Here is a 110,617-nt window from a genome sequence, read left to right on the forward strand (position 1 = left end):
TAATAAACGCATTTTGATTGCAGTGCTGGTTTTTTCAATCTGTTCACATAGTTCTTAATAAAATAAACATACACTTTGTAACATAATTTATTGAAAATAATGTACTTCTCTTTCATTTATTTATAATTTCGTAATCCAAAATATTTTAACTTTAGCATAATAACTACTATTAGGTCCTTACATATGAAATTGGTGTTTTGTATGGGAGGAACAAAAAGTCGAATATTTTTTAATATAATATATTTAATTAATCAAAGTATGAACCATTATTTTCTATGCACTTTTGCCATCTCATAGGTAGTTCATTGATTCCTTTACTAAAAAAAACCAGTCGGACGGGAATCAATAAAATCTTTGAAGGCGATTTGGACTGCCCCATCGGAGTTGAATTTTTTCCCTTGCAAGAAGTTATCCAAATTTCGAAAAAAATGGTAATCTGTTGGAGCAAGGTCCGGGGAGTACGGAGGATGTCTTAGACTTTCCAATTGAAGCTCTTCTAATTTAGTAGCCGTCTGTTGCGCAGTGTGTGGTCTAGCGTTGTCGTGAAGCAGCAGTGGCGTGGAGCGATTGACCAGCCTAGGTTGTTTAGCCGCTAGCTTTTCCATCATGGTTTGCAATTGCTGACAATAGACATCAGCCGTAATAGTCTGGCCAGATTTGAGAAAACTGTAATGAACAATACCAGCACTAGTCCACCAAACGCTTACAAGTAACTTTTTTGGGGTTAATTTTCGCTTGGGGCAGGATTTGGCTGGCTTGCCAGGATCCAACCATTGCGCTGAGCGCTTCCGATTATCGTAAAGAACCCATTTTTCATCACAGGTAATGATTCGGTTTAAAATACCTTCATTATTGTGCCGGTTTAGTAATGTAACGCAACAGTCGACGCGCGTTTGCCGGTTTGCTTCAGTCAATTCGTGAGGTACCCACCTTTCAAGCTTTTTAATCTTCCCAATTTGCTTCAAGTGAATTAAAACAGTTTTATCACTAACATCGCAGCCTGCAGCTAACTCGGACGTGGTTTGCGATGGATCCGCTTCCACAATAGCCTTCAACTCTTCATTATCAACTTGAGTCTCAGGCCGTCCACGGGGCTTGTTCTGCAGATCCAAATTTCTAGAACGAAAACGTTGGAACCAAAAACGAACTGTGTTTTCTTTTGCAACAAGACCGCCATACACATCATTCACCCTTCGAGTCGTTTCCGCAGCACTAGTGCCACGGCGGAACTCGTACTCGTAAATAATGCGATATTTTAAGTTTTCCATTTTGTAAAATGAGTGACGCAAACAGAAAAAAACAGAAGAAAAAAACAAATGAATGACGGTCATCGAACCACAAATACATGAGTCTATAGCTGTACAAATTTGAATTTGGAATTCCTTACCAAAGAGGAGAAATTCGTGATTAAAGTGACCAGTACGAAAAACGCCAATTTCATATGTAAGGACCTAATATTAATAAATTTACAACAATTGTTGTTCCGTTTATACTAAAAAGCGATTATATAAATACAAAATTCAGCTCTCATTAATAGACAGGAATTATTTCTTTAGATGCTTACATATACTAAATTACAATTTAAATATTTGTAGTTATATAAGTAGGAGCGAAAGTAAACGGCATACAATCCAAACCTTTATACAACGCATACAGACTGACGACTTTAGAATTTATTAATGACTAACCGAGGGTTTCTAAAACTAAAAATCTTCGTATAAAACGTATCGTCAGAGATTACAATGTATTTTAACAGAGATTTTGTTCTCAGAAACTCGGTTAAGCATTCGTTTAGTGTAAAAAAAATCAATTCGTATGTAGACTTAAGTTATTATCAGTCAAATTAAATTGACTCAAGTCAATTCATCAGGCAATTTTTATAATAAAGTGCGTAACATGTTACATGTTTGCGTTTCAAATTTCAAACAATCACAGTTCAATAAATATAAAAATTATAAAAGAATTGAAGTCAAATTATTAAGACAAAGGTCATTCTGCCAATTCACAATGTCAGGGTATTGACAATACGTTCTTCCGCACTATTGATTTGCAAAAGTAATTTCCTTTTACGTACATATTGAATTACCTTAACCATTTCACATTTTCAACATTGCAATAAGAATCTTTTTTGTTTTTAAAATTCAAAAAAAGAACAGTAATCTTTGTTTATTGCTATTTTTATGTTAACACTCTTGGCAATATTACTAATGTAACGTGTTCCGTAACAAGTTAGGCAACGTCAAAAAAGGTTTACATTTTGTCTGCTTTATTCAATTTCTTCTATATTTCTACTTACAAATTTATAAGACAATGCAACTCAAATTTAAAAATTATAATTTTAATTTTACATTTAGTTCAAGCAAATATATAACTCAGTCATTATTAGCGTAATATTAAGCTTATATTGAAGTGATAAATTAACTTAAATAATCACGTTTAAAAGTTTCTTTTCTATCATAATTAATTTGTTAACTTCAATAATACATTGGGATTTAATTATTGGAGTGCTTTTAATTACAAGTGCTCTTAAATAGGCTAAAAGCTTTATATATATAAGATGCTCTTAATCATTAATTTTGTAATTTTGCCAAACGTATCCTAATACGAATATGTAACTAGTGCTTTAATATACTGTTAATTCTATTTTAACTTAACATTTTAAAGGTCCCTAAGTATTACTCGACCACTTTAAAGCGAGATCTAACATTCCTTAACTTAACGTATTTTATGAACGAATTATAATGCATACAAAGATGCCGTTTAATATTGGCACTTGATGTAATAATACAACAACAAATTTATCTGACCCGGTGGGTATAAGTGATAATAAATTAATATAGCTCATTAGCCCCTACCCATCAAAATGAAAAAAGTGTCACGAGATACTTATCGTACTTTGCTTTCTTGTCATGTTTTTTCTTTTATGTTATTTTCTAAGTTTATGTAGGTTTTATACAATTCTGACAGAACTAACGATATAGTAGCGTCTCTCTCACTGGGCCAGATATCTTTGTTAGACTACATTTATCTAAATTATATTTACTCAAGCATCTATTAGTTGAAGCTTATTAACGAAGGGATATAAAACCAAGAAGGTTCATTAATAAATAATTATAAAATAATCATATATCTAGGTGTTTTAGTTGGTTCTTTCATTCGAGACTCATTTCGTAAGTAGCTGGAAAGGGAAGGTCTTATTTATTAACTATATTTTAATATCACTTTTGGCTTAAATTTTTGACTAGTAATTTGTGCACCATTTTATCAAATGCTTAAATATCTACTTAAATTCCCTTATAACTTAACCATCCATTCAAAACGCGGAATATCAACCGAGTCTGTGAATATACAATTATTCCATTCATTGCTTAAAATGAAAATATAAGGCACTGCCTTATAAAATTACCATTAGCTATATAGGAGTAGTATACCTGTTACAATTTTAGTTTAAATGACCTTTGAATATAATGAAACGTCTTTTATTCAAAACACCAAATGTTTTTTTTTCAATAATAGTTTGGATGTATAGAAATTTTAATTGACTTTATACCTGGCGGTGATGAATTTTCAAAATTTCAATACTTGTACCAGTAGTCGAAGTAACAAGCAATATTTTATGCACCTATCTATTTAAGTGTACAATTATATATAATACATATCTTAAGTTACACTAATATTCAATATTCTATGTATAAGTCTCGTAATATTCAACAAGTAAATATGGACGATTAACTACATCGGTCTCAAAGTGGGTTTTCAATTCCAATTTAATTTTTCATTTGTTCTTGTACTAGACGTTGGCAAGCTCTTTAAAAAATGTACAATGTTCCGTTATTGAACTTTAGAAAGCACTATTTTAAAGAAAAGTGTCTAGCTTTTAAATAAAAAGAAAAAATATTTTGACACCACGCGAAGGCTATAGAGGTGTTTCTTCCCCAGACTCACACTGGGGTAATCTTATAACTCTAGGTCCAGCTAATACTCCAATACCATCCAAACATGATCTCCTATTTGCAATTACGTCCCTTAAAAATGCTCTTCGTGGTCCCGCTAAGTCTGTCCCAGTTATGGATCTCGTAATTCTTCGCAACGCAGGTAATTTTAACGCTTCTTCGTAAGGCGGGGGTTCATCAGTAGGAGTTGTTTGAGCTCGACCTCCAAATGGATCTCGAGAACACGTAGGAGATAATTCTCTTGAATAATATAATGTATTCTCTCCGTTCCTTCTCACTTGTTGTTCTGATATTAATTGGTAATTAGGTGAAGTGTTGTTCGTAAAATCTTCTAATATTTGTCTTGCACTCCTAGTCGTTGTTAACACTCCTGCCCAAGATCGCCTATTTTGTTTAATGTCAAATGATCTAGTGCTATCAGCGATGTTACTGCTTGAATGTGTACTCGTTATTCGTACTTTAGGTCTACGAGGAGGTTCATCAAAAGATGCAGCTTTCACAGTTGGCCTGTGTCTTTGTTCCGATTCTATATCGATTAGAACAGGGTTGTTGGTATCTTCAGTCGGTTCTTCCCTAAGCGCGGCATCGATACGCATGGCTTCAGAGTAGGAAGGTACTAAGGCACAGTTACCTCGAATTGCTGCGAATAATTCTAAACTATCAACAGTAGATGCATGAGATAAAGGAAGTGTACGAGGTGGTCGTGGAACAGAAGACAGTACTGCGCTCTGCTCATCAGCAAGATTCCAAGCGTAATTAGCGGCTGGTACTGGCGGCAAAGTATCCGATAGATGTGTATCTAAATCAAGCTGTCGACTCGGATCCAATTCATAGTTCGTACCAAATATTTTAGTGATCTGGAAGAAAAAAAAATTGTTTGATACACATTTACCATTTGTTTCTGAAAAGGAATTAAAATTTAATTACCGTATAATGAACGTAAGCTGTATTACATTCAATAATAATTCGTAGAGGCCACGACAAAAGCAAACAAGATAACGTCCAAAATAATATTTGTGAAGAATACCAAGGACACCGATCAGCTTCTCTGTAAAAAAATAAATAAATTTAAAACAATGCATGGAAATAAACATTTTTAATAATAAAGGATAATTATACCTGTAAGCTACCATATATTCTTTAAAGGAACTGACACCTATTAGATCCAGACCCTCTCGCATTTCCATGAAGTCGTCAAAACGTTCATGCTCAGCGAAAAATCTTGATCTCTGATCTTCGAATTCTAGAATGTAGAATTTCACAGAATATGAAAACAAATACAAGTATCAAGAATTTAAGGTATCAGTTGTTTGATCATTTGAGACATTACTACGCCGACTGCCACTTGGAGTAGTTTTCTCTTAGACATTCTAAAATAAGGAACTCCTTTAGTATAGCTACAAACAATACTGAGTGTGGCTTACGGATGAATTGAGGTGAGACTGTATGAGAGAAAGACAAAAATAATGAAAGAAAAATACTTATTACATAACAAATTACATTGGTATTCTACACAAATGTGGCACAAGGTAGCCAATTGTTTTTCTACGAGTTATTTCGTATCACTTACCGCTAGCAGCTTCGATATTAGCGAAAGCAAATCCTTTACTGAATCTGACTTTAGTGATGGGTGTTTTTGAATCCAACACCAGGTTCCTGGATGCGTCTCGCTGGCCGCAACACGCGTGCGCGAACGACGTGCTCGCGCTGTGCGTGTTCACTCGCTCATAATATACCTAGGACAAAAGGTATCTTTTATTTCTTTTGCAATATTAAGAAAATTTGGCATCACTTAAAGCTATTTTTTAATATAAATAGAATTTCTGTTATTGTAAGTTTCAAGCTTTAATTTAGATAGGTTTTTTTCTGGTAGGTTACTGAAATGTTAATAATTTTCATTGTAGTACTTTTGTGATCAATGTTTAAACTATATCTCACATTTTAAGGATATTTTAACTTCCTAACCCTGAGTTTCTGAGGCCAAAATCTCTGTTCAAAGCATATTTTTATCCCTTGTCAAATGATATGTCATACAGATATTTTGGTCTCAGAAACCAATGGTAAGGAAGCTATATTTAGCCGTAACACGTAGGTAGGTGCTATAATTAATGTTACAATTTAAGTAACAATTTTTATAATTATATCACGATTTTTTGTTCCTATTTGTTTTGGATATTGTAATTTCCATGCAAGCATGATTCCTTACTCGATATTTATAGCGAAGTTGTAATCTACGATCTACACGAGGGTGTAGCACGTAATGCTGATTTCATACAAGGGTTGAACAGTAAGGACAGTGCAATTCTGCTATTGTTTGAACGAACAATGCCGAGTCAGAACATTGTTTTCATACAATATAACCAATAGTGTTACTGCTCTGCCTCACTATTCGGTCCTAGTGTGAAAGTTGCATTGGTCACGCACCTGTGTGGTCGTGTAGGCGTCTCCGTTGCGATACCTCGTCACCTGCCGCTTGCGCCGCACGTAATGGTAGCAAATCGCTTTCCACCTGTGTATTTGAAAGCGATTTAATATCAAGCTGTATAGTTTACCATTTACAGTTTGGAGACCATGCAATACGTCATATGCTAGACAATTATTATTTCAAAGGTTATTTCAACTTTTCATCATAAGTTTGTTTAGTTTTGAGATTTTTTTCATCAATGTCCCAATGTAAGAGCTAGCTGCTAAATCGCTTATAGGGATACCAAAGTACTTATTCAGAATAGAAGGATATTAGATTTTAAGAGGATAACACATCCGCGGTAAAATAATAAGCCATACCATACTCTCGGCGTGGCATTCCTCATGGCGTGCACTCTCGCACTGACCGCGGCGACGTCCACACGTCTCGCCAGCTGTATCCTCGCTGTACTGTGATAACATTCCACCAGATACACTAAGTATAGCAGCAGAACGAATGCTATCGGAATGTACGCGTAGCCAACGTCGCATGGTGACTCACGTACAGTACGTTTTATTGGAAACCTAAAACAAAACGATTGTCAGTGAAAATCTTAGAGTTCTTTTCTTTGTTCGTTGAGCCTATACTAATGCGCTATACTCTTCAATAATAATAAAAATCAAATACGTGCAAGACACTGATAGCCTTGTAGCACTTAGACTATGATTAAGAAGGAACCAAAGACATAACATGTTTGAATCACATTGGGAAGAACAATATAACGTTATGCAGTAATTAAATGTTATTCGAAGTTTAAAGTTGAAAGTATTTTTAAAAAAGGTTATGAATAATAATATGACGTATACTTTATAAGGATAATATGTTCATTAAAATCAAAATAACGTAAGTAAAAGCTTAACGTTAGATCAAAGTGGCATAATAAATAAAAGAGATCTATTTGCAAACGGAGAAGTGTATCTACGTCATTAAATATTAAAGGTTGTTTACGAAGTTTGTTTCGAGTGTAGCCGTGGGAGGATCCTCTGAAAGGCGCGATACAAAATTAGCCTGACATAAAATAAAATTTAACAAATGATCATATTTTCATTTCAATATTAATTTTTAGACAGAATTGTTTTTTCTTTGTGACTGTGTTAAAGACGTACACAACAAGACACAATAATGATAGCGCAGAACTAAATTTAACCACAAACATTTCGGCAATTTTAAATACGATAAAAATATACTTATAAAAGGCTGCATAACATAGTTTTACCTAGTTTACATAGAATCAATGAAATTTGAACCACTACCTATATTTTGGTCAAAGAATGACATACGAATACAATTACTAAGTTCTTTGTCATTTTGGCGAAGATTAATAAACTTTTTGTCATTTTTTAGCGCTAGAATTATTCATGTATATTCGTTCACTGGCCGCGCCTTTACCACGCCACGTCGCTCCATGTGAAATGAATAGCACTTACGTATTCAGATCGATAAGTTCTCGATCTATCTCGGCGGTGTTGCACCAGGCGACGGAGCCGAGGCAACCGGCGATCATCAGTGTCAGCAGGAAGCATTTCCAGTTGCCCTCACGCCGGAGCACCCCGCCCAGGCTCTGCTGACGAGGACGCTGCCAAATAATATCATATGAACAAATAGAAATCGAATTAAACCTGTTACTAGATGTAACTGGATAAGTTTTATGCTATCATCATCGGAGAGCTACTACGGCGTAGCATGTGTTTCCATTAATGAAATATATGTATTGTTGTACGTTTTTTTTTTCAAGATGAATAAAAGGGATAACAATATGTTTGTACCAGTGTTTTCGTATTGCTTGTAGAGCAACGTTACTACGGCGTAGCATTTATATCTCTCTAAATAATTCTGGTTTTATATTATCTACATTCTACATCAAACAAGTTCTGTTTTGATTTCAGTAAAATAATTTTTCAGATAAAGAGATATGTTGAATTTATATAAGAGCTTTGTAACATGCCAATGTATACATGAATCGCACACAGCTTATTATCATACTGTAACAAGGTTCACAGAATCACTCTTACGTTATTGATTTCCCGCATATTCTTTGTTTCGTATAACCATACACAATGAAATTCGTTATGAGTACCAATACTTTTGTTTTTAAGTATACTTTATTATTTTTTCATATACTATAATGTTATTTGGAATACCAATTGTTTTATTGCCATGTGTAACTATGAGTTTCTATTGAAAATATAAACAAATATATCAACTCTCTGAGGCTGATTTTAGAGTCACGCTGACCCCACGCTAACCGCATTCTGTCCTTCACTGACAGCTCAGCGCTGACCTGTCAGCACTGTCGTGGTAGCTATCAGCCTTCTTTCTAGTTTTTGTATAGGTATTTTGGTAGTGGATTCTCATGGTATTTATTGACGTAGATAATATTTGTAAATACACTCAAATCAAGCAAACTTTTCAAATGATTAGAAATTGAAGTATCGCTGCTATGATACAATTCCTAGCACGTACAGGTGTACTAAAATTCAATAACAAGTAGAACAGTTCAATGGCCGATCAATATAATTTTATAATTTTAGATGACACACTTGGTCTAGTCATGAAGTTATTATATTTTAGGTTGATCCACGCTTTCGATATCGGAAACGTAATTAATTCATTTTTTTCATATCAAATTGTTTTACACCTTCACGGTATGTACCGTCTGTACATACCGTGAAGGTGTAAAACAATTTGATATATATGTCTAATATTGTGTTACTTCATTTCCGGTGTATCCAAAATGCTTGGGTATTGCAAAAATCAGTGGATACGGTTGGTTTATTGACTTTGTTTAAATAAATAGTTGTTAGATTGATATAACATACTTGGACTGACAAGTATAGTCACAACAACTGTCTTGCAAGTGTTTATGTTGCGTTATTAAAGTTTAGATAAAGTCAAAGTATTGCATTAGTATCATTGTACTAATATTGCAATAGTATAATTGTTTCTGTAGATTTTGGAATAACTATTTAGGAATAGTTAAATTTAAACAAAACAAATTTATAGATAGGTTATAAAATATGCAAGCTAAGTACCTAAACTTTACAGGTGACGATCGATAAATCTACTATACGATTCTATTTTTGAATCTTCGCTGTTCATTGTTGTGAAAATGAATTTGATTTATAGAGCGATTAAAACAATGGTAATATAAGTTCCGCGGTACCACAACTGCAAGTTGCCCTAATGATCGTGGACCTTCGCAGGAAAATGGCATATTAAGGAGAAAAAGTACCATTTTCCTTTGGCCGTAAATATAATTTCTTCAGAAATTTAAAATACATTACGAAGCAGTTAATTAATTAGGTTCTCATTTCTAATTTATAAAAATAATTTTCATTCATTAACAGGCAAAGTTTGCAGACAGTAATCTTAACTTTAATATCGAAGACATACTTAACTTCGTAAATCTATTTATATTAGTTATCATTAATCAACCGATCATTAATAATTTAATGCTTTTAAAACATAGATTCGAGATCAATTCGACGTCTGATTTATTAATAGTTTTGGCAATGATGTTTCTTCAACTGTAGAGACATACAGTTAAATTTCTGTTTTTTTTTTTTCAAATTTGGTGCAACACATTTTATTTCGTAACCCATTTTTTCCATTTTCATTTTGTCTAGTTTCCAGTACAGCTTAAGACGTGGTTATTGAATTTCCAATTCTTTTTTCATAATACTCTGCGTCACAGGAAAATGAACATACTTCTTGGATCTAATAATTTCTATTAGCTAAAATATATCGGAAAAATTTATTTTTATGTGGATAGAAATAGCTACATATTACGTTTCATTGTTAAGAATGACAACATAACATTAACATTACGGCACAAGTAACATACTTTCCGATGCCGGAACGCCCGCGGGCGCTTTGATAGCAGCAGGTCAAGGTCCGCTTCATACTATGTCATGGTTTTATGTTAAAGGATATGCCTTTTTTAAAAAATGACATTGAGTCTACTAGAGCACTTTTAGCTTTGGCGTATGACTATTTAAAAACAAACAGACCGTTGAGGTATTCAAATATTAAAATTTGAAATCATTAAGTATATTTATAAAGATCTCCTCCCTCTCATGATCATTTCCCTCTACTTATTGGAGTCGACACAACAGGTTTTGGTCTTCTAAATTAATTAATTATTTATCACTTGTAATTTCTGTCGTAACTACCTTCTTAATATCACTCATATATGTTTACATTCATTTCATGATGCTTTGCGTTTCTCTGCAATATGCTAAATATAAAACAGTCTATTTGAAAGTCAAGGCGCGTGGTTGGTGGCAAATTGATGGTTAAGGCGGTGCAAAGAAAGGCGTTGGCCTTCTCCTTGTTACTTATTTACAAGGAAGCTACTGGCATGAAATTCTCAGGGTATTATTGTAGTGTAATTTGCTATAAAAATTGTCATAATAAATTCCTACCTAACTTTAAAACTTATTTTCAAAGTGAGTTTTGTCTAAACATTATTAGTTAAATGCAAGTATATAGTTGCAACATACGTCATCATGTTTGGAACGATATAAAGAAAACTTTCACGTAAACCGTAAAAAGAAAATCATACAATAAAGAAGCTTTATGTGCTATTTAATATTGCCATTGCGAAATCTTCCGCAACCTAAAGAAAGAAAACGTTGTGAGATGTTCATAAAAACCTTCTAGAATATCTTGACTATATTAAAATTGACGAGGAAAACGTGTGTTTTCAATTTAATTATGTATACTGTGATAAATATGAAAATTCTAAAAACTCAATAAACATTATCACTTAAATTATACTCTTCCATTTAAAATAGAACCAAATTACAAAGTTCGTCTTTGTAACTAAGTTCCTAAAATTGTTCATTTCCCTTTGCTTATTGAGTAGTCCTTTACAGATTTTGTTTGCGGTAAAAAAAGGAATTCAAATCTCTTCTTTCTTAACATTATTGTCACTTGTACGGGCTGTCACATTTAAGATAAAAGTCATCACCATCATCATTATGATGATGATTATCGTTATCATCATCATCCTGGAAACTTTGAAATTTTCTCTAATATACTCGTTAATTCTGTATTAAGGATAACTTATAAGGTCAATAAATAAAAAAAAAACATACAAATAGCGAATTAATTTACCACAGAAATAGATGAATAGATGTAAAAGCATATAACATTACTAATAAGTTGCCGCTAATGACAATTATCTTCAATAAATCGTGCTTTGTGAGCTGGTTCCCCGTAGCTTCGCTCGTTTTAAGAGTACACGTTAATATTGTAGGGGCTCGGAACAGTTCAGCATACGTAATATTGTACGATGGGGAGTTTAGTTAGCTAGTAGTATAGTTATATATAGCTTCGTACGTGAACACAATGCGGACTCGGTTGCTGGAAGCGAAACTAATCTAATGCGCTTCAAAGATCATTCGATTACTAACAGGTAATCGATTTTTTAAATGCACTTTACTATTTTAGACTCGATATCTCTTATTTTGTCGAGTTAAGAGCAGTATAACGGACTTAGAAGTTTTTTATATATTAAAAGCCTCTCGCCGAAAAAGCGAAGCGACCGCTACCCAAAAACATTGCAGATGCATTGCCAACCTTTAATCTACGGAGGAGGGGACACATAGGAAGAAAATCCCGTTCATGTGTTACGCCTGATCAATCAAATTCACTTCCCCTTCTCATCCTTTCCTTATACGAAAAGGGTGGGAAGGGAAAGAGAACTGAAATAAGGCCTCCGTAACGCACACTCATGGGATGAAACTCAATTTGCTTCCAATTCACGCCTGTCTTCTGTGTGGCCGTAGTATTTGAACGGTCGAGCCGGCCCATTCGTACAAAAGATGTTGTTGTTGTTGCCGTCTACCACAGACGAATGAAGTAAATATCTTATACATAACTGCTGCTTAAAATCTCAGACCTAAATATGCGAGTATGGACAAAAACCGTATTCAAAAATGTGTTGGTATAAACACCAAATTAAGGTTTATTATTTTTAGATATTTTCCTAACGCCTTGTAAGTAATAAAAATAATGTTTTCTAATACAAATTTTGTTGCAAAATATTTTCATACATCGCCCAAAAAACAAATGAAAAACCCGCGGAGAAACGGGTCCTATAAATTCTAACCCTCAGTCTGGGATATTTCAAATCGTATTTTAAACTAATAAATCTTTAACATCTTATTGAGACAAATAGAAAACGGTAACACTCACATTAAAATGTAGCTTAAAGTTTTCGAAATAAAGTTCAATTTACAAAACTCATCGCAAGGAGCTTAACAAAAGGGTCATGTTTTTCCTTTCTATGCGGTTCTACACCAGGAAAAAGTCCTCCAGAATAAAAAGGTATTATTACCATACGCCTCTCGGTTTTCGCGTTGTTTTCCTGAGACAAAGGAAGATTCAATTGTTCGTTCAGAATACTGACTTAACAATACAATTTCATCCAAAGATTCATTTCAAAAGATAAACGTTATAAGAAAAAATACATTGAAAATGTAAAAGAAAATGAAATAATATTCAATTCATTAGCAACGTGAATCTCATCTCCGAATACTGCAGATGTACTTTTACATAACGGAATTTGGACTGAATCCAAAAGCTCTTGAATTATATAATAATAAAGTTTATTACATAACAAATTTTAACACCTGAAACGGAATACAATAATTTTATACACGTAATTTGCGTAGTTTCCAACGTACCTGACACGAAATTTAAGCTTTGAGAAAATAATCACAAATGCATTAATACTAATAGTAAGTTAAGGACACCTTAGGCTTAGATTAATTCTACATTTACAATAACATAAAGGATATTTGTTTATCAAACTAAAATAAAACTTTTTAACAAGATTTTAATTTCTAATTTAGAAAAATTATATTCACTTATAATTTGAAAAATAAAGAATTTTTATTAATTGTTTTTGTCACTTTAAGTTGTATTCAATACGAGTAAGTATATATTTACAATTATTTCAATAAGTACGAGAATACTAACCAAATCCTCATCGTCATCGGTGAAAATATTTTCTCGATCCTGCGTAGTCATACCTCCTTATTGTGCACACACAAAAAACAATTCTTCATGGCTCACACACACAATACACAACCCTCCATCACTGAACACTTTAACTGCATCCAAAGTTTCCCCTATAATTCACTGTACTCCGAAATTCATTGTTAACATAGATTTTAAAATTTATCGATATTAATTTTCAAATTTACTCTATTAATAGTAATTAAGAAGTAGACTTTATACGAAATAAAATCCGAATGTTTATCTTTGAAGTCGCTTTTCGATGTCGACGACGCGAGCTTTCGGAGCGAAGTGAGAGAGCTTACTGCGGGAGCGAAGGGCGGGCGGAGTGCTGCAGCGTCCCATTGCCATGGTAACGCGGTACGTCGTTGCGGAGGGAAGCTTTTCTGATTCTATTTTGTCGGTCGAAATTTTGTGAATACATATTTAAAATAAACCGAAACCTTGGTTTGTTTAATACAATTTTAACTATAACATTTCATACAATATTGTGATTAAAAATTTTGTGTTTTTTGACTTCATGTTGAAAAATTTAATAAGTGTAGCAGAAAATTTTTTTCGCATTCCAATCATGGTAAAAAAAAACAATAAAAATGAAAGAATTTTTTTCGGAATCGCTTTAATGTTGGTAAAAAATCTGTACTTACGAGCGAACAGAATGCAAATCGGAGGAAAGGTGAATTTTATTTCGTTGGCCGCTACGGAGGTGATTTATGTTGGTACGTGCCGCTCGTAAGTAATTACATATACACGAAGGAGCTGAAATATTAGGGTTGGCACTCAAATTAATTTTACAACCGAAATTTAATCGTAAATCGTTACAGCCCTGTGACCTAAGTATACCAAGATCATAAGACACCCAATTTAATTTTTGCTTTATTTGCTTTTTTTTAAGAAGAAGGTAGCAGGAGACTGTCTTATTCTTCTCTAAATATGTAGAAATCAAATCGATTTCATAGCTTCACAAACACGGAAGGGGACGGCTACGGTATATTCCCAGGGGTCTCTTGTTAATCGGATTTTACGACATCCAAAGAAAATGGGGACGTTTCTATTTGCAAAAATAAAAGCGGTTACTCTTGTTAGTCAAAATCTTTAGCTTTCCATGAAAACTTAAATTTCTCTCTGTATCTCCTTTTCATAAAAGTCATCATAAAATAAAGGTAAAGCAAGAAAAGAAGCGAAAAGCCAAATTCGTTATAATAATATTATAAAGCCCACGTCTGTAAATTGCCTCCGATTTTAGGGGTCAAAGGATGCTTAGGTTTTTTTTTATATCATAAAAGCAAGCGGCCACCTGATTCGCTGAAATTGCGAAGCGACCGCTAATAGACATCCGCAATTCGCTTCCCTTTCCTATACGTGCCGTGCACTGGTGTAACCTAAAATTTAATAAATTATTGGATATATACATTCATTGCAATGAATGATGCGGAATTATTAAACTTTCATAATTAATAATTTATAAATTATAATTCTAATATTCAAGCGTGTTTAACATCGCTTCGTTTTTAATCAAAAATAAATTAATAGTGCAATTAACGTTCCAATATGCGGGCACATCGCAATGATACCCATTGAGGTCGCGCCAGTTGCACTCCAGCGATCAATGATCATGAACACAATGACAACATGCACTTATAAACGTCAGTAATTTCACTGAAAGTTCTCGAATAAAATGTACATATAACGTTGTCAGAATCTATGTAAATAGCAGGTATAATACTTTTATGTTTTAAGAGAACATTTTCTATTAAATAACACTGTTTGCTAATAAAAAAAATAGATGTCTTAATTCATCTAAGTCGTAAAACCGGTTAGTCGTTTCAGCTACATAGTCCAGTCATTTTAGCTTAAATTAGGTAAGAATCTCGGAATTCGAGATACCCAGCTGTAAGTCTGTAAATACTTGTATATTGACACCCTAAAAGTTGTCTCAAAACCTACATATGGTAGGGTGTAAGCAACTATTAAATTTCAAGGTCAAAGGTCACAAAAATCGGTTTTTCGCGCTTTTTTTGGAAATATCTCATTTCCTATGGGTTTTTTGCTATTTGTATCTCTTATCAATATTGTAGAATACAAAATTCTCTACAAATTTTGTTTAAAATTTTTTTTTATACGGTGAACCGTTTTCGAGATAGAGGGCGGAGAGCGCGCGGTCACAGCATCACTTCAGCCTCCGGTCGAAAACGCGCCATATAGTTGATGAACTATCAATAAATCAATTATTATAAATATTTGTCAAATTAATTAATTACTGACAAATTTGGATGAACTAGCTGCAGCATTTGAGGAAGAAAATTGTTCGGCCCAGAAATTATTAGAGAGTGGAACTCAAACCTCATTGGCAATCTATAATGCTCCGAAATCTGTAAAAAGTCTCGATCATCTTCGTTACATGCATTACGTCAAGTCTACAAAACTTAATAAACCTGTGCAGCTTTCAAATATTCCACCAACAAGTGCAGCTGCTCATCAACATTTCAACCGTGTATATTATCAAGTTCAAACTTGGTTAGGACATGATTTGGAACCCCAGGTATGGGGTTGGGCAATGAGAAACGATTTTCTGGAGCCTATCATGACAATTTTACCACTTGCTCCAGAAGATTTGCTAAATACAATTTTCTGCAACTGCAGGAGTGGCTGTGGTTCGCGATGCGGATGCAGGAAAGCGGGCTTGCAATGCTCTTTAACTTGTGGCCAATGTAATGGGCAAGCTTGTCTCAATGCTCTACCATATCAGAGCGACATTAACGAAGATGGAACCTTTGACCCAGAAATCATGGAAGAACTTGAGACAAATGTCGTTGAAGACGATAATGAAGACCAGTTTGAAATTTACCAGCAGCCAGAAGACGACGATGAAGAGGAAGAAGATGATTAAAATTATAAATTGTAGTTTTTGTACCCCTCGTTCAATTTTTTTGCTTTCAATAAAAATTAATGTATTCAATGATATTTTTTATTAAAAAGATTAATTCATAATTTATTTGTTTTTTTTTTCATGAAGTAAAAAGTTATTAATATTAATTAGGTTAAAATTCAAATATAATTCCTATACTTTCATTAACAATTCTGCAATTACATGAGCAGGTAAGTGTTGTTAAATAAATTAATACTGAATAAAAAGTGGATAAGTTAGGAAAAAAATGATAAAGTAGAATATAATAGTTAATAAAAAATTGACAAATATTTATAATAATTGATTTATTGATAGTTCATCAACTATATGGCGCGTTTTCGACCGGAGGCTGAAGTGATGCTGTGACCGCGCGCTCTCCGCCCTCTATCTCGAAAACGGTTCACCGTATAAAAAAAATTTTTAAACAAAATTTGTAGAGAATTTTATATTCTACAATATTGATTAGAGATACGAATAGCAAAAAACCCATAGGAAATGAGATATTTTCAAAAAACGCGCGAAAAACCGATTTTTGTGACCTTTGACCTTGAAATTTAATAGTTGCTTACACCCTACCATATGTAGGTTTTGAGACAACTTTTAGGGTGTCAATATACAAGTATTTACAGACTTACAGCTGGGTATCTCGAATTCCGAGGTGAACTTACTAAAATGACTGGACTAACAGGCCGTCACAACGGAACAAACGAACTCAAGCACATGAAATCATTCACACAAAAAACATTACCTTTCAGAGATATTTGGGTAAAAAGAAGAATACGAAAATTTACAATTCGTTGTACTAAATTTGAGAGTTAAATTATTAATAGCTCCAAAAAAATAATTAATATCACTTTCAAAGTAGGAATTCCTGTCAGTTACAGATTTTTTAATTCCTTTCCTTTTTTCCTTGTATTCTCGTACTTCAAAGTGAATCATCGCAGTTGTAGATTAATTTTATCCGTACAACAAAAGAACCTCGAAAATGCTATGTACAATTTTTTTTTACAAATTTGTAGAAAATTCGAGAATTTTTATATTATATAACTAAGTAACTAAAGTATTAAATTTAACAAATTAGCTTCTCGACAATAAGTCAGAAGATCCTCACTAAACATTAATAAAGAACAAATCATAAGCTTGAAAGGCAAATGAGCGAATGTTTAACGGCGTGTTCAGATTGTAATGGTTCAATACGCGGCGTCGTATCGCGTAACACTAATCTCCTCGCTTATGAAGTCATCCTTGTTCACAATATAATACTATAATAAATATTTAAGAACGGTTTACAAGCAACATGTTTTTCTAAGAACATTTTAACTGAATCAGATTATTTAAGCACTAACAGAGTTCCTTAGTGTAGGTTATCATATTAAATCGACACTAAATAGAATACTTTATCACTCAGAATGTGAAAGCCTTTATTAGTTAAAATACAATAAAATTTACAACAGTCTTTGAAAGTCAATGCGTAATTTGTTATTTCCAATATAAATTAATTTTATCGAGGTAATGACAACGGTTTGTAAGAGCGTTTCAGCAGTAGAATATATCAAAATTCCTTTCTTTTCTTCATCCAACTTAATGTTGTAAAATAATTTGGGTTTGAAGTTGATGGTAACAATAGCGGTGTCAGATGTACGAGTTACTCACAAATCACACTTCAAGCTTTCGTACACAAGTTAGAAGCGTGATTTCACCATTTTGTAACTTGTAACAACTTATTACTAATACTATTCTCAGTGTTCTTAAAAGTATGCTATCAAATGTTATAGCCTAGTATGAACGATGTTTTGTACTAACCGCGTGTTCCTTCATTATACCTCATCGCCCTCATTACACTTTGTATCGGATAATACGACGAACACGTTGCTCTTGATCACTTTAATGCGACCCGAGCTTTGGAATCTATTTATTTATATATAACTCTTCTGTCTAAAGGCTGTTATACTCGTAATTAATCCGCATGTATATATGTAAATCGGTTTTGCCAGTTATTTTTGATTGTTACATACGTGATACTTTAATTACAGTAATAAACTGTGTTTTTCTCACTTTATCTAGACTAATGCCTAATTTCTGGTATCTAACCTGGTATCTAACCTTCGCCTAGATATAGTCACGCTAGCTCATACTTACGACTAGTCAAATAACAAAACGTCAATCAAATAATATCAAATGTCCTAGGAAACAAGAAAATACTGTTTATTTATTAATAAAGTGTATTTTACAGTCCTCCAGCGTCGAAGATTAACAAAATTTGTTTTCTAAGGACGAAAAGGCAATTATGTGGAGAGTACTTCACTCAGAGCTCGAACTTAAATTGAGGAAGTTCGTTTATTTGATAAATATCTAATGATTTCACTTTAAAGAATACTCAAGTTTTTCCGGAAGTCGTGATGTCGACAGATAATAAAAACTTTTAGTTTATGAACGCAGATAAACAGATAAACGAAATAACTACGAGTATACCCACTAATTAAAACCTAAGAGTTAAACTAAGACGAGATATTAACCACCATTTCTCCGAGATCCGAACCCAGAGACGTAAAGTTATCAATAAGTTAGCTATTTATTTAATTTCTTATTAATTTGTTATCTTATCTTCTACAAAAATAAAAAAAAACTTCTATATGTAAAATCGACATATATGGCCATTTTTAATGGCTTAAAAAGTATAACATAAGTGAGCAAGTTCGTTACTGTTGCAGTAATATGATATGAGATAAATTTTTGATGGGAGACTAATAAAAAGTGGCGATAGTGAATGACGTGGATTGTAATAACATAATGCGGGGCTGGGGCGCCGTGACGTCGCGACCGCATGGCGTCTAAGCGAACATCGCTTCTCTAAGAAAGAGACAGTCACTACGGAATTTTCTCATTTCTCAATAATTTATGAATAATTTATTTTGTAGATTTTTAATCTCTTACCTAGTCTTTGGGTTCTGGCATGTAATATTAATTAAAAAAAAATATAGCATAATATTGGGTTCTCACATATAGGGAATAGACAAGCTAGTACATCTTACACTGAGCGTTTATTTCTTTCTAAATTCAATGAATTTATCAAGAGATTACTTTTTTTGCCCATTATGGGAAATACAGGGTGTATTATACCAGGGCACAAAATGTATTATTTTTACTCAAAGCCAATGGTATACTTTCATCCCTTAATTTTATTTTTAAGTGAAATTATAAAATTCAGTCTTACCCTTAAAATATCAACCTTTCACAGAATTGTTTCCGAAACAATCCAATGACTCAGCGAAGCTTTATCGACTAGTCAGGGGGTTGCCAAATGTGTCCGCAAAGCCAAGGTCAAACTATAAACTATGCAGTAACAGTCAACGTAAACAAAAACGTAACTAAAATGAAAGTAGATACGATCTAAATTCGTATATCAATTTAATGGAAAAAAAATATCAATAAATCGAAAGAATTAATTGTTATTAACTTTATTGCTGACGGCGCATTGTTTGATCTGTTAACGTATAAATTATTTAATCTATTATCATAACTAATTTCAATAATAACAATATGTTAACTATCTATATAAATTTCACTTCTTCTTTTTCAGCTCTTTTTTGAGTGATTTTTGGCTTTTTTTCGACTAGTTATATTCAATTTTCTATTCTGTGCAATAAATCCAAAATCATTTAGAATATCCGAGCAAATTAAATATGACAAAATTTTATAAAATAGGATATTAGCTAACAATTGTAAAAAGACCGTACTCTATAATTTATGACTCTCTACAAGCTACTACACGAGCAATGCTTGAAATGTGACAATTTGTTCGTGTCGACTGGAGTAATCAATTTAGCCAATTGGATACCGTAAATATTTCAAACTGAGAAAAAGAGCTTCATTTTTATTAATAAAAATAATAATGATAAGTGAATCGTTGCAATAAATTTCAAAATAACGTATCTAACTTATCTTACATGAATCTCACACCATTTACGTTATTGATTAATTATATTTTGTAACTAATTGTCGCCCGCAACTCTTTCCGCGCGGTATAAAAAAACTTAATAAGTAGCCTATGTGGTCTTCCAGACTATGTTTTACAACCGTGCCAAATTTCATCGAGATCCGTTGAGCCGTTCTGGAGGTACCTTCAAAAATACATCCATCCATTAGTAAGAAGTAAGATAAGCATCAAAAATGGAAATTGAATCTGGCTTCATCAAAATAAGTTAATGAATAAAATTGAAATCAAAATTTTTGTTGATGAAATAAAAGTCAAAGTTGTTACAGTGAAATGAGCGGGTCCTAATGGCCCGTGAAATGAAATCGTTCACGTAGAAATATTTCCAACCGTTGAGAATTCAATATTTTGTTGCGGAGTAAACATTCCATTTCCGCGGACGATGGCCCGAGATTTAGATGTCTCGGATGGCGCTCAAGATTGCAACGTTATCTTTGAACTAAGAAAGAAAGAAAGAAATACATTTATTCAATAGAAAAGGTGTTCATTCGATATGTACTGCGGCGGGTACCGCAGCGCCGATTTTCAATGAACCCTAAAATATGAAAACAGTAAACAACATAAAAAAAAACTATAAACAAATATTTAGAATAAATATAATAACTAGACATGCAATGTTGCTTTTTTATTTAACACAAAGTTTTAAATATTGCAACTTTTTTGATCAACTTTTTTGCTTGCAAATCAAACATTGTCAAATATGTGTGAACACTTCCAGACATTAGAATACAATAAAATTCAATGTCATGTGACACATGACATTGACATTGATGACATTTATTCCTAAACTCACTTACTGATTCACTGTTTACAGGGTTAATTTAAAGTACACTCTCAATAAATAGTAGTGCCTTATTAAGTAGTCGTTTTCCTTTGACGTCAAGTCGTTCCGCTTCCTTTCTATACTTGACCCAATTGTAAAGCTTCACAAATGTTTCTTGCCAATTTACAGCCGACGAAAGCGTGCCTTATCTAATTTTTATACAAGGAACATGATGGAATGATTTTATTTTTCTTCTACCAGATTTTCAATGTGATTGACATTATTTTTCATTACATTTACATTTCTTGCAAATGAAATTATAATTAACGGATATGCCTGGCCGAAAATAATGAAAAAAATCTGTAGTTTTATATTGAAATATGCTTCACGGAAAACACTAAAATGGCCGTGGTCTTATAACATCCTCATCAAAATAAATGTATTAGCTTAGGAGACAACTGCTCACATTTTAAATAAATACCGAGTTAGCTTTGATTTTAAATTCAGCAATAATAATTTAAGTGTAAGTTTAAAGTCAGTCGAACGACGTTTCTGCCGACCTCTTCAATCTTCATCACAGGGGGGAAATTTCTAAAGTAAATGATTTGAATGATGAAGTGAGTCTTTTCATATCTTTTTGACATGAACAGGTACTCGACCTGAGAGCACTTTGCCGCTCCTCCACGCTCGTCTCTCTTATCCAGCACACAACTTACACTTCTCATTGTTTTTAACGACTTCTAATGAAGATTTATTCTTTTTAATTTGTTTCAGAATACATATTCCTTTTGTTAACTTTAAATATTTGTTTCCGTCCTGATTTTTTCTCCAACCCATGGATTTTTTTTTTCAAAACAAGTTTTTCATGATTTATATTAGAACTAGGTGTCGCCCACGACTCCGTCTGCGCGGAATTAATGAAAACGTAATAAGAAGCCTATGCGTTCTTCCAGACTATTTTCTACTAATTTCATCAAGATCCATTTATAATATTAGTAAGATTAAAGATGCTTTTTCTGTTTGAAATCAAAGGTACAGTGAATAAAAACGCTGGTGTGATTCATTATCGGGAATGTCTGGAGGCCTGTAATCTGCTCTCCCTTCGGACTTCCATTTGTGAGGGATCGTTAAATGACGTCACGGCGGCCATGTCTGCGGATAATACGTCATAAAATAAATTACTGTCGTTATGCGTAGCGAGGGAAGCCGGCCTGTTAGGACAGAGCGTTGATGGGTAATTCGGGCAAGTTCTATCATAGTGTAGGTGTATCAAATGACATTATAATGTTTATTTTAGCAAAAAATTATATCTACGATTTATAAAATATATTGCTTGTTATATTTTATTTGGAATGGTCCCTATACTTAAGATACAGTGCATTCCTTACGCAGTCGAAACTGGCGTTCAGTTATATTTTATTTTAGGCAATTTATTATTGAAACTCAACTTTAACGATATGAAATAATCCTTTTTACACATCACAATGTTCGAGAAATGAGTGTGACGGCCTTGATGGTGATTAATTTTTTATTCTTAATTCTATCTAAGTTAGTAAAATGCGGCTTCCATGATAAAAGGTAAATACGGGACATTCCCAATATGTATTTTAGGTGTTTTTGACCGAAACCGAATATTTGAAATTCGAAGCATAAGCTAAAACATGAATGGAATGAATAGAACGAATCAAAATAACTGTGAACAAAGAAAAGTGTTTTGACAGACTACCAACCAGGCGTGTATTCACACTGAAGATATTATTTGCAAAAACAAGTTCACACATTCATATGTGAATACAATTTAAACATTGTAGTAAAAATTTACCCTTAATTAAAAGAGTGCAAATAAGTTCAAGTTACAAATGCTTACATCTTTAAAAATAAACTATGTAATATTGTAGGTTCTAGTAGTTAGTAGTAGGTAAGATATAATACAGTAGTTATCAGATGGCGGCTCTTAACTTCCCGCGAGTCGCTGCGCAGAACACAATTTTAGTTGTAGAAAGGAGCAGCGCGCCGATGACCTTGAGACGGCAAGATATTTGAACGAACTTAATATAAGTTCTACAGATATTCTTAACAATCAAATTACGAGAATCTTAAAATCCCTTAACATAATATATACGGTGTAAATAATACTTTCGAATGTCCTAGATTGCTACGCACAATAATTGGTAAACTTAATAAGTAGCGCCGCGGTCGTTGCGGCCTTGCTCCGTGACGTAACACGACTGTGCCTCCTATCTTCACACCGACTGAGCTATCGTGCGTGCGCCCGCGCTGTTGTGTCGTTCCAAATTCAAAGTTCCCTTATTCTTTATTAAACAATCTATAGTGCCAGTATTTTATGAGGTTTAATTAAAACTTTTTTCATTTAAATTGATTCTATTTCTTAATGTGACAAGTTAGAGTGCTTTGTTTATAGATGAAACATAAAAAGAAGACTATGTGATCATCGAAAGTGTATTGGATTATAGCGAAATTGTTTAGACTTGAGGAGGACTGTTCTAATATATGACCGTGTAAGTATTAATTTTAAATTTTATATGTATTATTCTAGAATATCCTGAGAAAATTAAAAATAAAACATCAAAAGTTAATAATTGCTTATAAATTCAAATTAGATGTTAAAGTCGTGACATGCTACGATAAGAGTTACTAACGTAGGTAGAATGAAAAGTATAATTTTTAAGTAAAAACGATACGAAAAATATGAATTGTAAGCTATTATAAATTTGAAATTAGTTATTGAGAATACCTAAATTATGCTTAAAATATTACATAGTAAGAACAGAGCAATGTAAAGTCACTAACAAATTGATAAAAATAAACATATTCAGCTAGAGAAGGTAAATGTCAAAGCCGAAACAGGTTATAGGGAAGCCAAATAAACAATTCCCGCATACCTGAACCAGTCATATTTCTTTTTATTCTTGTAACCAATGGACCATAACACTCGTATATTGTATAAAGAAAGTACAACATAACTTGAATAATTTTTTGATATCCTCATCGACAGTAATATCCCTGACGAATTCAATGACTAGTTAACTATTTATGTCGATGTCGAATCGTTGTTTTTGTCACTAATAACACTAATTAAGTCAATTGGTTATGTTGCCAATAAAAATTTCGTTGTTCTTTCTCATCTGAACTAGCAACTATCAAATTATTTTTTTAGTCAATGTCTTGTCTTACCTATCTATTTATTAAAGGCTGTATAACTGTTACTTTTTAAATAAGGTATCGTCCACTTTTTTCTACACACGCTCGTGAAAGCTGTTAGAAATGTATTTATTCTTTTATAGAATCTAGTAAAGACTACTTCCCTATGAAGATCAGCTCCTTAATTGGAAACCTGTATTCACATATTGGTTTATAAACTTTTGTATTAGAAATCAGTATTTTTATATCATGTATCATGTTTCTAATGAGCGTACTATCTTCAATAAGGTTAAGTACGTTGACAAACCAAGACTAAATAATATGTATTTTCTTAATTCTGTTGCTAACAGAGTTTTAATAGAAGATTTACAAAGCCAGTTAAATAAATGGTAATATTACTAACTAACAGTTGCTCGTGACTTCGTCCGCGCGAAATCAATATTAGTAAAATAATAGAAGAAAAAAACAAACAAACAAATCTATTTTCTTTATAATATTGATGATTAGTACAAAAAAAAAAGATCGTAGTATTAATACTATAATGTTTGACTACAATTTTCCAAGCACTGTGACACTGCAATAGAATATGTTATGTTAATTTCGCTTGTCCTTTTTATTATGCATCTCATTATATAAGATAGTTGGCATGCATACAACTATTGTGCATCGACCCAATGACACAAATGATACGACCCTAACAGACGCGTAGATACATTTAAATTTATTCTAGTAAAATGCGTACGAAGAATATCCCGTATGAAAGCGCATAGATCTTTCAAAAACTTAATTAGTAGCCTATGTGTTCTTCCACACTATGTTCCACATCTATGCTAAATTTCAGGGAGATTCATGCAGCTGTTCTGGCTTCTTACAAATATCCAAACATTCGCATTTATAATATGTGTAAGATTGTCAAGAATTCACGCATAATTGCTTTAATAAAAAAGTTTGTAAGTTGAAGTACATCATATCATTGGACGTAAAATACCAACGAAATTACGCCTTTTTGAATCTATGCAGGTTGCAGGTATACTAAGATCACGAACCGTTGTTTACAGTTGCGTGTAAAGCCGCATTCACATTTGCCTGACGTGTCGTGTCGTGATGCTTTCTGTCGTGATGGCTACTGTTCACATCTATGTGACGCGTTATGACGCATTTTTAATCAGTTCCGTTATAGCTCTCGGAGAGTTTACACATTCGCAATGTTTTTTCATGAATCATCCGATTCGGATTCAGATTATGAAGAAGATATGCAGTTATTGGCACTGGCAACACTTCTAATAAAACAAAAAAAGAGAAGAAGATATTGGATACATCCAGTAAATACAAAAAGATAGTTTAGTTTTAATAGATTGATCCTTATATTGTTTACATTTTGTATCATAAATCGCTTTATATTGTCGTACGTACTCGATCAGCTCGTCGTCCATACCTTCTGACGCGTCACAACACGACACGTGCGCGTGCACACTAGTCCGACCCGCTGTGTCGTGTCGCTGCGCCGTCCCCCGCACCTCACCCAACTGACGCGGACCGGGATCGCTACTGACGCGACACGACACAAGCCATCACGACACACTGCGTCAGAGAAGTGTGCACGCAACCATATTAATTGTATGAGACCGATACCTTTCTGACGCATCACGACACAACACGTCAGGCAAATGTGAACGCGGCTTAATAAACGATGCCGGCCGTACATCAACCACTAGAAGCTGCATGTAAGCTGCATTAATTTTTGAGTGTAGAATTACAAGGTTTTGTTGGAATGTCAAAGTCATTGCAATTACGAGTTGGTTCTCGTTCCTGCCGTATTCGCATAAATGACATCATGTCTCCAAGGTAAAGAACTTGTATAAACTTGGATTAAGTTGACGAGACAAAAAAGACAAAATTTGAAAGATTTCATGACCCTGTCTGTAGCAATTCTTTACTAATTCCACAATAACCAGACGATCATTGTAGTACCAATGATGTATTAACAGGTCCATCTTACTAATATCATAAATACGAATGTTTGGATGGATGCATGGATGTTTGTTAGAAGATATCTTCAGAACCGCTAAACGGATCTCGGTGATATTTGGTACAGATTTAAAACATAGTCTGGAACACATAGGCATAATTAAGTTTTTTTTTTAATTTCACGCAGACGGCGTCAGGAGCAACAGCTAGTTAAGATAATTGAGAATATTCTAGCCTGTACTCAAAGTTATCTTATACCTCATTAGTAAAGTTTACGATGTAAAATTCAAGACTTTATCAAAATGTATACAAATTAACTGAATAATGTTTGTACCGGTTTTAGTCGCTTATAAAATTGTCAAGGATAAATACACAGTTTCACGACGATATGCTAAAAACATCGCCAAATTGTGTCACGAAGGCTATAAAAAACCTAGACTGCACAAATTCTGATTTGCTTAAGTTATTATGCTCATTAATATGCTTTTTCTAGCTTAATATGTATCATCTATTCGTTTGTTCCGTTTTTAAAATGTACTCTTAGGTTTAGTTAAAACTATTCGTTTTCATTCCGCAAGTGGTTAAAAACAATTGACATATTAAAGAATATTCAATTTCGAAAATTTAATTTAACTGATGAACGTCATCATTTGTTGTCGTACTAGACATGATGAATTAAAATTGTTATCTGTTCTAAAGAATATTGTTTATTGTTATTATAAACGACTTATTATGACCACAGACAATTTAATAACAACAGTTATTAATAGGTATTAATAACTAATAATCTTTTTAATATAATTATTGGAACGAATGACCGTGAAATTAACAATGTTAATGTAGAAAAGAAGTGCATTAAGCTATTTTTAATCAAAAAAAGTCTTTAATTATGAATTATTTTCGAATTTCAGTAGTTCAAAAAATTACTGAATAAACTGAAAATTTTTACTTAATGTTTTATGTTGATGTAATGTGAATTGAAAATTTGAATGTACCTTACAATTTCTTCACAATGAACAGTCAATACGCTTGGTTACACACTTAGGTACACTTTTATCGTTTTTGCTTAAGAAATGGGATCAACGACACCAAGTCATTGTCTCTATACGAACAATGAACTCTTTGTCAATTATACTTTATGGTATTGAGAAACTCAAGTTTCGATTCGAGTAATATGAACAGATTTGCAGAACGTCCATTTCAAAATTAATGATTTAAAAAGCCGTGTAATTGGGAGCCGAAACACTGTAATAAAATATCTGTACTATATTTTTCAACGTTACATTTCTCTAAAAATATTTCAAATTTTCGTAAAATGTCGATAATTGTATATACAATTTTTATCTCACGCAATCTATTAAGAAATGCCCAGTGTTCAACTTTTAAAAGATGTGTAACAAAAAGAATATCTTAGACAAAAACGGACTGAAATCTAGTTGAACCTTAAGCTGTAGAAAAAAGTTGTATGAAGAGATTACGGTTCACTTTCAGCTGTCGACTCACATCTTTTCGTTAAGGACACGATAAGCTTGAATGTTTTTGTGCTATCCCTAATTTGATCGAAATCCATTCAAGGCGTTCCACATGGACTACTTGTGATTGTTACTATATCTAAGTACTCTCAGTTTAAGAAACATACAACACATCACAGCCGTAATACTTTACGTAATGTAAGCGTCAACCAGAATAAACGTATGAATTGGGGAGTTAGTCTTGACAGAGGCACAATTGGAAGGGAATGTATTCCATTACTGTGCGTCCTCTCCTCTATTGATTAAAGGTAGGGAACGCATCTGCAAACGCATATGTCTATGAGCAATGGTCACTACGCTATTTTGGCGAAATCAATTGGCCGCTCTCTCGGTCGCCACCTTTTGGTATAAAAATGACCAAGTAAGTTAATTTAGACAAAAACTCATTCTCTTAAAAAAACAAAAACATTATGTTTTTGTTCGAATGAGTCGGCAGTGGAAACTCGCCGTTTAAACAAAACGTATTCAGTGCGCATTGTGTTCTTCAAGCCGTTTAATGTCTAATAACATTTCAAGAACTAATATAATGCTTCCACTTCAGATAAGAAGGAAAACATTTTCCAAATATATCCCACCTGAAGTATTCATTTACGCACAGCCGAAGAGCGCTTATACCTTTTTATAAATGGCTCTCGTCCTTGGCCCGTTCGTTTAGAGTTATTAACCTGAGACCCTCTCCCTACTTTATCCTTTAACAAAACGCCGGATCGGCGAACCATGACGATGTTACCTAGCTACCATTTTACATTGACCCATCTGTTATTTATCAACCCATTTGCTAAGTCACAACCACAAAGTTCTTATAATCTGGACAAGCTTGCCAATTAAGCGCCCAAAAATAGCACATCGTTTTTCGCTAGCGTATTACAGCTATGTTCGGTTAAAAGATAGTTCAATTTATCGTTTTACTTCATGCTTGTCTTTGAGAGCAATGAACGCGAAACAATCATCTTTTCGATCTTCGCGAATGCAAAATATTCTCACGTTAAAACTGGTAGACAATGCATGAAAGACAATGCAATGCAGAGTACAAATTTTAAGATATTAACAATTGTTTTATTTATATAGAAAAATATCTGCGTAATACGGATTTTATGTCCTTAAATATAGCCAATAAATGCCTTAAATATGAAAAGAACTTCCACTCCATTTCCTTTAAGTGATACTTGACTTAAATGTAATAAATCAGGTGAAGCAGGCCAGTCTCTATTTTTCCTTTTCTTAGGGGTATATTATTTACATACTTATTTGTCATACTTTTAATTTCAGAAATACGAATGACAAGCGGAAATGACGAGAAAATTTCTTTTTTGCTTCCCGCTGCGGATGGGGAACGTCGTGTTTGGCTACATTGTTATTGTAAGTACTTTTCGTTCTTAAGCTTCTCCTGAGGAAATTTAATAGCAAAGTTGCTCGTTGGTCTTGCTTACAAGTTTTGAACGAGGCAAAATTTGCCATAATAAATTTAACAGGCGCACAACTTGTATTGCATTTTCGGTATAGTTCGAGATCTTTTTACTTCGTAAATCTAATTACGTACTGTTAACAAGTAACTTTATCAAAATTTTGAAAAAAAAATACTGTTACTTAAACTACTATTATTATGAAAAATCAAATACACTTGTGTGAAAATGTAAAGTTATAAATCATATTAGTTACATTAAATAAACACGGAAACTATAATTCATAATTTCATATTTAGATAAACATTCTGTAAAATCATAAAAAACAGTCCGAAAAATTTCATCAGACAAAACATCTTTTTCTTACAAGATATAGTGTTAAAGGAATAAATTCTGACAAACTTTTTATCCGATTCCAGATAATAAGCATGGCAGTGGTGGCATTCAACCTTTATCAACTCGGCTTGGCTGTAATTTCGAAGGACGATAATGAACTAGAGGCAAAGTTCAGTAACTTCGACAAATTGGAAAGTATATTTGGAGACGGGAAGAAGGATCTTGTGAGGCTCATAGTGAAAATATACTATCTAACATACGCCGTGATTGGAGTGCTATTGTTTTTGTTTGCATCGTTGTTCACGTGTGGAGCTTACAAGGTACTTTTTTACATATTTTAGTACTTACTAATAATATATACATTTATAGACAAAATAAAATATTTTTGGTCCTAAATGAGATCTAACACTACTATGCCAATTTCAACTATCAGTTTTTAAAATAAACACTTACAGCACTAACACTAATACTACAATTTGATTAAAATTGATGAGTTGTTTATTTACACTGCCGTATTTAATTACTCAATTTTGGATCAAAAAGTCGTTGCTTGTTGTTTTTTATACCTATACATGTTTTCTATACTCATTTTTCTATCAATGGTCTAAAAACAAAAATTTCAGTTTTATTTTCGATAAAAACAAGCCTGCACTATTCACAAAACCCGTGTCCAGTTCACATTCGTGTCACGCAAACAAACATAAGGTAATTGCGTTGACGAGAATTGTATTCAAGGCGAACTGACTACTTGAACAAATTACTATTGAAATTATTTACGTTGGTACCTCCCTAAAGACGTGTTCATTTTACGAAATATTCGTGAATTTGTGTTCGTGTAAATGTATGCTTTTAAATTAAATACGTAGATTAGCTACTAAGCAATTTTATCTTAAATAGTAGGGCACTTGAATTCATGAAATAATCAAAGCGAATATTTTTTTAAATAAATGCAGTCAGTAAAATAAAAAATAAAATGTATTTAAACCTACATTTTAAAAAATAAAGAGAATATCCGACTACACAAGTCACTTGATATGAGCTTAATTGGAACAACTTTCGTCTACGGAGGTTTTATCAAATAACACAATCAGTATATCAGATCAATTGATAAACAGAACGGGCGCTTTACTATTCAACAATTTGGCTATTAGCTACTTAGTTGTCACCCTGTTTTTTTTTTCTATTTAATTGTTTATCTTTTATTTTATTTTTCATTATTTCCAGGTTAACAACTGCCTCGTGACGACATTCTTTGTGTATAGTTTCTTTCATTTGTTCTTTACAATCGGTCTCATAGTGTGGGAGGCTATTACTGCAGGATGGATTCAACTAGGATTAATTCTGTTATCGGATTGTAAGTGTAACAAATTTTATATGAAATATCGTCATCATCAGCTCACTATACGTCCCCACTGAAGGGCTCGGGGCCTACCCTAAATTAGGGGTGACTAGGCCATAGTCAACCATGCTGGCCCAGTGCGTGTTGGTTGACTTCACACATATCATTGAAATTCTTCTCAGATATGTGCAGATTGCATCACGATTTTTACCTTCATCGTAAGAACGTCGGATAAATGTACATACATATGTAAATCGAAAATCGAAAAACACGTTGGTACATGGCGGGATTCGAACCCAGGATCAGCAGATTGCAAGTCAAGTGCTTAACACCTGAACCACCGACGCTCTTATCGCATGAAATATACATCCATCAACACCTTGTTTACATCGAGTTTTGGCAGCAGTTACACTGCGACCCTTTACATTTTCTTTAAAAAAAACTAAGATGAACATGCCTATTATCTGTACACAATCTCTGTTTTCACGAAGTCACGTTAGTTTAATCGAAGAAAATTCCAGCTTCCTTTGTTTTATAAACAATCATAATAATCCATCACACATTACAAGAAATAGCTCTTTGTGTACGCGTATTTTTACACAGTTGACAGATTATTGATAATTTTGTGTTGTATAAAATAGCAACGCGTTTTTAGACTAGCTGTTGCCTGCTACTCTGTTCATAAACATTAAAAAAAAAACTTTATTAATCTATGAGCTATTCCAGGTTTTTACCTATCTCTGATCTTTGATCCTGATCCGTTCTGCCGGTATGGGATTACAAATAACATACAAACTTTCGCATTTATAATATTAGTAAAATGTAATATTCCATTTAATATAATAAGTAGTTAGAACTTATACTAAAGTGCATTGAACTTCAAAACTATTATTTCTTATCGTAATATTTTTTTATTTGAAAAAAAAAATATTTGTAATGAATTAATACTTTCACACGTGTTTGAAATGAAATGTACATTTTATGTTTGCGTCATAGAATGTATCGGCTTTTTCCTTATCAGTGTTTCCGTGTGACTTGTTTCCGACACACTAACAACCACCTAATGGAGTAACCATGTAATTTGGTAGCATGAGAAAGTAGTTTACATGGTGGCGAAGTAAGTCGACTGGAAATAAATGTTTAGACAACGTTAGTCTGTTGTGTGACATTACTTTGGAATTATATTCATGGAAATTTCTCGCGTTTTAATTTACAAATTCAAAAAATTTTACTTATATTATAAAGGCGAAAGTTTAGATGGAAGATATCTTTGGAACGGCTCAACGGATCTTAGTAAAATTGTACACAAATGTAGAACATAGTCTGGAAGAACATATAGGCTACTAGTTAAATTTTATTTAACGCAGTCGCGGGCGACAGCTAGTATATGATAAAAGAAAAATATCGTGTTAAATTCTTTTAAGTCTTTTTTAATCAAAGAAAACTGTTATTATTTTATGCGTATTTTAGTGTATATAAACAAAATAACAACTTAATTGAAGCTTTCAAGTTTGTTAAAATTTCCATATTAACTGTCACTCTGGGAGCAGTTACATTAATTCAACTGTCTCCAGTGAGTCCGCCAAAGAATGAGTTCAATAACGAATACCAAGCATTTAATTAGACATGCCGTTTTGAAGAGAAGAAATTTAATTTGAAATACAAATTTGTATCTTATTGAAAATGAATAAGGAAATTTCTTCACATTAAATATAAATATTACAGACTGAAAAATCCAATACATTGTCAATCTTTAATGTTTAAAATGTACAATAGATAAAGTCATAAAATATATTCAGAATTTGAAACGAAGAAGGGAAATTTACTCGGGAGATTTGCGTTTTAGGACTAAATAACACTTGATATTGTCTTTAACAAGTAATGATAATAGAAAATAACTTTGTCCGCTTTTTATATAGAGCTTGTCGATCTGACGAAAAGAGTTACCAAATTTTGAATTTAGCAATTTTATTGAAATAATGTAACGAACATATTTTATACTTATAATACGTTTTGTTTCAGTGCTCCTCATTATTTGCTTGATAAGCGTAAAATATTTGATGGAAGCAATCAAGAATGGAAACATTTACAGCAGACCGGGTGAAGAGGTTTACAAATATTGATAATGTGACATGAACTGTTTTCTCGAATGTGTCGATTTGATTCGGTATTTATAATTAAGTAAACATACAAAAAACAAATAACAGTGCGGGAGTTAAAAATATTTATTATCGATGATTATTGTCGCCCGCGACTCCGTCCGCGCGGAATTAAAAAAAAAAACTATATTAGTAGCCTATGTATTCTTCCAGACTATGTTCTACAACTGTGCAAAATTTCAACAAGATCCGTTTAGTCGTTATGGAAATATCTTCAAACAAACATCCATCTAAACATTCGTATTGAATTAAGAAATAAGATTTATATGTTTGTAAGCATGGTGCTAATACGTACAAAGGCTATTACAATGATAAAGGCATTCCAAGTTCATCATCGATTAAGGTTAAGTGATTTTTTTTTCCTTCTTTATATTTATACAACAAAATATATTTACTATTTATTAATTTTTTATTACGTATTTTATTATGAACAACTAAAAAAAATAGTCAAGACAATTTCAAGTAATGTCAACAATGTCAAAATCACAAAAGTTGTATAATATATGTAATTTATATTTAAGCCTACTACACACTTTCAGTTTTAACTGAACAGTCGGACTGTGTAGTTAAATCGTGCATTTGTGTAACTGTGTAGTGTAGCTTTAGTTTCAATTGTACAGTAGTTACGACTGTTCAGTTAACACTGGAGGTGTACAGAGCTTTACTTATGGTAGTCATAAGTCCAATATATTTAAAAATTAATAAAATAATGAATGGCAGGGTAACTTATTTGAGGAATAAAAAAACAATTTGATCAATTTTCTTGTTTTTTATTATTTCCACTATCGAAATACTTGTACCAGAGAAGACCATACGTTTGACGGCACCAATGCTTAAATTGTTATTAACGTATAATGCTCGGATTTATAACCTACTAGCAGTCGACTGCAACTCCGTCCGCGCGGAATTAAAAAAAACTTTACTAGTAGCCTTCCAGTTTATGTTCTACGTCTGTGCCAAATTTTCATCAAGATCTATTGAGACGTTCCGAAGATAACTTCAAACAAACATCTATCCATCCATCTAAACATTCGCTTTTATAATATTAGTAATATACATACCTAATCCGGAGCTTTGTCCGTCAGGCGAAAAAAAGGCCTCCTGGTGCCTTTTATAGGGATAAAATTCCCTCAGCGTTTTGATGTACAAATGGCCTTTGATAATCGGATCTCGATTAGACGTCAAACTTGTAAGAAAACAATATACTCGTAGATGGACGTGTAATCGTACACTTAAGCATGATTATGATGTAGCTTACGATTTTCCTTGTGATTACATTTTAATTGAATGAGAACTGATGAAAGTGGATGCGCAAACCATAACATTGCTTTGCATTCAAATGTCATGGAATTACTTTAACTTTCGAAAAAAGGTACATCACTATCGTATTTTAATAACCCATGGTAACAGAAAATTCCTTTGTAAAATTGTAATAACTATATCGTTTAGGTGCTCTATGTTTTTAACATTCATAAGCTTTAAATTAAATTTTATCAAACAATATATTTAACGTTAACGAAAAGCGAAAACATTTTTTTTCTGTTATCACCTTTGTCAAAGTACACACTTAATATCAAGAATGAACATAAATTTTATAGTATCTATTAAATATTTTGTTTATTGCAGTTTGAGTATTAAAGTTCCCTCCGTTTTATGGTCTAAAGAGCAAACACGATGGTAGTGTTAAAAAAGAAAACTGAGACAAGTACAGAAATATTTTTCGTTTATTTTCATTCTTATAAAAGATAACAAACTTAATTAACAATAAGTTATTGACGTTATCACTTCTTATATTTTATCTGTGGAGACATTAAATTTATGTTGGGATACAAACAAAAAATACAGACAGAATGATCAAGATTGTGGAGGTCACTACAAGGATCGTTTTAGGAATACTTTTTGCCATTTATGACTAATTATGATGAAGGTATTAATTAATTATAGCTTCTTATTTAAGATAATGTATACCTAAAGTACATATTTGTATACACTGAATAACTCTTAGTCATAAAATAAATATAAATGCAATTTCACTACTTTTGTACATTCGAATGGGATGATACATTGTTGAAAAAAAAAAACTGCTTATTTGATTTACTAACAATACTTATAAATTAACTTACATTAGAATACTGCAGTAGCAATAATGATAAATGTTTCGTTTCTATTGAAGAAACACACGAAATAGAATAGGAAATTAAGAATCTAGATGTAGTATTACACTACGAATATCTCAAAGATCACAGTCAATCAAACAATAGTAATAAATAACTTATTTAATATTGTTACATCTATTCATTTCTTTGTAGTCTTATGTATTCATCTAAGTGCAATGGTGGTGTCATTTCATTCAAGCCTCTCTTACGTCTTCGACCGAGCATCATAGGGACAACCATAGCCATTGTCGCTGGCAACATTCCTGCACCTACTGCAGCAAAAACTGTGGAACTATCAGGCAAATTACTTGGGACAACTTTTCTTTTTATAATCTTAGTTCTAACCGGTCTGTGTTGCGTTGCCGATGCTTCCAAATCATTCTTCTTGTCCATTTCAATTTTAGACTCTTCTACTGTTTGAAAACTTCGTTCGACTTCTAATAAACCACCGTGTGAAGTTGTCATATTAACACGAGTTTCATCAGCAGGCAAAACTGTTAGTCCAACTGCTTTATGTGCCGTTATCGATTGAACATTTGTATTTTCAGCATCTGTTGGATTTAGCGATCGTTGACGCTTTTTATTTCTGTAGCCTTTCGTTGTTGAAAGCAATACCCATTGACCGTCACCATAAGGTGGCCTTGAAGAACGATCATCATCATAATTAGACATTCCACCGTACATAGTAGGGCGTCTGTAGGGTCTTTTTTCTACATTTGATTGGTGCAGAGCTTCATAGTCGTGCGGAAACTTCGTCGGTCTAGAATCTGTCACTATCGTATCGGGCATTTCGTAATAAACCGAATCTTCACTAGGGTAACTATCTACGGAATCACAGTTATGCTTATGAGGACGGCGACTCTCATCAGGTGCCCATGAAGATTGAAAATGTGTGGTGTGCTGTTGTGGTTTCGTCCATGATGGTTTTGATGGTAACTCTATGTCATATTCAGTTGGTAAATGCAGTTTATTGTTTATGTATCCCGGACGATTTAAGCTTGGTCGTTTTTGTTGATAGTTGTAACTCGTGTCCATTTCGTGATTGGACGTGAATTTATCATCACTAGGAAAACTATTTTCGTCGTCATCCCACGAATTCGGTTTTTGTTTTTTAACATTCGGTTTCCATTTCGATATCTTGCTGGTAGACCACGCCACTGGTTCCAATGTGACCCATCCGTCTTTATCATCAAAGGGATGTTTGTGTTGTTTCACTTTTAATCGATTCCAAGATGTATATATTTTTCCATCGTTATCATCGTCTATACTTTCATCTTGTGATAATAAAAATCTATCCGCAAACAATTTATCTTTCTTTAATTTTGCCGCTAATGCACTAATAGCTTGAAGGCGATCTTTTGAGAGGTCGCGGTAACCCCTTAGCTTGTCTAAATCTTCATTCACGTACATGTCTTCAACATCTTCATGCGGACCTATGCTTTCATCGAATCCTTCTTGACACGACGGGCCGAAACAACGTGGGCGATTGCCATTAAAATCATGAACAATATGTGTCATTAGATTTTTAATTTCCACATCTTTGTTACTAATATCTTCGGGAGGATCCCACTTTCGACCTAAATTTGAGACCGGCGCTGTCTCGACTATTGTAATCGGTTCTTTTCCTGGCACATCTAATTGATAGGTTTTTACTTTATCATTGTATTTCTCTAGCTGTGTTGTATGATCGTCCGGATTAGACGCGGCGAGGTTGAAAACGCAAAAGGCAAGCAGTAGCACTGTCATTTTCGTTTGGTTATTTTCACTTTCTTTGATCCGCGTGTCTGCGGCGTTGCGAGGCGGCGCGGCGCGGACTGAGCGCCGGCGCTGGTTGCAGGCCGCTGTTATACTTCTGATTGTAAATGCACAATAACCCTCACTGCTCTCTAATGCAGTGGTAATTTCAGTTTAGTCACGACGAATGAACGATATAATTATGTGGCGATTGTCGTTTGACGGCAGCTTATCTTAATTTACTATCACGTCTCGCGGAGCCGTGACCTACGTTGTGGTGAAAACGTTTTTCATCATGAGAAATGTTTTCTCTTGGAATATAATGGGCGAAAAGTTTCACAGGGTCAGACGTGCTTCTATGCATTTAACTGCTTGTTGTTTTATGTGTAATTAATACAACAGCGTAATAGATAACTGAGATTGTTTCTCTCCATAACCAAGTAGCGATGAATGATGAAGTCTTTTAAAATATTATAATTATTTATAGCAAAACTATTCAAGATGTAATAGAGTGCAATATTAAAAGGAAGTTTTACTTATTTGCACAAAAGCTTTAAAAATGGTTTTCGCCGATAGCTTTGATTGTAAGAATAAAAACATGAATTATTTTATAGAGTATTTTTAATCTTGTATTTCTACTAACTTTGAGCTAGCTCTCTCTACAATGTGCGGCTCACATATTATCCCTATCGTGACTCGATCAACTCCGCTCTAATTGTTCCGCACACTTTTACCAACCGCTCTTGTTTCATTCCACTGTTTTAACTATTCTATCCTAATACGATCATTACTATCTTTAGTTTATACAAACAAATGAAAAATATTTTAAATTGTTCAGTATTTTTAAAAATTAAAATTAAATACTGAAGACATCTAAATCGTTACCCGGTGGACAATATGGTAATGTTTTTTGCATGTTAGTTTGATTCTATGAATGTTGGTTTGTATACGTAAATTCCATTATATCGGCCTAGAGCCTAAACAACTGAACCGTTTTTGAAGTGTAAGATATCATTCGATTAGTCTTCTTCCCCGGAGTTATAAAGGGTATATTACATCGGCACAAAACACATTTACCTTTTGGATGTTAGAAGTAACATTTTAAGTGTGGTAAAAACGAGTTCGAATTCCGCTAATTGGGCGATGTAAACTAAATCATTTTTTTCAGATATGACAGCGTTACATGTAATATTAATTTAAATTAAAAGTTTCAAAATTACAAAACCTTTTGAATCTTGAACTTCATAACTGTTGCTGGTGTCTAGCTCTTGACTGGCACGATATTTAGTTAGTGGTTAATATCCGCTTCCACTACAAAAAACAGTTTTCTAAATATAATATAGTCACGTAACATCCTATTGTCTTGTTTTTAATATATCAGTCGATCACTTTCTATTGTCTACATGTTACAAATAAAACAATTTACTCTGAAGAAGTATAAAAAGCTACAATTAATGGAAAGAGAAAGGCAATAAACAAATATGTATAAAGCGCTTAATCGGTGACGATATAATTCGTTGCGGTCGTTTTATTTCGTTTTACTTGATTTGTATATACAATTTAGTATATGAATATGTATTCTAATAATATTTATCACTACACGACTAAAGGTTAATTAAAGATTGAGACCAACTCATAAACTACTAATGTTATATTTCACGAACAAACGGAACAACTTAAGACTTCAATTAAGCAGGTGTATTTAATTGAAGTCTTAACTTAACCTTAGTCTTAAGTCTTAACACCTATATTGATAGCACGGTGTTAGTGACTATTGTAAATAGACTCTAATACATCGTGAATGCTGTAAAATGTTGTATCTTTAAATTTTAATATAGAAAATCTGTATTTTTTGCATCTAGCTTGATGCGGTTAAATCCACGAGCAATAAAAAAAAACTTGAGAGGTGTCAAGGGACACCCGGATGGAACGAAGTTCCTTTCGATTAATTAGTGAAGGAACCAATGTTTATTCTATGAATAAAAAACTTAAGTCTTCACAAGAAGTACATTTTATTTCTATGAATTTTCGTTATATATTGTCACGTCGTTGCCATGGTGAAGTAGCGCTCATTCGTCGTTAACATTACTATAGCAAAAAGTGTCGTGACAACTTTTCGTAAGAATTTTTACCGTCTAGCCCCCTTTCACAACGCGCGATAAGGAACTTCGTTCCAACAAGTTATATAGAAATACTAATTAAGCGTGGGTTTCTGAGACCAAAATCTTTATTTAAAACATATTGTTATGTCGGTTTTGACAGACTGGTGGTGAATTATGATGGTCGCAATCTTGTTTGCCACCTTATGTATATATAAAAAAACATAATGGACAGGAATGAAGATATGTTTTATACAGATGTTTTAGTCTTAGAAGACGGTAAGTCCTTTAAAATTGTGTCAGAGTTATTGAATAGTTACACGTTGCATCATCATTGTTACAGCTTATTTTTTCATTTTTGAATGCGCACGGCTGAGGGCTGGGATGCTTACTGACCTATAAAATTGAGATCTCTTCAAGTCGTCACTGAATGCATTTTTTCTAGGCTAACAGGTTCACCATTCTTGAGGATTTCGACTTAAATATTAGCCTACTTTCAACATTTCGTTCTTCATTTGGACGGAAGATATTTTAAAAAATAAAAAAATCTCATCTATCGTTACTATACCCATATTTTTTTGCTTTATTTATAATCAATAATAAAGTAAAACTTATAATATTACTTTCAGTACACATTTAAAGTAATAAAAGCACTTATTCTTATGCAACTGAATTATGTTAGATTGATTATTATTAACAAACATTACTTATTTCCATGACCTGAGATTATAGTTTCTGCATCAATGCAACTGTAAGTTAACTTTAAAAAAGTAAATAAGTGCTGATTCACGCTGGATTCAATTCGATCCTGTCAATACTTAATTGATGTAACGAGTGGTAATTTAATAACAATCGACGTGAGAGCTATTGACCACCGCATTGTAAATAACTGTTAGGAATGTTTCAATGAAACAGCTACATAGACTGGTTTGTTGACTTACAACAAAATGCTGCCGTAATGCTGCATTGCTAAAAAATATACAAAGAATAACCATCCATTGAATTGTTTTTTTTAATCCTGTTAGAAAGAAATGTTATATCATATAAAGGTTAATAAGTAATACTGATACGTATACGCTCGGAGCGTTAAACACTTGACTTTTAATCGGCAAGTCCTGGGTTCGAATCCCGCCATGTACCAATGTTTTTTTTATTTGTTCACAAAAAACTTACACTATATAAAACTCATAAAAAGTCGCCAAACTGCACCGCAATTTGATGGCGACAGACACTCATTATCTTATACTAAACCTACTTTTTTTTTTGTGTTTTTCGATTTTCGATTTACATATGTACATTTACTCGTCGTTCTTACCGTGAAGAATCCTTGGTCGTCTATAGCTCATATATTTCATGTTCCAACTAAGGGACTTGGAGCGTACCTAATTTAGGAATGACTAGGCCATAGTAAACCACGCTGGCCGAGTTCGGGTTGGTTGACTTCGCACATATCTTTGAATTATATCGTAGAAATATGCAGATTGCATCACGATTCCTTTACCGTGAGAACGTCGGAAAAAGGTACATATGAAATTTGAAAATCCAAAAACACGTTGGTACATAGCAGGGATTGAACCTGGGCGTATAGATGTTTGTTACTTAATAACTCGAGGATCGCTTAATTCTGATCTGGATAAACTTTTGATACAGATATTTAACAATCTAGAATCACGCATGAATTACTTTTTGTTTTTAAGATTTTTTAATTCCACTTGGACAAAGTCACTGGCAACAACTAGTTTTATATTTATAACAAAACATTTCGAGAACATATGGTAATTACATTTTAGGATGGTAGCAAATTAAATGCCAGAGTAATGTCCATGCAGAGTCGGTGACAGTGCCCTGCGACATTGTAACGCCGACTCTCATTTAACGCCTGACGATTCCTTTATGCTTTCTAAAAACTCTCCAAATTGAATTCGTTGACAATTTCTAAAAATTATTTAACTTACATTTCCATTATGTTTGGTGTGGATTTCCACTGGCGTTCCTCTCATTCGTTTTTCAAAAAAAGGACCAAGATTTTTCAATCAGTGCAATTTCAGAGTAAAAAAATGTTAAGTGTAAATTATTGTTTAAACAACTTGTTTTCTTTTATTCAATTAATATTAAATACATTTGTGATGAACCTTTTATTAATTTTTATACTTTAAAAATGTCCCGAAAAATCCTACAAAAGCCTCTCTGATACTTCTAAGAGTTTGAATAATTCATTTATTTTGTTTAAACATCTAATTTTGTGTAAAGATGAAATAATGTTTGAACTGCGCTACAAGAATTTCCGACTTAAAAGAAGACAAAGTAATACTTGTTACCTTTTACTTTCGTACGAAAAGAATTTTAATAAAATTTAAGGCACCTAAAAAGTGGTATTTCATCAAAATATTTTCACGATAATTACTGGTAGTGTATAAGCCATATAGCATTCCTAAAAACTAACATGACTGGGTTTGTAGTTAATTTTTAAAAATTTTAACAGCGGCAAAATCAATAATACTTTTTAATTTTCTTACAGTGGGTTTCTACTTTCGTAATAGTTGCATAAAATCGTTAGTTGTCTCACTTATTTTTATAAAAAAACGATGTTATACAGTATCTTAAAGCAATGGAATAAGAGGGTTTTACAACAGGTTGCTGTAGATAATTTGAAGACTGTATTTCTATTATAAATTATTCTCGTAGACTAGCAGAAGTAAATCTGAATAACGCTGCCGGAACTCTGTCATTACGAATGTCGTCACACTTACCAAATAAAATTGCATCACGCCGCTAAAGTTCGAAAGCGTAATTGACGGTAAATGTTATAAGAGCAAGATAAAAACACTTTCCTTGCAATATAACAAAACGGTGAACATCTAACAAAAAGTTATGGAACATAAAAACCTTGGAGTAGTTCTTAAATCATTTTAACCCGTATCAGTCCACGATATAGTATTCTATATCTATGTATTAGATAACAATGTGTTCAGCAGATGACCGCCGGTTCTCCCTAATTGTTGACACAAACATAGCAAACATACATACATACATATTAGCAATCGTTACATAATATTATGTACGTATGTTTGAGCATTTGTTTATGCAAACCTAGATATTCGTTATGTTACGCTCATCATAGCTAATCTAAAACATATTCTGCCATGTAGGTTTGATTTACCGATATAGAAATATGCTATTTTCATTAGAAAACACGTATACATTTTCGCACTGAATTCACTGATATTGTTTTCTTTTCCTACTTCTAAAACTCTTTAAGTTTAGATCTATTTTTGGATTTACAAAAATAAATACTAAAAAAGTTTATATTAAAAAAATGACAACCTCTCCATAACTTTATAATCTTGACGGTCAAGACCCGGTTTCACTTTCTGATACCAAAACATTTTCACCGTTCGCTCTCACGCTCCCGCGAAGCTCGGAGAAATGACCGCGGAACAGACCGCGTGCGCGTACGTTTTGCCGTGCTTTATATCAGTCATGGCGCACGATTTTTTAAATGACGCCAAAATATCTGGCGGCAAACATAAATCTAGATACCTCTAGCTGTTAATGTAAAATAGATTTATTATCTTAGATTACAATAAAATATATAATTACAGAAAATACATTTTACTATGATCCGTAAAATTAGTGTTAGTCCATGGATTTACGTAAACCAAGTAAAATTAAGAATCTATTCCTTTAAACTTTAATATAAATTCTTAATTTTATTAAGTAATATGAATATTTCCATCTAAAATATACATTAACGCTTTGTTTTTACAATTACTTAAGGAATACTAAGGTAAAGTCAGTGCAATTTTGCCTGTTGAATAACAATGACACCTAGTGTCTTATAATAAATCTACTAAAAAAACTAACATACAATAACTAAGCCAACTTATTACTTAGCTAAATGCCATCTATAAAGTAAAACGTAGCTAGAGCTTTTATTTCGTTATAATTTGGCATCGTAGTTACCTCTTCAATATGTAGATGGCACTGTTAGGCATTGAGCGGTTTATTCTTTACCAGCTGTAACCCGCGACTTTGCTTAGAATTTACAAAATCAGTAGCTACATATTCTGTAATCTATCTCTGTTTTTTATCCAGATTGAGTTAGCCGTACCAATCTTTGTATTGAGAAGCGTTTTTTTATACAAACGCGGGCGACATTAGACGGTAAAATTGAAAGAATAAAAACTTTATAAAAAAAGGTTTAAATATGTTCTTTTTAATTAAAAGAAATAAAAATTAATAGTAAAACTATTCGTCAAGACGATTCTAACAAACTTAATCTCCATGATTTTGTCGTCCTTGCGAAGTTCTTATAGCTTATACCTTCCAGCTTCAACTGATATCAGTACCATGTCATCATCAAACCGAGCGATCAAGAACCGGGAAGTGGATCATATTAATTTTGATGTTTTGATGAAATCGTGGCGGATGCTTACAGTATAATGAAAATCTCGATTCAATACACTTATACTCGTGGTTGTCATACGCGCAGAAAGCCACTTTTCTTGTTTCAATGTACGTATTGTTTTGTTTGAAAATGGTAATAGTGAAAACTCCATCGACGTGGAACATTACCCGATTATTACCGTTTTATACTAGCATTGAATTGTAACATTTTCTTCTTCTGTACTAATGTAACATGGGCACATGATATATAGAAAATAGACTTCCAGATTTGGACTGTCACTAATTTGTAGTACACAAAATCTAACTGGTGTTTGTGTACAGTAATCATACTAATATTATTATTCAGATGGATGGATGGATGTTTGTTTGAAGGTAACTGCAAAGCAGCTCAACGGATCTCGATGAAATTTTGCACAGATGTAGAACATTTTCTGCAATAACACATAGGCTAATTACGTTTTTTTTTAAATCCGCGCGGACGGAGTCGCGGGCAACGACTAGTAATTAAAAACTTTACTTTAAAATTTTATTCGCTTAAGAAAATGAATTTAATATTTCCTTAATATTAATATAACAATATTTTATTGTAAACTTACCTTCACTATATTTAGCTTCATTATAAATCGCGGTCAAAGACATTAGTTATGTAATACAGTCATTATATCACGAAAAAGTGTCATCGTTCCACATAACTGTTACGTTTATATTACGGAACTAAAGTTTGTATGCGTTACTAATTACCACTACGATTGTTAAAGGTGATTTCTGTATCCATGATATTGTACTATATTGTACTGATGGAAAAATGTTTTAACACTTTTTAAATATTGCACGTAAAGTAAGATTACTTCTATTAGCTCTATAAATTAAACTGTGAATGAGTGTGACAACAACAAGATCCTAACACTATTTTACTACTGCGAAGTTGATGTTTGCAACCAATGAAAATATATATCCGTATTAAGACATTTCAGCAGATGAAACCAAATTCCCAAAAAGAAGCATAAGATCATTAAAGTATAGATAGAGCAGAATTAGGGCGATTCGTAATAAAGTGCTCTCAAAAACTACAGTATAAGACTGCAAATAAATTCCACGTTAGTAGAAACAAAAAATAACGAACCAACAAACGCATAAAGCAAAACAATGCGACAAAATGTTCTGTTGCCACTAAAATGTAACAAACAATGGCACCATTAGGAGATGTCATCGTGCGTGCAAACAAAAGCCGCTCAGAAGAGATAAAATAGCGAAACAAATACTGGCCCTCGCAAATCCTATCGCAACCTATTGTGGAGCACTACCTGCTTCCTGAACAGTATCGTCTTAGGCCCGTCCCGAAATGGTTGTATTGTACAGTCTCTTGTTTTGCACGTTCGCGGTCGCCGCGGAACATTCTGGAGCTTATTCCTCTCCTCAGTACGCCAAGAAGATGTTCCCGAAAAAGTCTTTCGATACAAGTATGCTTCTGCCACAAGAGAAACCGCCGATACCGTTCAATCGCGCTTCGATTGATAGATTCGATAGCGTGAATGATACGACGCAGTATGGAAGGTCTTCGTTCCTGGATTCAGCTGGTAACTTACTAAGCAACGCCGGGGGACAGGTCGTGTCTAGTTTGGCCAAGGACTTCATAGCGAGATCAACTGGGAGCAGCCAGGTTGGTTTTGACTGCATTACGCAGGTTCGTATCGCACCTCCCATTGTAAATCGCACGCAGGAATGCATGATTATTGCTTCTTTTGAAATGTTTTGTTGTTGTTTTGTGACTCATTGGATTCGAGGAAGTTTTTAAGGGCTTTTGTATCGTATTACTCATAGTTAAGTTACAGGTATAAATTTTAATGAACATGTATTTTTTCAAGTTGGATCGATTTGTTTCTAAAGAATTTTTATACAGGTTTCACCTTAGTAAGTCTTAAAGACCCTTCCTCAATTATTCTTAGTCATAGATAAAGTTTAAGCAGATGTCTACACTTCTATCTAACTTACTAGTAGCTATAAAGTATTCATCTTAAATTGTCCAAATCCAGCCATAAATTCCATGTGATCCAATATTTTTATACAAAATTTTACTTACAGGTTCTCAGCTTAAACTTGACAAACTTGGTAATATTAATAATCCTCAAGGCACTGATTTTGGCGGCTGGTTTCTTCGGAGCCGGAGCTTGGAAGGGGCATCACTATGGACGTAGTATAGATGGTAAGCCACTTTTTCCTTTTAGTTAACATACTTCGTTATGTTTATAATTTAATATAAATTATCTGTTAAAGATGCATGAAAGTTAATACAAAAGGCGAATTCTTATTTAATTAACTTTTTTTTTGAAATTTTTGTAACAAATGGGTTTTATTATTAATATTAGACGTTTCAAAATATCATAATTTATTTCAAGTGTACGAACGTGATTTGAACAGAGAATATCCCAGCAATACGGAATTTCAATCCATTAATAACGGAACTCTTTGCTAAATGTCATTTAATTAGCTGTATAATAATAACCAGGAAGCGATTTTCGGTCTCATCTACAATGACCGCATCTGCCTTAGTCCGTGCCATACAACCCTTTGTCTGCCACGCGCCGCGGCTGCCCAGTCCACAATAATCCAATACACCTCGCGATGCGTTTGTCGTGTCCACTCTATAATCCCATCGGAAAGGGATAATCCCTCCCGGTGTGCCACTGGACACCGCACTCGCCAAATGACCACCTACTCGTACAAAAAATACTACGTACTTAAGATCTTTAACACCTTTGTGACTATTGATTTATGAGTATACAAATATTCTAAAATATATCCAGAATTGTATTTTCTAAACTAGTAACATTATTATAATACTGGCACATTACAAATTTATTAAAAATTGCTACACTCACGTGGAAAAATTCCAGTGAAGGAACTTAATATTTTCAATTAACAATGATAAAAATCACAGCTAAAACATATGTGAAAAAGATAAGTCTGAAAAATCGGATCTAAGCGTTATTTAAACCATTAAACTACTCTGATTGCGGGATTATGCTTTGCATTTTAATGTTCATATTATATCTCTACAACCTTTCCATCGTAAACAAATCTTCCATCCGCAGAAAACAAGAACGCTACATACCTCACGGAAGACGAAGTTCTGCTGTACCTGAGCTACCTACGGGGAGAGCAGAGCAAGGACTACGGATGCCTGTACCGACTCGCCTGCCAAAAGCCTCGTCAGGGGGCGCTGTACACGTCTGCTGCGGAACTCATGCTACAAGGAGCTAAACTACTGCAAGGGTAAGGATGGTGCTTTTATTTTGTTTTGGAAGGAGAAAAGACGATAATAATGTACGGCGAGTAGGAGAAAAGCACGGTTAGTACTATATAATTATTTTTTGTTTTTTCTTGCGACCGAAAGTGGTACTTTCAAAAGATACACTGCTGAAGAAAAGACTGGTGTTAGATTGTACTGAGTAAAACTTCAAAAATCATCTAGTGAGAATGTAGAATTAAAATAATCAAAAAAATCCAGAGCATCGAAGTCGACAGACTAGCATTGGAGTGATGTACTCGTAATAATAGCAGAATAAATTTTCATATACCAACATCTGTTATTAAAAATTTGTAGAAAATTGTTTAAGTACTATTAAAAACGCATCTAAAGACCTTAATTTAGTGATTTTATCAGCATTAAATAAAAAAATAATATTTTCAGCCATAGCGTCAATTTAGTTGATTACGAAAACATCTACAGCGGCATAAAGCAGGCGTCTACGTGGGGAGAGGATGGCAAACCCTGCGACAAAATATATAAATGTGTATAGAAGATATTGTCTATGAATAAAATTATTAAAAAGTTATTGTTTTTTTAATGTGACCTAAGACCATAGTATTACAAAAAAGATTATCAGAAAGGAATCTCCAAAAACTACTTTAAAGGTTTAAGCAATAAATTTTAAAAGAATAAAAATTGATTTTAATTCATCATTAACTAACTTAAACCAAGCAATCACTTTTGTAGCACTTAAATCCAACTTAAACTTATTTCGAAATTGCAGATGATTGATATGTCAATGTCACATATATAATTTGCACAAACACACAATAATGGTAAGTATGTCTTCTCTTAACTCCTGTAATTAAACAATATTGCACTTCTCATTTCCTTTGAAATAAACAAAGACACCAATAAGGTTTTATACATGTTTAACAATAGTTTCGAGGTACACAAGTGTAATTAATTGTCAGCGAGCACTCTGTTCGTTCGTTGGTCTGTGCTGCGGGCACGTGCCGCGCGGTACTCCGCATACGACACGTAGCCGTCGCCGTCCATGTCATCCACCTCCAGAGTTCGGTCCACTAGTTCTGAAATGTAAAAAAGCAAGTATTGTTTTATTTTTTAAATAAAACCGACTGTGTAGCCATACGATACTCTTGGGACATGTTTGTACATGGTTTGTATAAATGAAATGAAACCTAACTCTACAAAGTCGATTGAGCCATTCATACTAAATTTCTTACAATTAGAATACAATAAAAAATGCATTTAAAAGAGTAGAATAATTTAATGTTAAATATATATCTATTATAAGAAGACGAATGTTGAAGCTCTACCTTCTCTGGGATAGGAGCGGGAGTTGTAAGGTTATTTTTAAAAGAAATGTATATTACAATACACACCTATATAAGCTTCTAAATCGTTTGTCTCTGGTTCTATTGAAGCTGACTCAGCGTCGTGGTCCTCGTAATCTACTGTATGATACACGGCCTGAGGGATAATATTTAAGTTACAGTAACAAAAAGAAATGCAAATATATTAATTAAGATTAATTAATATACAAAGGCAAGGAACTAACAAGGTATAGGTTGTCGCTTCTGTATGTATGTACTTACCTTTAATAATTCTAATCCGTCTAATTTTGAATTTCTGTCAAAATCGTGCGCAGAGAAGTAATGAAACTCCAACTCTTCCGGCGTCATTCTTGATATGGCGTCAGATGTAAGCACTTTTGAGTCCTCTTCTATGTGTCTATAAGTATACAAACAATCATCTTGAGATTGAACTACATCTAGTCTCTATTTTTTTCAAAACAATTCCTTTTTATTTGTACAGATTTTTCGACAGTGTACTCATGGTTATGAACTTAGTTAATACATCCAGTGCACCGACTGCACCATGTCCTCACTTTAATTAATGAAAATTGTAGTAGCACTGAATGTGTTAACTTTGAGCATATTATTATAGTCTCCGTACATTGTGCGCAGGCAGAATGAAACAGTGGTTGGCGTTTCCGTCCAATTAATATGAGGTAACTTAAAAAGAGTGATGGCTGATGGTAATCAGTGCGTGACATGTTTACTGAGGATTTCCATGCTCACACTTGTAATGAAAAATATTGGTACACCTTTCTTTTGTTGGAAAAACAAAGACAACATTATATCACATATTGTTGTAACTTACTTTATATCATGTAACACTTGACTCTCGCCGGTCAGCGACTGTCCGCCTCTAGGCCGGTGATGGTTGTGTTTAGAGGACTGTCCGTGTGGATGGTGCGGTCCACGACGCATGCCTGACACCAACGCGTTCAGTAACAAGATGAGGGTTACTGAAATTCCATTCAAAAATCGATTCGTAAAATTAGTCTCACAGAGTCGCTATGATTACTAGGGTTGTCCATTAGTGTAGGTTTAGTGTAAAAATCTGCACTAATTGCCAAAATGAAAGTCGCTAGTAGGTCACCAAAGCAGACATATTCAGGGCTGCCATATCTTCGGTTTTGCACGGTGCCTGTTCGAGCTATGAATTTGACATCGATATCTTCGAGTTTGAGTAAATGGTATAATGCAAATTGCCGGATATATTTCGTTGTACGATTATTGAAAGTTGACAACCCTAAACATACTTTAAACATGTTTCACCTTTTTTTCATCATGCACGCGTCGTCAATTTAACACAACAATCGACAAATACAGATACAATTAGAACAGTACGATCATCATAGAGTACTGGTACCTGGGTGTAATTTGAAGGGCATTGTAGTCCCTTCTAAAAGGGTAAGGGAGCAGCTGGGGCTCGCCCCATGGGGCCCTGGACCGTACCCCGCAGAGACGCAATATTCACACCTCATTTCACAAGTGCCCCGGCTATTACGTTTGTCGTTCAAATACTGCTCGCTTCTTGAATTGTAATTTATTTTTAGAGTGTTTATCGCCATTAAATATTTAAATTCAAATATTTTTTTTATTTGTATGGTAAGCCGAAAAGTAGACAAGACCTCTATATCTTAAGAAACATAAAAACAGTTTGATAGATATCTCTACCTAATTTCCGTATAACATCGTAGAAAAAATTTCGGAGTTATGTTATCGCGTAAAACAAATAATCATTTAGTCATTTTTACTTAATTTTATGTCTATATCCTAAATCATAACGAAATAATTGTATCATATACCAACTCTACCAATTGAGAACATTGCAAGACAATTACACCAATGATAACGTCAACTTAAAATGCAGTTAACAGATAAAACATACTTTAAATTAATAACATGTCAAGTAACAAACAGGTGCCCTACCACCCTTTGAAAATCTATAACAGTACATTTTCAATATTTCAAATGAATAATTTATTCGGTCTCGTCCCCTTCGACCCAGATCGAACAGTTGTTCCGTTGGAAAGACGAGACCAATCTTTAATCGGACCCCACTTTATTATAGAGTACAGTGTATAAAATAAAGCCATAATGGAGGACAAATTATGCGCCTGCAGTGACAAGTGCGCGCCCCGTATGTCAGGGTGTCCGGCGCAAGCGGTGTGGCAAGGAGGTGGGACACACGGACACAACGTTTGAAGAGCTCTGTCGTAATAGCACGTCACTTTTAGATTTACTATAAAACATTGGGAGTATATTTATTTTGTCTGGTGTCACTGCAGCCGAAATCCACTCTTACAATTCTCTATAAATATACCGATATATTTGTTTATTAGTGATCGGCCGTGACTTCGTCAGCGCAGAATTTTAAAAAAGTAACCTATAACATTCCTGCATACATTACCTACCTTCCAGTCAAAATCCCATCAAAATCGGTCTAAACGCTGCGGAGATTATACGTAACAAACGCGGTTGCCAGACAGCCAGACAGAAAAAAATGTTTTTTTCGTTATAAGGAACACAATAACAAACTGTTGGCAAAATATGATGAAATGTTACGTTAGTGTATTTACCACCACACCAATTTTATTAATTGTATAGCTATATCACCGATCTGTCCGTATGTAACGGCAAGGGCGTCGCGGCTCCGCTGCCCGTCGTATTATCACCAGATAACACCCTAATACTATGCGATTACAATGCAGCCTTTGTACTACGGGTCACAAATTCCTTTATTATTCGCTTCACTTTGGTTACATTTATACAAAAAAAAGAAATGAAAGAGGATTATTGTGACACATCTCAACGCCTACATACTGGCCACAAAAAGGTCAACACGGGCTAACAGCGAAAGACTAAACTTTTACTATTTTATAATACAGTGAAACTTGGTTAAGTGGGACCTGGATAAGTGAGAAACCTCCATAACTGGAACTCATGCTGAGGTCCCAACACTTTGGCACTGAATTACCTCTGTTAGTGGGACGAGGTAAACCTCTATATCTGGGATTTGTTCTTTCGATTTATCATCATAGTTACCTCTATAACTGAGACAGCGAGTAAATTTTATATGCATCAACCTCTGTAACTGAGATAACATTGTTTGTTTACTCATTCTTATTCTACCCACAAATTCCACACGTAATTCCAAATACGTAAGTACAAATTTTGAGCTTCTATATTTTTTTATTAAAACTCATTTACATACATAACACGTTATTTTATTTAATGATCGCACCTGTATAACTGAAATAACCTGTATTCTCACCTCTATTAATGGAACCCTCTGTAAATGAGACAGATATTTATTTATACCTGTATATCTGAGACACTGGGTAAGTGGAATACCTCTATAAGTGAAACGACATTGCAGGTCCCTTGATGTCTCACTTAACCAGGTTTCACTGTATTATCGTATTTAATGTAACAAATAATATTTGATAAACCGTATTGTATGAATCTTAATTTAATAAAGTCGAATAGACAACAAAAAATTACTTATAATTAAGAATTAATTTTGTTTACTTAGCTTGGATTTTGATCAAGCTCAAGTAAAAGTTTTAAGAAAAATTAATTAAATCTGTTTTTAATAATTTGAGACAAAAATAGTAACGTAAGAGACGAAGTACATGCAACAATGTATTAACGCTAAATTAAAATAGCCTATATGTGAGTAATAAAATAGTATTAAGAACAAAGATTTCTTTCTGACATAGGACTATAATGTGTAATAATGTAAAAAAACTAAACTATGTGTGTAATGTGAACGAGCCTTTAGCTTCTTGTAACTGCACCATCATAGCCTTAGGTTATATTGTTGAATATTGTCATGCAATATTAAAATTAAATCAATTGAAACATTGTCTCTTAGAATGTAAATTGTCTTAATATATCAATAGAATATTTATAGAAATACCACATTAATATAGCAACAATGTAATTTCGTGAAGAGATCATCCAGGTGAGCTTTTACCACAAGTTAAGAAAATGGTATCAAACAAATTATTAAAAACAAAACACTACTTACAAACAACTTTCATGTCTTGATACACTATCACAGAACACCTTTTGTTTTTGTTTATTGAATTAAATATAAAAACATCTTCAGTTCACTACAACGCTTGCCAAACATGTCAAGAGAAATCAATGTTACAGCGCAAGCGCTACTGATGCAATGTAGTTTAAACTCTAACTAAAAGGAATAAAGACTGAAATCTAATGCTGTTGAATAAAGTATTGGCGCATGCTTAGTTAGAAGTACATTGTTTTTGTTTCAGATTACTAGATGGCGCTGAGCAATCTTCATTCGAGTTTTGTAGCTACTTAAAAAAATTACCACTCCAAAAAAATGTTCATATGAATATTTTCGATATGTTATACTTTCTCTTTTTTACGTTATTAGTCTTAAAGTTTTTTTTTCTTGAGGTAAAAGATCCATTCCTAATTGTACCCCACGTCAATCGCTAAAAAATATGGAAAAATGTTTTAGTGTAGTAAGATTTGATCGCTAAATAAAGTCAATTTAATTCATAGATACAGAAAATTTAAACACCGCATTAAAAATCGACAAATAAGACGATAGAATTGCAGCAATAAAGCAATCGTTGATCAAGCTATTGACGCCAATGAAAGATGAGGAGGAATACAATTTAATACAATTCACAATATTCAACACGAGGATACACGTGATTATATTTTACGTTAGGGCTGTCTCAAGCAACTTTTTAAACGATCGATCTATAAGGATGTGAAAACAGTAAAAGTACATAACAATCATCAACTGGTTAGTTATGCCACTCTATCTAGGGTTGACAAAACAGATCTTCAAATCAGTTTATCAGTAATTACAGTCGTCACTTCCTTCTTAATCAAGCCATCTTTCAGGATTACTTCTCTTTTAAGCGCACTACTCATACATACTTAAATTTCTCCTAAACAGTCAGATTTCCAAAAACAAATGAAAAATGACTTCGTTAAGTGAACTTTTCACCTAATTTACTAAGGAAGCTGACATGTAAATATTGACTGAAACTTAAAGACGACTAAAAATATAATAGCTTATGCTACTAAATAAATAATAATAATTATAATAAATAATAATAATAATAAATAATAATGTATTATAAAGACTTTTTAATTGACAAATTTTATTGTCTATTTTTTGCATTGAATAGGCTCCAGACCTACTGAACCAACCATACTATCTCCGGGTGACACAGGCTAAATTTATTACTAGATTTTTTTAATTCCACGAGGACGGAGTAGCCAGCAACTGCTAGTTTAAATAATTTACATGATTTTAATATGAAATTATTTAGATTGTAATAGAAAAATTATATCTCTTTAAAGATTCAGATATTACTTAAGATCACCCTAAACGTTTATCTGTAGTAAATATGTAAACGGACTCATCGTCCTGTTTACAGACCTCTTTTACCGTACATACTCGTAGGTACGACTAAATTTGTCAACAAATTGAAAACAGAACTCTTTATATGTTCCTCAATAACGACTCTTGAAATATTCCTTTAGGATTCATTTTCTTTTAACTCATTCCTGAAATAGATCTTTATTCCTTTAAAGATACGAACAGAATTTACTGGCACAACAAGGGATTTTCTTTCAAAGAAAAGCTTATCTACCATAACATCTTCTTATACAACATTATGTCTTGAGAAATCGTAATAAAGCTTAAAGTCGCTTGTTAGATGTTAAACTGAAGGCATTTTTGAAAGAGAATGTTTATGTTTATAGCGATCTGTTGTGGGGAAGTTAAAAAGAGACGGGCGTATGTAAGCGTATGAGGGATCGTATGATCAATACATCGCGGGCGGAGGTTGACGGGGCTGGCGGGGGGTGGCAGGGGATGCGTGCGGCGAAAGCTCCCCTAATGGTCGTTTTCTTACATTTGCATTCTAATTGACTTCTCCACTCAGAACATTCCGCGCTCTTCCTTTTGTCTCGTATGTGTGACGTAAATTGCTAGGAATTAGCGCCCCGCACAAATGTGCAGCGGTTAGTTTAGTGGAACAGGTCCTTAAGTCGCTCGTTAAATATACATATTTGCTATGCTAAATACCTGACAAGAGATTTAATTTAACTAATTTATAAAGTATCTGTAAACCGATTTGAAAATTTTAATTTTTTAAGCGGAAACTCCTTATTTTTTCACGTTTTATTTTAAGAAGACTCAAATTCCAGAACAACTTATAAAATACTAAATTTAGACATTCAGGATGCCTTGGTGAAATAGTCAAGAAATTTGTAACAGGCATGACAACTTTATTCTCCCTTACAACCTTCTCTTCCAACAGCTTGATGTAAAAAATTTTAACTTACCTTATTCCAACTCCAAGCTTTCTGATAATTCTCTCGACCAACTGACTAATTAAAACGTTGTTACTACAAAATATTCGAATCACATTACACAATAACACATTATACAATCCCAACACAATACCTAAAATATTAGTATTAATCATAGGTTAATATTTTATTGTAAATGTAAACTAAATCTAGATCACAGCTTTGCTTATTATCACCAGCGGTATACAATTGAATCTTGAAATGGTATTTTCTAACACTATTTAATAATAATACTGGTGATGATATTCATTAATTTTATTTTGATCAAACAATAGTATATTATCTACCCCCGGAAACACATTTGATACTACCCTCGAATTGGAATAATTAACATAGATATGAAATTATAGATTTTTTTCAAATAAAACAATAAATACTCGGTTTTATATATCAAACAGAGATTTCCAGCGTTGAGCGGGCGGGTGTAGCGTTGCCTAGCAACCGTCTCCCCACCCATTCCTCCCCCACCCGGATCACTTTTAAACTTTCATGTTGAAAAGTTTTAAGGTTTGCTTGTGGCTCTTAGATTCGCCTCCTTTTTGTTCGTAGATGAAATCGTAATACCGTGATGTTTTGTACAAATAAATTTATATTATAACAGTAAAACAATAAATCTCAAATTTTCGAAGAAATAATAACTACCACTCAGTAATACTAAAACAATAGTTGCAAAATATTTGCACTGTCTGTCTGTCTATTAGTATTACTTTTTAAATGTTTTAATAGTAATATTTTGTGGGACTTATTAGAAAAACTTATGTTCATTAGAACTTATATATTAACAATAATAGGTACTTTTAAAGTAATAAAAGTAGCCACGAAAGTACTTTTCAGTTCCTTGAAAATATTTTTCAAATAACAAAGATTGATACATTCATCTATAAAATATAAGATTAAATCTGAATACATATAACAGTAATTTATATTCTTAAAAACAAGTACGAAGCATATCCTAGTAGCGATGGTGGATGCTGTTTTCGCTTTATTTTTTGCTGGCAGTGGAAAGTTTTCAAGTAACGAGAGTGTACCGTACAAAATTGATGAGGGAATGAAACCGCGAGCCGCGAAGCAGTCGACCCGAAGGTGCTTTTAGCCCCTAATTGGTAAGCTTTTAAGACTACCGTTCGTTTGACATCGCTACTACGAAGTACAGTTAACAAAGTATATGTTTAAATATACAACATCTTTTTTCTTTATATATTTTTTTTCCTTTTCCAAAGGCCATAATTTTTTACGATTCTAAAAAATCTTCTTTTAAAGATTTATGTATACATTTAAAAAAAATTCACGAATTGAGCATGCAAAAGAATAAAAATCCACTTGTTACGAATAAAAAGAAGATTTCAAAATACAATTTCTTGTACTTTACTTACTTTAAAAACTTAAGTATTATATTGTGGAATAAACAGTGGCATGGCTGTAAAAAAATGATATTACATATTTTTTCCTGACTGTACATTAGAAAATGTAGAAGCAAACATTTGTACGAAGATTTAGGCGGTGATATATCAATCTGAGTATCTTTTACTTTCGCTATATAGATGTTACTAAAATGTATTTTCATTTAAAATCAAAGACGACATTCGTTTCAGGTTTGTTATTAAATTAATAGAATCGAATTTAATTGGTCAAAGTTTAAATTAATGTAGGTGAGCTATAAATATTACTCTGAATAAAACTCTGAATAACACGACAAAACTACGCTCAATTTTACTGAAAAACAGCTACATAAAAACCTGGTGTTCCTTTATTTAACTTTGCAAATGTTACCTAAACGCTACAAACAGACATTAATATTATATTAATCTAAATTTTGACAGGAGAGAAAAAGCCAAAAATATTTTGCCAAAAAAAAACTATAACTACCAATCACACTATAATTTAATGGGAGTATCTTCGCTTAAACCCTTCAAATGCTACACAAAAGGCAGGAATCAATTTTGACACGTGGCAGCAATAAAAAAGTTTGGCGTTCTAATTTCAAATTATCACTGGGCGGCGACTGACGCACGCACTAAATTAGGCGGCAATTTTGACAGCGGGACAGCCGAAAATTAACTTGTCAAAATATTTTTCTAAACAATCACGACTCTTTTTGTTACAAAGCACTTTCCCGCCCACATTCAAATAACAAAACAAAACCACAATTAGCATAATAGTTACTTTCATTGAAATTGTTACATTACAATAGATGGACTCTGTCGCCTGTGTACATTTTTGTATACGTTTTGGGATTAATTCGCTATAAATTTTTATAATTGTTCTATTTATAAAAAAATAATTTCTACATCTTACTAATATTATAAATGCAATTGTTTCGCAAATGTTTAGATATATGGATGGATGGATGGTTCGATGAATGTCAGTAAGTACCTCCAAAACGGCTCAACAGTTTTTGCTGAAATTTGGCATAGATGTAGAGCATAGTCTGGAAGAACACATAGGCTACTAATTAAGTTTTTTTATTTCCGCGCGGACGGATTCGCGAGCGACATCAATTTTTTATTATAAAACGGAACATCGTTTAGCAATCTGTCATACAAATAATTAATTAGCTCTCAGTTAACTCACCCAATAAATCGAGGAAAACATAAATATTTAATAACGGAAAATTGCCGGAATGGTAAGAATTATAAAATTATCTCTCAAACGTTTTGGATGGCAGCAAAAAGGGTATGCTTTTAAGATATACGGGGTAAAGCTCTGACGGCTGAGCAGGTCCCGTGACCCCTTTCATGGGTCGCTTACGTCAAACCTTTAGCTATGAAATGTATGAAACGGTTAATGTTATGTTTAATGGTTTAGACGTTGCTTTAAAAAAAACATATTAAATAGTTATGACATATTAAAAGTATGATTAAAATAAGACATTTAACATATGATGCATGTAATATCAACATAACTATACTTTATATTTAAATTTCTTTGGTAGTAACGCAAATAATTGCAGTGACTATGAAGCAAGGCAGTAAAGTCAATTAAGATGAAGACGGAAAAAAACTTTAGTAACCAATAGTCAAATTACAATATTTTCAAGGATCGTACCGAATAAGGATAACTCGTTATATATCAAAGAGCAACTATCCGTATAGAAAATGTAACAATCTTGTTGTATAGGATTCCAGAAATTGATTATAATAGTAAAATAGTTAATAATCCGATATTATCATGATAAGTTGGCGGCGCATTCGGCGCCGTTTAAACATCGGTTCCACAACGTCGCAGCCATTAAAAACTTTTTAAATATCATCTCGAGCAATTACCTCCTACCCATTTTCCCCTAAGGCACCTGTTCCCCTTTCGTATTACTGTAATAAACCATCATTGGTTTTCAAATAGGATTGGCTTGAAACTCTTCTATATATATAAAAGAAAGTCGTGTTAGTTACACTATTTATAACTCAAGAACGGCTGAATCGATTTGACTAAAAATTGGTGGGCAGGTAGCTTAGAACCAGGAAACGGACAAAGGATAATTTTTACCCCGTTTTCTATTTTTTATTACGCGCGGACGGAGTCGCGGGTAAAAGCTAGTTAATAATAAGTGCAATCGTGTGTGAAATACATGTAGACATATAGCTACAGATACTCATAATTTTAAAGGTAATATTATTTTCAGGTCACATTTTATTCCAAAATTATAAACCGTTGAATAAACAGTGAACTGGCAATTTTTCACAACTCCGCTGAAATATACGATTGTAAATTTTTTACATGCATTTTAATAGTATATTTGCTAAATCTTTCAAACTTAAAGTTAGAAATATAAATAGGCTTTTGGCAAACCTTTTCATATCCTTAGTATCGGGAAGGCATCGCTTCGGACCGGAAACATCGGAAGCGGGCGGCCACAGGAAGGCTTGTGGAGTTAGGCGCTCCGAACTACGTTTTGCAATTGACATAAAATACATAAATAAATTTTACTCATTAATAGATGGTATGGATGTATTGTGTGAAGGATACGAGTAAGAAAAGACATGGCTATGAAGATGTATGGAAGAATAGTACATACTGTATCGATCTTCCGTCCGGAATAGAAAAACATGACAACATGGTAACGTCAATAACGAACAGAAGAACATCACTACGCTGATAAAAACGAATCTTGTATATCTTGTAGTGATGTTTTTTACGATAAATCGTAAACAATAGTAAAATCGCAAACTATAACATGCGATGAGATGTGTGTAATTTTCATCTCATTGTTGTCCTGCGGGGACTTATTAGTTAGTAACATTGTGAATGCAGGGACGGATTGTGGGCGGAACTCACACATGCTCCGAACAAATGTCTAAAAGTATCGAACTGTTGCTGAGGATTCTTATTATTTATTTATTTATTTATTTATTTATTCTTTAGCACTTTTATAAGTACAAGGAGGACTTAATGCCTAAAGGCATTCTCTACCAGTCATCCGGTATATGAGAGGAAAGTATAATTATGTGCAGGGCAGATATGAATTGAAGATACAATTTTACTAATACAATATTATGTAATACAGTAATATATTAGAAATAAATAGGTATAAATAAAATATTGTATTTAATATTAATAAAACATTGTACATGTAGAAGAAAAAGAATAAGATAAATAAAAACTCTAGATTAATAAGTACAATAATAAGCGATAACAGCGAGAAGGCTACTTATGAATGGAGTCTCATAACATAATGATGCCGAATCAGACGCTTGAAAATAATTTTGGAGGGGGCTCTTTTAATGTTAGGTGAAAGATCGTTCCACAGTCTAACAGCTGTCACAGAGAAGGATTTATCCAAGAAGGACGAGTGATGAATAGGCGCGGATAGTGAGAGATTATCAGAGGACCGAAGAGAAAGCTCGTGATTTTCACACAGAAATTTGAAGAAGTCTTTTAAATAAGTGGGGTAATTTGTATCATTTAATACAGAGTAAAGAGTGCAGAGAATACGAACGTTCCTACGTTCTCTGATGGGCAGCCATTTTAGTTTTGATCCGAAATCCGACACATGATCGAACTTGCGAAGACCATAAATATATCGTATGCAGTTATTAAGTAGTCTATCCAGCTTATTCAGTAAGTCGGTATTTAGATCAATAAAACAAACGTCGGAATAATCAATAATGGGAAGAAGAAGGGAATTTACTAAAGTAAGCTTTGTTTTGACGGGGAGGAAGTGTTTAAATCGGATGATAGAATGGAGAGATGCATAGAATTTGCGACAAATTTCTTTGACATGGGCTGACCATCGCAGCTCGGAGTCAATAATGACACCCAGATCCTTGACTGTGCTCGTAAACGGGATGACACAACCGTTGAGTGAAAGGGACGGGATGTCATCAGTAATGATTTTAGTTAACTGGCGGGAACTACCTATTAAGATTGCTTGGCATTTGTGTGGGTTAATTACGATGCCGTATGCTTCAGACCACTTTTGGAGACGAGACAGGTCATTATTCAGTGATAATATAGCAGAATTTAGGTCATTGACTGATGCAGCACTATATAATTGCAGGTCATCAGCATACATGTGGTAATTACTTTTGAGATGAGGGGAAAACAGATTTATAAAGAGAGAAAAAAGGAGAGGGGACAGTAATCCGCCCTGGGGGACGCCCGTGTCCACTTCAAGCCAGTCGGATATAGTCTGACCACATCGAACAGCTTGACTGCGACCACGCAGATATGAACTGAACCAGTCAATGGAGAAGGGAGAGAAAAACAGCTGGCTTAAAAGAGCTAGAAGGAGATCGTGATCGACAGCATTGAAGGCGTTACTGAAATCAACAAGGACAAGTACTGTTATCATTTTAAGTTCCATGTTGGAACGAATATCCTCAGTAATTTTTAATAAAGCTGTTGTAGTACTGTGACCTTTGCGGAAACCGGACTGGAAGGGATTAAACACTTTGGCATTAGTGAGGAAGTCATTGATTTGAGTGAGGGCAACTGATTCTATGATTTTGGAAAGAAAAGGCAGAATTGATATAGGTCTGTACTCGCTAGGTAGAATGGGGTTAGGAGTTTTAGGGAGTGGTATCACATGGGCTTTACGCCATAGTGCTGGTAAGGTACTAGACGTGAGGGAGAAATTTACAATATGTGTGATAATATGTAGTACTTGGTCAATAATGTGCATCAACATGACCCGTCCAATGTCGTCGCATCCCACAGCTTTGGTTTTTAGAGAGTTAAATACTTTTCTGATACAGTCTTCACTAGCTGGCGCAAAATAGAAAGGAGTCGAAATAGAAGGGGTTTGTATAGATTTAATTTCATTGAGAGTGTCGGATTTCATTGATGGGGAAATTTTAGAAATGTTAGTGAAGTGGGAATTTAAGGTATTGCAATCAATATTAATTTTACTATCCGTAGGCAATTGCTGACCTACTCCGAGAGACCTCAAAAATTTCCACAAAGCAGCGGGAGAAGAAGTTTCAATCTGCTGGTTAATATATCGACGTTTAGCGTTACGAATAAGCTTATTGCAAAGATTACGGATAACTTTATACGAAGACCAGTTCAGTTCGTTCCTTTCGCGTTTGAATATGCGGAAAGCCCGATCTCTTTTCTTCATCACGTTACGTATGGTTTCATTAAACCAAGGTGACGGTGGGTGCTTCAATTTGACAGTATGAACTGGCGCATGTTTATCATAAAGTTGAATGATTAATTATTATGACTATACTAGCTGTTGCCCGCGACTCTTAGTCTAGTAACAAAACTTAATTAGTAACCTATGTGTTCTTCCAGAATATGTTCTACATTACAAATCACATCGACTCATCCATGTATCTATCCATCCAAACATTTGTATTTATAATATTAGTAATATAGTACGTCGTGTGACTTCATAGTACGATAAATATATGAATAACTTATTAAGAAATCAATGAACAAATTTCTTTTATACGTGCACATGACTTCTCTCCTTTGATAAGGTTGGACCATTTTACTTAAATAAATTTGAAATGGTTTTTTCAGAACTTAGATTGATCTCCGAATAGCACAAATAAATTGGAAGATTAATGGTGATAACGTATTTGTTAATAATATAGATAAATGTTGGAGACTTATGAAATAAACGGATTGTTTTATTTTCGGACACAAATTGCGACTAGAAAGCCATCTAGAATTTTTAGACATTAAATTCATCACATAACACTAAAAATAATATAAATTTTCAATATAAAAAAAAAGTTGAAATTAGAAATAAAAAACACTTGCGCGACCCTGCCAGGATTCGAACCTGGAATCTTCTGATCCGTAGTCAGACGCGTTATCCATTGCGCCACAGGGCCTATGCAAAGTCCTGTCAATATATGAATTTAATTCAGCATATTCATAAAAAAATTTCCTATTTTTGGTACAAAATGCTTTATCTCAAAGGGATTTCTTTTTTTGCACTAAAATATCAAATAACTTTACTGTTATATTAAATAGTCCTTTTCAAACATTTTAGTAACTTTGGTATTCATACTCTATCATTTATTATACTTAAATTTTGTTATTAATCACTCATCTATTCATGGTTTTATCTTTAATTTTTCAAAGAGATAATCTATTAGCTTGCATTTGCGTTTTATTTGATATTCATAAACCGTACCGTGTTTCTATTCTTTAGTAGTGATAACATCAATAACAACCCAACGAATACCAACCCTTTGTCGGCCAAATGACATTATATGAATATAATTAAGGGTATCAAGTGTACCCGCAAAATGTTAACCAATTCAATGTATGGATACAAATACTTTTTCAATTGTTAAATATATTCCATATATTTACATCATAGCCGATGACAAAAATGTTTTGGAACAGCGGCCACGTGCCTGGAACTAAAGACAAAAATCATTAAAATACTTCCGTGACTTAGGCCTTTCGTACACAAGGTTATTTAAATATTTGAAACCCGGCGATTTTTTAGTACGTACACAGACACGCATCGCTGGCTATTTGTTCTGACGTCGACGGGACCAGTCTCGCTACCTATATATCTCTTGATATCATCGTCATTGCAAAAGTTGCCGCGATTTTAAAGATGGCGGAGCAAATTTTCAGTTGAAATTTTGTAAATTCTTGTCAACCGTTTAGTTCCTATGACAACTGACCGAATAGACGACTTGCGTCGACGATTCAATGTTGTGTGTACGGACCTCACGCTACGCGATACTCGCGATGAAAGGAGCGAATGACAGTATCTGAGATTTTGTAGTCTTGTGCTCGTGGCTTAAATCAACTTAATGATTATTATTTCAGCACTTTTTTTTCTAACTAATAAACTACTTTCTACTATCTCATTGTGCTATAAACCTGTGGAAAATTTTCTGTAATTTTTTGCTGTAAAGTATCAAAATTATAATTTAAAATGATTAAGGTTTTATTTTAACAAACCGAGCATAGTATTTAATTTCCTTACCTTAATAATTTTATAAAAGTAATGCATACTAATCATAACATTATTACTGCTTACTTTTTAATTTAGTTTTATAGAAAGAGGGTAAAAAAAATCTATCAAAACTACGCCTTGGTAAGATTTCATATTTTTAAGATAATCGAATCTCTACAGGTTGGTGAAAATCTTTATGAAAACTTTACACAGAAGTACGCGAAGTTTAAAAATTCTATCAAAAAAGTGCCTGTTTCAATACAATGATAAATTTTATATGACAGGTATTGACTGATGAATATCAACGTGGCTACGGTGCTACGCGGATAGGCGCGCGACTACACATCTTGCAAATAAAACCTATATCGTTCTGAATTGATTACAATTATTGCTGTAAAATATGTGTGTGTTATTTAACTGTAATGACTTAAAGTAAGAAATAATTCTGTATTGTAATTAAATATCCAGTATGATATATCAAAAATATATTTTTTAATTATTACAGTTTAATTTACACAATTCAACATTAGGTTTATATTAAAACAAAAATGTAAGGGCATTGAAATATAATTCTTACTGTTCTTAGTATTCTGAAATAATAACGGTTATTTTCCAAAACTAAACACAAACATCAATAATAATCAAAAAGTTAATTTTTCAGATAGAAAATTCACAGTGCAAGACCACTGACCAAGAGCTACGTAATGGAAAACAGCGCGTCTCTATTTCAGCACGTTACCTCGAGAAGTTCATACGTGATTTTGTATTTTGTGCAATAAAACATGGTACAATGCATAAACTTTAAACGCAAGACCGACGAGCTACGGAGACAATAAAACAAAGAACCGTAGATGCCCCGAGCGCTACGGGCGCACCCCGCGCGACCCTCCAATCGCAGCGGGCGGTCGGCGCGCGCGGGCCAATGGGGTGCGCCGCTGCCGCCTCCGGACGTCCCCGTACACCCCCGCCCGCCCCACGCTTCGCTTGAATGAGACGCAGCATCTCTATAAAGATTTTACATCGATTACGGGGGTATGGGAGCAGGCCGTTCCGTTTGCACACGAGGGCGGCGACGTGCGGTCTTCTCGCGCAGTCGCGGACAATTAGCGCGCGGGGCGGACGGCGGCGAGCGACGTCACTATAATGTGGTTAGTCAGTGAGCGTCGGGGTCGCGCCGACGGTGAGCACGGCGGACACGGCGCGCACGGCGAAGGCTTGGAGCACGAGACGCGAGGCGCGGGAGAGCCGCGCTGCTCGCTCCAGCGCACCGGCTACAGCACGGTGGAGTTCAAGAGCTCGGCGTGCGCGGGGGCCGCGGAGCCGCCCGCGCCGCCGCTCACCGCACTGCCGGATCCCCAGCAGTTCAACATCTTCCCGGCCTTCTTCAGCCGCCAGCTCAACTTCACGGGTGGCGGAGGCTGCTCCCAGGGTGCCAAAATCATGGAGGAGCTGCGGCCCAACCTCGTGGGAGGACTCCTCGGGGTACCGGGCCTGCTAGACGAGCACCAAAGCGACGCCAAGTTTCACCCGTCGGGTATCGAGAGCAAGTATACGCCGGACAAGGGACGGAAATGTAGCAACGCTTCGTCATCTTCCGCCGAGGAGTTCGGCGGCCTATATAGCGGAGACCACGCGGCCACACCACCCGCACCTCTAAGTCGATCTCTGCAAGATCACTCAGGTACGTTCACTCTTATACGTAACAGAAAATAAGACTTGTTACTTAACATGCAAAACCAAATATCTTAAAGGTGCTTATACAACAAATTCCCATTTTTAATAGAATTATACTTCTAAAATTACACGTATATTCGGTAAGATAAATAGATTATGGATGTAAATTAAATTCTAATACGACTTGCTTACAATAAGTCGTTAAATTATAAGGACACCTACATACAAGTTTTTGTATGAGCAGAAAAAAATCGTCTATCATAGATTTTATACTTATTTTAATATTGAACCCTGTACATTGTCTCATTGAACATGAAAAGCTTATAATACTCAAACAATAGCTCATAAAAATACATTTTGCAAATAATAATTACTAGATTTCTCTAATTAACGTTTATCATTTAATCTTGATAACGAGTAGTCTTAAGATTAAGCTGAATTAAAATCTTTAGAAATATTGAAAACCATCCAGCACGTACCTTTAACATGATCGTTGTCAATGACGTCATTTCTAGTTACTCGAGATAGTGTGTCTAAAGATTGTCTAGGCGACGGACGATTTCTGTCGAGTTGGACACGATACAAATCGTCCAACTGCAGCACACGCCGTGTACCATCACCACAGTAAATAAATCAATAGGGAGGGCGACACTGTAAGATTTAAGATTTTCTTTAATTATAAGTGTGGACAATTTTTAATTCAAGAAATCAAAATTGTCACTCTGTACACTCTTTGAACGTAGATGAACTTTGAGAGACCGTAACAACTTACTTTATTATATACCGTACTAACTGTCGCCCGCAGCTCCGTCTGCGCCAAGTAAAAAAAACCTAATTAGTAGCCTATGGGCTCTCCCATGCTATGTTCTACATCTATACCGAGATCATCGAGATCTATGAAACCGTTCTGGAAATAGGTACCTTCTAACAAATATCCATCCATCCATCAATCCATCCATCTATCCATCCATCCATCTATCTGTCTAAACATTCGCATTTCTTATAGTCTCGTTTCGATTCTTTAAAAAAATGTTTCTTTTGTGACAAGTAACCTAAATAGTTTACTTATCACCTAGATAAAAATACATTAAATTAAATCTACAATTACACAAATTTTACAACAAGTACGCTACAATTTTGTAATTATTTACATTTGTAAATTTGGCTATTCCTACCTAATGATTTAAACACAATCTTATACAACTATATGGTCAGAAATGTATGTTATGTTTCTTAAAGTAAGGGACTCTTTAAGAATGTCCAAGTCTTGGATAATAATCTATATCGAAACTTTGACTTATAAAATCGTCGTTGGCGTTACATTCCATGAGTGAGTTGTCTAACGCATTTGGACAGAAAGTATTATGTACGAGTAAATTTATTTGTTAGTGACCGAGCATGTAACTTGGACATTTAAAACATGCCCAAGTATATATAATTCCTTTGTTATTTTCTAACTTTCAACAAAGATTAAAAATGACTCGTTTTTAGTCATTCGGTAATCATTCTCGATAGCGCGGCGGCCACCCGGCACTGCACAATTTTCTCTAACTGATGTCAAAATACTTAATTATTTCGATCATAATTTAGACCTGAATCTTTTAAAAATACTAAGACTATATTTCAGTAGTCCATATAAAACTTTGATACCTACATTCCATTGAGTTGAAGTATAATTAAAATTGTTCTAGAGTGAAATTTTCTGTCACGTATAGCCAAAGCTATCCAGAATATGTACGCGTATTACAATTCCAATTAGACTAATATTGCAAACAATCGGCCCCGGGGCTGACGTCATGAATACGAAATGTCACTAACGACCGCCCACCGCGTCCTCCCCCGCTCGGAGGGGATTGGGGCTGAATTTTCAGACGCCTCTAGCTGCCAACTTGGACATGCTATACCTACACATGATTACACAATACAATTGCTAGTAAATGGAAATAGTCTTTCATGACAGGTCTTCATTCAAACATTTGCATGTTTTAGAAAACTTTGATGAGAACTACGTTTTCGCATTGAAACGATATAAACCGTACACATAAAAATAACGTTTTACCTAATTTTTGAATTCTTTCTTTATCTTGTTTTCATAACTATCAATTTGATTTAAAATTAATTAGCACTCATGAAAAAGACATATCTTAGCAATTTCATACCTAATATTCCATATTTTACACTAAAACAGATTTTATAAACAAGAGCAAAACAAGGTGAGGTAACTTTATATTAAAATTGGTCGCAGGGATATAAATTAAGGTGGGTGTACACAGCGCGTCACGTACAACCGACCGGCAGTAACAATGGTGCGGACGTGCCGGCGGGCGGGACCTTTATGTGTACGCTCCTTTATGCGACCACAGCCTTTTGCTACACAACTTAGGTGTAACTTTATGTTATACTTGCTATATTTGAATCTTACTAATATTATAAATACGAATGTTTAGATGGGTGAATATTTGTTATTACGTGTTTTTTTATAAGAAAAAAAGGCAAACAAGCAGCGGCAACACCAAGGTGTTCATCGACACCCATGGACATCTGCAATACCAGAGGAACCGCAGATGCGTTGCCGGCCTTTGAGAAAAAGATACGCTCGCTTCTTGAAGGACCGTAAGTCGTAGCAGTTTCGAATACATATGGCGGAACTCGGCGCCAGGAATTGTTCCAAACTGTTCTTCTCAGCACTCCTCGTGGTGGATGCGGTCTTCAGAACGGATAAGCGAATCTCGCTGAAATTTGACACAGATGTACTAATAAATTTTTTATTTTAACCTCTATGCGGATAGAGTCGCGGGCGACAGCTAGTACTTATATAAATAGTAAAATACTTGCTTCAATTACATTTTAGCTTAAACTTATGTCAAGCAATTTTCAATTTATTTAAATTTAAATAACAGTTGTCGCCCGCGACGTAAAAATAAATTAAAAGATAAATGTGTTCTTCTACACTATGTTATACTTATATGCAAAATTTAATCGAAACCTGTTCAGCCATTATAGAGATACCTTATAAAAAATCCATCCATCCAAACATTCGCATTTATAATATAAGTAAGATTAAGATGATTATGAGTAGTAGGCTTCTGAAATTCAATCTTGAAATAACAAAGTACTTATTATTAGAAGCTGTATTGGTGTTACATATTTAAGTGTAAACTTACTCTTTTATGACAACGTTGACGTCCAAATCATCAATCGCAGGCGGTCAAAGGGTTATAACACGTATTTAACTAAACAGTATCTGTTTTTTTTTTTTGAGTAATAATAAAATAAATTTTCAACAGCCAGTCGGTATTTTGGACAAAAACAAATAAGTAAAAAAAGAAATAAAAAAACAAACAATAGTAATACAACATATTTATATTTGTCTAAACGTCAAAATAAAATACAGTTTCTAATTCGTTTGCATAAACATTTTTCGGTCGAACTGGTGATGCTTGAAAGAAGAATTTCGGCTTTTTTAATGATTTTAACACTGGGAAACTTTGAAGTGATGTTTCTGTATCTACCGTTTGTCCTCCTGGTTGATTTACCACATACGGATTGCCAACTGGTTCAATTTCAACTTGGTTACGGTAACCAATGGCTTGGAAATCCATCGGCGGTTCAGTAGTAGTACGCTTGCCGAGTTTAGACCTTGCTGTGGTGACGCGGTCTTGCCGATGAACAGCAGATATACTTGTATCAATTAAAATACCTAAAAAAATAGCATATGTTTACTATGGAAGATACATTACATGACTCTCTGAATTAAATTATTAATATAAATAGAGTAGAAAAGGTATATTTGTTCTAATATTTTAACTATACACAAATTGCATATTTTCGCTAAAACTTGTTAATTCCACAATCTATCTATATATCTATATATATATATATATATATATATATATATATATATATATATATATATATATATATATATATATCTATATATATAAAAGAAAGTCGTGTTAGTTACACTATTTATGACTCAAGAACGGCTGAATCGATTTGACTGAAAATTGGTGGGCAGGTAGCTTAGAACCAGGAAACGGACATAGGATAATTTTTACCCTGTTTTCTATTTTTTATTCTGCGCGGACGGAGTCGCGGATAAAAGCTAGTATATATATAAAAGAAAGTCGTGTTAGTTACACTATTTATAACTCAAGAACGGCTGAATCGATATGACTGAAAATTGGTGGGCAGGTAGCTTAGAACCAGGAAACGGACATAGGATAATTTTTACCCCGTTTTCTATTTTTTATTCCGCGCGGACGGAGTCGTAGGTAAGAGCTAGTTTTAGATAAAACAGTTTATCTCACGCGACTTTATAATGTCGTTATTATGAAATTTCACTCTTTTTTTGTGTCACTTTCACTTCACTATACAACAACAATTTTGACAAAATTACAAACAAAATAAAATAGTCTAATGACTGTCATTTAATTCGACATTCCTCTATCTACTTAATTTAGCCGTTGGATTTAATTGAAATAAAGATTGAATCGTTTATTAATTGATCAATAGCAATGTTATAAATCTGCGCCGAGTTGAATCTAAGATTAAATAAATAAGCAATAATAAACAGCGTCATGTTACGTTTACTGATTGAAAGCCTAAACAAAATAATATTTAATGGTTAATTCTAAATCAGCTAGAAAAAACTCCAATAATATTAGTTAAATTTTAATCAAAATAAAATACTCAAATGCCCTTACCAAGTATAAACAATATTATACAATTTAAATTCATTTTAATTTAAATATAATGTTTAATAATTTAAAACACTTGTACACTTTGACCACACACTAACAGAGTTCACATTAAATTAGATATAGTCCAAGTGTATAATGAATTATAACTGTCGTTATGAATCAATTAATATGTTATCAAATACCGTTAAAAGATGCATATCATCGGCCATTGCCCTAGAAGTCCTCTGCAGTGTAGAATACATATTTTACAACAACAACATAACTCACGCCCGTAACCCAAAGAGGTAGGCAGAGACCACGGACTTTCATTTGGCGCGGTGCTAACACACCTCTCTCGCTTCTTCTACATTCATACATCTTCGCATACATGTACGTCGGTTTCGGATGCTCTTAATATCGACTTTCTTGAGAATTTCCTCAATCTGAACGGTAAAAGTCCGTCTGAGACGGCCCCGACCGACACTACCGCTCACTACATATTTTTACTGTATTTTATATTCATACTAGCTGTTGCCCGCGAAACCGTCCGCGCGGCATTAAAAAAACTTAATAAGTAGCCTATGTGTTCTTCCAGACTATATTCTACATCTTTGCAAAATTTCATCAAGATCCGTATAGCCGTTCCGGTGATACCTTCAAACAAACATCCATCCATTCATCCATCTAAAATTCGCATTTACAATATTAGGAAGAAGTAAGATTAACTCTTTGAGATCATCCATTATACACATGATGCTTCTTTCAGGTGATATGTGGTGAGATTTTACACTAGTCTTCCCCCTATACCTAAAATCACGACTATTTTTTCAAGTTATTATTAATTTATTCATAAAATTTAAGTCGTCATTCAAAGAATATACGTGATTTTTTTTAGGTAGCCTTACGGCTGATAATGTTATGTTTATTCGCATCTTATTTTAAAGTATACTAGCTTTTACCCTCGACTTCGTCCGCGCGTAATAAAAAAAATACACACAAGATAAAAAAGTTCCTATGTCCGTCTCCTAGTTCTAAGCTATCTCCACATCAATTTTCAGCTAAATCAGTTCGACCTATGTTGAGTTATAAATAGTGTAACTATAACACGACTTTCTTTTATATATATAAGTAAGAAATGCAAATGTTTGGATGGATGGATGTTTGTTAGAAAGTATCTCCATAACGACTGCATGGATCTCATGGATCATGGAGTATAATGTAGCAAGAACACAGTCTACAAATTAAGTTTTTTTTATTTCGCGCGGACGCAGTCGCGGGCGCTAGCTAGTTATCAAGATTGCATTTAGATTTAAAAAAGGTGACATAGCGACAGTTAGTATTCATATTTAGAAACACTACAGTCATAAAACAATTGAACATTTTGGCAATAACAAAAAAAATCATGAAAACGATAAGATAGTATTAAAAGACAGTACGAAAATGTATAAAATAAAATGTACCAGTGAGCCTATCGAATTTTAAGTGAAACCAATTGAAAAAGTCTTAAATTGAGGACCCTCTCGACATAATGGAGTGTGTATTGTGACGCGCGCCGCGCCGTCGCTGTACACAATGCATTCTATCCCTGTAACTGCTCAGATCAGCTGCTAGTATAAAAAATTGTTAAGCCACGGTTATTTTGTAAAGATTAGTTGAAAACAGAACAACAATTAGTGTGCAACTATAACTAACTGAAATAAACCAAATATCATCGTTGCTCGTTTAGGACTTCTCCAAAGATGATGAACGAGAAATGATAATTTATGTGTGTCAAATATAAACAAGGTAACTGCTGAATACAGGTATATGATTTGGAATGTTCATCCTTCCTTATTTTTTTATAGCACGTAACAAACTAAAAACATAACAATTGTCACGTGACACTAAAATCAGAAAAAGTTACTTTGTGTAATGTTGGTCTTAAAAAATAAGGAGCATAATAACTTGGCAATAAGATCCAACCCTTACTTAACTACTAGCCGTTGACATTATATTGTTATTTTGTAAGGTAGTGCGTGACGTTTCTAATTGCACGGCAGTTACTGCTATAAAAATATTTCAGCCGCTAATTGAAAATAGGTATTAAAAGCTCGGTACGGAAGAATCCCCTAATACAAAAAAAAATCTCTTTATAGGGCTGGGCATGTTCGGAAAAAATTAGCATTTCTAAACTACGAAAAAATGTTAGTAAAATACCCTAAGACTGTCCTCTTTATTATTTTAGAGCACCCTTTGGTGTTTGTCATGCGAAATTAATCGGCAAGGTGCAATCAGTGATGGAAATCTGTCGGATTTGTGGCATTTGCGCCGATTATAAATCTATTAGCGGTGCTCGACATATGCACGCTGCCGGTGCTAGAGGGCGCGAGCGGCGCCCCGTCGACACTCCGGAGGTGGTATAGACCCTACACGACATCGAATGTACAATTCATTTATAATTTTTTAATACGAACTCAAAGAATTATTGACTTTTATCCAAAAACCATAGCTATTTTATGTCTTTCTATTTTTATTGACTACAATAACAATTAACAGGGTTAATAAAGTTATTTTCCATATAAAGTAATTTAGTCACAAATAAGCGTTACAAAAGTAAAGATGTAAATTCTTTTTTTGGATTTATTAAAATATGATTTTGTCCATTTTATTGTTTTGCAACGTAACTGTAGTAGAAAAAAATTCACCTTTATAAAAAATACGTGTAAAGTAACAATTTTGACATGAGTCAATCCTATTCTCGGGATGCAGTCACCCGACACCTCTCGAGCCGCCACAGATGGCGCTTTTATGTCAATCGTCATAATTAGGGGATTACGACCCCCTAATGACATGTTACATTGAATCTCTATCACGCCCCTGAACAAATGTTCTCTAGTCTGCAGTGTAAATAAATATTGTTCATTGACTTTTCGCAGATATCTCGGATTTACTGTATCAACCCCAAAATTAACAAAATATAAATATGACAATCTATTTCTGTGGTGTAATTTTTTTTAATATGTAAAAATGTATGTTATTTTTGTATTCATATTAATCACAATTACATGGTTGTTGCAAATTAAAAAAAAGAACTAACTTTGTTTTTAAAACGAATCAAAGTACACCACACTCGTTAAAATCGGTTCACAAAAAAACTTATATACGCGCGAAAAACATTACCTTCTTTATCAGTCAGGAAATCAAAAAGAGTCAAAATCTTAAGGCAAAAATATTCAGCCCGAATGATGTGAGAATGAATTTGATTTTCGAAGAAATATTAAAATGTGTAAGCTACTGCAAATTGCTAAAGTTAAAAACCAGTAACAAATCTGGTATAAAAGCTTTTACTTTATTAATGTTAAATTAACGAAGACCAAATCAGACCGTCCTCATAATTTGGTGCTCAAAAAAATGTGTATTTTAAAAAGTGAACACTAACGGCATAATGGCCGCCAAAAAATGACAAGTAAAAAGCGAAACCGATATAACCGTCAGAGGCAGGTAAAACATAGACATGAAAAAAAGCAACCTTTTAAACGTTAAAAGGCCCCGTTTACCGCGGACGCAAACACTTAGCTCCATGTTAATTAGTAAGTAGCTAGGACGCCGTCAAAGGGAATGCATGAATACTTGCTAAACCGACCTCCAGCGGTGCTTTTAAAATCTCCCCCTCTTAATTCAGAAGCTCAGAGAAACCAAAGGTAAACTGATTACTTCGCCAATACGGCATTTTTAAAAGCTTGCGCGGAATTTAAACAGACGGAATATAGAAATAGATAATAAGATCACTTTCAACGTTTATAGTTTTTCGCTTTAACGGTATTCGGTGTAGGTTTTTCAATGTTAACAGAATATCAAATTTGATTGACGTTTTCACAATTGTACCTGTTCTTTTTACACCTGTTCAGAAACATAACTTTTTTTTTACAGAGATACTTAAGAAGATAACAAAATGTTCTAAGAGTGTTAATCGAATATTCTTTTTAGACTTTTCAGAAAATGTTTACTTAAATTTAACTTAAACATATTTTAAAGGCGGAAAAAAGAAAAATAAATCGTCAGAGATGTAACTTAAATGTAATACTTAGGTAAATGTACATATAAATGTTTCCTAATTTCTCTGCGAGTTTTACCATAAACTTAGATAATTTTGTTATTGATAATCGTATTTTAGAAATAGGACAGGTCTAGTTACTTAATTTCTTAATTCACTTAGTTAACCAGACACAATTAGAGTGGGGCAAGTCGCGATCTTGACCTACGGACCCCGAAGGATCGATGCCGCCGACCGCTATGCTAATAAGACTTTCTTTGAAGTAAAGACTACGTGATGTGACGGGACGTTATCGACACTTATTAAACATAAAAATTTAAGTTACATATATTTCTAGATGAGAATTAAAATTCAAACCCGACCTTCATAAATAATTCTTCCTATAGAAAGAAGCAGTTTGAAAATAATAAAGCAATACGGTAGGGAGAAATCAGAGTTAGTCAAAATTTTGTTGAAAGACAAGAAAAATGAACGAATGATTAACTTTAATTACTACGATAGAGTACGTTAGACTCATTATTTACTTTAAAAATGACTTTAATATTTTAAGATTTTCTCGGATCACATTTTTAATACACTGCATTCAGGTGAGGCTAAGGGGGTTTTTAACGAAAGTTTTTGTCTTTTTTGTAATAATCATAAAAAAATTTACAAAAAAAGTTCTCCAAAGAAAGTATTTCTAAGATACATTACATTGAAAAGCAGAAGGCGCATTCAAGAAGCTAAAGCCAGAGCCGGGCGGGTCGGGGGGCGGGGGCTCAACGTCCGCGCTGTCGCCGGCGCTGGGCCCACAGCACGCTGGACACACGCCCACCACCGCCTCATGCCCCACGCCAGCCAGGCGGAGACATAGGACTACTTTTACACAGGTATGTACAAAAAGTAGGAATTTAAAAAAAACAATCGTGTCTACTGCTTGTACCCATATAACACCTCAGAGAAGAACACCGATTGGAGAGTTCACTGTTTGAAATAAGGCACGCAGTAAGTTAAAAGATCACCGTGGACTTATTCGAAGTCCATCATAAAATTTCTTGCTGACGATATAAGACTTACAAGGGAAGGTTTATGTAATTTTCAAGGCAGTGTACTGTATAGCCTGTAGGACTGTTTAAGACAGACGACATTACCAATAGGATAATATTAGCTATACCTTCTATTAGAAGTTTTACAATTCAAACGAATACCTGGGATAGCCTGTTTACGTCAGTAACGTTTTCAAAAAAACTATAAAGGCTGTAGCCTACGGGCAATGATACTTTTCTTGAATTGTTTTTTTTAAATATTTTATGTTGTCTAGGAACAATTAGCGGAATTAGAAGCAGCATTCGCAAAGTCTCACTACCCCGACATCTACTGCAGAGAGGAGCTCGCGAGGACGACCAAACTCAACGAAGCCAGAATACAGGTATATTAAAGCATAAATCCCCGAAACCGTTGGAGCGCAAGTAAAGATGCGTAGCACCTTAGCTACGGTAGTTACCTACGGCGTAGATAAAATTTCGCGCGCGTAACAATTTAGGTTCATACAATTAACTGATTATTATGACTTGAAGTGACGTATTTACAAAATTAAATATAAAAAAGGTGGTTAAATCGTTAATTAATTAATTTATTTCTCTGTTATTTAATTATTAAAAAATATGATAGACAATGAAAATGTTAGAGAATGAAGAAAAATAAGAGTAAATCAAGATCAAAGCAAGGTTCAATATTGTGCATTACATTTAAAATGTCCAAATATCAATGATGTTGAACACTGGGTTAATATAATTTGTGACACGGGCCGGAGGCGTATTGGATTAAAGCGCCATCTGTCGACTCCGCCCGTATGAATACGAAATACTTACAGTTCCTCGCGATCTTTATCTCAGTTTTAAAATCGCTCAGTCCCCCGGGTCTCTATTGATTTGTCCCGGAGGCACCTAATCTGTCGCTTTTTTATGTTATCCAAAATGAAACTTTTATCGTATTTGTACTTACATGTACTTATATCATCTTACATTTAAAAAACTATTTTGTTTAAATTCGACCATAAAAAATAATCGAAGTTTCTTTGTATTTGACTACACTTCTTGAAATTGGCGTTGCCTATTCAAATATTATGTTCATTTGTTCGCGCAATTTCCTTAAAAAAAGAGTTCAAAGTCTTCATTTTAAGACTATACATAAATTATTCTTAACTTAGTGTTTCTTAAAACAATCAAAACATATAAATTAATGATATAACCCACTATTTGAGACTTACATACCTACATAAGGATTTTTCAATACCATTTAGCGACTTTTATTTAAAAAAATATAAGTCCACATAAAATAAAACGTTACTTAACATCATTAGATCAAAAGCTTGTGCACATATAGCTTTAAAAGGTTGTATGTAATATACGAGGCTAGAGCTTACGTACATAAACACGAGTACGTACGCGAAGGAACCTATTAACGTTCACGCGACGCCGGTACATAAGAATGTAAACGTTAAAGACGACGAACTCCCTTCTAGAGAGAATTTCGATATAAAAATACAACGCCGGAGGGCGCGCGACGTGGGGACAGAGGTTGGGAGAGGCGGGGAGTGGCGCGGAGGGGACACGGGAGGTGGCCCCCGAGGCATTGCAATCCCATCAAATGGATCCGTAACGAAGTTAGCCGCTCATCCTCCCCGCGCGCCTCCCGACATTGTCTCTGCCCTCAAATGAATTCTACAATTGGAAATAAGAAAATGTTTTGTTGGAGCCTCGCCGTCGTGCTTTTCCAGTTTAAATGCGACCGTTTTCATCGGATAACATAAAGCTCGAGGCAGCGCATTTATCTATTACTAAGAAAATCGAAATACCATTTGTTTTTTTTTATTTCATATTAAAAAAAAAGTTTTACTTTTAATTTTATTTGAATTTGGCTATATGAATTAGTAAAATCAAAAGAAGCATGTTTTCGGTTTTTATTCGGTGGGTTATATAGTCAATACTTATTTTTATTCTATGGTTGTTCACTGATTGTTCAGTTAAAATTTAATACTGAAATTGAAAAATTTATCTTAATTCATACCTAAATCGTGGGGTATATATTTATTTATTTATGTTATATATTATGTATAATAGATATCATGTAATAAAAATATTTTGCTAAAACATTGGCATAACATATAGGTTTATAATTGTTTATTTATTTATTACGTTCTACTAATATTTAACTTTTATCTAGAAAGATACTCAAATATAGGAAATGAAATTATTATTCCGTATTATTTGATAAAAACGAATCAATTTTAAGCGGATATGAAATAGCCTCATTTTTCGTCACAACGCGCAGCAAAACACGAACATTGGACAGCTTCGGGAGGAAAAAAACTAATGCGCCATTTATGTGTCTTCCCTCCACCCACGCGTATGTATACATATAGTTAGACTATGCAGGGAAAAATCACTCGTATCTTTGGTACATAAAGAGGAGAATAGCTTGATATTTGATAGACGTGTAGGGAGTGTTAGGCGTAGGGTGTATCGGTTTATTTATATGGGGAGTGCGTTCGGAGGGAGCGGCACTCCTCCCCGCACCCCGCGTCGCCCGTCCCGCCTCTAATCAGCTCTAATCACCATATCAAACGACGTACGCTCTCATTTCTGGTGACAACAACGGATTAAGCACTCGTGTTACTGCCTTTTATTTTGTTTAAGGTTTATATTTTAATTATACTACCGATTTGTATTTAATTTGTATATAAACTTTTATTGCCTTCGCAAATTTTGAAGGTCACATAAACCTTGAATTAAAGTGATATAATTCCTATCTTTAAAAGGATACATTCCTAAATTGATTGCTTAGTATTTTGTAAAAACTAAATTCGACAAAACTATAAAAATCAGTAAACACCATGAGCGTACAGGGTTTTTTTTTATTTATATGTTCATATGTTTTGTCACAGACATTTAAACTTAATTTAAATGAGCAACCTGTAAACGTAGAAATACTGCAGAACATCAAGATACAAATTATCCTCGTTAACTTCCAGCATACATGTTCCATCTATGTAAAATGTTGGATACTCTATACAGGTATGGTTTCAAAACCGTCGTGCGAAGTACCGCAAGCAAGAGAAGCAGCTGCAGAAGGCTCTAGCGCCCGCCGTGCTACCGGGCTGCAACGGCATGATGCGCAACATACAGGGCTACCGCGGCTACCAGCCGTATCCACATCCCAATACCATCAATAGATATCCACAGGTATTTACTATGATAGGCTAGCTGTCGTCCGCGACTCTGGCATGGTATTAAAAAAAACTTAATAAGTAGCCTGTGTGTTCTTCGAGACTGTGTACTACATCTATGCCAAATTTCAGGAAGATCCCTTCAGCGATACTGGAGATACTTTCTAACAAAAACACGGGTCTTACTATTATGACTATCCAACTATATATCTAAACATTAGGATTTATAATATTAGTAAGATAACAACGAAAGGCAATGTAAATAATAGTATTAAACGTAAAGGACAATCACAAATGTAATTCCTAAATGAAACTTCTTAATAAATGTGTACAGGTACAGACAGCTGCAAAAATATGTATACGTATACATAGCTTTAGAAAATTGTAACTATGAATGCACGTGTCGGCCCGCATGCTTGCAACCATAACTGCATGCTCTTGACGAATACGTGCAAAAGTATTTTTGAAACCGACGGCCTATGTTATTAAAATTTTGAATGTATACATATTTATGCAGCTGACTGTACTCTTAAGATTACAATAATAGTGTTTTGTTAATGAAAAGCGAAAAGCGAAATCATGCATCGCAATTTGTTCGCTCATTACGATGCGTCGCTAATCAGCGCTGTGATTACGTCGTAATGCGATTGCCGACGCCGCCGCCGCCGCCGAAAATAATGCAAATGGTGGCCGCGACAACCGCTTTGTCGACATAACTCAATAACACAACAATACCAATCGTTTGCTCAGCGTTATAGTCCAGTCATTTAAGCTTAAATTAGGTAAGAATCTCGGAATTCGAGATACCCAGCTGTAAGTCTGTAAATACTTGTATATTGACACCCTAAAAGTTGTCTCAAAACCTACATATGGTAGGGTGTAAGCAACCATTAAATTGTATGGTCAAAGGTCCCAAAAATCGGTTTTTCGCGCGTTTTTAGGAAATATCTCATTTCCTATGGGTTTTTTGCTATTTGTATTTCTTTTCAATATTGTAGAATACAAAATTCTCTACAAATTTTGTTGAAGAATTTTTTTTATACGGTGAACCGTTTTCGAGATAGAGGGCGGAGAGCGCGCGGTCACAGCATCACTTCGCCCTCCGGTCGAAAACGCGCCATATAGTTGATGAACTATCAATAAATCAATTATTATAAATATTTGTCAAATTAATTAATTACTGACAAATTTGTATGAACTAGCTGCAGCATTTGAGGAAGAAAATTGTTCGGCCCAGAAATTATTGGAGAGCGGAACTCAAACCTTATTGGCAGTCTATAATGCTCCGAAATTTGTGAAAAGTCTCGATCATCTTCGTTACATGCATTACGTCAAGTCTACAAAACTTAATAAACCTGTGCAGCTTTCAAATATTCCACCAACAAGTGCAGCTGCTCATCAACATTTCAACCGTGTATATTATCAAGTTCAAACTTGGTTAGGACATGATTTGGAACCCCAGGTATGGGGTTGGGCAATGCGAAACGATTTTATGGAGCCTATCATGACAATTTTACCACCTGCTCCAGTAGATTTGCTAAATACAATTTTCTGCAACTGCAAGAGTGGCTGTGGTTCGCGATGCGGATGCACAAAAGCGGGCTTGCAATGCTCTATAACTTGTGGCCAATGTAATGGGAAAGCTTGTCTCAATGCTCTACCATATCAGAGCGACATATAATTCCTATGTTTTCATTAACAATTCTGTAATTACATGGGCAGGCTAGTGTTGTTAAATAAATTAATACTTAATAAAATGTGGATAAGTTAGGAAAAAAATCATAAAGTAGAATATAATAGTTAATAAAAATTGACAAATATTTATAATCATTGATTTATTGATAGTTCATCAACTATATGGCGCGTTTTCGACCGGAGGCTGAAGTGATGCTGTGACCGCGCTCTCCGCCCTCTATCTCGCAAACGGTTCATCGTATAAAAAAAAATTTTAAACAAAATTTGTAGAGAATTTTGTATTCTACAATATTGATAAGAAATACAAATAGCAAAAAACTCATAGGAAATGAGATATTTCCAAAAAAAGCGCAAAAAGCCGATTTTGTGACCTTTGACCTTGAAATTTAATGGTTGCTTACACCCTACCATATGTAGGTTTTGAGACAACTTTTAGGGTGTCAATATACAAGTATTTACAGACTTACAGCTGGGTATCTCGAATTCCGAGGTGAACTTACTAAAATGACTGGACTATTACCCATGAATTGAATCTCTTTAACATTACGGTACTAAAGATATGCCGTTATTTCGCATTGCTATCACACTCTTGGTGCTCAACAATAGGAACGTTGCTAAAGTTTAGTTACTTATCTCCATACAAAATTTATTTACATAGGAAGAAAATGTAAAATTTGTAATCAATTTTTTATGATATTATTAAGTAAATATAATCTTTTGAAACCTACCAACTGGTATTCTTAAGCAAAGTTTTTAACATCATTTTTTTTTGCTGGAGTAGAAAATTTATCTTGGTAACATCTTGGTACATACGAGACGTTAATTGTCGGTTTAAACAAAAATTATATAAAGATACTGCTGCAACTTACGCCTGTTACTATTAAAAAGCAACGACTCAAAGTAATTATTTGCTATTAAAGGTCGCCAGCAACTGCTATTGACAAACAAATAGGGTCATAAAAGGCATTTATAACGTGGTGGTATTTGATGCGATCACACAAGTGTTAATTCGCTCCATCCCATTATCAATTAGCTAAAGTGTTGATAGCAATAAAACATACGACCGCGGCTCAACGAACGATTAACATAAAACAAGCGCGCGAAAAACGATTAACTTCCCCGAAGCGAGCTCTCCGTGTGCTAATGAGCTGTTGATGAGATTTCGGCCCCGGCTCGCAATGCCATTGCGAACGCGTGCATTAATTTACATTTTGTCAATTCAATTTGTATATAATTTTACGCGATTGAGCATTTACTATTATCATAAGTAACATAAACAAGACTCATAATAACTTAGACATATGTATGAAACCTTATTAACTGATTTCAAATTATAATTTTACAAAATCTATCTATCGCAGTTAGTGTTAAGTTCTTACTATGGGAGCTCCTTAGTGTAAATTTAGTAAGAGTAATGTATATATGACATTTAGTTAATATGACTTACTTTTGTGCAGCATCACGGCAGCTACGAAGAGTTGCAGAAAGACATATTCTCGCTGTCTCAGATGGGCGGCGGCTCGTATCCCATGCCGCAGGGCTTCTCTATGGGCCACAGTGCCAACATGTCCGCAGTCGGCATGCGGCAAGACGCCATGGGTAAGTCAAGTACACAGCATTTTATATCCAATTCCAAAAGTATAAAAAAGACACACAGACTCAGGTTCACGTATAACATTTCAGAACATATCAATATTTCGTTAATGAATGGAAAAATAATACAAACATTAATGAGTTTTTAAGGTTTATCAGATAAGGTAGGTTATGTTGCATAAAAATTTAATAACTTTAAGAAATACTGTAATAAATTTTATAACGAAAGTCAAATCTAGCCTATAAAGTTTAACAATTACAAACCTTACAATAAAATTAGAAGCGCTACAGTGAAAACTAAAACAGTTGAAACAAGAAGCGATGGAGAGGACGCGGGCGACGGGCTGTGGGCGACGGGCTGTGGGCGACGGCAGTTTTCATCAACTTTCTATTAGCGCCGTCAAGGCAATTATAAAGTTGGCAAGAACTGAGCGATGATCGCGGAACCCGCCGCCTTTTTATACAAATATCCCTTATAATAATGAGAAAAGTTGCCACAGAAAGATAAGTTCCGCCAGATGATCTTGAAAAAAAGATGAAAAAAACTTAATTACAATTTGTTAAAGTCGCCTCTTAACATCTATTCTTTTTTCAAAACGTTTTGCTCTTTATTAAAAGAGATATTAAAATAGAACTGTCTCATGGTCGTGAAGTAGATTAATTATTTTTTTTTCCAAATTGTCAAAATAATTAAAACAAAAAATCATATAGTATTTAATAATTAATTAACGATACAGTCTATTATTTTATCGACATTTCTTCTAAAAATTATTAAGGAAAACTTAGTACATAGTTACAAACAATATTTTTCACGCAATATAGGTTGTTTATCTTTAATTTTTAGATGATTTAAATTTTTCTCGTTCTGCTTAATTGGTCAGTACTTAATTAATCGCATTTCAAAATAAGATGATCTAAATAAATACTTAGATTAGCTTGATTTCTACAAAAATTATCAGCTATTTGGCAAACTACAAATATGTTTGAAATGCAAATATCCTAACCTAACCTAATCTATATTTGAAATATACACACATTAATTTAATATTAGTTGAACTTATGAGCGGAAATGATAAATTAACTCTATATAACTGCGGAGCTTAACTAGTTCCACTAGTTCTGGTGTACCGGCATACATTTCAGAAGCCAACGGTAATTTTATATCATGTCCTTTTTATTTGAAATATAAAATTATAGCAAAAAGATAACTTTGATAAAGTCGCATAATATAAAAAAATAGAACGCACTTTCTAAAGTTTATTTACATAACAACCTAAAAATAAATTAGAAGGATTCATGTCACTAAAACATTGCAATAAACTTTAACAAAACCAAAGTGTATAACGTATCGTTCTTGTGTAACATTTTAAATCAGCAAAACACACGTTAATCAAAAAATCGTTTAGACAGTAATATTGCGAAGATTTACTTCTTAAAAGAAGCAATAAGTGAGCTTATTTCGGGAAAAAATCCAAGGCGACGAAACATGAAACGACATCGCTCGAGGCGTCGTAGACATTCCGGCGTAGAAAAAACGAGCAAGTAATGGAGGCGAGGCATCGTACCGTAGATATTCTAATAAGAAAATTTCCACTACATTTACTTTGGCGGGCGTCCTCGCGGCGTCTTGGCAAATATCTTATTTCCTGCGGCGAGATTGCATCTTGAGAAAACGCGAGGGTCGATTCGGGACCGCACTACTCGCTCCCGGTCCTCCGAATACACCCTCCTACATTGAAATTTGTCTACTAGTACATACTGGGGATGCTCGTTTATAATATATTTATTCTCTGGAACATAGTTGCAATTCAAGGAAAATCCCTAAGTACTTAATGAGATATAGATGTAATAATTAATTGTCGAACGCAAACATATTGAGGTATCTTTTTTAAAATGTCTACTACATAGTTGTCGTTCATGTAAGATGCATTTACACATGTTGCATGAACTATACGTATTATGCGAGTTAAGTAAATATGTAGCTGTATCCTATACCTTAGCGTTTCGTCTGATTTCTTTTTTAAGTTTTATGCGTTGACGTTTATTTGTGTTGATCGTATATCAAAAACTCGTTTGCAGTTATTGCTCAGTAACCACATATGTAATATAAGTTTATTACCCACAGGCATGAGTGCAGAGGATGAATGGTACAACAAATCGCTGTCCGCTTTACGAATGAACAGCGGCCATCATGCAAACCTAGCCGCGGCACCCATGCTGCAATACCAGACCTAATCGCTACTGCACGGCGCCGACTACTCGCCGGCGCCGGCGCATGACTACGCGCCGCCTTAATCAGCCACCAATGAAACGAATATAAAACATTATAATCGGCTCGTTGACGATGAAATTAATACGAAGATATATTTTACAAGACTTTCCGATAAAAATAATGCTGCATTATGGAACTTTTTATTGGATTTCTAAACGATATCATTTCTTAATTTTCTACTTAAATAGGTTTATACCGTTGTATAACGATGACTGAATGACTAAATTATAATTGCGTTCTTTAATTTGTATTTTATCTTTATTAATGATTAATTATTTTTAACCAAAGTTGAATCATAGAATTTTCGAATTTTTAATATAAATAAAATTTTCAAAGTGTAAATCGAATGCGGCAAAGGCGATAGTTGTGTGAATCATCAAGGACTTTAATTGACCGTTGAAATGCTGAAAAATATTCAAGCTGTTAAACTATATGTCGTGGTTAACTGTGCGGTTAGCTATATATAGCGTATATAGGTACAAAATAGATTTTTACCTTTATCACTAAAAGCGTTTATTTCGATTTACGCAAAATTATGTATCCTAGTCATATTGTACAGGCATTTTAATAGATTAAGTATTAATAAGGTCCATGTATGTGTATTTCCCGACTGTTTTATCGACGTTTTTGGCTTTTCTAGGGAGCTCTTTATTTTTGAAAAAAATAACCTACATTTTCTTTTGTTTAAATTATAAAGAGAAATAATTATTTTATTCAAAGATAAAGAGATCTCTTTTACACAATAGATATACAATGATGTAAATAAAATATTTTGCATGATATTTATAAGATGTTAACAGTTCAACGATAACATAATAACTAAATATTGTTTAGTCAAAATTTTAAATAATAAGCGGCCATTTTGTCAACTCTATTAACTATGCGCTGTATTTGCTAGTCAGTTTTCTGTGAACCAAATTTGATCTCATCGTATTTTAATAATTAAAATTGTATTAAATGTTTATTTATTTTTGTTTTATCTTCATGATGAGTATGGTAGTCGTTTTTTGAATGGCCATCCTGTGCATTTCAATGTATATATAATTTATAAGAGAACTTATCAGAATAATGAACATGTGTAAAATTAAAATAAATTGTCTAAAATGTATGGTGAAGTTTTTTTTAATACAAACTCTGTTTTATATTATTATTTTAATCGAAATAAAAAGGCCACGCAGATTTCCTCTTTTATATTTTGATGGAGATATATTAACAAATGACTGGTCTAATCGGCCGCCTCTACCGAATAGTATATAAGTAAAGTAGATAAGAAAAAAAAGAATTGATTGGTCTTTCAAAAAAGTTTCTCACACGAAACACACACTCTATTTGCACCATATTCAAACGAAAACTTTCTATAAAGCATTCATAGTAATCGTAAAATGATTACTATGAATGCTTTATAGAAGGTTTCGTGTGTTATTTATTTATTGAAACTTCAGGATAATTACAAAATACAAAATAAAAAAACAATGACTCGCTAGACATTATACTCACCAGTGTATAACTAATAAAGTAAGCAGTAAAATCATTCAGGTTTAGGCAGAGCATACTGAGGGTTGGTGGCGTAGTTCTGCTTTAGATAGCGGGAGAGATGCGCTACTACGATACGCTCTCCACACACTGCCTTCCAGAATCCCAGTGCCTCATCTCGTATAGCGGCGCTTTGCCCACATTCCTTCAAAAGAATACATATTAAAGTTTGGTAACTTAGCTGCTTATAGACGAAAGTGAAACTAATCTTTCCTGTTGAACAATTTGGTGATTTGAATCTTTCATCAACAAATATCTTATAGTTAAAACGTCTTTACTAAGTTATCACCAAGTTATTTTTTTATAAATCTAAAAATTATTATCACAATATAGTACAAGTCGTGATTGCTAAATTTCTTGGTATTTCCTTTTGGATTTTTAGATCACTGGGCTACATGCGTAGCACTGTGTTAGTGTCTAAAGTGTTTGATTTATACTTTGCGTTTACACTACACTTACCGAAGGTATATCCTCGGGTACATTAGCCTGTAGAAAGAAAAATTATAAATTATAAACAACGAAATAAAAGCAGACACAGTAGAAGGTCGATAGGCATTTCTAAATGGATAAAGAACTTCTTGATTTAAGAATAACAAAATAAAATTACCACTTCTTGGCTCGTTCTTCCGACAAACTTATCTATAACAGAACGGAAAGTACCCAGATCTTGCACCTCCTGTAATTTTACAATTCAAAAATAGGTATAAAAATAGACTGACCTAAAATAATTTCAGTCTATAAATTAATAGCAAATGTAAATAAAACAAGGCAATAATTTTATTTTAGAATTCTCAGAAACTTACAGCGGGTCCATATCCAGAATAGACAGCATCTATGCCATACTCAGAGTCTGCGGGTGGTCGGTTATCTCCGAATAGATAAAATGTTGATTTCAACAAATCGTAAACCTTAAATATGAAACTATAAGTTATATTTCTGCTTGCACTGTTTAAGTTAAAGTAATCGGCCCTTAGAACCCATAGATGTCTTTATCCATTCCCTATAAGGAATCTGGACTTAGTCTTTTGGGAGCATACTTCAAGGACTAAGAGAAAATGCCTCTGTTGGCTTGGCTGTTGGTTGGATTATTTAGTTTCTTAAAAACAAACCAACTTTTTTGTGAAATGCAACACTCGTATTAATTATACAGTGAAGGAAAGGAATTTCCACTATTTACAAATACAAATATACTTTATTGTGCACTATCATGGAGTTACAAAAAAAGAAAGTACACCAGAATTTTCACAAAAGCGGTCTTATCGCTAAGCAGCGATCTCTGCCAGACAACCTTTGGCTAGAAATTAAGTAAACCAAATCGGTAGGGTGCACACGAACATTGAAAAAAAAATACAAAGTCAGTAGAGTCCGAAAAAAATACAAAGTTGTATATTCATACAAATCGCTACGATTAATAATATTAATAAGACTATAATCTAATATATAAAATTCTCGTGTCACAGTTTTCGTTCCCGTACTCCTCCGAAACGGCTTGACCGATTCTCATGAAATTTTGTGAGCATATTCAGTAGGTCTGAGAATCGGCCAACATCTATTTTTCATAGCCCCCCCCCGCCCCATTTTTTTAACTGCGCGCGGACGGAGTCGCGGGCGACAGCTAGTAACATAATAAATCAATACTAAATTATTTATCATTAAACATTAGTAAATACTTACAGTACCCACATCTTGTTCATTTATATCATTCATTAAGTTCTTAAACGTCATTTGATACATCGCTGACATCCAAGGTTGCGAGAAGAATTCGTACAAATCATCTATCTGTTTCATCTAAAATAAAAAACATATAATCTATGTCACTCTTTCTGATAAAACTAAAACAACTATATGTATTTTCGGCAGTGCAATCTCACGGTAACATTCGTACCTGATATCTAACAAGTAGCTTATTAAAGAACGCCTCATGTTTGCCAAACAACTGAGCGAGGTTCTCTGACGGGAACGGCTTCTTAGACAAGCACGTGACCAACACAACGCAGTGCAGTGCGTTCAATTGCAAACGGAAATAGTTGCCGTTCTTGTCTGTTTGCAAAGTATGACCCTGGGAATAAATACTTATTTCTTACCATTTCAAACTCATCTAGCTTTTTCTGTACCGGAAATATGTGATAGTATTGTCAAATTATAAAATTAAAACTTTTATCGAATCATATCAATATCAGATTAATTAAACAAACTTTATGGGTATCCAAAATATAATTAAGAAATAAAAATTAGGGATAATATATATTTTAAAGTGACTTGAAAAATGGTAGTCATTAAAAATTGATTTCGTAAAAACAGTAGAATAAAAATACTACCGATTTTAGAAAACAAAACAAAAACATTTACTTCAGATAATAATAAGTACATTCCAAATTTAAATACACGCCTTATAATTTCGACTATTTTCAAGATTAAAAATATTTTCTGATGCTGAAAATACCTGTAGTGGTAATGCCATTTGCACAGCCATTGGTATCTCAATCCCAGGTCTTCTAATTTTCAGATAGTAGAGAGGACCCGGCAATGTGGCAGAATGTGTGATCGGCGAATAGAACTTCATCACCGGCTGCCAACTAAAGTGTTACAAACACACAAATATGAACCTAAAGTCAAAATTTAGTTGTTAGTAACATGCGTTTTAGGCTCTTAGAACATTTGTATGAAGTAATCTTCTTTTAAGTTGCATATAACATACGGTATGTATATCTATACCAAAATTAAAATAGGAAAAATTTGATTGTTTGTTTGCATTGAATAGGCTCCGAAACTACTGAACCGATTTGAAAAATTATTTCAACATTGGAAAGCTACACTATCCCAGGGTGGCATTGGCTATATTTTATTTTTTTTTTTAATCCCGCACATTGATGTCGCAGGCAACTGCTAGTTGATATAAATATAAACTAACCGTCTACATGTAGGCAGTTGGAATCGCGATTCATTACTGTAGGTGCTGCCATAAACAGAACTTTTACATCTGTAAAGAGTTGCGTAATTTACTTTTACAAATAATGTACTTTCATTTTCAACACAATGATTTTTTTATTTATAATCTTACCCTAGAACAGATGAGCTATATCGTGAGATTATTTCCGATGGGCATAGATCAAGATCTGCAATCGAATTCATAAACGGATCTAACTTTTGTAGGAAGAGGGCCGCCAACTAAAACATTAATACATTTTATTATATAAGCCTGTACATCACTTATATTAAGTTCAGAATATTTGAAATTGATCTGCAATGCAAATCAGCTTTAGGCATCTTACGTTATATACATTCCTAGATAGACTATCTGAAAGGCTAGTAATAAGATACAGACAAAATTGAAGCAAGAAAGAATAAGTTAGGCATGCAAATAAGTAAGGCATAAATAAACAAACACTTCTTACATTAATTTTCAATACAAAATAAGAAAAAATGGACCTAGTGTGATTAGCTGGTATTATTTTGACACCATAATAACCAAGCTATACCCTCACCGCTTCACCAACGTCCTCCGAGCAGAAATACTTCTGCGCGTGCGCTTGGGCGTACAAGCGACGGGAGTACTTGGTGCACGTGCCTGCGCCGTGCACGCTAGGATCGTTCGTCTCGAATCCAGTGCCCACCACCAAGCCCCCGTCGTATACCAAACCGCTCTCTGTTATTGCTGAAAAATCAACACTTTAAACTGTAATTGCTGAAATTTATATACTAACCTAAGTTTAGAAATAACAATATGATCAGTGCTACTATCAATATTATAACCTCACAGAAGACCGTCCTATTTTAAGCTGTAGAATAAAACCAAGCCTCACTAACTGTTGACACTCTAATTAAAGCTAACTATGTCGCTAATGAAGTTGTCACGTAACTATTATTGAATCGTTCTATCATTACAACTAAATGTAATTAGATTTAATTAAATTTTAAATAAGATGCATTTTTACCAACTCAAAATACTACCTTTAAAGGAGTTGACGTCAATTGCCTTAATGCCGTAGTAGAAGAATGCAAAGCAAGAGAGGGTGATTGCCTGCGTGTGCGTCATAAAATGCAGCAGCTCTATACGATTGCCTGATAATCTCCAACCCGTGTAATAGCAGCGCCTGTACACTTGGATGCCTAACTCTGATATACTTGATTGTACTCGCTCGTCAACCTATAAACCAGTAGGGAATGAAGCAAATGAATTTTATAAGTTTTAAGGTTAATGTCCTTAAAATATTGTAGCTAAATTACGATAAATATAATCAATCTTTATTAAACATAGACTTATATATATACTAGCTGTCGCCCGCGACTCCGTCCGCGCGCAGTTAAAAAAAAAATGAAAAATAGATGTTGGCCGATTCTCAGACCTACTGAATATGCTCACAAAATTTCATGAGAATCGGTCAAGCCGTTTCGGAGGAGTACGGGAACGAAAACTGTGACTCGAGAATTTTATATATTAGATTCATTTAATACATAATACCTGGAAACATATGAACGTCAGGATAGGTTACGTAAACGTCTCTCTATTCTTATCGATTTAAATTTTAAAGTACTGGTTAGGTTGCCTGACTGCTGAAAGTGTACAAATATAAAATAGTTACATACTGTTTCGTTATTGAAGCAGTTTACTCTCAAAGCATTAGTGTCTTCAGGCGGGAACGGTTCGACAAACGTTATCATATCAGCTGCAATCCCTAATTCAAGTAATGCAGCGATACAAGAATAAGCATCTATACAGTCACCGTAAACTATGATTTTATTGTCTTCATTCAAACCGTTGAACGATTCCTCTGAAAAACCAGAATTAAACCTGGATATTCTTGCCCTTAAACGAAAGCACTTGAGCTAGTGAATAATACTTATGTATATGGAACACACTAGGATACTAACAGCAGTATCCGACAATACCTGTATTGTGATACTTCTTAAAATAACATCATCTTATCTCGTCTTTTAAATTTTCTAAACGAACAATCGAGATGCATTCTCACTCACATTCTAAACAAGTCCCGGTATTTACAAAATTGACTCGACTCTATAAAATATCAAATAAAATTTGAATTTTTTTTTTTTCAATAGACTTACTTAAATCAGTTATCATCCTCAGCAATTTTCTGAGGCCCGTGTTTGCGTCGAACAGTGAGTTAATGAGCATCAAGTTCTCGGGCATCTCCGTAAACGCTGATACTCTGTCAGGTCGATACAATGGGTTGTCCATAGGTAATTTGTCGCAGTTAATTGTTTTTTCCCTGCGCCGAAATTATGAACTATAATACTTACTTAACTATTGTACAAAAGATTTTCCTCATAATAATTTCCTCCATAACACAAGTGATAGGACCTGACTTTTTTGATTTAAGAAACAAACTTGTATTAGAGAAATACATAGAAATTTAAGGAATTTCAGAGACAGTAGAAATAGTACATCCAGAAATAGGAATTTAGACTTACTTTAACAATCGATCTCGCGCTAACTGTTCCTTCAAGTAATCAGGATGTTGGAACTGCTGACCACACGTCAACACCAGATCATCGTAATGTTTCACAAGCCCACCTTTCAAATATATGCATTTCTTTTGCCTGAAAATACATAAAAAAGAACGAGGTTACAATTACTAGGCTGTAATTAATGCTCGCTCCGTTGACAGTAAAATATTTACGAACCTGTCGATTTTTACCATGATCCCAGGCACAACATCCATGTAGAAGTAGTAAGGCACACTCTTCAGGTATCTGTCAGTGTAGCGACCATCACGTGGCACACAGAGGTCCGCAGCGCGGAGGCACTCGCCCACAGTCGGCAGTCCGTGTTGCGACACCAGGGTTATGTTTGTGAATGTCAAGTACGGGGATGTTGGCCTAGAGGCAAAGGTAACAGTGCTACAGCCAACTGTTGCTCAATTGGTTCACTTCTCTCGTCTTCTAGTGATAAACACGAATTTACAACACAATCTTCAATTTATTCAATTTGATAAGTAAAGTTGACATATACTTTTATTATATTTAGGATACTTGTCTAATTAAGAAAACTATGTTACATTGCTTTATGGTAATTGATTGTTTTATTTATCATAGCTGGTGCTAAAAATATCAAATCCGCAAGTAACTTACCCCATTATTAATGTCTCTAAAAATGAAAGACCAGTGCGGCTGGCCCCAACGACAACTATGTTCCGGTTTATGTAGATCTTTGGCAGACTGGTCATCGGCCGGTCTACCGTCCAAAGTGCGAAAGGTGCCGAGCTGAAATAACTCGTGTTAGAATTCAATTATTACTATAACTTCTTGGCAACTAAGTGCTTTGATGAAATATTTACATCTTCGGACTTTTAGATTTAGGTAACAACTTTCCATCCCCTTTTTTCTTTCACATTTTTTATTTCTAATTCATACGATCTTAAACTTTTGTAAAGAAAGGTGTTTTATCTGCTATGAATTAGAATAAAATTACCTTTCCTTGTAATTCTTGTCCTTATCATTTTTGCCAGCATGACGGTATGGAGGTACAGGAGTCATGTGACTTGCCATTGACATTAAGTTGCGAACAGGACTCTAGAAATTTCAAAGACTAATAACGGACGAATATACACTTCTGAAACATTTACAGATTTAATTTTGATGAAATCTTTAGACTTCAGTATTAAGAAACCCATTAAATTAATATTCAGTATCAAAACTAATATTTATTAATGTTTACATCATTAAAGTTACAATTACAGTTGCTAGGATACATACACTCTTAATGCAAAAGGAAAAAGGTTTTCAATAACAGTATTACCAATGCATTCATCGTACTTTCACTTTAAATTATTGTATGTATTATTAGACGCTATAACTCAATGATTACTTTAGTAATTATAAAAGACTGTTCTAAAAACAAATTGTTACCGAATCTCCTTTGGCCAAGAGGCGACAGGTCCAAAATAATTGTGTGTAAGGACTTTGGCGCAGGACATCACGCATGTACCAACGACTGTGTGGTTCTATTGCAGGCGACAAAACGCCCGCCAAAATCTGCAATTCGGTCAATTTACTTCAATGCAGTTCTTTTTATAGTAATACTAGCTTTTACTCGCGACTCCGTCCGCGCGGAATAAAAAAAATGCACACAAAATAAAAAAGTTCCTATGTACGTCTCCTAGTTCTAAGCTACCTCCTCATCAATTTTCAGCTAAATCAGTTCGACCGATCTTGAGTTATAAATAGTGTAACTAACACGACTTTCTTTTATATATATAGAATAGCTTAAAATTAGGTGATCCCCGCTGCATCTCAACATCGATAATGTGTTGCCGGCTATAATGGGAGATGTATACAATTCTTTCTTAGAAGTAAGAACACTAAGTCATATTGTACTGTGACTTGGTGTCTTCTTAATAGATTGTTTGGCGAAGCAATACGTTCAGTTCCTTGAGTTTCATAATAGTACTAATGTCAATAAAAATGATTACTTACGTTACCATCACTTCCTGCACGGTATGGTTCGGGTTCTAAGGCGTATTGAACTCGCAAGGATATAGGATCTTCTACAGGCCTGCGGTACACTATAACTTTATTTTCTACAGTTTATGTACGAGTATAGCAACATCCATCATGAACAATAAACAGTGTTTAAGGTATTTGAAATAAGTATGACAACCACATCGAATTTGACTGGAATTAGTCGGGTTTGCATCGATGTCTTCTGCTCACGGTAAAAGCTGTCAAACATGTCTCTGAACAACGTTTTTTTTTTTCGTCGTCGCCTAATTAGTTATGGATTGATATTGGTTTCTGATCTACGTTTGAAAGTTGGTAGAGAAATGGAGTACTTTACTCTATTTCTAGGTTATATTTTTATTTCTATCTATAGCCGGGCGTAAGGGTGGATTGCTACTATATTAATTGGTTACGAGAGCACGACGACCCCGACGGGCTGGTTTCTGCTGGCCAGCACGTAGGTTTCGAGCACGTCGCTAGAGAAGCTGGACTCGATCAGCTCGAGTAACTCGTTCTTGCGCGGCGCGTGCTCCAGGATGTCGCTCAGGAATTGCATGTCGTACTCCTCCGCGAATCGCACGCTTACCTCACTGTTTGTTTTATTAAACTTGCAATTAAATTTAGTACCGTTCATTAATTTTGGGTACATAAAAATCTCTAAATGCCCTCATGAAGCAGGAAGAAGTTTCATCCATTGTTACGTAATATTTTACTATATGAAAAATATAAGCAGAACTTACCCCTTAACAGAATTTATATGCGCAACAAATAGAGATTCATTCACGAAACGCCCGCTAGTGTTGTAAGGCGTAACTAGCTGCAAAGATATCATGTTACCCTTGTATTCTGGTTTATTCATCTTTAGTTAGCAATTAAAACAAAACATGTATACTAAAAACGAAATTAACTTCAATTAAAATAGTTGACTCTTTTGGCACAGTAAAATGTTTACGTCAATCATCACCATCAAGTCAATAATGTTACGTATCTAACTTAACCTTCATAGGTGATTCTTTACACGATATGGCGAACAATAATTATTAATTTATTGTAATAATAATCAAAATACCGTGAAATGTTCAAGCAAAGGAAAAGATGGTTCGCTTGAAGGCAAGCACATAACGCAATAGTCTCTGCCTGGGAACGTTTCGAATGCCGCTTCTAACAATTGAAAACCGAATCTGTCAAAATTAAAAATCTACACATGTATGATCTTTTAGAAACAAAAAATATTTAAAATTGTCTTATAACCTTATTGTCCTTACCTTTCGTCGTAATCTGGATGCATTGCGAACAGTTCGATTATAAAAGCATTGGGCGGGCCGGAATACCTCGGCGGCTCCGGCATCTTGCCCGGTGGCGCATTCGACACTATCAAAATAAATAATATTATTAATAATCCTCACGCCTTTAAGATATGGGACGGATAGATATGTTTTTTCCATGCTAACAAAAAAGGATATCATATTTGAGTTGCAATATTATAAACAATAAAACTGTTGCTCGCAACTTCTGTAAAAAAATCTAGTAATAAATATAGCCTAGCACCCGAGGATAGAGTAGCTTTCCAACAATGAGAGAATTTTTCAAATCGGTTCAATTGTTTCTCAGCCTATTCAATGCAAACAAAAAAAATCAAATCTTTCCTCTTTATAGTATCAATATAGACAAACAGTATTATTGTTGCAGATTGCCGACAAGCATCTATTTCGTGTCGTCGAATATTAGATGGTAGCTAACATTTTGTAAGGGAATAAGTAGGCTAACATCGCTTCATTTTTTAACTAAACTACTCAAACTAACCCTATAAGCCCTAATCACAATTGAAGACTAATAATTTATTTTCACTAATATTTACCTATCTATGAGTATCTCATAGTTTCTCTATACATTTCAAAAAACTAATTCCCAATATGACGTTACAATATTTGTATAAAACGAAATTCTACGGGTACTTACAAGATTTTTTCATTTTATCTTTCTTTACACACTTGTCATCGGTAAAAGACAAAGAATCTCGTCGTCTATCGTCTAATATTTTAGACAAATTAGCAACTCCGCTAAAAAAAAAAAAAAAATGGAGACTTTTAAATAGCATCAAAAAGATGCAATGAGAGGGTAATTGAATACCTAATAGTTGGGTCAGTATAATTCATATGAAGTTTTAACCTATGTATTTAACTGTATAATTTGCTAACCCCATCGCCGCTTTCGATAGTTCTTCATAAGAGAGCAAGCGAGGTATTCTTAACAAATGTGTATCAATGTTAACAATATCGAATTCTAATTCCTCTTCGTCGTCATCCAAAAGGTTCATGATGTCCAACTGAGCTTTAGTACTGAGATGCGACACTTGCGAAGACAAATCTTTTTCTTTTATCCTTTGAGTGAAACTGTCCACCCTTTCAAGTTCTTCTTGTATCTAAGAACAAATGACGACAAAAACTGAACAAATTACATAAAATATCTATATCATATCTTGCCTCTCCTTTTAGGCGAATGTATTATTCATTTTTGTTTTAATACAATTTTTTAGCTGACATAAAATGGTGTTATTTAACAAAATTATAGAATATTGTTTCTGTTCTCCCTATAGAATGAGAAAAGATAAGGAAAATTAAAGTTCTTATCTTTTCCTTCGTTACCTTTTATTTCGCAATTACTCTTATTTGCAGATGTTGATGAGGAACTTACAGTCACGGTACGTTTAACTCAAAACATAAACAAAGTAGCCCGCATTGGTATAGGCGCATTTTGTACGCGTTAAAACACGGCGTTGGCGGCAAATAAGCGATGAATGGTTTAAATCACTCTTGTTTCCTTCGCCCACTGCTCAAAATGCAACAGTGCGTAATAAAAAAGCGTCAAATTTTAAAATGGTTGCCGTATGAACATGACAATGCTTTTGATCTATTTGAACACGTTTTAACGTGATGTAAAAAAGCGCCCGTGTGAATGCGGGCTTGATGAACAGACTTACCATACCAGATTTAACCTCTGAAACCCCGTCAATGGGAAGGCTAAAGCCTTCGGAAAGTTCACCAACTTGATTAACGTTGTTTTGTATACCTAGAAGACTATAAAAAAGTATAAATCACAAATAGTTTTCACAAAAAGTATAATCACAATAAAATATTTAATGTAGGCCTAAACTGGTTTGTTCCACCTTATATCACGTCGTAGCTCAACGTCAGGTTGTTTTTGAAGCAATAAATTGTTAATCACAAACTGCCACACTCAGTCTTTATTTGTTATTAAAGAAGTCTCTTTTGATATAGAAAATGAAATCTCCACTAAGAGACGAGTCGCTAAACAGAATAACCTGACAAACAGACAAAACTACACAGACAAACCTGAGTGTCGACTCGCCGTCTTTGCTTTGTTTAATATTGGTTTTATCTTCAAGATGCCTGAGACCTGCGAACGGGGAAAGTTCAAAGCTCTCCTCTAGAGCCTCGAAGTTGATTTGGGTGTTAAGACACATCACCCCAACGGCCACTTCCTTATGCTGTACAAAAAAAAATACTCTTCACAATACAGAAAAAAGTAATACCATTTATTTGTTGAATGAACACACTAATGTTACAAGCAAATGCATGGACTATTATATACCTTTATATATTTTTAATATAAGCTATAATTTTTTTTAACATACAATACCTCGCAGACAAGTATGACCCGCTCAGATTCGGGGTGGCGCGATATGAGTTCGCTAATGTAATAATCTCCGTAGAGGTCACGCATGCGTCGCGAACGTCTCTCAATTATTGGGAGCAAGTCGTCGTTGTCTTCTTCCCTAAGAAATATATGATGTTTTTTTTTAAATCTTATAAGAGTACACCCTATACGATCGCAATATTCAAGAAATAAAATTATAATCACTTATGTATGTACACTTTGTTGGGTACCACAAAAGAAACTCCTTGGAAGTATTTTATTTTAATATCTGATTTGCCTTTCGCTTTACATTGCTTTTTTACCGATCCACGTACTGGCTTTCCAGACGGAGTGAAAAATGATCAGTCTGGTTCTTATTTCAACATATTTTATATAAAATATCTTACACAGCTCTTCTTATACGCAGTTTTAAGCATACATCATTTCTCTCCGCGATCTGTAGAGTTGGCAATTTGTCCCCGGGTACACCTCGTTCTATCACCTGTACGCGCCTAAACGACATTTCGTATCGTGGCTGACCAGGCACTAGAACTGATCAAAATGGATCATAATATCATTCTATTGTACATTTCATACGGGTAGTATTCCCATCCCTTCAAATGTTTTCGTTTACCAAGTACATTTCGGCAAATTTAATGGTAAAAAATAAATAAATGATTAATAACATTTTTATAAGAATTTCTATTTAGCTGTGACTTATAAAAATAGGTCCTTATTCCTTTTACATTGATCTTACACGATTGTATATTGGGAATATAATGTTAAACGAAGCTTATATCAATCTAGGATGTTGCTTTATATAAAAAGTATGTTACTAAGACACATATTATTTTACTACAGTTTACAATCTTTCGTCCACATATTATGTTAAATTTAGATGGTGTTGTTAAACGCTAGTTAAATCAGAATAGTTACATTTCTTACCAGTATTGCTTGGAATGCTTTTAACCATAGCGATGTATTGAAGATATGGGTCATGCATGAACACAGATCTCAGCATATTATCAACAATCTCTCGTCCATAAGTTGTACTCCAGCATATTAAATGTACGAATAACGTATTCCTGGCTGTTAGTTCCACGGCTCTAAAATATGAAAGCTCTTTCATTAACAAACACAAAACATTTCTTATACAAAGTACCATTTTGAAAAAAAAACTGTCTAAAAATCTCACAATTCTTCATTCGAACGTACTATCAAATAATTTAGTAGTAGTTAGGTTAAATTCGTACTTATATTTCGTCCAGACATAATCCTCCCATGATGTTGCACAAATTGAGGGTATTAGGGGAAAATCTTGTAGCGCTAAAAACCCAACCACGTGTTCCCCTTCATTCAATTGGCATATGGATAACACGCAGGTCTTTCTGTAACATGTAAAAATGACACGCAAAGTCCTGGTAGCTTAATTTATTTACCCCGCGGTTAATATAAATCTATTATTCTCTAATACTCACATCAAGTGAAGAATATCATTAGCCGTATTGATTCGAAAGTTCTCAGCCATAGTTTTATTAACTAGGTCATATATTTTTATACCATCTTCTATTTCAGCCAAACGCAATGATCCCAACTCAGAAACGAATCCAGGTCTAGAGGCCATTTTCAAAAAAACACATGCAAATAAATTCTAACAAAGTGCACAATAGTTCTTCCTTCAATGTTGAAGTTGCCAATTTTGCAAGAGTAATAATCAATCTATGGTTTTGACATTTTACGAGCATAGTGCAACGAGGTTTTTGTTCTTTTGTCATGGCTGAGTTCCACTGTTAGAACACCTATACTAGGGATTCCGAAAGAGGTCGATATCGATCCTCTGAGGTCGATATTAAACTTAAAGCATAGCAATGCTTTACTGTTCTCACTGTCTTCTTCTACTGACCTAAGTCAGAATTAATAATAATAATTGATCTTAAAAGTAGGTACTTTGGCCATGGGAGTCTGTGGTAACGGTTCATTTTGGAAAAGGGGGTCACTTGTGCAAAATAGTTTGTGGATCCCTGACCTATACAAAACAATTAAATAACATGTGACACCTATGGTCAGGTAAGAGCAACGTCACAAGATATTTGTAGAGCATTTTCGTAACGCTGATTTCAGAGGTCCGTACTAGAATATGTGGAATATATACCGCAGTGGAAATAATGCTGCATGTGGCATTGAATTATTTATGTGGGTAGGTGCAAAATAAGAAATACAAATAAATTAGACTTAATTTATTTAATGTCCTTATATTCAAGCTGAATTTTAGAATACACAAAAACGTAAATCATTGACAAAAGCTGCGTCGCAAGCGACGAATCTTTTTTTATATGTTGAGCCTAAAAAATAATTAAAACTAAAAACACTTCATTCAATCAATTGGTATGCTTAATATACAAATAACGTATAACCTAATAAAAATAATTTAATTCTGTAACAATTCTTTATTTCTAATTATCATCAATACATAGACTTCATTGCGTGGATCTCTTTGGAGCGATTAGGTAGACATCTCCCTTCCTATATAAATATAAAAAGTAATTTAAAAAAGCAAAAATTGGACTCGACTAACTAAATTACTTTTAAAAAAGAATGAACTTAACATGCAGAGAATCTAATACATCTATTATTTGAGGAGTCAATTTAAAATTTCGTAATAAACTAAAAACTTAACCAGAAATGAAGAATTAATTTTGCTTAGCTACATTTTACTAGCTAAATCAAACAAACCGCTTTATAATTCATTTTTTTTAATAACTTTGTGATGTTTGAAAAATAGTTATAAACATAATTAATTAAATAATTTCGCTATTATTTCAAAATGAATAAGATGAATTTATATTCTGATTTGAAATAGCGAATAAGAGATCTTAAAGTATACAAAAAAATACAATATTATAGACATATTATATTTAATCAGTATTTGTGGTCTTAAATTTAGTTTTGGATTTTTTTTTAATTTTACTTAATAATCGATACCGAAGTTCCTAATGAGATTGATTTAATTATGATAGCTTGTGAGATTATTAATTTAAATAACCAACTAAATAAATTGGTCGCCGTCTACATTTTTCGGCTTCTGAAAGACCGAAAAATTAAAAATACCAAAAAAAAGCAGACGAAAGAATGCAAAAATTAATTGGGATCGTACGCAATGTTTATATAAATTCCGATAAAACGAAAACGTCGCTCAGAGATTTATTACAAAATATATATTTACATGTTTTTGAATGTGAAAGTCCAAATGATGCAGAATTATGACACTTCCTATACAAAAAAAAAGGTTAAGGTTTTGAAAAGGGTATTAACGAAAATAAATTAATATTTTTTATTTTTTTTCGAACTCGAAGATCCTTTTCAGTTTCATGATATAAAGTCAAAAGTTCTCGAATCCACATTAAAGGGAAGATCATAAACAATGCAATCGAAACATTAATTAACTGATAGAAAAACAATATATGAAACGATATACACTTCAATTAACTCAAGTTAAAATTAAAAAAAAAGATTAACCTAGGAAAATATATACATAAGTTTCAGGTCATTCTGAGGTGTTTTACAGGTAACATTTTTAAAGCAGTGATCTAAGAAAAGTTTGTGACCCAAACAATTTGAAATCAACTAGTATCAATGATTATGTGTAAGTAAAAAGAGTCTTATAATAAAAATTATACGAAAAATATAACATAAATAATGTAATAAGACGAAAGTTATTTCAAGTGCCGTGACAATTGTATTCATACATATCGCCATCCTTTTTCTTCTCATTGAACTAAAAAGAGATAACAATATATATTAATACGTCACTGAACTTTCATAGTAATAGCTATTTAGCACTTATATTAAAAGCTGGAAATGTTAAGATGTACAAAAATATTTTCACCTACATCTTTTAACTAGTTTATTATTCAAAAAAATAAAATTAAATAAAGTTTTAATACTAAATCAGCTCACTATTGCATATTTACTTTGATTTGTGTTGTAACACTATTGCTATATTAGTAATGATCAATAAGACACTATATTTCATTTAAATCCGTAGATATATAAACTATAGATGGATTATTTCAAATTGGTATTTTCAAAGTGCGTCCTTCAAGATTTATCATTTTCTCAAAGACCGGCAAACGCATTTGCAGTTCCTCTGGTATTAAACACTTTGGTGATCTCGCTGATCGTTGCCTTATAAAAAAAATATTTTATTAAAATAAAAACTTGAGAGGTGTCAAGGGACACCCGGATGGAACGAAGTTCGTTTCGATTAATTAGTGAAGGAACCAATGTTTATTCTATGCATAAAAAACTTAAGTCTTCACAAGAAGTACATTTTATTTCTATGAATTTTCGTTATATATTGTCACGTCGTTGCCATGGTGAAGTAGCGCTCATTCGTCGTTAACATACTTACTATAGCAAAAAGTGTCGTGACAACTTTTCGTAAGAATTTTTTCCGTCTAGCCCCCTTTCACAACGCGCGATAAGGAATTTCGTTCCAAAATATTTGCCTGTCTATGGGCAACGGTCCATTTGACCGTTTGCTTGTTTATTACTTTTTTATATATAAAAAAAATTGTATTGCAAATGGCAACACTAAGTGAATTTATGCAAAGGACATATTTTTCGTCTAAATTTTGTACAGATTGGTTATCTATAGGTTATATATCTATAATTAAATTGTATATCTAAAAGCAAATGGACAATGTTAGAGTTAAAATATATGTCATATGAAACTATTTACTGTCACTTATCTAATATAAAACTATTTACTTTAACATCACTTAAATTCTGAAATATATCAGATTTTATTTAATTTTCTATTTTAATATGAGATTTTATAAAAAAAAAAAACGATATTGTCTCAAATATTATCCGATTATACTTTGCTTTATAATAAAGTAAAATATAATTTTTAATGGCCGCCATTAAATTGAAACAAACTATGTATTATAAAATCTCATATTAAAATAATTTTATTATTAGATATAGTTTCTAACATGCGAGTATATGTGACGTGTAAAATAAACTTAAGGCAAAGTAGGATTAATATACAACTAATTTAAATTTATCCTAATTTAAATAAAAGATATTTAACACAGAGATCATTACAATTTAGTGAAACAAATTTGTTTTTTATTAAAAAAAATGAACAAAAAAACGTTTTTTTTTTAATTAAATTGTGAAAGCAAATTTTTTTTTTTTGATTAGACAGATTTTAAACCTTTTTGCTGTATTATAAAAAAAGTATACTTTTTCTTTTGCATAATTCATAATAAACTTCTTTGTTTTAATGAAAATTGTAAACGTGTAAGTAAAAAAAAATCATTAACCCATAATAGCAAGATAAAAAAATATTTTTTTTTAGATTAATAATAACGTAATCCATTCACATGAATTTCTAAATTCAGTTCACTTGAATGAATTACGAATGAAATAAAAAAAATTTAAATTTCAAACTAATAGTGCTCTCGTAAACTTAAAAAAAAAATCTTACATCTAATTCTAACTTATAAATATATTTACAAAGGTGAAAAAAAAAAACATTCCTTTTCCGTATACTGACTTATTTTTATTACAAAACTAGATATTTCCCACATCATTACTATCACCTGATATACTTTTGAACTTAAATTAGGACATTACACCACTCAGAGACAGTTAAAGGAGTCTTTGATATCTAAAAGACACCCTTAAACTATTAATTTTCTCATACTAATTAGTAAGAGAAAACTAAAGTATTGCTTAAACAATGATTATTCATCTCTGAGTGTATAATTAATTTATTAAGATAAACATTATAATTTAATTCTATATTTATATAGTTTTTCTTTGTTATAGTTTTATAAATATTATTGCTTGTCAGATGATAAATTGTTAAAAATTGGTGTTTTTGTCAACTTTAGAATATATTTTAGTCTTGTTTTAATAAATTGGAATGAGTTATGTATTTTATGTCAATATTTTACAATAGAAAATGTCAATAAACATGCTTTTTTTTTATTTAATTACTTAAATGAATAAGATAATCCATTTATATTACCAATAGTACCTTATTTCATTTCTTATACATAAGTATTAAATTTTAGAAGTTTTTTTTAACTCTAATAAATCAAGAAATAAATATCAATAGATCAAATTGATTAATTTCGACATAAATATATACAATTTAACATATGTTTACATCTAACGTAACTAAATTCACGAAATAAAAGTAAAAATTACACACTTATATATAATTTCCTTACATATGTAAAGAGATGTGATACTCTGCCTATACCTCTATGATACGGGCGTGAGTTTTTTATTATAGAGGCTAATTCAATATATTTGGCGGTTCAATGTCATCTGCGCACGCGCAGTTCCTTCACCACATCTAACTGCGCATCGACTCATGTGATATTCTGAACCGTCAAGATATTTGGAAACGTCTGTAAATTGTGGCGATGTTATGTATGGCAGTGTGTCTGTTTGTGTGACTGCTTGTGTGTTAGCTTGCATCACTTGGCAGGCTTGTGTTTTGGCGGTGTAGTTGGCGGCCCACCTTGCTCCGCTGACGCACCGATAGCCACACCCTCGCTGTCTACCTCCATCTAAACAAATATTCAATAACTTAGCTGTTATTAACTCATAGATATATAAAATACTAGCTGTTGCCCGTTACTCCGTCCGCGCAAAAAAAAGGTTCTTAACAGACAAACGGACGTGAAAGTTCCGATTTTTTCTTTCGAAGTTTTCTTTATCTATGACAAATTTCATCAAGATCTGTTAAGCCGTTCTGTAGATAGCTTCTAACATCCGTCCATCCATCCATCTATCCATTCAATCATCTAAACATTCACATTTATAAGTAAGATAGATTTCATTAGCTCAGATGTCTCCACCGAGGCCACTCTGGCCCAGTTGCTTGATTGACTTCATCCTTATCTTTTTTTTTATTTCTTCGTGGATATTTGCAGTTTGCACCACAATATCAGATGTAATATTAATAAATATATGTTTATAGTGAAAATTATGAACAATTTTAAATCAAATATACATAAATATTTGTTTACCTTCTCATCTTTTGCGTTGGCCTGTGGGGAAGTGGTGCCATTCCCGCTGGTGTTATCAGCTACATTGTCACCTCCTTCTGTACTTGTTGTACCTACAATTGCAAATTAAATTTATACTATATAACTTCAGGTAAAAAAAGATACAAAGTATTATAGTCACAGCCGAATTCTATGGTTTTTTACAAACGAGCAAGTGCTACCTGAAATAACCAAAATAACAAAGCGACTTCAGCCCTTAGACATCCGCAATTGCAGATGCGTTGTCTACCTTTAATCTACGAAGGAAAGGACGCACAGAAAGAAAATATGTCTCCTTCGTATTCGTCCCCTCCTCCGTAAAATCTAATTCCCCTTTCCATTCTTTCCTTATACGGAACGATGGGATGAAAAGTGAAAGAAGATTAAAATTAGGCCTCACACGCTCAAATACTATGATAATCATTTATATATACCTTGTTGTATGTGATTTGCACTTCCACGATCTGCTTCATGTTCCCGCAGCACCGCGTCCAAGTTGTAGCGACGTCGATACGTTATGAAGAATGTACGCACGTGGGCTTCCGTTTTCGTGCCAAGAGTTTCCGCAATCGCTTGGAAATCTTTGCCTGAATCATATCATTTAATTACTATTGACTCTCACAACTTGTGACAGTTCTTGTGACAGGGAAGCGATTTTCTTTGACAGTATTTGAATTTAAAAATGTCTATGTGGATACTTTTTTCCTTACCATATTTCCTTACTGCTGTAACTGCCATTAACAATTCATCATTTGTCCAACGTGCGTTAATCTTTGCTGGTGGTTCTCCAGGTCTGAGTTCTTCCACTCCCGCGTCTCCCACTTTACGTTTCATAGCACTTAACTGTTGTTTATTCTGTTGAACCTGCGTAATAATTTATACTAAAGTAAAAGGCCTCAAGATCAATAGCGGATATAGCGTAAAGCTCTAAAGTAGAAATCGTTGCATATCTGGATCATCCAAAATCTACATGGAAAAGGAATGGGCGATATTTTTGGTATAGTCCTCCAATGAAGCGAAACTATAATTGCTGAGAAATGTGTGCAGAATACATTTTATTGTTGACGTTAAATGATGGTTCTAAATTCATCTATTTACAAATGAAATATTCATTTAGCACATTCTCACATTACATCACACAAACATGTGTCTCCTCTGAACTGACGCGCATTAACCGAATGATAACGAAACTAAACTATTCGCACTATTGTATCGCAAGCCGCGCGGTGTCAACGTAAAAGTGAGAATGTGTCCCAGTACTGAGTAGCGATGGTGGCGTTACATCTCTTACTTGTCTCTTGAGCGATATGATCTCTCTGTCCATGGCTTTGAGCATGGCTTCGCCCTGATTGATAAGGCCGGGCTGCGGCGGGTCACCGGGCTGCGGGCCGGTCGCCATGGCGACGAGATCGTCATGATTGATGTAAATGCCGCGCGGCAAGCGGTGCTTGTATCGCTGTTGCTTGCCGGGGCCGCGTCGTCCCGACGGACCGCAAAGCGGCCGCATCGTCCCCGTGCGTCTGTCACATTACCAACCATACAACTTTCCGTTCTCACGTTTTATACAACTTTCTTACTAATTTAAAAACAAAACGTCTAATTGTTAATCGATCGGATTGTAAATAGTGTATTAAAATTTATTTTTAAGTAAAAAAAATCCTATGTTTTATTATAATCAAGGATATTTTAAAATAAATATTTACAAGAAGCATACAGTTAGGTATCGATTAAAAACCGTACTTGGATCCTAAGTGTGGGTTATAAAAAAACATGCAAATGATCAATAAAGGGATACTCGAAATTAAATTGTTGATTACGTTACCGACCTGGCGTGCACGAGGCATGCCTGACACAACTTCTGGGAATTGTGCGGCGTCGTTTGTGTGCACAGAATGCCGCAGACGGTGCACCACTTGCCCGCACCGCCGCCGCCCTCGCCCTAAACCCCAACAACATTTTACTGTGCGACCTTCACAACACAACCTACACATAGACCTACACGAGGACAAACAACTCTCTGTGCCTCCTCACACACTTCGTTTAATAACCCATTGACATAAAAAAATGATATTCTGCACACATTAACAACAATACACAACATTTTTAATACTCAAGGGGGCCGTTAAAGGAAGCATGCGGGAACGTCAGTGTTTAGGTGATGGGAACAAGGTAGGGATTATTCGTAAAATGATTGAAACGGATAATATTTTATTAGCATATAAAATGTTACAAAATTCACTTTGCTACACCGACTTTCTATAAGGAAATGATGTATGGTGATTTTTCACAGTTTTTACAGTTTTTACTACATCTGTTTTATACCTGACCGTTTTTTAAATTAAACTATAATTAAAATACAAATTTTCAATCAATATAAAACAGATGAGTAATTCCATTTACACCTAATAATTATTTAGATTATTATATTAAGATTTATTCAACAACCACATTTTAACAGCCATAAATAAAATGTATCACAGTTATGGTTTCAGACATAGTTTGTAGATAAAAATGCAGAGCATTAAACATAGAATAAAAAAGCACAAAAAAAGCAGAAGAAACATTATACACTTATAACAAAAAAAATGATCAATACAACAATAATAATTAAAATAAAATCCTAAAACAACATTTTTAATTATAAATTAAAATATTTAAATTGTAATATATCGATTTGCATTAAATCTGCATTTAAGAATCTTTAGTGAAATGTTAAAAGTACGATTTGAGTTTAAATAAGTAAGGTGCATAAGTTTTTGCAGTGAAAAAGAGAAATTCATTTAACACTTAAAATAATTAGCAGAGTATTATGTGAATTTGTAAAGACATTTAACATCGAAAATTGTATCAACATTTGGGGGGAAGTATTAACCCACCTCGCCTTGCTGTCCCATACGTAGCGAGGAGCCACCCGATGTAAGAGACTTGCCTCCACGGACAATACCTCGATGGTTAATCCATTTCTGTCATGTCCAATACAAGCCATAACATTTGAAACTTTCGTAAGTACCAAATATATATATCTTTAGGTCGGACACCCAAACAACAGTATATTTAATGGATTTATTGAAGTATCTATATATACTAAAATCATATACTCTGCATTTATATTTACTCACTATGTGTTTAATTATAATATTGGACAATCCAGATACTGCAGAATACTGGAGAATAATATTTTGTCCATAAAATTATGAATGGCATACAAAAAAACTGAGCAATATAAATCAACATATATTTACGAGGTAATATTAATACACATACATACCTTTTCATCATTGTCTGAATCCTTATCAGACCCGCCTGGCTCAGAGCCCGCTACGGATTCCCTCTTGCCTGTACCTGAACCGGTAGCATTACGACCTTCACCGACTACATCCATCAATGATGTGCGTGCTCTTGTTTTTTTCCATGAATAATAATATTTTACCAATGATGCAATGGATTTGTCAGGTAACTGTTGGAAGATGATAACCATGTTAATATAATGTCTAAAATTAAATTTCACAATTTGTATAAAAAGGTAATGCACCATTTGCCTTATTCTATGGAAGCTCTTTCCGTGAAATTGAAAAGCTTGTTCAAACAGGACTTTATCTTCAACTGTCCACTCATCAGGGAAAGGTGTGAAGTTAGCAAGATCCATGGAAGCACGATTGAGATCATGTTTATGCCAAAACAACATTCCTAGTGCTTGTTCACCATTGTAGCCATACTTTTCTTTTGCTGTTGTTATATATTCATCCACTAAAACAACAGTATAATTCATTAAAATACAGTCTATAATAGTTTGAGTAACATTTTTTGTTATTCTTACTCACATTTAATGTCGGATATATCAGATGTTGGTGACCAAACCAGCAAAGCTCTGTCGGATATTTGTTCAGGTTTCCTTTGCTCCACGGGCTCCAGCTCAGGGCAAACTGCCTGATAATCACGACCCACTCTTATCTTCTCAGCTGCAAATGGTACTACTGCTTGGTTTCGTATTAAATGAGTTGATGATGAGTACGCAGCATGTAGGCGGATGATGGAAAGCATAAAAAATAAAGCATGATATGAATTTGCTACAATTTTAAATACCAATGCTTGAGTACAGCAACACAAGTGATAATTATGAACACTAATGAATAATTATTATTATGGATAGATGAAGAGACTTGCACCACTCTTAACATGCACAAACCTAATAGAAACATAAATTATTCCAAACACCAATTTATATATTTATGGCATCAAACTTAAAGGTCTTTTACCGTTCTCATCCTCTGAGCTTGAATCAGGGCTTCCATGGCCATTAGGGCTCGGCCCTCTCGATCGCTTCCCGTTTCGAACATCACTGCTTCGTTCAGCCAACACCATGATTAACTAATTTTACACTCAATGCTACTAGCACAACACGAATTACGTACAACTCACTTGTTTACCTATTTTATGTTATGACTAGAAAACAACAAAACGCAAATAAAACTAAATGCGAAGCTTCGCACTTCAATTCAAACGTGATTCAAACCACCGCATCAATAATCTGACAAACCAGCGACAGGTCGCAATGATGCATTACAAGGCGTCTGTACCGCAGGCATTCACTTTGACCCACACAAGAATCACTTACTTCAAAGCAAGGAAAAGCACGATTAGGATTTCAGTAATAGCTCAGAAGAATTTTATACCTTTCTGTGTTATTTACATTTTAAAAAGGATAAATCTAAAAATTAAAACTTTTAAAATAATTAAAGAGATTTCTTTTTGTTTAGGCAACACCGCGGTACAGGCTTACTTAAATGACTTGAAACATATAATTCACAAAAATAGTCTTTTTTCTAAGAATTTCCATCAAATAATACTCGTAAAATCAAATTATTTCGAATTATTTAATTATCATAACAATCATTTTTTTGTTGAAAATAATTAATTTTTTAAAAATAAATATTTTTTAATTTCGTCTCCCCGATACTTAAAAGATGGCGCTACTATGAGTAAATGACCCAGGGTCCGCCAACTTCGAACGAAAAACAAGAAACTTCACACAGAGACAATTTTGTTGTTGTGTTAACTGGGTTCCATAATATGAACGAGATAGAGCATATATCTATGCCGTTTTCGCTCGCGATAGTCCAAGCTATACTTGCCATATAAAAAAAATATTTCATCCTTTTATTATTATAATAAAGTATTTATAATTAAAAATAAGAAAACATGATTTAAAAAAAATCCTATTATTAATTGTCTTATTTCTTACATTTGTATTTATAAATCAAGATATACGATCACTTGTTATCTTATATCTACATCGCAAAAAAATGTAGTAATGGCAATTTTAAATCATAACCGTTAAAAAAATAAGTTTTCAAATTTGTTTCAAAACGTGTTCTCGTATGGTTCCGAAATCTTTGATATTGCATTGTATTTTTGAACTAATAACGCGAGTGTTTAAGTTTTGAGATATTGACTCTGATAAGTGAAATATTGACCTCATTATTATTTTAAGTTTTAACATGTCTGATCAGTACAGAAAATGTGTCAAGTGTGGAGTGACCTTAGCAAAAGATCATACTTTAACTTTTCACCGATTTCCTAAGATTGGGAATGGAAACCCTGAAACAGTTTTAAGGTAAATATTTTTAAAAAATCCATCCACATTTTGCTTCGAAGTAATAATCTGATATAACAAGATTTCTTTTATTCGGTCTCTGATAATCTGTTATTATTACAGATCCCGCATTTGGGCCGAATTCTGTTTCCCTGAAGAAAACTGTACTGATGTAGATTTTTAAAAAAAATTACATACCAGCCACAAAATGCTATGCAGTAAACATTTTACAGAAGAATCTTTTATTAACATATCTAAAACACGTTTAAACAAGTTTTCCATACCTATTGGTTCTGAGCCCATATTGGAAAAACTGAGAAACATACCAGGTTCTTCTAGTCAGGTATGTTGATCAGTCAGGTATGATTGTGAATAATATTTATGTATTTTTAATTATTGTATTTAAATGCTCACCTTAAATGTTTTGAAGGATTGAGTATGTTTAAAAATTTTTCTAGCTGACTGCCAAAGAAGGGTTGTGTTTCTCAAGTTTATGTCTAACTTTTCGGCACATTTCTTCAGTTGTGGGAGTGACCTAAGATATAATATGTAATTAGGTTTTATTTGTTTCATAGAATAAATAATTGATAATAAAAAAAATAGCCAGATCTTCCACTTATTCAATGTACTGTGATTAGGAGAAGAGGTCAGAATCATAAAAAAATACATTATGTCATATAAATCAAGCCATCTTATAAAAGTTTACTATACTATATATTTTAACACATTAACAAAATTTCAGGTTTCACCTACACCAGGACCTTCACATGAGCATATACAGAAGAAACAACAAGTGGAAATGGACCAAAATGCCTTTGTATGTATTTCACTTCTTTTAATAGTATTATTGTTGTTATTATTTTACTATATTTAATTACTTGCAAGAACAGTTTTTCAATAACTGACTAAACATCTTAAAATTCAGATTGCCATAATGTTTTAATATTTAATATAATAATTGTAATAATTTAATTTTGTTCATTTTTTAAAGTTGAGCGACTGACAAATGCTTATAACTTCAATATAATTTTTTTAAAGATTTGTATGTCTTAACTAAAATCTAGGAATCCCTGTATTCCTAAACTTTAAGTTTACTGAATTACTAGTGTGGCATAAAATAATGTTTTTAAATAAACTAATATAATGTATACAAATTGAAATATACCTTTACTGGGTTAATTAAATACTTTTGTAAATGGAGTTATAATAAATATGTTTTCCAGGTTACTTCACCATCAAATTTGCCTCACAATAATGAGCTGCATTATAATGAAAATTGTGATTTCATAATAAAATCAATAATTTTTATATATTTAAAGCGATTCTTAATTAAAAAAAATCGGGAACTAAATTTAATTAAATAAATGATGTTAAATTACTCTGTTTCATTTCATTATTCCTTTAACTAATTTAAGTTAATAACTTTTACTAACACAATATATTGGAAATAATGATTATTTCATTTTAAAATTATTCTTTCTTTAAAAAAATCTTACATTTGCCAAATTATCAAAATAATCATAATTTCCAATATAAATTTTTAACTATAAATAAATTAAAATACTAAACGTATATTCAAAATTCCCGCGTTTTATTTTTTCATATGGGCGACCATTATGGCGCTAGTAGTATAAACGTATAGACCAAAGTTATAATACTATAGTATGTAACATGTCATTCTTCTCTCTATAGAGAGTATTATATTCTTTGAAATGACCGGTCCACGGGTTAATAAAGTTTCTCTAATTTCATTTTATTAATGACTAATGACTAAACATGGGCTTGCTATGGCTAAATATATTATTCTTTACTAACATCACAAATTAATATACAATCTTTGTAATGAAAATATTAAATACAATATTTTAAATAATTTAAACATTTTCATGCTATTTAAGGGATATTTGGCATGAAATGATGACGCACTGGCAATTTGTATAACTTGCATTTTCAAAACTGGTTGATAGTTAAAATATCTTATGTTGCATTATGGATGTTTATCATTCATTGCCTTGTAAAAGAAATGTCTCATAATCTAATTATATTTTGCATAGGTCCAAAAAAATAATTGAATGGAATACAATTTGGCTACTATGCTTTTATTCTAACAAGGGATCACTATAGGATGACTATTGAATTTACTCGAATTATACTTTGTGATTTTATCACCATAGCTTTCTACAGATAGTCCTCTAAAATAAATATCTCGAATATTACAACCAGGTGAAAAATAACTATGAAAAGTTCACTGTATTCTCTAACGATTGCAATGCTATTGCTATTAGCGCTAAATAGCCATATAAATATTTTCTGATTTTTAAATTCTGGTGTAGTAAGAGTGAGGATGAATTGAATTTATGCAAACTTTAATATAACAG

The 110,617-nt window shown here is 33.6% G+C and overlaps 8 protein-coding genes and 1 non-coding gene across 10 annotated transcripts; 3 read left to right on the forward strand and 6 right to left on the reverse strand.

Annotated features, from left to right (window-relative positions):
- Nucleotides 1–3,747: 3,747 nt before the first annotated feature.
- Nucleotides 3,748–13,720, reverse strand: LOC106719809 (transmembrane protein 151B). Its single transcript, XM_045680974.1, has 8 exons — nucleotides 13,405–13,720; nucleotides 7,845–7,993; nucleotides 6,738–6,941; nucleotides 6,378–6,462; nucleotides 5,524–5,689; nucleotides 5,073–5,196; nucleotides 4,881–5,001; nucleotides 3,748–4,810 (listed from the first exon to the last, which is right to left on the reverse strand). Exons 1-8 carry the CDS (start codon nucleotides 13,453–13,455, stop codon nucleotides 3,917–3,919), a joined length of 1,794 nt encoding a protein of 597 aa, XP_045536930.1. The 5' UTR covers nucleotides 13,456–13,720; the 3' UTR covers nucleotides 3,748–3,916.
- A 9,633-nt stretch (nucleotides 13,721–23,353) lies between these two features.
- LOC106719808 lies at nucleotides 23,354–33,073 on the forward strand. The gene is made up of 5 exons (XM_045680963.1): nucleotides 23,354–23,627; nucleotides 29,040–29,129; nucleotides 29,593–29,829; nucleotides 30,734–30,863; nucleotides 32,871–33,073. Exons 2-5 carry the CDS (start codon nucleotides 29,061–29,063, stop codon nucleotides 32,969–32,971), a joined length of 537 nt encoding a protein of 178 aa, XP_045536919.1. The 5' UTR covers nucleotides 23,354–23,627; nucleotides 29,040–29,060; the 3' UTR covers nucleotides 32,972–33,073.
- A 2,162-nt stretch (nucleotides 33,074–35,235) lies between these two features.
- LOC106719922 lies at nucleotides 35,236–37,291 on the reverse strand. The gene has a single exon (XM_014514409.2). It carries the CDS (start codon nucleotides 36,907–36,909, stop codon nucleotides 35,299–35,301), a length of 1,611 nt encoding a protein of 536 aa, XP_014369895.2. The 5' UTR covers nucleotides 36,910–37,291; the 3' UTR covers nucleotides 35,236–35,298.
- Nucleotides 37,292–44,447: 7,156 nt separating this feature from the next.
- On the forward strand, nucleotides 44,448–47,203 carry LOC106719807. The gene is made up of 4 exons (XM_014514249.2): nucleotides 44,448–45,063; nucleotides 45,486–45,606; nucleotides 46,496–46,676; nucleotides 47,095–47,203. The coding sequence occupies exons 1-4, from the start codon at nucleotides 44,746–44,748 to the stop codon at nucleotides 47,201–47,203; spliced, it is 729 nt and encodes a 242-aa protein (XP_014369735.2). The 5' UTR covers nucleotides 44,448–44,745.
- Nucleotides 47,204–47,536: 333 nt separating this feature from the next.
- LOC106719951 (multiple coagulation factor deficiency protein 2 homolog) lies at nucleotides 47,537–52,205 on the reverse strand. Its single transcript, XM_014514444.2, has 5 exons — nucleotides 52,063–52,205; nucleotides 48,841–48,988; nucleotides 48,273–48,408; nucleotides 48,060–48,147; nucleotides 47,537–47,744 (listed from the first exon to the last, which is right to left on the reverse strand). Exons 1-5 carry the CDS (start codon nucleotides 52,073–52,075, stop codon nucleotides 47,617–47,619), a joined length of 513 nt encoding a protein of 170 aa, XP_014369930.2. The 5' UTR covers nucleotides 52,076–52,205; the 3' UTR covers nucleotides 47,537–47,616.
- A 9,403-nt stretch (nucleotides 52,206–61,608) lies between these two features.
- Nucleotides 61,609–61,681, reverse strand: Trnar-acg. The gene has a single exon. It is a non-coding gene; the product is annotated as a tRNA-Arg (tRNA).
- Nucleotides 61,682–63,912: 2,231 nt separating this feature from the next.
- Nucleotides 63,913–82,948, forward strand: LOC106719806 (pituitary homeobox 1). The gene is given in 6 exon segments (XM_045680964.1): nucleotides 63,913–64,450; nucleotides 73,864–74,027; nucleotides 74,459–74,566; nucleotides 77,214–77,381; nucleotides 80,473–80,659; nucleotides 82,779–82,948. Coding segments are annotated over 6 exon segments (1,275 nt in total). The 3' UTR covers nucleotides 82,889–82,948.
- A 1,505-nt stretch (nucleotides 82,949–84,453) lies between these two features.
- Nucleotides 84,454–97,200, reverse strand: LOC106719805 (cilia- and flagella-associated protein 61-like). The gene is made up of 32 exons (XM_045681072.1): nucleotides 97,055–97,200; nucleotides 96,830–96,964; nucleotides 96,522–96,682; nucleotides 95,984–96,128; nucleotides 95,580–95,715; nucleotides 95,273–95,427; nucleotides 94,900–94,996; nucleotides 94,118–94,341; nucleotides 93,879–93,979; nucleotides 93,185–93,290; nucleotides 92,989–93,100; nucleotides 92,660–92,736; nucleotides 92,333–92,509; nucleotides 91,896–91,974; nucleotides 91,329–91,454; nucleotides 90,892–90,992; nucleotides 90,552–90,683; nucleotides 90,105–90,299; nucleotides 89,916–90,020; nucleotides 89,787–89,807; nucleotides 89,526–89,689; nucleotides 89,046–89,230; nucleotides 88,410–88,605; nucleotides 87,944–88,113; nucleotides 87,520–87,626; nucleotides 87,370–87,438; nucleotides 86,902–87,034; nucleotides 86,344–86,517; nucleotides 86,133–86,246; nucleotides 85,262–85,366; nucleotides 84,918–84,944; nucleotides 84,454–84,603 (listed from the first exon to the last, which is right to left on the reverse strand). Exons 1-32 carry the CDS (start codon nucleotides 97,198–97,200, stop codon nucleotides 84,454–84,456), a joined length of 4,125 nt encoding a protein of 1,374 aa, XP_045537028.1.
- Nucleotides 97,201–101,848: 4,648 nt separating this feature from the next.
- LOC106719865 (REST corepressor 1) lies at nucleotides 101,849–107,184 on the reverse strand. Of its 2 annotated transcripts, none has more exons than XM_014514334.2 (10): nucleotides 106,903–107,184; nucleotides 106,468–106,605; nucleotides 106,179–106,393; nucleotides 105,915–106,103; nucleotides 104,473–104,585; nucleotides 103,938–104,166; nucleotides 103,357–103,510; nucleotides 103,081–103,233; nucleotides 102,629–102,720; nucleotides 101,849–102,166 (listed from the first exon to the last, which is right to left on the reverse strand). In XM_014514334.2, exons 1-10 carry the CDS (start codon nucleotides 107,006–107,008, stop codon nucleotides 102,074–102,076), a joined length of 1,482 nt encoding a protein of 493 aa, XP_014369820.2. In that variant the 5' UTR covers nucleotides 107,009–107,184; the 3' UTR covers nucleotides 101,849–102,073. The 2 variants fall into 2 exon arrangements, with proteins under 2 accessions (XP_014369820.2, XP_014369819.2); XM_014514333.2 differs by having other exon boundaries at nucleotides 106,468–106,620.
- Nucleotides 107,185–110,617: the final 3,433 nt, after the last annotated feature.

This window comes from Papilio machaon, chromosome 14, assembly GCF_912999745.1.
Source record: "Papilio machaon chromosome 14, ilPapMach1.1, whole genome shotgun sequence".
NCBI classification, from domain to species: Eukaryota; Metazoa; Arthropoda; class Insecta; order Lepidoptera; family Papilionidae; genus Papilio; species Papilio machaon.

Excerpts from the sequence above, each read along its gene's own strand:
- LOC106719809 (XM_045680974.1), bottom strand. The coding sequence starts at position 13,455 with ATGACTACGCAGGATCGAGAAAATATTTTCACCGATGACGATGAGGAT. Across the intron at positions 7,994-13,404 it reads CCGATGACGATGAGGATTTG|CGTCCTCGTCAGCAGAGCCT; the intron begins GTTAGTATTCTC and ends ATTATTTGGCAG. Across the intron at positions 5,002-5,072 it reads GAATATATGGTAGCTTACAG|AGAAGCTGATCGGTGTCCTT; the intron begins GTATAATTATCC and ends ATTTTTTTACAG.
- LOC106719808 (XM_045680963.1), top strand. The coding sequence starts at position 29,061 with ATGACGAGAAAATTTCTTTTTTGCTTCCCGCTGCGGATGGGGAACGTC. Across the intron at positions 29,130-29,592 it reads TGTTTGGCTACATTGTTATT|ATAATAAGCATGGCAGTGGT; the intron begins GTAAGTACTTTT and ends ATCCGATTCCAG. Across the intron at positions 30,864-32,870 it reads ATTAATTCTGTTATCGGATT|TGCTCCTCATTATTTGCTTG; the intron begins GTAAGTGTAACA and ends GTTTTGTTTCAG.
- LOC106719922 (XM_014514409.2), bottom strand. The coding sequence starts at position 36,909 with ATGACAGTGCTACTGCTTGCCTTTTGCGTTTTCAACCTCGCCGCGTCT.
- LOC106719807 (XM_014514249.2), top strand. The coding sequence starts at position 44,746 with ATGGTTGTATTGTACAGTCTCTTGTTTTGCACGTTCGCGGTCGCCGCG. Across the intron at positions 45,607-46,495 it reads CTATGGACGTAGTATAGATG|AAAACAAGAACGCTACATAC; the intron begins GTAAGCCACTTT and ends TTCCATCCGCAG. Across the intron at positions 46,677-47,094 it reads GGAGCTAAACTACTGCAAGG|CCATAGCGTCAATTTAGTTG; the intron begins GTAAGGATGGTG and ends TAATATTTTCAG.
- LOC106719951 (XM_014514444.2), bottom strand. Across the intron at positions 48,148-48,272 it reads ACGGATTAGAATTATTAAAG|GCCGTGTATCATACAGTAGA; the intron begins GTAAGTACATAC and ends ATTATCCCTCAG. Across the intron at positions 47,745-48,059 it reads CGATTTAGAAGCTTATATAG|AACTAGTGGACCGAACTCTG; the intron begins GTGTGTATTGTA and ends TTTACATTTCAG.
- LOC106719805 (XM_045681072.1), bottom strand. The coding sequence starts at position 97,200 with ATGGCCTCTAGACCTGGATTCGTTTCTGAGTTGGGATCATTGCGTTTG. Across the intron at positions 93,101-93,184 it reads CATCCAGATTACGACGAAAG|ATTCGGTTTTCAATTGTTAG; the intron begins GTAAGGACAATA and ends TAATTTTGACAG. Across the intron at positions 92,737-92,988 it reads CTTTGCTTGAACATTTCACG|CTAGTTACGCCTTACAACAC; the intron begins GTATTTTGATTA and ends ATATCTTTGCAG.
- LOC106719865 (XM_014514333.2), bottom strand. The coding sequence starts at position 107,008 with ATGGTGTTGGCTGAACGAAGCAGTGATGTTCGAAACGGGAAGCGATCG. Across the intron at positions 106,394-106,467 it reads TGATATATCCGACATTAAAT|TGGATGAATATATAACAACA; the intron begins GTGAGTAAGAAT and ends CTGTTGTTTTAG. Across the intron at positions 104,167-104,472 it reads GCATGCCTCGTGCACGCCAG|ACGCACGGGGACGATGCGGC; the intron begins GTCGGTAACGTA and ends GTAATGTGACAG.